The 127,323-nt window shown below is 39.3% G+C and overlaps 1 long non-coding RNA gene across 1 annotated transcript; it reads right to left on the bottom strand.

Annotated features, from left to right (window-relative positions):
- Positions 1–7,472: 7,472 nt before the first annotated feature.
- On the bottom strand, positions 7,473–118,670 carry LOC117008812. The gene is made up of 3 exons (XR_004420362.1): positions 118,533–118,670; positions 8,905–8,995; positions 7,473–8,098 (listed from the first exon to the last, which is right to left on the bottom strand). It is a non-coding gene; the product is annotated as an uncharacterized LOC117008812 (long non-coding RNA).
- Positions 118,671–127,323: the final 8,653 nt, after the last annotated feature.

The raw sequence follows: 127,323 nt of genomic DNA, 5'->3' as shown, positions 1-127,323 counted from the left end.
ATGATGTATATAAAATATATATGCACATATGCATATAAATAAATAAATATATTTTAATATATTTATTTATGAACACCAATCATTCAGTGTCATTTCACTCTAATCTGCCCCATGAGATCTATTAACAAGAACCTGTTAATAGATCAGGGACAGGTCATAACAGGAACCACGCCCCCTCTCAGCTCCCACTGCTGGTGGGTTTACCACAGCACCCCTCACAGGGATGCCAGCTCTCAGGCTGGCTGCTGTTGGTCCCTGGGTCATACCTTTCCCATGTCCCCCCACTGCAAATGTGTGGATCCAAACACTGCTGTCTGTGTGTGTAATTACAGATGATTGTCATGTAGGAGAAAATTATAAAAGGCATAAAATACTGTTTCATGTTATAAGTGAAAATGAATGATTTTGGTATCTTTCTCTTCCTACTTTCAGTGCTATCTTTTTTCCTCCCACCATCCCAACCACAAGGTTTAGAGGATTTGTATTCCTCACACTCTCCTGATATTGGCTCCACTCCCACACTATCAGACACTGGGATGCTAGGAGACTCCTTTTTGCCCTGTGGTACATCACTGGGCAAAGCTTTTCTGCATAAGCAAAAAGCATAAGTTTTTCTGCAAGCTTTCTGAGCTTCCAAGGGAAAGAGCAGAATTTATGCCCTGTGTAACGTGCACTAGTCATTTTCTATGCTGGCAACTGCAAAATAGGTAGCACTTCTCACTTGGTAACTTGTGCTGATTTTATTATGCTGAGTTTTGCTTTAGTATGTCATAAGTTCTTTAATTGTGAGCAATTGGTCTTTCAATTATTCTCTTTCTTTTAATTTTTAGTGCATTTGGCTTTCTGATATCTACCATATGCTGCTGTCTGAAATTTTGCTATTTAATATGTGATATTGAAACAAATAAAAAGAGATATTAACTTTTTTATTGTCTTAAGAGTGGATACTTGGTAATTTATTGTCTCTAAACATCTCAGTTCATGTCTCAAAAGTCTACTCTTTCATTACATGGATGCAGTAGTGTGTTGGCCACATGGAATGTGGTTTTATTGGTGTGTGTCTCACAGGAATCATCTGCAATTTACGTTTAATGTGCAGGCATAATAACTCTTACTTTTGCTAAATGTCTTCCTGACTGAACTTTATATGCTTCTAACTTGATATTCTATCTTAATTTACTTGTTCTCATGGTATTTTGGTTATATTTCAGAGTGTCAAAAACTCGGTTATGCAATTTTTCTGTCTCTTTATGTACACTTCTGAAGAGGTCTTTGTGCCTTTCACACACATTGATGCCCACTCTTCATTCACATTCTCTTTCTTACTCTGTTCTGCTGCTGTCTTTGCATCTGGTACTAGTCTGAACTTTACAGTCCATTTATTTTTTTGCTCTTTTGCACTTCACTGATGTCACATACATGCAAAGATCTCTGAGTCACTGACTTCTTTCTCATTATGGGGGCATTTCTTTCTTGTGTGCCATCCTTTGCATAATGACTCTTCAGAATTTTTGAACGTAAAGGGAATTTCATTATTATCTTTTTCCCGCTCAATAACCATAGATTTTTTTATTTTCTTAATATCTTCTGATTTGTATCTGTATGTCTTTCTTTGTTGAATTTTCAGTAAATTGTCATGCTTTCCTTTCTCTGCATTCTTAAATACATTTGTGACAGATTTGGTTGTGTTCTCTATTTGCATGTGAGTTTGTTCACTAGCTGTGCACGTCTCTGGGTTTCTGTAGCATTAATGGCATCTCTAAGCATTCACATTTGAGTGCCTGGATTTTTGTCCTGTCATTATTCTATCACCAATTAGTTCAGCCGGTATGGTTTGGTAATTGCATGAATCAGTCATCTTTGTGTAGTTTGCCAAAGCTCTGACCCATTGTTCTGCATTGATGGTTCTTGATTTATGCAAAAAGAAGTCTTTCATGTAACAAGATTTTTTAATGAATTCAAATGCTCAGGAGCATTAAGATTTATCCTTGCCTGCTGCTGATGTAGTGGGATGTCACTGAAGTATAAGATGCTCTTCACCCATAGCAGCTGTACCCATCTGCTCCTCTTGTAGCTTTTTCCCGTTCCCTACTTTCTGGAGTCATGACAAAATCTAATTTTTTCCTTCTCTGTTTGGGTAGTTCTATGCATTCTCTCTTTAAATGCCCACGTGCTGAGGCACTGGACTATATTGCCTCTCAGCTTATTATTTTTGTTGTCTGTAGGATCACTTTGAATTTCCTGTAGTTGTCCATAAGCACAAGCAAAAGTAGTCAAAACAGGTCCGCATTCACTTTTTTCCCCTTCCTTTCTTCGTGTAAGGTCTTCAAGACTCACAAAGTTGATATTTTGTCATGAGGAAGAGCTCTACATTGTTCTGACAATGTTACTCTCACCTTTCTGTCCTCTATCTCTTCACTCTGTGTCTGGCCTCTAGTCATTTGTTCCTTATCCCCTGGTTTTGTTCTGAATCTCTCACAGTTTTGTATTGTGGTATCTTTGCTCCATCAGATCCATGCCCCATTTATCCATGCTTATCAAATCTGTCTCACCTGTTCCTTAGGACATCTTTCTGCTGGTTTGCAGGTTTGCTGCTTTCACCCACCTTTTTGCTTCTCCTCCTGTCACCTCTTCTTGTAATATCTACTTACCTTATGTTTCATTCCTTAGTGTAGGACTCAGAGATTCTTGTTCCTTCCTTGGGTTCTGGCAAATGTTGGGGTGAAATTGGAGCGGTAAAGAACGTTGCTTTATCCCTGGAAAATGTGGAACAGCAGTTTTACCTGTTGAACCCTAGATAGCCTCTACTATACATATGGAAAATGGGATGATCCCCCCAGCAACAGAAGGTTTGTAAGCACAATCCACCTTAAAAGCAAATTTGCAAAGCATATTTTCCTCATACAAAGGCTATTATCTTTCTATTTCATAGTTTCTGCTGCTAAATGAAACTTTTAAAGAAAAGATCCCTTTTTTGTCTAGTAACACTACTGCCTAAACGTAAGAGAGGGTACGAACTGGAGGCAGGTTCACTGTGTATGAAATGGAATGAGAGCATGAGAAAATTTTCTGAGCATTGGTTCTGACTGAGAAATCACAGAAAAAAAGGTTCTGCTTAAACTAGGAATAATCTTGAAACTTTGTCCTCTGCACTATTCCCTCTGTTCTGTTCCCCTTGAAATCTTCAGCTGCCTAAAGCAAACATTTTGCCTCTTAGATAACACCATTATGTAGATTATCTAAGTTTTACATTAGTGTGCAGGCTTTACAAATTCATTCCAGACTTATCCCAGGGTGGTTGTCTCTCCTTGATGTAGCCCCCATTTGATACAGTCAAAGAATGGAATCACAGAATGGTTTGGATTGGAAGGGACGTTTAAGATTTTCTAGTTTCCACTTCCCTGCTGTGGACAGGGATGCCTTCCTCTAGACCAGGTTGCTCAGAGCCCCATTCAATGTGGTCTTGAATACTTCCAGAGATGGAACATCCACAACTTCAAACTCCTTTTCATCAGATGAAATTAATGAGGAATGTTTTGGGATTTGTTGCTTTCAATGTTCAAGAGCCCCAGGCTACGTGAAATTAAGTGGCCTACTGCATTCAGATAGTCAATGACAAATAACTTTATTTTGAACTTTGTAGAAGTCTGAAGGATAAATGACCCAAATAGGTTTTTTATTAATTTTTGTTTGCTCATTTCTTCCCTTTGGCACCATTTTACTTTCATTGAATGTATTTGACAGGGGAAGACAACAGAAGCTCTTTGAGGAAAGAAGTTTGTTGTATAGGGCAAATATTTTTTTTGTAGGAAAAATGCACTCACTGCAAGGTATGTGACACTTTTTGCATTTATGGTTGGTTTGTTTTTTTCTATTTTGGAAAATTGGTACATGTAGTAGGATGATGACAGCATCCTGTCACAGGAACAAACAATGCAAAGAACATCCCTAATCTTAGCTGGTTTTTTTTGTTTTTTTAAATTGTGCCAAATTGGTTTCTACCAATTCTTGTATTGCCTCCCTTGTGTCACATTTCAGCTGGGCTCCTGTTGCTCTTCTGTAAAAGGAGTACCAGGCTACATGTTTGTCCCCTAAAAACAGTGCTGAGGCCAGGCACTGGCCTTTGGTAATGCGTAACTGTCTCCATGTCCCTGTCTGACCCATGGTAGGGTTTGGGGAGGAACATATGCTGAGGTCTTTTCCTGACAAATAGTATGGATGAGGGTATTCAGCTGTGTGTTGGGAAGGCAGGCTAGCCATTTGAAGGTGAGTCACATTATGCCATTTGCCATCTCAGTGCCAGAGGTTAAGCTCTGGTCTGAGTTACACGGGAGAAGTCTAAATGGATCAGCTAACTGACCTGGGCAGGGATCTGTTCCTCTTGGCAGTCTGCTGGCTTCCAGGGAGAAATGAAGTTGGTTTCAATCCTGTTGAAGCTGGGCCATTATTTTCTTTAAGCTGTGACATGGATGTGGACATTCTACTTATATGTTAGTAAACCACATGCAGTTTGATGGACCTTCAGAAACTATGAACAGAAAAGGGCCAAGAGCTGTTCAAACAGTGTGTGTTCTCCTTACATATCTCTTCATGTTTCATTTCTTTTCCCCATAAAACTCTCTAGCTTTAACTTGTATGGTCTGGGCTTGTGTGTGTTTGTGACTTAATTCTTCAAAAATTTTAGACTCCATACCACAGTATGTGATAATTTGTACCAGGAAAGTCGCATTTGGGAAAAAACTGGAAAAAGTAAAAAGCTGATGAATATATTTAAAGGCAACAAAAATAAAATAAAAATTTCAATTGTATCAGTTTATTCCAACTTTCCTTTTCTTTTTCCCACCTAACTAATGCTTGAAAGAGGTTCTTGATAAAATACCAGTGCTGACTGACTTTGGTTATTCTGTTGATATGTTATCACAGAGTATGTTGTGATAAGCCATGACAGATATGTTAAGCTGGGTATTTGTGCTGAAAAGTCACAGATAGTTATAAAGCAGTAAGTTTGAATTCCTGATATGTTGCCAGGACTCATCCCATGCTCAGGCTGGCTGGTATGAGAGGGCATGGTTCTTTCAGAAGCTACTTTCCAGTAGTCAGCAAGAACCCACCGTGATTTTGATAGCAGCACTAGAAGGTTAGTGTCTGTATTGTCACTTCAGGTCTGCATCTGTGCTGACAACCCCTGAGCAAAAACCTGTGGAATTGGCCAAACAGCATTTTGTCTTGTCATGCAGACTCACTGCCTGCTTTCTCTGTTCCCAGACCTGTTTGCTCTATGTGCTCCACAAAGTCATTATATGACAATTGCTTGTGTAGATCAACAGTCTGCTTGGCTCTGTCAGCCTGTCTTTGTCATGTCTCTGCTCACAGGCTGTCTCTCTATCAGGCTTTTCTAATTCAGAGCAAAACTGATCTCCAGTGGTCTCATCTCCATCTCTCTTCTAAGCTCAGGGCTGCCTTCATGTCTCTTCTTGCACAGGAAACTTGCAGTTATTCAAACTGGAAAAGCTGGCATTGTACAGCATTTGTAACAAGCACAAAGCATGGATGAGAGACGTCTATCCGCTTCCACGTGGGCAGAAAGGACAATGGAAGATGAAGAGCAAATAGTTCTTTCTCACCGTATTCTACCAAGCAGAATTGTGGCCTTCATTTCTGATAGATGGAAATTAAAGACTAAAATGATAGTTGTTAAAATCTGAGAGAATACATGACTAAAGGACTTATACTTAATGAAATGTGGGCTGAAAATGAGAACTATCAGTAGTTTAGCTGAGGAATGATGTCAGTGGAAGAATAGAAGCATGAAACTGGGTGGGCAGTGGTGAGAATACAGGAAAGAGACACACCCTAAAGGGAAATAATTAATGAACAACTTTTTGGCTACAATTTTGGCTAAATCTATTTTATTTTCTCCAGCTATTTTAAGGATCCCATATAGTTGGAGTACGACTTATGCAGAAACAGTTTCAATATTTTCCTTGAGATTTTGCAAGTGATTTTGAAAACTTCCAAAAATTAGATAGACTAGAATATCAGGTTCTAGATACAGACAGGATTTCCAAGTTTCTGGTGTTTGGTTTTTTAAGCCCCCAAGATTTTTATAGGTTTTGGGTCAGGTCTTCAAGATGGTCTACTACCATGTTCAATCTTTTTTGAAAATCTGTCCATAAACCAATGTGGAAGAAGAGACTGGGAAGCGGGGAAGGTCCAGATCTACACACAACATCAAATGCATGTTGTTAATTTTCTTTGTCGATATGACACTTGAGAAGTTTCTGACTTCTGGATCACTCCAGAATAGCTTTTGGCCCACAACAGTAAAATAGTAGAGAAGTCACTCTGTAGGAAGTTATAAACCTTTCTGTAATACATTATACACAGATGTATCTCCCACTCAATTTCTTTCATTTACTGGCTGTTATGTAGGACAAATGTTTCTTGTGCAAAAGATAATTTTAAAACCAAAAGGAGAATTGTTTACTTACAATGGTCTGCAAAAGCACAGGAAGGGCTCATTGTTTTTAGGAAGAGGTAGCAGCAAATAAAGATGTCACAGATATAAAAATAAACCTATGCAAGACTGGATACCAAGTAAATAGCCAGAATAAACTCTTTCTTAGGCATTCATAGTCAAATTATGCCATGTATGTTAGTCCCCTTTTCCTCACTTGGAATCAAAGCAAAATTCAAAATGTCAAAGTAGAATTACTTTTGAGGGCCTAATTCAAGGCCACCCTATGACAACGGATCTGTTTTTGTGCTTCTAGCATAGATGCTTATGCTATCTTATTTCTACAACCCAGTACTACTTTCTTCTTGGACACCTAATATAAAGCAAAGAGAGTTGAGTAACTTCTGTAACACCAAAATCCCCAAATGTGTGATTGGTCAGAAGAGTATAAATACAACCAGCTGTGCACATCACATACATTTTCTGTGCCTGATTCAGTGAGGGAAATCCCAGCAAACTTGCTGGAGTTCTGCGTGGGTGGGTTCTGCACAATCTCATTGGGCCTTATCTGAAGTCAAGGTTTGCTAGTGGTAAAATTAGGTAAGAATAGTGACACATAGATATAGGGCAGTACAGAGAAACAAGATGTGAAAATGCAGTTAATTCCTCTTATGAGGCTGTTCTGGCAGAATGCAACCATGCAGACAAAACCTGCTTGTAAGGCATCTAAAGCCATGATTTTCAACTTTCTTTGGTGAGCAGTAAAAATCCTGATATGGAGTGGAGCCCTATATCATAAGGTGATTAACTTTTCCTAGTAATCTTTAGGCTCCTGCAGACCAGGGATAATGCTTCAGATTACAGAGGAAAGAAATTTTTTAAGCAGAGACATTTATTTTCTGTATTTTTGCAACCTACTCCACAGAGCATCAATTCACTGGCCCTTCCCATATGGTCACTCACAAGATAAAAACAAGCCTTCCTGAAATAAAGCAGGGGCAATTTGCACAATAGCAATTTTTTCTAAATTTTTATTTTCCTCAGAGAATTGTCTTGTCTTTGCAAGAGAATAACAGAGAGATGTGTAAGTCAAGTAGATCTTGTACATTCTCATGAAATTCTCTTCTCCTGCCTCACCTTACGGACAAAATTGCCCATTGGCCTCACAGTGGGTTTGTGTCATGCCATTTCTTTAGAAACTTTAAGAATGTGGATGCCACAGGAGAGAAGCAGAAGCAGATCCTGAAAAGTGGATTTCTCTGCAGATTGCTGCTGTTGGATGAAGTATTGAGGGTGCAAGAACCACAGCATTGTAGTTGTCAGCTCAGTTTTCTCAGGGGTTAAAATCTCCGTCTTGTAGCATGGCAGGGTAAATCCTCAATAACCTGGGCAGTCTTCTAAGGTAGCCCCTTGTGAGAGTAGTTGATGGCTTCAATGTACAACAGTCTTTGTAGTACATCTGGACCTGCTCTGGCCCCTCTGTGGTCATGAAATTCTCTGTTGGATCATCTAGGTATCTTCTGAAAGCCTTTTAATGGATTTCATATAGGAAAGACAATGTGGAGGTATTTATTTAATGAAGCAGCCATGTTCCATTAGGGTTTTTTTTCTGTGTGGTAGATTGTTCTCACATGAAAAAACCTGAAAATATTAAAAGATAATTGGTAATTTCACATGTTCCTCAAATAGCCTAGCCAGAAATTCACTAGAATTTTTTACAGAATTTCTGGGGCTGGGAGAATACCCAAATATTTATTCCATTTTGAAATGCATGAAAAATAATTAACTGAACTATAAAGAAAATATACATCTCATTTAAATGACGCATCTTTTATCTATACCACTGTTTTCAGTTTTATATATATGCTTGGTGAGAGATGAAACTGCAATGTACTGTCACAAAAGGCTTATAGAATACCATATTTTTGTATTTGTACAGATTTGTCATAAAGCCAGCAGGTTCAGGCACAGCTGCTGATGGGGAGAGGCAAGGCAGAGCAAGGGAGGGAAGGAATTGTGGTGGTTGAAGCTGGGGAAGGAGGAAGGATTGTGACAGTCTGGAAAGGCAAGGGCAAGTGAGAAGGCAGTGACAGAGGCTTTAGTAGGAGAAGGAAGGAGATGGAGGAGGACTGAGAAAGGGGTGTAATAATTTGTGAGGGATGTCAGGAAATGAAGCAAGAACAGATGGGAGAATGCAAATGAGAGAGAGAAGACAGCAGCACCTCTCAGGCTCAGCTGCAAAGAGGTTGAAAGTGACACCTATGTTTAATATAATCCTCTGTTTGACTCTGGCTTTGAGAGCAGGGATATCTGGAATGTGGGTTATGGAATGATTTGGAGAGTGTCTTTCTACGTGGCAATTACCATCTCTTGTGTAGCAGCTGGTTTGAGCCCTGCAGCCCAGACAGAATGAGCTATGCAAATAGATGAGAAATGAAGGAACTTACTCCTCCTCTCTATCTGTCTCACACCCTCTCTGGATCATCTTGCTGAAGTACTGGCATCCTGTTGGGGGCTTCAGCATCTTGCCAAGAATACCTAGGAAGCAGAAGGGCATTGGAATCATAAATCTGAAAGTCTTGCAAAGCAAATCCTGTGGTGATATATATAAAAATCTATATTCCACAGAGAGCTCTATAAACTAAAATCCACCATTTTGTTTCCTGCTAGAGAAAGTACAAATGGCTTAAAAAATTCTGGAGAAAGGACATAGTTATTTATAAAGTTCTGTGAGATTAAGGCCTAGTGAATCCTATTGACTTCACCACCATCTCTTTCCACTGTATCTTTTTCATAGGTAGTTTTTGTATCGATTGGAGCCACAGTAAAGTGTGTATACAGTTACCTTTTTTAGAATGTTGTTATAGTTTAATTCTTGTAGTGGAAAACTTACAGATCACTGAGGCTGATTTCAGTACAGTCAAAACTGTCTTTCTGTGCAAAGAGCTGGGCACTTTGTTATCTTTCACTAAAAGGTTGTAGTTCTTTGGCACTGGTGTCAAAATTTGCATGAAGTATAGTGTCTTAAAATACTCAATATGCCTGTTCCTCAAATTACTGTAAAAGAAATACTGTGCTTGCTCAAAGTGATTATGCAAAAGTGAATCTTGCCCTGTTTTGAACTTTGAGTCAAAAGACATAAATATTTTGAAAGGAGCTATTGGCTTACAAATGTGACTCCAGCTGAGACTTTAAACATCAAAGAGACGTGTTGATGGAAATCAGTAAGAATTTATAAAGCCATATGACTTGGAACATATCAGCCAGAGATGAAAAAGAGACTGAAGTCCTGTGATCGTTATTTTTCCATAGTAGGTTGCATTTTCCTGGGGATGTTCAATTGCTATTAATGCCAAAACAATACCATAAATGCTCAGCTTCATATCTGTATAATATCAAATTATGCTCAGGCAGACGTGACTCATCGACAATTTCTTTCCTTATTATATAAGGTTCAGAAAAGACCATTCATCCCATTTCACTCTTCACCAGAATTTCTGAGGTGCTGCAGTTACTAGGCATTGGAATAACCCTTGTTGGGACAGCAAGGTTGGGCAAAATAGATCAGGATGGGATACCTGCATGTAAATAAGCACACTATGTTAGAAGTGTTGGAGAAAGTTTAGTACATTCTTTCTCTTGCTGAGGAGAAGCAGGGGAAGAAATGCAGTGTGCAAGGAGCAGTTTCATGGGGAGACAAAATTCGGCCTTTCACTGGATTGAAGTAGCAGCAGCCACTGTGTCCCCTTTCTGGGGAAAGAACGTCTCACACTGTCATTATTTTATGTTCTGTATGTGCTTAAAAAAGATTTAAGATTTTTTTTTGTTTAGAGTGGAAAATCTCTACCCCATGTTTGTTCTACATGATTTATGAAAATTTTACCTTTTACTGACAAAAAAGCAAATGTAGAAAAACTGTACATCATATTCTGATTGCATTTATTGGTGACTGCATGAAAGGAGAGGCAGCAGAAAAAGAAACTCCTTTTTCCTACCACATAATGTTTGTTCCACCTGTAATTGAGCTTGGCAGTCAGTGGTTCTATAACATATTTTTAGGCTTTTAAGGTCAATCATTCCTCACATTAATTGACAAAAGAGCTTCCTTTTTTCCAGGATAAAAGGATTGTATCCTTTTATCTTTTGCCTTAAAAATTGCCAGGCCTGGCCCTTTTATTGGGCATGGCTGATTCTGCAATGCAGCCATTCCAGTGGTGTCAGCATCAGCCTTCTCAAATCACAGAAATGCATCACGTTAGGAAACCTATGGTGGGCCTCAATCTGATTTCTTCACTGAGGAAATCTGTAAGTAACCAAGCTGGTTAATGTGCCCACGTGCCACTGTAGTATTTTCTGTTCAATTTCTTGTTAACTCCATCTTTTCTTTCAGAAGTAGAGGCAGGCATCTATACAGTCTTCTTCACTAGCCTTGACCTGAATTTTCAAGAAAGGGCAAACAAACAGAATGTTTTTCAAATATTAAAAGTGATCATTAGCTTTTTAACCTAACAAAAAGCTCCCAAAATCTACCTCTAGTATTTCAGGGAGAAAAAAAATTTCGAAGCCTATACTTGTAAATAAAAGAATACATATGTAAATTAGTATTCAAGAAAACATAGGGGTTTTTTTTCACTTACATTTCATATGTTTTGAAATGAAAATATTTCAGCTTCTTGACAGACTTTCTTCCAGCTGTCAGAAAAAGCTCCTAATTTAGGTCAAATGTGTAGATTGCCCAAATGTTCATCTCACGTTGTCAACCTCCTTCTTCGGTTCTGAAGGTAGAGTGAAAACGCACCCTCATTTTCTAAATCTTTTTATATAATTTGGAAACCTAGTGCATCCCAGTGGATTATTGCAAGGAAACCATTTGGATCACATAGTGAAATTACAAGGGAACAGAAAGCTATACTCTACCTACTCCTATATAGGAATGATGAAACTGTAGGCATACTGAGTGAATGCCTTAGCATTCACTGCTAATCCAAAGAGTTAATTGGCAAAAAATCTACTACTCAAATTAGACTTCAAAATTATTTACATTGTCTGGCTCTGATATTAACCATGGTTACTGATAAGATAAATTGGCGTAATATTCTTCATGATTATATTTGTTGATTGTGGCTTGAATGAACCTGAGAGGGGTTATCCAGTGTGCTTCAGCTTCTGAGTTGTGCTGAAAGCTAAACCCTGAAAGTCTAAAAGGCAGACCTAGTACAAGAGATCTGCCTCCATTTTAGATCTTATTTCTATTACTTCCCCTTTAACTCTTTTCCATATTTAGATTTTGCCTCAGCATGCCAGCAGCTATATATTGGACAAGGATACAGAGTCAGAAAGATACAGTAATTTCACGAATACAAGCCGCACCAATTTGACCAAAATTTTGGTGGAAACCCGGAAGTGCGGCTAATATTCCGGGGCGGCTAATCTATTAACAAAATTCTAAAAGCTGCCAACACGGAAGTGAGAGCCCGCGGCAGCCCCAAGCCAAGCTGGAGCCCGGCCGGCCCCGGCAGAGGTGGGAAAGCCTGGCAGAGGCGGGACCAGCAGTGTCGGGGGCGGGCGGCAGAGCCTGAGCCAGCAGGGCGGGGCAGGGAGGGCGGCAGAGCCTGAGCCAGCATGGCGGGGGAGCCCGGGAGAACTGGGGCTAGCAGTGCAGGGGAGCATGGCAGAAGCAGGAAGGCCGGCGGGTGGGGCTGCCTGGCAGCGGGGGAAGCCCAGCAGAATTGGGGCCAGCAGCGTGGGGGAGCCCGGCGGTGCGGGGGCCTGCAGTGCCGGCCAGGGCGAGGAAACGCGGCGGCGGTGCAGACGGGAGGGGGCGGCCGGCGAGCCTGGTGGCGGCGGCGGCAGCCCTGCCGGCGGGGCGAGCGAAAGCGCCGCTCGCAAGCGCCGCCGCGCGCGGCTCGCCGAAGCGCCGCCGCTCGCCGAATCGCCGCCGCTCGCGGCTCGCGAAAGCGCCGCCGCTCGCGGCTCGCCGAAGCGCCGCGGGGCCGGGCGGGCGCGGCGCTCGCGAGGCGCGGCGCAGGGCGAGCGAAAGCGGCAGCGGGGCGGGCGGCGAGCCCGGCGGCGGCAGCCCTGCCAGCCGGGCGAGCGAACGCGGCAGCGGGGCGGTGCTGACGGGAGAGGGGGGCCAGCGAGCCCGGCGGCGGCGGCGGCAGCACCACCCGGCCAGCCCCGCCGAGCCGTGGCGCTGAGCTGGGCCACCCGGCCCCGTCGGCAACCATGAGCGGGCCGAGCCTTCCTGGCCCCGCCCCGAGCCAGTAAAGCCCGCTATGCCGCGATCCTGTTACTAATTGGCCAATTTGTGAAAGCTGCGCACGGATTCTCGCGACGAACGAAAGTGCGGCTAATATTCGGGGTGCGGCTTATCTATTGACAAAGACAGCAACATTGTCGAGGCACCGGGGGTGCGGCTTATAATCCGTGCGGCTTGTATTCGTGAAACTACTGTACTTTGAGCACAGCACTCCCACGCCAGCACTCCACAAGAATGTCTCTGGATGAGGTTTCTTTGCAGCAAACATAGTCTGATCTTGTAGAAATGGTTGTTTCTGTGCTTCTTGTATATTACTGAAGGCAGCACCAGAGCCACCACAGTCATGTGATACATATTCACTTTATAATTACAAATTTGTCTTTCCCTCACCTTGCAGTAAGGCTTCATTTTTCTGGTCATGGGAAAAGAAAAGTTCCTTATGAGAGATGATGCTATGATTTCTGAAGCTAGTTTTTTTCCTGGCATCCAACAAATTCTGCATGCAAAAGAATTCAGATTTGGAAAAGTTAGCCAGAAAAGTTTTAAAATAGTGTTTTGTAAGCATAGATTAAAAGGAACCCAGGAAATTAATGAATCTGCTGCACTCCCTGTCTCTCTGACACCTGAGAGACTTCACACTGTGTGCTTCCTTCTAATATTATTTATATTCCTTTAAAAATAGTTCTCCTATTTGCATTAATTCCTGCCTTTGGCAGTTATTTAATTTTCTTTAGTCTTCATTACTTTCAGTGAAAATGGAAGAAAGAGTATTTGTTAATGCTTCTTCCTCCTTCTTTGTTCTAATATTTTGGTCAGCCCTTTTCATCTGGGAACTGAAAGATAAAAAGATTACATAATTTTAATCTGGGAGTGTTCTCCATCTGACAATTTTTTACTCTGAATATTTTTCTTCCTGTGCCTTGTGTTTTAGTTATCATATTACACTTTTGCTCTTTTAGCTAATGTTTGCAGTTTGTTATTCATTTTTACCAGCACTGCTAGGACTCAGGTTTTTATTTTTACAGGTGGAAAGAATAACTTTCAGGAGAAAAAGTCTTATTCAAAGTGCTTGTTAGTTTTTCTCTCTTTTTCCCTCTTTCTCACATAATTTTGTTTGATTGGAGAATTGATTTTTAGCCCTCTGTCTGAGAATTCCTTGCTTTCTTTCCTCTACCTTGACATTTACACAGATCTGAAACTGAGTTTTGGCTATTGCTCAAGCTATTCCCTGTGATTTCCTTCCTGTCTCTGTTTCTTGCTTTTGTTTTGTAAAAGGAAACCTTAGTTGGTGTGTGTACAAACACCTCTCTTTCTGTAATCTTTGGAAATGCCCATTCCCATTTCTTTAGCTAAGATGTCCTGTAGTACGTGCCTAATGGAGAGTACCACCTCATTTTCATCCAACACCTTTAGTATTTTCTTTTATTGCTGTAAGCTTGGGTATGGAGGTTTTAAAATAAAATCCCAGTGCACTATTTCTTAGGCTGCATTGTGCTCAGTTTTTGTCTTGTTCCCTCTATGTCACAGTCTGTGAGAAGCCATCTACTAAAGACTATACCTGCTGAGTGTAGTTAAAATGCTAACTCAAGTCACCTAGCTACAGCTTCAAAACTGGGATCATACAGAGTTCCCAACCCTTTTGTTTAAGGAAACAATTCTACCTTATTTTCTCTTTGCTATATATGCTGAACCTCCTAGCCATGGGAATTTGGATTCCCCCTAAAGAATATGCTAGTTGGTTCCCTTATCCTTCATTGGTGTTTTCTCTATTTACATGCAAGGACAATGCAAACGTCCAGTGGTTTGTTTTATGCTGGGTTAAAAAGAAAAGGAAGAAGAGAACATAATCATGTTTCTCTGAATTAGAATAATATCCTCCCCAGCTATCCCCGGTAGGAAATACTTTCGTAGTTCCCTATTTCAAGTCTTCTGTTAACCCTTTAATTTGACTGTGCATTTTTTCATCTGTACAGTATTTTTTCCTTCCATTCACCAGTTCTTAACTTTAACAAATGGATTTCTTTTGTCCTGCAGTATTTTTCCCCTTTCACCTCAGTGACCTGTACCAACTCTGGTTCTCTCAATTTTACACCTCCTTTATACAAAATTAATGCATTTCAAGTAAAGTTACTTCATCTTCTGGTCTGGCTCTATCCACCTGTTTAAAGTCTTTTATGTGAGACAGCACCTGGTGGCCTCAAACCCAGCCAAGTAATCTGTGTGATGAGGGTCAGTGGGGAGAGGCTCCTACTTTTTCTTGCCTCATTAGCACAGCACAGTGAAGAGAGGTCATGTCATATCCTGGTTGAATTTTAATGCTGTTAAAAAATTAAACTCAGGATACACCTAAGAATCCAGCTAGCTAGCAGTTACTGGTGAAATGGTGATTTTCCATCCAATTTGAGTCGGCTCTCCTGCTCAGGTCTTCATACTGAAGGCAGTTTAGCTCCACAAAGAACTGAAACAAACTTTGTTTCCGTCAACAGAGAATGAGCTCTGGTGAAAGGTAAGTTCTAGCTAACATAATTTCCTTTTGCATCTAATTTAGCTGCTGAGAGGACCTGTCTCTGCACAACAGTTCTCTGCTGTTTGCTGTTTTCTAAATACAGTGCTGTTTATTTTTGTTTCAATTAATAGCGTAGCACTGCCATTACAGTGCATTTACATTCCCAAATACTGGTTTATAAACTGTGTTGAACTGTTGTCACTTAATATTTCACTGCTCATTAAATCTGAAACATGCTTACACATGTGTAAGCGTGTTTCCAATGCCTCCAAATAGATTCATGGGTTTATTTGTGTACTGAGGGTAAGACACAGTGTGGTAGGCTGAAAATGTAGGTCTTTGTAAGTACAGCAATGATTTATGAGTTCTCACACATGGGAATGTAAGAAGTGAAAGGATTTGAGTTTTACTCTTGCAACAAAATGTCCTTTTGTGTTCAGTTGTTTGTTTCCTTGTAATAACCCCATAGTAGGCATGTCAAGCATCTTGTGAAAATGCCTCAAAATACAGACACGGTTTGGTTTCTCTCTTGTGGTGTGTGTCTGCATGCTCCATTGATTCTTCAGAGTTGAAAGTGCTGTTTTAATTATGGTTTGGTTCAGGTCACAAGTGACTTGAGAGACATCCATTTAGACCTCTTGTCCTTGGTAATGAAAACATCACTATAGGCATTAGCAAATGGTAATAACTTTAAATCCTCCTCTGTTCAAGCTACATAAATTTTTGCACTTATTCCTAGTATTTTTGGTAGCTCAGTGGTAATAATGTGATTGCTGACAATTTATTGACCAGACAGAGCAAGATAACAAGTTTCTAAGATAAACACATCCAACCCCAACCTTTCTATGATTCCTGAGTATCATTGCCGCTTATTGGCATTTCAAGCACCAGTGGACCACAAATGTAATTACTGGTGGTGTGTGGACCACAGTTTTAGTAAGAAGGAAGGTGGAAGGATGAATGGAGAAAGGATCAGGAATTCAGTCCTTGATTTTTGCAGTTTTTTACAGCTGGGTATCTGTTTAGTTGTGATCTTCCTCGGCTTGGCATTTTTACTTAAGTACAAGGAAAAGAATAAAAAGGACTGCTCTATAATTACATTGGAATGAGTGAAGAGAAATGTAAATTTTTTCTGGTAAAGAGTATTTTAATAATCTTACTTTTTAATTTTAAAAAACTTCAGGAATTTCATTACAAAGTGTTTTAAATGACAATAAAAGGGAAATGGCTCTACTCAGAGTATTCTGCTGTGAAAGTAGGGACAAAATATTTTCAAGAACTTTCTTTCCAACCACAAACTCCTGTTCACTCTTTTTCTTGGATCTCTGCATGTCAAGCATGTGACTTTGTAGCTGAGCATCAATGTGCAGCTACACTGTTTTTGAACAATTTATTTGACTTCAGGCTATAGTACTCATAAGCCAAGACTTGCCAGCTCTGCCTAGTTGGGAACTCTGATTTCAAATTCAAAGGTCCTGTGTACATACAAACATCCCCCAGCTTGGAAAATACATGCACTAGTATAGCTGACTTTGTGCAAGTTTGCTCAATGGTTTTATGTGCAATTGAACCTCAGCAGTGGTCTTGAATTTTGGTGTCAAACATATTTGTACCACAGTAACTTGTCGGAATACTTGGTGGAAAAAATCAGTGCTCACTTGCTTTATTGAGAATAAATCTGTATGTTCTTTCACATTGCAGTATAATTTGTTTGGATTTAAATAGCAACATTTTTTTCTTGATGTTAAGATAAATTATGTGCTCTTTGATAAAACAGTTACACTGGAGATATGTGCTCTTTTCTCATACCAAGAATTTTCATGTGATTTTGTTTATGTTTAGTATTGCGCTGTATGGACATAAACACAGTGTTCCAATTTAGTCTAAACAATTGGGGCCTTCATTTATGAAGAACTGTGAGAAAGTCAGACAAGAGAGGTTCAAGGGAAAGTGCATAAAATCAGCCCTGGAATCTCACAGCATATCTAAACTCGTCAGTAATTAAATTCAGAAACTGCTGGAATCCTTTAGAAGTTGAGTAGCTGGGGGAATATTTAATTTTTCTCCCTTAGTGGATTGATTACTATGGTATTTCTGTTACATGTGAAGAAATCAGCCCCTATGTGATCCAGCCAAAATGCTCCAAGGCTTCTTTGGAAACAAACTTTTAGTCTTGTTAATATGTGGTTTAAAAGATAGTGAGAGAGAGAGAGACTATATGAGGGCATGATGTTCAGGTTTTGGCATTGTGAAGGGAAAATCAGGTATCTGAATTTCTCCTTGCAGGGCAATGGCAAGGAAACCTTAGTTGCTAAACACTTCAGTTACGCTCACAAGAGGTTTAGCCTATCTTTCTCATTTGGACTCGAGGTAGAATGAAGGAAAGAGCCAAATATCACTTAGCAAGAGAAGACAAAAGTCAAAAACAGAAAGTTGCTACCACAGGTGAACTCTCATCTAAATGTAACTGGAAAGCAACTTGTGTTCCTCATCTGAGCTAGCAGCAGCAGTTTTTCCTGAGCCCAGACACGTCTTACTTCTGATCTGTAGTAATGCCTGAAGGAGAGCGAGGTTTACAAATACAAACCTTTGTTTTTCCTTTTGTGTAATTTACCATAATTACATACATAACTCCATTTCAGAAAGCTTTACCTGAAATCTCTTTATGGTTTTGATAGGATTCTAGTGGAATTAATTCTGGTGATACAAGGTATTAAAATAAAGCCTATTCTGAACTTTGTCTTTTTCTCTTATTCTCTTCCTAATTGTCACTCTTCTTCTTCTCTTTCTTGAACACAAAATAAATTTTTTAGGGAAACGGAAACTATTTGTTCATGTCTATTTTTAACTTCTAATTTTTATCATATATGCAGATCTGACTTCACAGAATTAATACTTTATCTTGTCTGTAAAGGAAAATTCTTCTTGAACTCTAGACTCCCTGGCTGAATGCCGGCAACATGTTTTATGAAGGTATGAAAAATACTAATGATAACAGACAATGAAACAAATGAGCAAAAGTGATGGGGAAAGCAAGAAATGTGAAATATCAGCATTAAAATATATGTGCACAAAGCAGGTATTTTGCATAAAAGCCCTTTTTTTTAAAAAAATTTTGGCACTATTTTGTGGGATTCCTAGTTTGAAAACGAGAGGTTTTGGGAGACAGTATCGAAAGCCTTCTACTATTTCCATCATACTATGGATGATAGAACTATACAAATTTCAGACTGTAAAATTTTAAGAGCTAAAGCCAAAAGTCCTCGCAATTGTAATTGTTGCAGCTCTTAGAGCTTTCTTGCTTATCGGTCAATGTTTAATGTTCTACTTTTAAAACCTTGGTTCCTGGATTCAGCTGACTAAATGAGTTAAGATCCCATGATCTTAGCAAAAAAGAAAATTCAAATCTGCATAAGCATAGAAAAAATAAAATAAATGGACTCCACAGGTATGCAAATCAGAAGGAAGGATCCAACGTTTTGAGAATTGTAGTATTTTAAAATGTAATGTATTATTTTATTTAGTGGAATATGCACTGCCATGAACCAAACAAATAAGAAAATGTCAGCTGAGGGTTTTTTCTTCTTTCCCTCTTTTTCTTCTTGGCTTTCAATGTACTTTTACACTTGTGTTCAGAGCCAGAGCTTTGCAATTTTGCTACCCTACTAGAGCAGGCAGTTCCAGTTATTTCTCACAGTGCTGGAGGAAGTAATGCACAGGAATGAGGAACATTATTCTAAAAGCATTGCAAAGAAAAAGAGAACAGACTGTATTTAGCCTTCTTTCCACTTTTCCTCCATACTAACTTTGGACACAAGTCTTCTACCATAAAGGGCTTTATATATTTTAGCTGCCAATTCCAAAAGGAAATGCTGTATTATGCAATGAATGGAATTTCACAGTAGATACCTTTACATAAATGAAGCTCTTCTGAATTGTGACACTATGCCAGCAGTTACTTTTTCTCTCAAAGATGAAAGTTTCCTGACTGTTCAGATTCCTCACATTTTGTTGTTGAGTTCTTCTGATCCAGGGTAGATATTAACAGGTGATAGTGATCAAACTTCTGCACTGCTGCTCTGCGTTGGGGTACAGTAGGGGCCGTGGGCTATGGGCAGGGCACGGCAGGTACCCCCAGGCTGCAGGGGCTGTGCACCTGGCTGGCTGCAGATCCACCCTGCCCAGCAAACCAAGCAGAGAAGGGCTGGGACACCTGTGGGCCAGTGGTCACCAGGTGAAGCCATGGTGACAAGACAGGTCCTGGGGTGCAGTGTGCTGTCAGCCTGTGGGCCAGGAGCAGGAACTCTGACCAGTGGGATACATGGTCAGGTGCAGGCATGGCCATAACACAGCTGCAACACAGCTCAGGGAGAGGCGAAGGGCAACAGCACAGCTAAAAGCAGTTCCCGGGGGAGGAGAGTCAGAGTCTGCCGGAGCTGCTTCTAGTTTTCTTTACAGCAGCTTTCAAAGTCAGCAGCTGTGCTCTCTCTAAGCTGGTCCTGAGCCCAGCAGTCAAAGCCTCAGGAGTAGGGGATGAGCTTTAAACTCTGTCACTGCCTGCTTGCCTGGTGCCATAGAAACATTGTCCAGATCTAACAAAATACCTGTAGCAGGTCAGACCAAAGTTGTGTCTAGCTTCATTTGCTATATCCACTGATAGATATTTACTGCTAAGAATGTAAGGATAGGACAAGCATGTAGTGGTGTTTCTCCAGGGACTTGTGTGATCTTCCCTTGACCTCATAGAAAATTCTAATATTGCCAGAGTTCATTAATTTGTTCAACCTATTCTATCATAAATCCAATTTTCTAACATCCTTGCTTCAGTCCTAGAGTATTATATATCTCAAAATCCCTCTCCTCTCCTGTTGGTCTCCAAAGATATTTTTTTGGCTGGTGCTGGTCTCTGGAGAGACCTCTTAGACAAATCTGTTTATTATCAACTTCCAGGTTGTCTGACCAAGTGGCAAGGGGAAAGGCACTTTCCCCTCTTGAATATCCTGAAAAAGACATGAGCTAGATGTGGTTTCTGGACAGATAGTAATTCTTGAGAATTTCCCTTGTATGAACTTGACTAATATTCTCTGCAAGACAGGTAAACTCTGAGTCTACAAACTGTTCTGTCCAGGGATTCCAATAGTTAACAGCACCTAAGTGAAGCACTGTCTCCGTCTTGAAGTGTGCTCCTTCAGTGTTTTCAATGACATTTAGTACTTCAGTTAAAAGAAAATATGAATGGTTGATCTCTATGTTTCTTCATCCGGATGCCTATGGTTTTAGAGACCCTTATCTTAATTCCCCAGGATTCCCTCTGAGCCAGATGAGAGTCTTACTCTACTAAGTCATCACCACTATTGAAGCCCTTTCAGATTTCTAATTATCTTTTTCATGCATTTATTCTCGTTCTACTGTGTCCTTTTTAAAATGCACAGACAGAATTACAGAGCATAATATGTAGGGAACCTTGATTCCTTACAGTGGAATGATTTGTTCTCAATTTTGTTCTTAGTAATCAGCTCAGAGCCCATGATTTTGTATACAAATTTAGGATTTTTCTTGCCCTTGTACATTTATTTACATTCCTTTACATTTATCTCTACTGAACTAAAACTGTATTTTCATTATGCAGTGTGCAAAGCACCTCTGCACTCTTTCACCTCCATTCTTTCCTATTCCTACTCAAACCAGTTCATATCATCAGCAGATATTTTCAACTTGTTGCTCACATCCTTTCTGCTTGATCGTCGTTGTATGGAGCAGCGTCAACATAAGATTTTTCTGTCTTAATGATCTTGTTCTGTTCTATTTTTATTCTGTTTTGTGTTTCCTGACTTTTAATGAGGTATTCACCATGCAATGCCACAACTAATTAGTTTTCTGAAAATGTGCTGAAGGGACACTGTTAAACAGCACACCTCTAGAAAGCCAGGTATTTTACAGCAGGTGAATATACTTGCTGACCATGTGAAGAACTCCCATAAATTTTCTAAGCAGAACCATGTGAAAACTCCTGCTATTTCCCCCAAATATATAATATTTATCCACATATCTACTATTTCTGTTATTTACTATAATTTCTACTAATTTTCCCAGCATAGATATGGCTAGAGTTAGAAGTCTTCAGCTCCCTTGTGAAAATTCTTTTAAAATTGACATCCTGTTTTCTACCTCTCACTCCTCAGATGAAAAAACTATTAGAAGAGAGATTAAAAACTGTCATTTCCACCCCCCAGCAGTTTGCCTGAGTTTCTTTATCATTTTGGGGTTAATATCATCTTAATCCTGGTCATTCATAACTGTTTATTTTTTTATTTGCTCAGTTTAAGCTTCTCCTGTTGTCCCTTACTCAAGATATACCCTCTAACTTGCTTAAAAAAATGGTGATTTCTCCATTTGTTTCTCCAGTCATTTGAAATTTATTTGGGGAGAAATCTTGCCACATGGTAAAAACTGTCTACTTTCTAATTAGATCATGGAAAAAGTCTTTGAAAATTTTCTTCTAGATAATGGTCTGACACTAAATCAGAGAGTGGGTAAAATTGCAATACCAGTTTCTGCTTTATAGTCTTAAATTTTGCATTTAACTCTTCGTGGATCTTATACACAACATAAAACTTGCTGTTGCACTTTATACAATCAGGTAACATGACAGTTCAATAACCCTACTTTTGGCAACTATACTGGAAGACAATAAATTTTCATAACTAATACTCTTATCATGCCTAATACCTCATTACATCATAAGAAGAGCCTGTGATATTGTAGTTAGTCAATAACAGTTGTTGACACAAATGTACATTAGGAAGTTGTAGAATTGCTAACCAGAAAGGCAGCATTCTACCTCTAAAAATCCCTGGGAAAAGAGCATTATAAAAATGGTAATTTGCCTTAATTTTTTTCTCTAAATCAGTGAGTGGAATTCAGTCATTTTCTGTCTGGAACTTCAAAAAATTATTATTATTATTTTCCCCTTGGCTATCTCAGATCCTCCTGTGGTTGCACAAAAGATCTTTTAACAGGATCCACATCAGAATGGAAATGAAACCACCTTGTGCCTAAGTGTGCTGCTAAATAATGAAAATCGCTGCTCATTCTCTGTTGTCTAGAGATACCCAAACATACCCAGCTCGTGAAGCATCCCATAGAGGTTGATGTTTTCTGTACAGGCAGCAGGGACAGTCATTTCTGGCTCCATTTGTGCACAGCAGGAGGAATTTCTAATTTGCTGATTTTTTTGTTATGGCATAATGCACAACTAGTAACAAGCATACTGGGCTGGGGACTCCCAATCACAGCCATTAATTTCCCACCTTTTGTCCTCATTCTTTTTACTTTTTGATATCTTTTACTGAGGCCAAAATTTTTAAAATTTCCTACATTTTTGGAAACCACGCTTACAGTTGTTGTTTTCTACCATTTTTAATGACCTGGACTTAATTACAAAATCCAAAACAACCACCTCTATCAAAAGGTATGGACAGCAAAATCTTAATGGGTAAAATAGCAACAATCCAGCTGTGAGACTGGATGGATTTGGATCTGATTCTTCCAGCACCTTAAGTTCAATAATACCGAGTGTGTTCTGTTAATAGCTGCAGAAATTGCTGGGTTAGTTTGCTTTGAAGGGAGGCTGATGTCAGATTTTAAAACAGATGTAACAGCAGTCGCAGTGCTTCATTCCTCACATTCCTTGTCGTCATAGCCGTCTCCAACCTGGAGGGCTGGCAAGAATACTTAACTGCTGCTCTCATTAGAGCTGGCATGCAGCTGGCAGAGGAAGAGGAAAAAACTGAATTTCTGGTTTGCTTGCTTACTTTGTATCCTCCATCCTCCTGCAGTGTTCTCTCCTAATTTCTCCCTCAGACACATTTTTTTTGCTGTTTCTCTTCTTCATTGAGCTCTTCTATATTTATTGAGATTATCAAATGTTTGGTTATGTTCAGTGCTAACTATGCAAATATATGAAATGGAATATGACTATTTGACACTTGTAAAACTTCCCTGGAAAAGGGTGTCTGCAAGTTTGGACTACTGGTTGACAGTCTGGGTGGTGAAATGCATCGTACCCCATTAGAAGGTAATTGAATTTGCAAAATATATTTTGCAAGTCATATTTGCATTGCATTTAAAGCAATATTTGCAAAATTTATATACCGCAGAAGTAAGATAATTTAAGAAAAAAGAACAAAAAAGTATTTTGAGAACATAGTCTCTATTCAGTTTAGAATTTATCCCAGCACATATATGATATAGTAGATGTTTTAATTATTAATCAGTTGCTGTTTTGCTCCTCATGCCTCAATGCATGAGATGGTGAGGAAGTGGCCATATTTTTTTTCCTTTATCACTAGCCTTCATTGTTCAATGCCCTTTGTTTCTGTACATGCAGAGCTAAGCCTGTTCTGAGTAAACAATTATTAATTTCTGTGTGGGCTCTGCTGCTGATAATGACCTTACTGTGTACTTGACAAATATTATTTGAGTTACTGTCCCACAGCCTTTGGAAGGTCGAGGCATATGATTAATGCTTTTACAGGTAGAGTGTTAAGCCGCAGAACACCAAAAATCTTTTGTGTGCAATCTTTGCGACTGCTCTGAATGCAGCTAGAGTCGGTCAGAGAGTTTCATGGAGGTTGCAGAAACAGTTCCAGGAGAAGGAGGGGTCTGAGGGAGCTTGCTCAGTATCCTGCAGCATGGGAGGGACCTCTGCAGGTGCTGTTAAATGCCCTGCACATCCCCACCCCCAGCAGCATCAAGGCTTAGGCAGACAGAAGTAGGTAAGTATAAATACCCCACTGAGTGCAAAATCTTAAGTTGCTTTATGGCATGGAACTGGTCTCCAAACTAAAGATGTGCCCAATACCTCTCAGGACTGTGTACAGGGTAGACTGGCACAGAGCTGTTTGAGAGGCAGAATACAGAGTCAGAGAGAGAAAACTACAACAGCAACAACAGCAACAAAACCCCCAAGGGAAAACATAAAGGAAAAAAAGGCAGATGCACAGATGGCCAAGCACAGCCTTGGAGCAGTTCCCTGAGAGAGAGGTCCCCTCTGTGAAGAACTTTTTGGCTAAAAGGATTGGAGCTGTGAGCAGGGAGACGATCTCTAGCTCTTTGATTTTTCTGGTGTTGAAGGAAGCAGGATATTGCACATTCCTGTGCTGTATCTGGCCTGCATCAAAGACACCTGACCCCCAAACACACTTCCTTTTGAAGGGGCAGTTTTCAGACTCTTGGTATTGTTTTATTTGGTTGGACTGAGATGTTTAGGTTTGAAAAACTAACATGTTTTAGTCACTCAGTTATGCACAGAGAATACCTAACACTGCTCCATATTGGATTTTCTTAGACTCAACCAACACCCGAAACAGGTTTTGTGTGCAGTTGCACTGATGTTGCTTTCTAGATTTCTTTTTTTGTTTTTTTCACCCGAATTTCACTCATAGAGAAGCATGCTTGCCTGGCAAGGCTAGATCCTCCGGAGATCTATCACAGCTCCTTTCCCATTCACAGTAATAGAAAAAGACTGATTTTTTATTGGTGTGAACAGTCACCAGAGGTGGGAAATCTTCAGAATTTGCAGTTATTGGATTACTACGCAGGTCAGTCACGGCTCTGACTTTCCTCTTTTTTCTAAACTGTGAAGAAAACCTTTAGACAGCTGATTGGTCCATATGGGTCTGGAGGTGTATAGAATTTTCACTTATGGAATTAATTAAAAACTCACCCCATGTTTTTTGCCCTGTTCAAATACACTTGCATACCTCAATTTTCACTTCCTTTATGAGTTTTCATCCTTTTACCCATGAGGCTTGACTATATTGCTTCCCATTCCTCTTTCTTTCTGTCCCTGCAAAGCAGCCTTTGTTGTGCTCTCCTTGGATACCTTGTATGTGCAGTTTGTTTGATTATGGTATTCTTTTGAAGTTTGGTTTGGAACAGAGCGTGCACATGGTCCTTGAAGCTGTGTCAAGCAGGTAATCTGGTTTCTCATTGCCTGATGGTTAGGCAGTTTTACCATTCAAAATCACACCAGCTCTGAGTGTCTCAGGAATCCTTTGTATACCAGGAAAATACAAGTTCTTAAAGGCATGCCCAAGCACATTTGCTCAAATATGTGCTCTTTATCAAGTATGTGTACCCTTTATATCGTAGCCTTTTAGTGAGAGTTATTTACAAAAACAGAAAGCAGCTTCAGTTTATTTACTGGTGGAGTTCGGAATGATGTTGTTTCACTGCAGAAAATATCAGTGTAGTTGCATCTGATTGAGAAATGAAGCCTTTCACTCTGAAAAACTATTTCCCTATGTTTATTCCTAGAAATGAAGCTCTGGCTTAAGAGGAAAAACATCACTTTCAATCTTTAAAAGTTGAAATTGAGATTGATATAATCTTATCTTTGGCTGTTGGGTTATTTGGGCTTTTAGAGTTTGATCCATCTGTAAAATAAGTCCGAATGATTTTTATAGTCTCAGGTGGAAGCTTACATCTGTGTTGCTAAGGGGCCAAACTTCTTATTCCAATTTAGACTATCAATGAAAATTAAAAAGATGCAGAGATGTTAATTTTGAAATGTGACCCATTAGAAAAGATCAGATGTCCATTTGATGGAATGTTGTATTTAATGCTAACAAAAATTTCAGAAATATCTAAAACAGACTTCTTCAATCTACTCAAGTGAAACCTGAGGGTTTCAGGTGAGTTTTTTCCGAGTCTGTGAACAAAATCCAGTGGGGCATACCATTGCAATGTTTTTTTTCAAACAAGAGTGAAAATTCAACTTGAGAGACCTCAAAACAGATTTGTAAGACTGGAATTTATAATCTAGGACACTACATTACATGGATTCTGTTCCACTCCATATTGTAATGTATCATAGTCCCAACAAAATCAATAACACTACCTGACATCATTATTTCTTTCCTATATTCCATTCCCTATATTCAGGTTCTCAGCTATATTTGATTAGTTTTTTACACCAGATGGTGCTGAAGAGGACTTTCTTCTGCTTGAATCAGGAAGGTGAAAAAGGAAATTTCTATCAGAATTTAAAGGACCTCTATTTTCCATCCATAGCTATAGTTATTCACTGATTTGAAATTTGTTTAACTTTTTGGTGAAAGAGAGAACGCAAGTAAAAAGATTAATAATAATCTTAATAATCTTAATAATAATCTGATCCCAATTCAAGCAGTTTGATAAATTTATAGTATATCTGTCTATGGATGGCAATATCATGAATGAGAATAACTCACATTTTCTCCTTTAATTTGGACAATCATTTAAGTTATCAGACTGTAATTTTTTTCTACTACTACACACTCTTGAGTAAAAATGGTGTTAAATTTGCTTAATAAATAGATTTGTCATAAGCAATAAAAAGAGGAAATGTTTTAAAATGATTGTTTTTTCTTGTTTTCCTCAGCCTTGAGACTCTGATTATATGATTTCTTCCTACACTACAGCATAACCTTCCTTGTTCATTAAAATTTGAAGTTAGAGCAGTGCAAAATATTGATTTTTTTCTTTTCTTGTGAGTAGGATTCTTCATTTCAATGCAGCTTTAGGGAATTAAATATGGATTTGAAAGAGATGTCCAGCTGCTCATACCATTTGGCAGAAGCTGTCTGAACAGTGAAAGTGGGGGAGAAATGCAGTCATCTCGAGCTGTTCCAGCCTCTTGTTGACTAGACAACTCCATCCATTATGAATCCCCTGGGCCAGATCCTTGTTAAGGTAAATTGGCACTGTTTCCTTAGGCTCATTGCTTCTGTGCCGACTTACACCAGCTGGGCCCTAGATTATATTCTCATTAAGTGGACAAAAGTAGCCAAAGCATGTCTGCAGCACTCGGGATTGAAATACATGTCTGTAAGTAGTCTTGCTATAGCAGCAGCACTAATGTAATGGAGGCCCCCATAGCCTCTGTAGACACACTCTCAGGGGAAAAGCAATGAGGGTAATATATCCACAGCTGTGAACTGTTGTCCATTTGAGCGAGAGGGAAGTAGCTGTGCCAAATGAAGCAGAGGAACTCTGAGCTGTGCTGATGCATCCTGGACTGCTGCACAGCAGTCCCAGTGCCCAAACTATTGTGCTGGACACTCTTTCCTGACAATGCCCTCCCTTACCACTGGATCCAGACCTCAAACAGGGCAATTCCTCTTTTCCCACATGTCCATTGAAGAAATGGTGGAAAGGGGATAATGCTTTCCAAGGTATTACACCTCATGTGAAGTTTTGATGTGCCTCTCCCTTTTCTTCTCAAAACCAGCAAAAGCCAGAAGCACTGAACGGAAGTTGTACTATATATGTGGTCTGAGGAGTTCAGCATTGTGACTTGGATAACATTACCCCTAGAAGGGAGAAAGAGACATTTTTTATACCTGTGTCAAACAAAACACAGTGCTTTTTCATAAAAGATCTCAGATTTACTGCTCTTTTAATGGAGAGCGAAATAAATAGGTTGGCATCTAATCCATATTAAATGCTAATAAGTTCCTAGAAGTTCTAATGCCACCAAGGCTGGCTGTCAACTGAATGCAATCTATCTCCAAGAGTTATAAAGGTGCCTGCTTCTGCAAGATTTAAAGTAAACTCATTGTCTTCACAAGGCTTGCTTCTTCTGTGTCCTGTACATGGTCCATGTAGAGAGGAGTGTGCAGACATGAGTATTTTAGGGCCTTGACACCCCCTTCAACTAGAAAATAGTGATGTTTCTGGACTTGAATATCTGGAAAAAGAGTGGAATCAAGGGTATGATGTTGCTAACACATGCTGCATTTAGCTTGGGTAATGACAGTATATTCATGCACATATATGAAGGATTCTATTTAACAATAAACTGAAATGAATGAATGCTCTCTTAAAAAAATGGAAAGAAATATTTCATAAGTGGCACAAAAGCCTATTTACTGGGAGTTTAAAAGATTTTCATTGCTGGGGGAAAAAAAATTACACAGTATTTATAAATGTTGCCTGATTTTATTGGCTGACTGCTCAAAACACTACCAGCATGCTATGCTTTTTATTTGTTGAGTGACCATTTTCACTTTGTCTCTGCTGACTGTATTGGGCTTGGTTTCAAATCTCTCTTAATCCCGCAATGAACCTTTAATAAAGCTGGATTGACTTTAAATTGTTACTTTGAAACATTAATTAAAATAAAGCAGGAGGAACCAAAAGATCAAATGATCCATTGCGGTGGTGGTGGTGGTTTTTAAATCAAAGCCCTCTTCTCCACCCCTCTCCAGAAAAAAGTAAGCCTTTGAAGGCTGCAGCTGTGTGACTTCCAACATGGTTTTTAAACTGGTCTTAGGTTTTAATTACTTTTGCTGTTTTGGGTTGGCCTTTTCTATATTTTTGAAGTGTTTAGAACACTTCTTTTTACACTTCCTTTCAGAAAAGTAGAGGATAAAAAAGGCAAAATTGCTGTGAATAGTGTGACAGGGCATGGCAAGCCCACTCTGCTTGCTCTGTTCTATGTTCCAGAGAGCACAGTCTCTTGCAAAGGCTGGAAATGGCCCTGGAAAGTTCTCTGTTTTCTGAGCCAAATTGTAATAGCAAGCATATCCAGTGCTTCAGCTCTGGATTTTTAAATTTTTTTTTCCTTCCAATTTCTTAGTGACTGTCCAGCAGTCTCTTTGTTGCCTTTTCTACTACTAGGTAGCAGTGTGTTCTGCAGACAATGAAGCCTGTGTAGTAACCGCACTCCCTGTTCTGCTCCATTGTGCCTCGAGCCTGCAGAAAAGCTCATAGATAGAAGAAAGAAATGTGATTTGAACAGAAATGTTAGTCTCTCTCAGGGCTGATATTAATTACCTGGTATGGTTACACTTCAGGAACTAGTTCAGGGACACCTGATCCTTGTTGTCAAGGCTGCTATTTCATAAGTAAATGATCTCATCAGTTGTTCTCAAAGAAATTGATCTTTAGTCTTTGTGTTGTTTATCAATTCTTGCACTCCCTTAATATGTGTCGGGTTACAGCAGGAGTTTTCCTGCACCACCTAAAAACAAAAATACAATTAAGCTTGTGAGAAACCTACCAGCTGTGTTACAGGAAAACCTAATAATCAGTAGCTTAGGCCTTGCCTCAAATGTTTTCCACTTGCTTGAACTGAAGACTTGAAAATATTTGATAGCATTACTGAAAGGGAATCTGAAGAAGAGGAGTTATGTAATTTTCTCCAGCCTTAGTTAGGTGGAAAGTCATGGATCTGTGTTCTGTCTCCAGGAAGGTAATGAAAAGCTGATGCAAAATGTACATGGGTAAGGTGGTCCACTGAGGAGGAGGGTAAAGATGTTTAACTCAACAGCTGTGTGTGACTGGGTTGCTGCTGAGCTGTGCAACCTGAAGCTGTGCAATTTTCACTCATCCTCCATCTGCCTCCTCCCAAGGACCAGAATCCAAGAGACCTACAAGGACAAACTGTCAAGGCCTCTAGGGATTTCACTGCTACCACATTATCAGATACCACTGAATCAAGAAGCAGTCACATCAGAACAAGTACCATTGTAATGTAAGCTCAGATGTGGCCTAGTTTGGACCACCTGCAAAATAATTCTCCTTTTAGCCAGTCTTACAATTCAAAGTAATGGATAAGGAGAAACTGTCAAATGCATAAATCTGGGATGGTCACTTTCCACCAGGGAGAATCTGGGGGTAGGAGGTGAGAAAAGCTTTAACATAAAGCCAGATGTTGCTGTAACTGGACTGAATATAGTTCCATTGTTTTTTTTCTAGGAGAGTGAATCTTCTGGCCTTGTCCTCTATTGTATCTTGGATCTGGGGCTTCCTGGGGGAGGAAGAAGGAGAGAAGGTTAGACAGATAAGAAAATATGCGTCTACTCATTTGCTTGGTGGAAGTACAATGCTTTTTCCACTGCATTGCTTTGCACTGGGCTGAATAGGAGGGACAGAGTTGTCAAAAATAATTATGGAAAAAAGGAAGCAGAAAACTGAAAAAATATCCCTAAATGTTGAGAGAAGCTGTAAGCTTAAAAATGTGAATTAAAAGTGAATTGCTTCTTATATAGAAATGTTAGTTCTCTGGTGGGCAAACCCCTCTTCTTGACACAGTCAAACAGAGTTAGTCATATATACTCTTGCTAGGCGCCGATCTGTTACGTCTCCTGTTACAGGAGCTAATTGCTTTTTAAGCTAATGCATACAAATACAGTTACTTAGCTAATCTTTCTCTCTCAGCTCCCTCTAGCATGTTTGAAGTGTCACCAGCATTATGAAAACTTCCTGAAAATATTTCTGACTTTAAGTTTTACCAGTCAAAAAGGGATGATAAGAGGATAGGATGTAGCGGGACAGGGAAGAATGATGTGAAAGGGGATTCAGCCCTCTCCGCAACCACTTTCTCAGCAGATCAGTATGAAATAGCTAACCTGAAAGAAATTTTGCAGATCTATACCCATGGGAGATGTGATTCATTGTTTCATTTCAGTTTGCTGTATGGCATGCTTTTAACTTATTTAGAAGATGCTTTTTAAAAATGCTGTCACACTCCCAGAGTCTGTGGCAATGAAAGTTATAGTGACCCAAGGAATTAAGAAAAAAACCCCAAACTTAACCCACATTATTTTAATAAAAAAAAAAACAACAACAACAAAAAAAAAAACAAAAACCTTTTTGCTTTATTTTTATACTCTTCACTGGATAATAATGAATACAGTGATTTCAGCAAATCAGACATAAATGTCTTAATTATTATTTTAGGAAGGGAGGTGGTGAATGATGGGCAGTATAAAAAGTTACTTCAAGAATGAAAGTCTGAAAAAAATTAAAAGGAAGAGGCAATAAGAACAAAAATAGCAAGTATATAGAGAGATTTCTGTGAGACCTTGCTGTCTTAGTTTGGGAGGGGTTTGTTTGAAATGTATACTTTCACATTTCTTGAGATTTCCTGCTTTAATGGTGACACGAGCAAAAGTAACACTTGGTCAAAACCAAGTAACTGCTTTTTCACTCGGCCTGCTCAAAAACCATCTTTTTGGCAGTATTTGACATACTATTTTTATCAACACTTGCTTCCAACTTTGCGAGTAAAATCCTAGCTGGGCATTGGAGTGCTGTTGCTCTTGCTAGCAAGAGAGTTACTCAGTGTATTGTCAAATGGGTATTTTCTTTCTTGAAAAATCTTGCAACCTGGGTATGTGCCAATATTGTAGTCATTGTAGTTGACAAAGGCTTTTCCAAAGTAACTTAAAAGTTAGCTAACCCAAGTACTGCTTTCAATGTTTTCATAATGCTCAATACAGTTTATGAGAATCTTAAACATTTGAGCTACTTAGTACCATTTGAGATTTAGGATGTGACTACTTCTCTGCTTGCAGTCTCTGATCTAAATACCTTAAAACTGTCTCTGAAATGTTTTTCTGGACAGCAGGGAGTGGGGTGTAAACATTTTCTGAATGAGAACTCATAGCCTCAATTGCTCAAAATTGCCTCTAGGCCCAACAGCAGATGGTTCAGCCACCCATGCTGGTTTATTCTCAGGTTTCTTTAAAAGAGACTCAATGAAATGACTGAATCTGGAGAAGTAACTTATTCTTGGTGACTGTGCCTGTTCCCAGCTGATGTCTTCCTTAGTAACAAAATGCAGTATTGAACAAATGCCTTTGGCTGGTCCTTAGCACATGGGGCACCAATGGGGGTCATGGTGAAGATAGACTACATATACGGAAAAAATTATTTGCAAAATGGGACGGTGAAACACTAGAATGGGTTTCCCAGAGAGGTGGTAGATGATCCATCACTGGAAATATTCATGGTCAGGTTGGACAGGGCTATGAGCATCCTGATCTAGAGGAAGGTGTCCCTGCTCATTGCAGGGGGCATTGGACTAGGTGATCTTTTTAGGTTCCTTCTAATCCAAACTATTCTATGACTCTATGGGTGGATAGATTCTATTGGAGTACTTGATAATGAATTATAATTTAATCAGTCATGATAAAATCTGCTGCTTCTGCATGCTGAAGACAGGTTTTCTTAACTGCATCAAGTGACTGTTGGAAACTCACAGTGACAGCCCCCTTTCTAAGAACTCTTATCACTGAAAACACAGCCAGACAAGCAGAGAACATGGTTTAGTCTAATCTAAATCTCAGCAGATGGAATGCTGCAGATTTGGACCTCCAGTGCTACCCTTTATGTTCACTTCCTCTTTAGATATGAACAGGGAACAAGTTGTTTTCTTAGAAGTTTATAAATTCTGATTGTAAAGTGGCTTCCTAAATGGAATAAAGAAATAAAGAACGTTAGAGTACTTCAGGATATGAATTCTAACATTTATGAAGTATTTTGAAGAACAAAATGCACCTTACAAAAACTACATAATAAATTTTGTTCTAGGCTTAAATACTGTCTGGGTAAGTAAGAAGAGGGTTTTTTAAAATCCACTCACAATTGGTTTTGGTACCATCTTTACATTAATCTGGCCTCTTATTTCCAATGGGAACTGAAATTATATTTCTCATTATTGTTCTTAGTGCAGTTATTTGCCATCAAACAGATTCAATGAAGTTGATATAAGATTTTGCTATTTGATAAGATGTATTACTGAATGTTCAACTCCTAGCTCTCTGCAAATCTATGGAAAGGAAGTAGACAAAACCAAAATGTGATTTATGTCTTCAGTGTTGCTTAATAAACTTGTTGTAACATTGGCTTGGTAGAAAGTGCAATAGCAGGTTTTCTTCTGTTCCACTTCGTTTTCGTTCCAGGTACTACACGAAAAAATAACAATATTTTAGAAACTGGTTAGTTTAATGTATTCCAGGAAGCTTAGATGGAAGAAACAATATAACATGGGCCAGTTACCACTATCATGATTTTCAGAACCTGGCAAAATCTGTCATTAAGTTGAGCAGCTCAAGTCATTAGCAAGCTGAGCCAGCACTTTTTCCACACCACCACCCACCCACTCACTCACCTGGTTAGTGTTTCTGTTCAGTGAGAGGAAAGTGTAGTGGAAGAAAGAAGACAAGGAGATTATAACTGGCCTGATGATCAGAGTTACCTCACTGGATGTATCTTTTGGAGTAGTCCAGTGGTGCAAACAGCCAAATTGATCACAGTGTTTTCCTCCCATGTGTTTGAAAAACTCTGTGACTGAAATACTTACTGCTGATCAACCCTGTAAGAGCCAGACATGCTGTATGGAGAGTTCTGACAGCATTCACTGGAGTGAAATAGGCAGGAGGGAGTGCAGAACTGTGCCCAGAGAGATAAGCACAAACATCTTGGTTTTACTTCAAGACCCATCTCTGTGAAATTCTTAAGTCAGTCTGATCTGTGTATCATACAGAACCACTACAATAGGTTTGAAAGAAGAAAAAAAAATAAAAGAAAAAAAAAAGAGAGGAAAAAATCCTGCAAAAGATTTTTAATTTTCTTTGATTTGGTACCTGTGGGCTTTCACTGTTTTACCCCAGTGCTTCACCCTCTGAGCAGGGCCTGAGCACCAAGCTCTTGAATCTGATATGAGAATGCCACTAAATTTGGCTCTAAATTTGACTACAAGCCATCTTAAAGTGAAACTGCCAAATGTTGTCTGACCACCTGCGGGTGAAACCCAGAAAACACCCAATCTGTGGCAGTTACATGAACCCAAAGGGTAAAGCCTAAGCCTAATAATGTTCCTCATTTCCCCTTGAGACACTATTGCAAGCCTGGCCTGTGTTCTGCATTTCTACCTTACTCTGCTTTATGCCTGGTCTTGTGGGTGTTTTTACTGTCTGTAGCTCTCATAGCTCTGAAAAATTTGATCTATGTTTACCTCCTTTAGAAAATGCTCCTGCCACCTTTTTCTCTATCCTTCAAGAATCCTTGCAATGCAATATTAAAAAAAAAAAAAAAAAAAAGGCAGCAAATGAAAATAGTTTGTTTTTGGTTTTGTTCACTTGTTCTAGTAAGCAGTTTTCAAATACATGGCACCAAGTTAGCATAGTAGCTTTCAAACTGTAAAAATGCAGCTTCAGAAACACTTGATGGCAAAGAAAACCAGCTGTCTTAAATAATGCAGATTTTCGCACATCTTGAAGCACTCAGTGCAAGTAAAAGAGCTGTCAGAAATATGCATCAGAGGACCTAGCTTCAGTTAAAATCCTTGCCTTCGAATTCTGGTTCTATTTATTCAACAAGAATCTTTCTTCCCAGCTGTTGCTTACCAAACCACGATGCTCCAGAGCGTGTATATCTGTCAATTACGCAGCATTAGTCAGCCCCTGAGCCAGCACACTGCAGATGATGAAAGCAAACAGGGAAGGATATGAGACAGGGTTACCTCCATTCACAGGGGTTACTCTTTGAAGCATGAAGCAGGTGAGATGGGACTGTAATTCTGAGCTGTGTTAGTGTCCATGGAAGAGGAATGTCAGGCCTTCTCCTGTGTCCTTTTTCTCCTTTCATGTACAAAATCAAGAGCACTCTTCTGCTGCCTATATTTATTTACTAACAACTGATTTTCCAAGATTTTTTCAGAATCTGGAATTACCTTTATACAGTTATCCACAGTCTATTGAATTAATAAGTCTGAAGAAACCAGGATATTGATTACCCATGAAGTATGTGCATTTTATCTTCCCACCTCATCAAATCCATAAACCTGTGGGTTTTTACTGTCTGCAACTTTTTTTTTACTTTTTTTGGTGCAAAGTCGACGTCCTAATGAACATAAGAACACTTGTAGGCAAGGGACATGTGAACCAGTTAACCCAAGGCAAATAGAGCTGTCCTGATTTCTGACAAGCAGCAAAGCCATCATGTGATTTGAGTACAGCTTGGGGCTGTCCCAAAGCACCCTTGGATGAGTCAGGGCCTTGTTTATTGGATGATCAAATGTCTTTATTTCTGTATGCATCTTGCTTCTTCCACAGGCTTTCAAATGTAAAGTTTACTACTTTCTCAGGAGCTGCCATGGTACATTTTTTCTGATCCATGTCAACACCTGCAGCATTGCCTCTTCCATCATGTAGCCAAAGTCTCAGCTAAGAGTCCCTACGGCTGGAACAACAGGACTTCTGCAGCTTTCAACCAAAAAAAACTCAGTAGAGGAGCAGCCAAAAAGAGCACAGGAGATGTATTTACAGGTTTGTTTTCAGTAGCAGTCTCTTGAACAAGAGTAAATTCTTATTTTTTGTTTTCTTAAAGCATTTGAAAGAGGGATGTTGCTCTCCCTACTCATGCAGTGATCTACAAAGTCCATCACAGTGATCTGGTAAGAGGAAGAGAACTAGACCCTTTCACCAGAGAGGAAAACAGCAGCAAAGAATATAAAAATATTTGCCCAAAGTCACATAGGAGAGAACCTAAGCATTAACAATGAGATTGTTCCTAGGCAAAGAAGGAGCTTGGGAGCTTTCCAGGCAACCTATGGGTTTTTCTCCTGTTTCAGCTAAGTGCTTGGAGAAGATTTGAAAATGGTGGCAGATCATATCAGGCACCATTTTGTATCAATGGCTTGATACTCTGAATTTTGAAAATACATGATGTTTTTATGGGTTCTGTTTGCAAAAAAAAAAAAAAAAAAAAACAAAAAACCAAAAACCCGAACCAAAAAACAAAACAAAACAAAACAAAAAACCCATCAGGAACTTGAATCACAGGGGAGAGAGCAAAGAGCTTGCAGCAGTAGTTCTGAGAGGTCCAAACGGCTCATTCACTTCAGCAAGATAACTCAGCTGGCTAGTAATGGTAATTTAAATGTCAAACTTGTTAGCAGTTTCATTCCTAATGAAAGACCTGGCTTTACAGATAGCTTTACTGGATAGCTTTCCAATAAAACCCTACTAATAGAATCAGAGTTATACTAGCAAAAAAGTGCTAGGGCTAGCATAGTTTACAGTGGTTCAATGTGTGAAATGAGCTATACTGACAAAAGCACTTTTGGACAATATAACTGCTTCTATGGTATCCAGCAGATTTGTGGCAATGGATTAAAACTAGACAGTTCTAGGGGTTATAGCCCACAACTTTGATTTAGGTCCATTTCACTGCCTAGCAGCATCTGTCAGGAAGGTGCAGAAGGATACCTGTGTCATCTAGTTTTAATCTGTTGTCACAGATGTGTCAGAACACAAACCTGGGACTTTAGACAGCATCACAAGGATTTTTACAAGTCATATGCACCCCATTTAACCAGTATAACTGATACAGCTAAATTTTCTTACACGGTTTTATGTATGGAGGCATCCATAGGTTTTCATTAAACACTGGTACATGGGCAAGTAAGTCGCACGTTTGCCTGACATCAGAAGTGACATTACTTTTTCCTGGTATCAAAATAGCTAAATCAAGAAGTCCAACACAGCTGCTGAGTATGTTTGAGCTACAGTCAGGGGCTCTACTAACACGATTGTGATCTGAACATATGTGCAGTACACTGTATGTGGCATCTCAGGTAAACAAATAACACAGCCCCTGCCTGTACTGGAGGGACTTGCACCCACATTGTCATTTAAATCCCACTCAAGTATTCTGATGATTTACCTGACATTGAATAGGTATGCCTGAAACCCTGAGCTGAAATACAGATAGAATACTTAGGAGTAAAGCTGTCTGTCAAGGGTCAGTTGCTTTTTTTCTGATTTGGTGAAAGCAGTTTGAACCACAGCATTTCTGAATTTGGATTTTCAGTGTGAATGATTGACTTTGCGCATTCATGGAGTTGAAAGAGATCTACCCTGAGTACTGAGATTGGCCTCCAAGCTGCTTTCTAAAAAAAGTAAACTTTCTGTCTAGAAAACGACATTTGGTTCATGCCTATACTTGATACATACAGTTGGAATATTTTAACCGGGTTCCCAGTGTGTGCAGTGTGTCTTTTTGCCTGTGTCTAATACACCAACCTGAGTCTCTTTTTCCTGCTCTGTGTTACAACATTGGTTGAATCTAAATAGCCTCTCATTGCATCCTGTACTAATTGTGCAGGTTCAGAGGTGATGCACAAATGCATTAGCCTTGGGCCAAAACTGAAGAACCTCAGTATAGCTCTACCTCTTTTCCAAACTTCTGCTGGAATGGCTCCAGGGACACCATTTAGAATTAAGGGCCAACACACTCCAATAAGGAAGAGTTGTGTCACTGAGTAAATGACCAAGGCTTTATCACCAGGATGTCATCTTTCTCCACAGAGGTGTAAATAGTAGTCCTGGGCACACAAGTCGCATACAGAGCCTCCACTCTCAAGAGAAGCTCTCATATATTGCTCTTTGTTGTTCACCTTCAGGGAAACATCTGTAACATTTCTTCATTTATGGTGAAATAATAGTTTCTGTAAGATGGCTTCGGTCTTACCTTCCATCAAAGCAGCATGTGCACAAAAGAAAACAGTGTGCTTTATCTGCTAGTGTGCAGGGCTGGGATTTGAGAGCTATAGATTCCCAAACTGCTTTTGTCACAGGTTTGGTAGGTGACCAACGCTGCAACAGTAAATTGAGCACTTGTGGTGAGGAAGGGAATTTCTACAAATGTCCTTATGTTTTCTAAAGTGTGTCTTTGGTCATTGATTATAAGTATTGCAGTGTTAAGCTGTTAGCTTTTATCAAAAATGATAATAGAGAATTAATTCCTTGCTCTAGCAACCACTGATTTTAAAAATAGACTTTTTTTACACATAGCATGATCTTAAGGCAAACCACCATGTTTTGTACAGGTTCCACAGAACATTGGTATTTTATTTAATGGGTTTTTTTGTTGTTTTTTTTTTTTTCTTTTTCTTTTGTAAAACATCAGTCATGCATGAATACAAAATACCTTTCTGAAATGGAATATATATGGCTTTACTGTGCAAATGTTTGAAGTGCATGACTTCCATTAGGAAATTTGTTTAGTGGGGTGAAATCCTAACTGTGTTAAAATCAGCAGGGCTTTTGCTATTTGTTCCAGCATGCTATTAAATTTTCAACTGAGAATAGTTTACCGGACAGGGTGCTACATTCTCAACTTTTTTGTGATTTTAGAATTATGTCCAGGCAGAGTAGATGGAGCATAGCTTTTAACTGTGAGCTTGAAAATGCTTTTCTAATTTCCCTAGCAATTTTTGTGCATGAATTAGTGTTTATTCCCTTTTTAGGGATAAGAAAATTGAATAAAACCCCCCAGCTGTCCAAGACTGCCCAAAAGGAATCACAAAACTGAGGGACAAAACTCTGACTAATTGCAAATTCTGGCTATCACAGTTCTTCTTGACTCAAGAACTGAAAGAAAGGATTCACGCATTTTAGTGTCAAAAAGTTTGGAATCTGTCTGTAACCCTCAGAAGATATGAATAGCACACTGAAGCATGGTACACGTTTCTCTCTAGAGCTATTTTCTAGTTTGCATCTCTCCTTTTCATTCTGTCTTGACCCTGTATGATGTTTCTCTGATGCCCATGACACTGCTTTTAGAGCTCTTTTATGGACTTAGAGAGAACTGAAAAGTCTGCAGCAACTTATTTGGCAGTAGGTGTAAGTGATGGATTTGAAAAGCAGAAAGGTTAGACAACTATAATGATATATATATATAAGTAAAACTTATGAACGGTAGAGGATTGTTTGCCCCCTGCCCTTGGAAGTGGGATGGGGGTGACTGTAAAACCAAAACAACAGAAATTAAAGGTTAAACTGTACTGAAAATACAGAGTTGCAAATCTACTTTTAGCGGACAGACCAAATAGCTTTTTTCATCAATTAGACCTTTTCTTTTTTTCCTTTAAACATCTCTGAAGTATCTTTTTACACTCCAGCCTTCCAATGCATAATGCACGAGTATCAGAAGGTCACAGTTGGGCAGGGAGACTGTGTTTTCATTTGTTACTTTGAGAGAGTTTGTAACTACTGCTGTACCTGACTCTTGTAGGAAGAGCAAGTATTTAGGAAGCCTCCAGAGCCAAGGCTTTAAAGCTCAAAGCAACTACTGAGGTCTCCCAGTTTCCAGAATAGAACAATGTCTTGACCAATGTCTCTGGATTTTTTGTTGGAATATTATATGAGACTAGCTGAAACAGCTTTGTGAAAAGCAGCATCTTGAACAAAGCTTCTTCAGTTAGAATTTATTGTCTGCAAGGCTCATCAGTATTGAAACACTTTTTGTTCGTCAGTCTGCAAAAAAATCTCCTGCTCATTTTACTGACTGTGGCTTTAGGAAGTGGTGCTGGAGCTGCTGTTCCTGTAGAGAAAGATAGCTCAGCCCCGAGAGTGGCATTAGGAGGCTTATGATGGAAATGTACTCCTCACAGTAAGTTTACGGTTTTTTCCCACTTAGCAAATTGTAGGTTTCTGAGCCAAAAAGTGAGAAGAGAGAATTGCAAACCTATAACTCAGTGTGAATTAAAGCAGATCCATATGGTTAATCTGTAAGCTCTTGCTTTGCCCTCCCATCTGGTAGCAATCAATAAGAGGCATAACATAAATAAACCACAGTGTATTTTGTGTGCATGCATGTGTGTGCGCATGCGTCTGTTCTGGACTTCCGATACATTTTGAAATCACATCTGCACTTTATTAGGAAGAAGCTTGGATAAGATTGTTACCAGCACTCCACATTTGCAGCATCCCTCTGCTCCAGTATGATAAATATTTAATGTGTTTGGCTGTGTGCATGCAGAATAATAGGCTCTGCCAGAAATGCAGTCAAATTACTCAAGCCTACAGGGGCCACCACATGCAGGGGTACACACGGTATGCGCACGCACACACACGCAAACAGGATCACCCTCTGTCTGTCATTCAGTCAATGGATTTAATGTTTATTATCACAGGGAGCACTCTTATCCTATTTAATCCTGTCTAGATGGCTCTAGAATTTCACACAAACGCCCAAATGAGAAAATGTAATCCAACAGTACTTTGTTTTAGGGAGCTGTTGAATGCAGATGTAGTAGACCATTTCTGTTTTCGCTATTAACTTTTCCCTGTGCATCATGCTGACTGCTTTTTCCTTCTGCAGCTCTTGCTGCAGGAACAGAGTTCTCTGGTTTAGAAAGGCAATTAAGTAAAATACCATCTTCTGAACATAGATGTGCAGCAACAGGGATCACGGTGCATTTAACTTTAATTGATTCATCAGCTTAAGAAAAGACTGCTACAAATTGTAGAGAAGGTGTAATATTCCCTTTGAATCTCTGTCGTGGAATTGTTCCAGACATTTGAGTTAATACACGACTGCATCCATAAATAATACATTTTTGAAGACAGCGTATCAGGAGTAGCTGAGCTGTGTAGTGATGAATTTGTGGTGAGCTAAGCAAGTTGTCCAAAGGAGAGCTGAGAACTAAATTAAAATAACATTTACTTCTCTCCTCCTCTCCCACCTGCATACCATACTCCATGGAAATAATCACTATTTTGTTTTACAATAGAGCACACATTGCATCAGGTATATGCTTGACAGAGAATAAAGAAAAGTGTGTTGCTGTGAGGCAATTGAATATATATTGAAAACATGATAGATTTGAAGGTCAGTGGATCCAGCACTCAATCTACCAAGCAATCTACTCAACTTGATTTATCTGTCAATATTTAGAACTAGTCAATATTTTCTTTTATGAAGGAATATTGGTACTTAAAAATGCTTAACTCAATTAGTTTCACTCGCAGAACAAAAACATTTGACAAAAAAACTATGTTCTGATTCTGTGCTGAAATGTTAATTCCCTTCATATCCTGGTATAAATATTTTGCTATGGACTAAGATGCCTCCCTATGCCTTTCATATTTTAATATGAAAATCAGAAAAAAAGTAAATTTTATTTTCTAATCAAACTCTTTGCTCTACTGTATAACGGAGCAAAAATTTTGCAAGAAACATAAAAATACATACAAAGAAAATGCTTTTGGCATCCACATCACAGAAATTTATGAGCAATTATCTATTATCACTAATGTTTTAAAGGATTATGTATCTACTGCACTCTACGGTTTAGTAAACAGGTAAGTCTTGGATACTCTCATCTTTCTAACCCAGATGGGAAAAAGTCTGGTCATGAGGATTACATTATCAAGCAACCAGAAGATTAAGCTTATTTTCCCCAGGTTTCTGTTTTAAACGAAGAGCATACTCCTGCCCCCAGCATCCCCAAAAACCATACAGTGTCCTATTTAGCTCTTTTCAGGCACTGGCTGTGCACAAAGGAAACATAAATGTGGGAAAGGCAATGAGCAAAAAGACAAAGTACTTTGTTGGACACTAAAAGTGATTGTCAGGAATAGCTGCCCTGGGTTCATGGTGAAAGCTGCAGCTGACTCAGCACAGTGAGGCCTGAGGTGCTTGGTTGTCATTGTTTTCTTCTCTGCAGAGAGGAGGGGTAAGACACCATAAAGCTGGGACAGGAGATACACTCAATGGATACAAGAGAAAAACAGTTGCTGTTGAGCTCTGAGCATGTGAGTTAGTGTATGCAGATTAAATGCAGTGTAAGAATTATTGATTTTTAACATGAAATGGAAAAGAAATACATTTTCTAACTGCTCTTACTTTGGTATGGTCAGTGACCAGGGTAGTAATGGCTCTCTATCTTTATATAAAAACCTATTTTCTTAAAATAAACAATGAAATGGTGCCCTTCTTCCCCTCCCTCTAGCACACACAGAGAAAATAAAGCTTAAAACTTCTTTCTGAGCTAATTCTTTTTTTTTTTCTTTTTTTTTTTTTTCTGAAGGCATTTATCCTATTACTGGAAAAAAATCTCAGTCAATAATTCATGGAAAATACACCCATAGTTCACATTCTGACCTTCCATTTTGGTAACAGATCTCACTCCAACTCTCACAGGGCCAGAATGAAGTGTTTTATCTGGTGCTCAGGATGGAAGCCTTCTGCCACAGGAAAAAAGGATTTTAGTGTGTGTTTTAGTTAGTTGAGATAGAAATCAGAATTGCATATAAAGTTTATATTAATTGATTAGTGTTTTCTGTTATTCAGGAAATTTTTTTGAATGTAAAATATGAAACATATCCAGATAGTCCCTTTATGTAATTTTTTTGTCTATTAAAACATGTTTTAAGTCCTGCTACTTTGAACTTGATAGGAAGAATTCTATTAACCTGCAGTACATGTAATGCAGAGACAGCCAGCAAGAGTTAATCAGTGTTTAGATGCCTTATTAATCTGGCACAATTTGAGAAAGGAAAACGCAGTTAGCTACAGATTAACACAGTTATATCCACTCATCCCAGGAAGCAGCACATCCTGGAATTTTAGATTTACTTCTGAGCTGCAAAAAAAAAAAAAAAAAAAAAAACCTTTTTTTTTTTTTTTTTTGCTTTGTTTTGTTTGGGGTTCTTTGTTTTGTTGGGGTTTTTTTATTATGTTGCAATTTTAAGGGTTGCAAACATTAAATTTGTACTCCCTTGAACACCAATTATCAACAAACCTGAGATGCATGTGATGGCACCTAGGATCAAGTATTTTTTAAACCTGCACAACTTTTCTAAATTCTGGCTTCTCAACAAGATATGCTTTGACAAGTTTTTTTTCTTACAGGTTTCTTATGTTTTACTTCATGCATAAAATACACTGAAAACCTCAAATAACTTCATCTGCCAGCTAAGTATGCTCCTGGAAGTGTTTATAGAAACCAATAACTATTTGTTACTCAGTATCTAAAACAGCTACAAATTATTCAGTCATTCCAGGGTAGAGCAGAATCACAGTGACTCTGGAACCTAAATCCACTGGCTTTGAGTGTGTTAATTCCTCCCTGATTTAATGCGGCACTCCTCCACTAAGGTATAGGATTCAGCAATTTCTCCTAGCACTATAGTTACAAAATATTCACTTTGATGATGGAACAAGATGGAGAGATCTTAGAAGTTTATGTGTAACGTGCAATAATTTTAAAAGACCAGAGGAATATTCTGCAATATGCAAACATTGCTGTTATTCAGCAGCATGTGCCTTTATCAAGATAATCATTGCAGGTGATTTTCCTCCTCCTACAGTAATATGTTCCAGATACGGGGTTACTTTAAATAAATGTCAGGTTTAAAAAATGATAAAAAAATGATATTAATCTGCTCTGTTATATGATTCAAATTATATAAATATACCTATAATGTATATAATTATAATTTTATATATATACAATAATATAACATATCCCAACCTTTTGAAAAAGCCATGCATAAAGAACTATTCAAAGGGAAGCACAGCTTCGAGATTCTCATACTACCTGTATATTTTATAGGAATTGAATATTTACGCAAAAAGGATAATCGGTAATTGTTTAAAAGATGCATTGTTTTCATTGTCCTGGGTCAGTATAATACAAGACATGGCATACAAGAAAATTCCACCTGAACACAAGGAGGAACTTCATTACTAGGTGGGTGACTAAGCACTGGAACAGATTGTCCAGGGAGATTGTGGAGTCTCCCTGACTGAAGATATTAAAGAACTGTCTGGATGCAATTCTATGCAACGTGCTTTACAATGGCCCTGCTTGAGCAGGGAGGTTGGACCACATGATCCACTGTGGTCACTCCAAACTTGTAGCAAAATAGCCCCACTACAAAAGTAATCCATTTATTTTTCTTGTATATTTAAGAACTCTCTTTTCAATAAAAAAAAAAAAAAAGAAAAAAAAAAGAAACAAAAAAAAGAAAAGAGAGTTCTATGAAGATTTAATTACGGTAAATTCACGAATACAAACTACACTGAGTATAAGCTGCATCGCTGGGTGTTGGCAAACATTTTGTTTTTTGTCCATAAATAAGCTGCACCCGAGTATAAGCCGCTCTGTGTTCGCAGCGAGGACACGCATGCAACAAAGTTGCCAAATAGTAACAGAACCGTGGCAGGGCGGGGTTTACTGGCTCGGCTCAGGCCATGAGGGCTCGGGGCTGCCGACAGGGCTGGGTGGCCCAGCTCGGCGCTGCCGCTCGGCGGGGCCGCTCGGGGCCGACCACCACCACCGCTCGGCTTGGTCACCCTGGCCCGGCGCTGCCCCATGGCAACAGGGCGGGTACAGAGCCTGCCGGCACCTGCGGCGGTGATGGGAGGCAGGGATATAGCCTGCCTGCTCCTGTGGCGGTGGCACGCGGGGACGGGAGCCCCCCGAGCCGCGGGGCCAAGCGAAGAGAGCTGTCCCTGCTTCCCCCGAGCCGTGGGTCCAGCAGGACGGAGCTGCCCCGCCTTCCCCACCCCCTGTGCTGCCTGCACAGAGCAGCTCCACCCGCCGCGCAACAAAGTAACAATTTGTAACAACCTCGTAAATGCAGGGTTTTACTGGCAGGAGCTCGACTTTGCAGTTTGCACTGACTTGGTTTGCACTCCCAGGGTTGAAAACGTCAGAAAATTATTCACATATTGGCCGGACCTGAATATTAGCCACATTCCGGGTATGGGAGCAAAATTTTGGTCGAAACAGTGCGGCTTGTATTCGTGAAATTACTGTACCTTGTAAATTTCTGAAGTGCACTGCAGTGTCATCCTGGAAAACTTCTGTACTGTGGGGCTAAAATTATGGAATTGTGATAATACTGGTGATATCATTCATATATTTTGCTTGAAGAACTCTACCATTGTCTGTGCCAGTCATATGATAGTGCAGAATAGAAAATGGATTCCCTGAGATCTGCTTGCTTTGTCATGACAGAGACCCAGACCTTTTGAATGGTATTAAAACAAAAAATAATATTTTCTGAAGTGGAAATATTCACTGTGACTAGACAACACACTTTATGCAGCATCCTACCTCATTTTTTTTCCTCTCCTTTGCTACCTAAAAATGTTTAAGAATATGTTTGATTTTTCTTCCCCTGCAATTAAATGGCAGAATAATAACTAGAGATCTCTTAGGGTATGCAGTATTCTGGGAAGTACATGCATTTAGAGAATATTAATTTTGCCCCTAAGGCAAAGGGGTCTCCATCTGCTCAAATCTTTCATTGCTTAGCCTGTGAAAGGCTCTACATTAATTTTCAGTGAATTCTTAATTTCCATAGGAATGGTTACTATGCTGACATTGTAAGCTAGTGTCACCATTTGAAATTCCAATTATCACTGACTTCTTTATGAATCTGTTTTCTTACGCTTACTTTCTGACATATCCTTACTAATTTTGTATCTTGAGATATGCTTTAATTAGGTTCACTCAGCTTGGAAATGAACTGTGAGCTTACTGGAGCTTTGCCAACATGCAGTATGATTTTATGCTGTTTGATCTATTTAGATGTCTTATGTGTGTTGGTTCATAAAGCCTGGGTGATCTAACTGTTCTAGAGTCAACAGTAGGAGTGAGAAATTATGTTTTGTATGTCACGGCTTCTGTACTGGTTTTGGCTGGGTCAGAGTGAATTTTCTTTACAGTAGCTGACATGGAGTCATGCTTTGGTATTGTGCTGAAAACAACACTGATGACACAGGGATGTTTTGGTTATTGCTGAGAAGTGCTTACATAGAGCCAAGGCCTTTTTTGCTCCTCACCCTGCTGGTGAGGAGGCTGGGGATGCACAAGAAATTGGAAGAGAGGACAAAACGACCCAACGGATACTCCATACTATATGGCAGCATGCTCAATGTAGAGGTCTGCTGGAAAAAGGGAAGGAGTATGTTCAAAGTGAAGGCATTTGTATTCCCAAGCCACCTTCATGTGTGATGAAGATGTGCTTTCCTGGGAAAGGCTGAATACTTGATTATCCACGGACATAGTGAATGAATTCTCAGTTCTACTTTGATTCACTGCATGCTTCTGCTTCCCCCGTAAATCTTTCTCTATCTCATCCCATGAATTTTTTCACTTTTCCTATTCTCTCCCCCATCCCAACTAGAGGGAGTGGCTTTGTGGAGCTGAATTGTCAGATACAGTTAAATCATGACAACTTCATATGAAGAAATCCAGGCAACTCTAAACTCCCTCATTTGGTAAACATGAGGAATAGATCATTCTAAGGTTGTTCAACGTCTCCTACACATCCAAATGGAGCAAATACACATCTCTGGCTTACTAGAGACTTAGCATTAGCTTGAACTGATAACAGAAATTTCTGTAGGAACTCTCAAGCAGCTATTTTCTATCCTAAGGCATGATTTCTTAAACATTAGGGTATGTTTTGTTACTTCAGGTTACCTTACACCCATCCACTAGTTTAGGAATTGGCCTATCCAAAATGTTTCATGGAGGTTTGTAACAATCTCTGATCTGATTAAGGCAATTTTTTACTGTTCTTTAATTTGAGAGATATATTTATGCCCACTAAATCCAAAGAAAGTTTCTCTGTTGTAAAGTGGATAGCTGTAGAAATTTTCTTTGAAAAATTTCCATCAGACAAAGGTCAGATGATCGTATGTAAATTGTTTGACAGTTACTAGTTGTCTCTAAGTACCCAAGATCAGTTTCATGTACAGTAGTAGGATTGTGATTTCCTATATAATTCCATTTAAAATAAAGCAGTTGGGTGCTATCTATGAGAAACTTGCAGATCTCCTGCCTCATCTCAGTTAGGTACCACAGTCTTTTGAGAGAAGAATGTAAGTGTGGTGCTTCATTGGGAACCTCAGTTTCTGTTGGGAAGTTCTGATTTATCCCTACACTGCATCTGAAATGATTGCCTGTAATCATCAGATCTGCTAAACAGGAGTTGACAGATTGACAGATAAATGTTTCTAAAAAATGTTGATGCTATTTTGTTATGTGCTGTAAAGAGAGAAAAATTGAAGAATAAGGAAAAAGATCAGTCAGCAAAATTGTAAGTGAGAGAGAAGTCTGGCAAAGGTTATATCATGTTATTAAGGAGAGGAATAAGATGAGAGGAAATGATCTGTTCTACAGGGAAGAGAAAATAGGCTTCCCATCCAGAAATTTTTGTCTACTGCTGGCTCTCTGCAGGTGAGCAACTTCTCTATTTAAGTAGGCTGCTGCAAGCAATTTTTTCATCCTTACCTCTTTAATGCATCCAATACCCTGCTCTCTGTCTTCATTGCACTATGCTGGCCCCTTTGCTGCAGGATGCACCTCTCCCTAATTGTCAGGCTCATTGTTTGTTAAAACAAGAACAGCTCTCATGCAAGGACAGGGAACTATGTGAATACCAAAGGGTACAGAGTAGCAGTGGTCCAGACACCACTCACCAGTCACCCCTTGGATTCTACCAGTAAGGGGAAGGGCAATCGCTCTGTTGCCTCATATTAAGTATTTTATTCTCTACATTCCAGGGTTATGGATCCATATCTGTCTCACTGACCTCTAACATCCTATTGACACTGGCTTGTGATGATGCCTTCCCAGCTCCTGCTCAGGAAAGAAAAAAGGGAAAGATAGAAAAGATTAAACACTGTGTCGAACAAGGCAGACTAAAATTGTCTTCTGTTACAGGCATAAACTCCAGAAAACTGAAAGCTCTTCAAAGAGAACATTGAAAACCAATTCAATGCATTCCAAAGCTTTGCTTTCAGTCAATACAGCCAATCTAAGAGTTGCAGGCCACTTTGGTACAAATATATTACCAGAGCAGATGCTGCTGCAGTGAAGTGTAAGAGTACCCCAGCCAACTTCAATGTGGATGTGTCAAGGACCAGTATCTGATTATACATGATAACCCAGAGGGTAAACACAGGAAACTATTTGCTTCCTTATCCAGTACACGAACTGAGTGGCATTAGATCCAGCTATCAGGTGACCAGAGAAAATAAAAAAACAAAACAAAACAAAAAGACAATTCATTAGAAAACATACAATAAAACTGTGTAACCTGTGCTGTGGGATTATGTGCATGATAAACCTGCATGTAGGATTAAAATCTGGAAACTTGCATTTAGTGGTAGAGGAGCACACTGTGGCCTTTTACATGCAGAGAACTGTTTTGGCTCAACCTGCAAGTTAATAGTAACCTGGTAAATATTTAGAGCATTGTTACATGCCTACCCTGTTTCTTCACTCTTTTTCAGGCATCCATATTTGATTTCTCTTGGGATAAGTGGAATAAGATAGCTTGCTAGATGGCATTTTATGTATGTAGGATGATCACAAGCTGGAAAAATCTGTCCTTTATGGGAACTGTGGGCAAGGAGGCAGAGATCAGAGGCACTTAAGCTGTAGTAGGACAGCAACTAGAATTTGTAGCAATATTCTGGTAAATAGCAGATTTCTAGAGATAACAGTGTGGGATGAAAAGAGAACTAGGGGCCTTAGATTATAGCCATAGGCTATTAGTCTGGGGAAAAAAAAAAAAAAAAGAAAAACCCTGAACAAGGCCCTGAAGCTCCAAGTCTCCAGACAGATGGAAAAATGAAGCCTGAAGGCTACTGCAGTGATGTAGGAAATATCAATAAATGAAATGGCTGCCTGGAATTACACTATCATTTTATATGACACTTTCCCTAAATTGCTCAATTGGGACTTGAAAGCTGTCACCTGACTGGTGGTACTTTAACTAGTGAAATTGCAGAGAAGGACTGAGAATGATTTTTTGAAAAATACTTTATTTTTAGAAATCCCTGCAACTGAATTTTCATGAATATTATATGCAGCATTACTCTCAGAAATAAGCAGTAAGTGAAATAACCAATGTTGACATGACAGAGTCATGCTTCACTAATGTACTCTATTCCTGATGAGGTTAGTTCTCTGTTACTGAGATGGTAATTTTTAAGGCTACTCTGTGGGAAAGGCAGTGTGCAGACAGCATGTGTGTGCTGTACTAGAAAGCGAAGGGTGGGATGCTTGCCCCTAAACAAGAACACTCCTTTAGCAGGCACTGTTTGTCCTGCCCATCCCTGTCTAGCCCTGCCTGGCTCTTTCCCTGCACACACCCCATGACTCAGGGCTGTATTTGAGACCCCTGGGGCCAGCAGTTCCTGCCCCAGTGACCCCAGAGCAGGGCCAGTCTCCAGTCCCTCAGAGCCCCGCCCTGCCTGTCCATGGCTCCACCAAGATGGGCCAAGCCAAGGCCTACAGCACATCCCAATCCCCATGGAGGTTCCTGGGGCTGGAGCTACCTTGGAGCCCCCTGGAGCCAGTAGGCCAAGGGAAGTGATCTTACTCCCCTACTCAGCTCTGCTGAGGCTGAATATGGGCCCTTCTGGGTTCCTCAATACAAGGGAGACATGGAGCTCCTGGAGCAGGTCCAGTGGAGAGCTGCTAGATTGGCCAAGGGTCTGGAGAAATCTCCTTATGAGGAAAGGCTGAGGGAGCTGGGCCTGTTCAGCCTCTAGAAGAGGCTACTGGGAGATGACCTTACTAATGTGTATAAAATATCTAAAGGGACACTGTCAAGAGACAGAGTGTGTGACGCCAAGCAATAGGACCGGAGCCCGCAGGCAGAAACTGATGCACGGGAAATTTCCACCTAAACACAAGGAAGACTTTACTGGGAGGGTCACTGACCACTGAAATGGATTGCTCAGAGAGGTAGTGGAGTCTCCCTCAATGGAGATATTTCAGACCTGTCTGGATGCAATTCCATGCAATATGCTCTAGGATGAACCCTGCTTGAGCAAGGAAGTTGGATCAGAAGGCTCACTGTGGTCCATTCTAACCAGAACCATTCTGTTATTCCTTGATTCTATGATTCTGCCATTCTGTGAATTGTGGACTTTGTAAAGAATAAATCTCTGCAAATGTGGTCACTCTGCTTAGCATTTCTGTCTCTTGTTCTAAAACAAATAAACAGCTATTCAAACATCCTGGAGGGAGGACTTTGAGAAGAAAACATATTCAAAAGGTTTTGGAATCCTCAAAAACCAAATACCTCAAAACCAAAACTATTGAGATCATTCTTATTACTAGAGCACAAGCCTAATTGGAACATCGCATTTTGCTCTGGGCAGTAAATTCACTATTGCTACAAAATGATTAACAGTCTCACCATCTGTTACAGGTGTAATGATGATTGACAGCTTTATTCATATCTAACATTGGCATGATCTGCCTTTGCATTCTCATCTTTGACATTTAATTTGGTATTTTCCTGAGCAATAACAATATATTAAATTATAAATAATGCATATTTACTGATTAAACCTACTCCTGTTTTTTCTTGTTTTTCTTCTTAGTTATTACCCTCATTCATGACCTAAAGAGTTAGAAAAACCTCTAAAATATGACACTGGAAGGGAAAATGTAGCACTCATTTTTAAAATTTGTTGCTCTAAAACCATGTCATATAGACTGAGACCAAAGGTCTGTTTAGTTTGCTGTTTCCTATTCTTCCTGTTCTTATTCCTGTTCTGAGGATAGGTCATAGATGATGCTTAGAGGGAGATTGAGAATCAGGGCAGGCGCAGAACACTGCTCCTTTGAAACCTCCCAGTTGAAGGCATTTAACAGGCACGGCAGACTTTCTGAGCCAGGGGCTGTTATTTGTCCACTGTATTTAAAACCCTCTAGTGGACCTGTCTTCTGTGATTTTTGTCTAGTTCTTTTTTGAGCATGTTCAGTCTTTTGGCCTCAACAGCTTACTGTGTCAATGATTTGGACAGTTTATTATTTAATGTGGTTTTAAATTTGAGACCTGGAAATTTCATTGGATGCCCTTCAGCTCCTAAATTATGATGAAATACGCAATTCTCTTGTCCTTATTTTCTACAACTGCCATATAAGTCGCAGTCGAGCAAGGATCCTTCTAGATTTGAATGAGAACTACAATGTAACTAAATAAGAAAAGCATTCAATTTTACCTGTTAAAGTATAACATTTGCAAAAATCACTGATCCCAAGAACCATGCTGAAATTATTTTCTGTCCTGTAATACAGTTCTAAGGTCATAATTGGTTAAGGACTCTAATACCTCAAATGCTTGACTGTTGGGAAAAAAATAGTGATGATGGCTTTAGTTTATTTACTACAAATATGTATCTACAACATGACTCCTGGGAAGATCAACTACTTTAAATGCATGAAAAGATGAAAATGAAGGGACGTATCAGTAAGCATTGGAAGAAAAGTATGAGAAATTAGCTTAAATTTAAAATGGTTCTAGTCCAAAAGTGACAGAAAACTTTTAAATGCATTCAGAAAGAAAGAAAGAAAGAAAGAAAGAAAGAAAGAAAGAAAGAAAAGGAAAGAAAGAAAGAAAGAAAGAAAAGGAAAGAAAGAAAGAAAGAAAGAAAAAAAGAAAGAAAGAAAGAAAGAAAGAAGAGAAAGAAAAAGAAAGAAAGAAAGAAAGAAAGAAAAAAAGAAAGAAAGAAAGAAAGAAAAAGAAAGAAAAAGAAAGAAAGGTGATTTACTGTCACGCTGTTTCCTATTTATAAGAGTTTGGATGAGTCCCTGTTATTTATAAAATGTGGTCTCTTTCCAACTCCATAGTAGAGATGACAGCAGAGACAGGGAGTTTCCAGAGCAGGGCCAACAGAGGTTAATGAAGATGATTAAGGTACTAGAGATCTCTTGTAAGAGGAAAGACTGAGAGGGCTGGGCCTGTTCAGTCTGGAGAAGATCGAGAGGGGATCTTATCAATGTCTGTCAGTATCTGAAGGGGGTGGGTATTAAGAGGATGCAACCAGGCTCTTCTCTGTAGTGTGCAGCAACAGGACAAGAGGCAAGAGGCAGAAACCAATGCACAGGAAGTTCCACCTAAGCATGAGGAAGAACTTCTTTGTGGAACTTTCTGTGTGGGTGACCATGCACTGGAGCAGATTGCCCAGAGAGGTTGTGGAGTCTCCCTCACTAGACATATTTAAGAACTGTTTGGGCACAATCCTGTGATATGTGCTCTAGGATGATCCTGCTCAAGCATAGAGGTTGGACCAGATGACCCACTGTGATCCCTTCCAACATGACCCATTCTGCAGCTTTGTGATGTCAACTATCATTTAATCATGTCGTGATACTTCTTTTCTGTTAGACTGCCTCTTTCGTTCTGCTGGATGGATGGCTCTGTAAAAGGATAGTTGCTGCAAAGTAAATGAACTTTGCCTTTTAAAATTAGAAAACATGTAAAGGAATAATACTTTAATTGGTATTTATAATCATAATTTATCATTTATCATCTGTATTTGGACTAGGTTTCTACCTAGTTTACTGCTGCAGAAATTCAAGTGTTGCTTACATCAAACATGGAGGGAAGGGCTTGCATCCCATGAGGGAAGGGATCGCAGGAATAAAAAAGTCATTGCTAGACTGAAGCAGTTGGGTGCTGTGTAAAAGAATTCTCACTGTTGTGGCAAGTTAAACTTGTTCGTGTTAACTATTAGCCGTATTTTCAAAGAAAGTGCTAAACATCCACAGCTGCTACTGGATCCATTGGAAACTGAAACTCGGGCATCTAAATAGCTGTAAGAATGATGAGGGTTCTGAAAGAACAGATACTACTCATCTCAAGGTAGTGTTCCTGTAGATGTTTTCTTGTCAGCCTCTAAACTGGGTTAAGTTTTGCTGTCTTTAAAATTTCATCTGTTTTCCTACTACTCTTCTCAAGCATTCAGGTATTGTAGTGAACAACCCCATAATGCAAAAATCATAATGAAGTCAGTAATTTTCCATTTAAAACATGATTTTCTGCACATATTGTAACGAGTAGGACTTAGTAATACCTTTTCAACACCTTTAGTAGCCTGATAGTTTGCTGCTAGTGAGAACCATACCACAAATCAGCCGAAAAACCTCCAGTTCTTTGTTAGAGTCCTGAAGAGAGGCAACTGCTCCTGTCTTCTGACAAAAGCCACTGGCACATTTTGTTTGTCTTTAATGGACATAGCAGTGTTAGTCCTTCTTCCACTCTCCTAGTCTGATCTTTCATATAATGTATTTAACATCCAGAAACATTCTTCCCCTACCCCCAGCTAGTGAGCAGAAGCAGAGCACCAGCTGGAGGCTTTGCAAGAAGACTTTGGGTAAGGTGTGCAACCATCACTGCCTGAATTCATATGAACAGCTTATAGATGTCTTACACTTCTACGATCAATATGCTTTTAACTCCAGCTTTGACAACACAGGTTTGGTTTGATTTATTCTGGTCTCATCTGTGTAAGAGTGAAGTGTTCCTGAGAATTGAGTGTTATCAAACCTGTTCAAAATCTGTCTTAATTTTCAGATGTCATGATGACAACCAATCCTGAGAAGAAATCAGGTCCGTGTTGAGCATGGGAAATTTAATAGCGTCTTTTAAAGTCCTGCCCTGTAGCACAGAAGTAGAATTTTTCTTGTCTGTTTGACCTTCTGCACCCCTTTAAATTAGATCTAACATAAGTTCCTATGTTTTTCTTGAGCTGTGTACAGCTGTATCTGCACACGTATGATGCTCATACAAGGTTCTGGTACTATACATGATGGATTCTTTTAGGATCAGTGGGTTCTTTTAGGATCAGTTTGGTCCCTTAAAAGTTTATGCAAATAATTTATTTTCTTAATTTTTTTTTGGCTTATTAATTCTTCTTGTTTAGATGCTGAGCTACAACTTGAAAAATATTTAGTTTCTGAGGAACACAGTTATTCTACTTGGGCTTGTTCAAAAGCAGGCTTTGAAAGTGAAGTTCAAATTAAACTGTCAAAGGTGAACCAACTAAATCACATTATCTTGCATGTCTTTAATAGATGAGATTGCAAGTGTGGTAATTTAAGGGTCAAAATTTAAAACTCAGTTCTCATACAAAAATCTTGATTAAAAAATGGTGTTAATTTACTATGGAAGTTGGGAAACATATACAAAATTACAGTAATTTCACAAATATAAGGCACACCCTTTTGACTAAAATTTTGGTCCGAACTCGGAAGTACATCCTATACCCCAGAGCACCTTATATATGGATAAAGTTTGGAAATTTGCCAACCTGGAAGCGTAAAACCGCCGGGCCCCGTTGGCAGCACCTGGCCCCAAGCTGAGCCAGTAAACCACGTGATTGCATGATTCTGTTACTAATCCGCTACTTTGTTGCGTGCGGATCCTCGCTGCAAAAATAGTGTGCCTTATAGTCCGCTGCGCCTTATATATGGACAAACTTTGGTAATTTGCTGACACCTGGAAGTGTCAGCCTTATACTCCAGTGCACCTTATACTCGTGAAATTGCTGTACTTTAATGAAATAACAAGATAACATAGAGGAGAGGCTTGCCCACTTGTCTGGTAGTCATCCTTCATTTTTAATGTGATATCAAAAGAGTAAGGGAATAAAAAATCATAACCAAATATTTCAGTGCCTCTAAAGTACTACATCTGCCTATACCTGCAGAAATTATGTCTGTGGCCTCTGAAAGTAAGCTTGCTAGTTTTGAGAAACCTGTCCTGATCAGCATCTATAAATTGAGTGGTCACTCTACTATCAGGTTAGAAAAACATTGCTTTAATTTCATTCCTTTCTGGATATAACTGTCTGTGGTTCTTTATCAATATTACCGAGGGCTGACTTGTGCTTGAATGTTGTTAGTTTCCAAGTTCAACTTCTGCTTTTTTTTTTTTCTTTTGCTGTGTCTTATCCCAGCTGGTCAACTCCCTTCATACATGTTGTTGAGATAGTGTAATCCTTTTAAGATTACTGTCAACCATAATGAGAAAAAGAAGTTGATAAACCAAAATATGAATGTGGGTGGAGAAGAAATTACAGTAATTTCACAACTATGGGGCGCATCCTTTTGACTAAAATTTTCCCCCGAACCCGGAAGCGCGCCTTATAGTCTGGTGCGCCTTATATGATGTATAAAGTTGCGACATTTACCACCCCGGAAGTGTGAACCGCAATGGGGGGTGGTGCCACAGGAGCGCCGAGCCGCGAGGGGGGGCGGGAGTGGGTGGCCGCAGCTGGCAGGAGCTATGCGGAGAGGGAGGGAGCTGCTGCCAGCTCTGGCCTGGGTGCAGGGGGACTGAAGAGCCACAGGGCACCGCCGGCCGCGGGGGGAGCAAGAGTCACTGGGCGCCACTGGCTGCCGGGGGAGCAAAGCACTGCCGGGCACCACCGGCCACGGTGGGAGCAAAGAGCTGCCGGGCACCGCCCATTTCGTACCACTGCCACTCTGTGTGCCGCCCGCTCCAAGCCCCGCCTTGCCAGCCAGCGCTGGGGGTGGACGGGAGTGCCAGGGTCCGCACATGGGGAGGGCACTTGGGACTGGGTTTAAAGGCTACATCTATCTGTGAAAAATGTTTCCAATTTGAGTACATGCCAGTAAACTCCACGATCGCGGGATTCCATTACTAATTAGTTAATTTGTTGAGTGCGGCACAGATCTTCGCGGCAAAAAAAAAGTACGCCCTATAGTCCGGTGTGCCTTATATGATCTACAAAGTTGTGAATTTTGTTGACTCCCAGGGGGTGGGCCTTATAGTCCGGTGTGCCTTATGGTCGTGAAATTACTGTACAATCTTATACACAGATTAAGTAGGCAATGTAGGCCACGCTTGGACAGCATTCTAATTTATTGACAAAAATCAGTGTTTCATTTTTGATAGAGATAATAGATGTCATAAACAAAACATATCTTCAATAGGAAAAATAAAATGGTTGTTCCCTATTTTTTTTTAATTAATAACTTCACCGTCCTACAGAGTATACCCTAAATAACTCATATTATTGAATTAGAAAGATTAGAAAGAACAGTGTATTTTTTGTAACCACATAAATAAAAAATTTGAGGTGGGGATTGAGGTGTGTTCTCAACTTCATTTTCATACAGTTTTATTTCTGTCTTGCAAATAAAGCTAAGACCACTCTGTTTTTATTCATATTCTTTTTCAAGATAAGGGACAGAAAGATTCTTCCAATTATATCAGTAGGAAGTTATTGCAAGTGAGTGTTGAGGTACAGCAATGAGAACACCATCTTTCTTTAAGTGAGCTGATTTTTAAAAAAATATTTTCTTCTGTATGTCATTATTTGGTAAGAAACTCATGGGAACAGTGATCAACCTGTTTAAGGCTTAGAGAGGAATTATAGCTCCGGGACAAAAATATTCAGGCTTTTAGGGTGTATGGCTTAGTGGCCAGATTTGAAAAATACTTAGAGGTAGAAAGATGCAAGTAACCTCTTTAATCTCTAATTGAAATAAACTGAAATAGACTCCCAGGAATATTTGAAAACTCCCATAGGTGTCATTGCTTTGACTAGAATGACCTAAATGGCTGAGTTATTTTTCAGAGTTACTCAGGCAGTTCACAGTCCCACCATTTGGGCCACTTTTTCCTAGACATGTAGCAAAATAACTTGAGGTATAATTGTGCCACTTAGGAGAATAATGCGCTTTTATGTAAAACTCGTGGTCTGTGTTCAGTAGAGCCTGTGTTCAGAGAGGCTGGATTATCTTCAGAAGTGTAGAACTTAGCTCAAGAGTGGATCATGTTTATGGATTTTCTCACCAGGATGGGCTTTAATAAGTTGCTTCCCATGCCAAGAAAAGTGACCATGAAAAGGGAATACTATTTTATCAGCTTTAAATGCTCAGGTATGCCATTCTCATAGACCTAGTGAGTTTTTAGATGGAAACTTCAAGAAGCAAAGATAATAAAAGCCTGTGTAACCTGTACATTAATGAAAGTACCAGACTGCAAGCTGACAATACTCTGCATGATACCTTATCAATTATTGGTTTTAAGGCATAATTTCACTTTATACAGCAGGTTTGTGTATGGTCATTGCAGCTGTGTGAGGAAGACTGAATTAATAATGGAATGACTACAAACTGATCAAACCTGAGACAGTTGGAACTGGTTAATTTAGTCAAATAATTAAAAGCAAAGTGTTGCCACTGCCTCAGTTTCCCTGGGGAATTTTATTTCTATTTACAGAGTAAATAGTCTGAGTACAGTAGGTATTGTGTCCAAGCAGAAACCAGACTATACTTTGCAAACAGTGAGCTGCAAATAGTTGATATCAGAGAACCAACTGCACCAGCATGCAGGGCACATTTCTTAGAATGTACTTTGGAATCGGATTCCATTTCCACGTGCGCTTTGCACGTGGCTTGTTTAGACTGAAAGTGTGATTGCACAGCTACACAATGACTTGGTTGGACATTTTAAGAACAGGTGAGAGGCATTTAGACTTTTCTACATTTTCATCCAAAATAGTTGGATTAGAGAAACATCTAAACCTTTCATTTGGAAATGCTATGACTGTCCTGCCTATTCTGAAATCTTTTCCAGAGAAGAGATGTTGTACTGGTAGTCTGAAAGACATATTTGATGCTGGTATATGGGGGGAATGCAGCCCTTTAGTCTACAGAAAGGAAAGAAATGGCTAAGAAATTCACACATCTTCCCTGTTTAGTTTTTTGTTTTGTTTTGTTTTATTTGTTGTTGTTGTTGTTGTTGTTTTGTTTGTGTTTGTTTGTTTTTTAATAATACCTTGAATCACCCTAGTTCCTTTATTCATGTGAAAAGGAAAAACAGAATTTAGTAAAGCTCTTGACTTGAAGCATGGTGGAGGTCAGCAGAGGACAACCAACAGAAGTATAAGTTCAATCGTTGTGTCCTTTCAAATACCCTAGGACAGTCAAAATGCAAAAGGTGATACAGATATCCATAAACGGACCCTGTTAGAAGAAAGATGACAGGGACAGTAATACAGGATCATTACTCAGCAATGACTGGGAGAGTTCTCAATATTTTCTTTGTTGAAAAGATTTTTTCAGAATACTGAAAAGCAAATAGAAACCCTTTTTTAAAGTTAGGTTTTGGTTCAATGTTTAAACAGTGAATTTTATTTTCTCCACAGTAGATCACCAATTCATTGTTCAAACGGCACAATAACTAAATATCGAGAACGGAAGACAGTACATGGGAGGAAGACAGGCACATATACAATAAAGGCCTATGAGAAGCAGAGATGAAATTTCAAGATGCCTCAAATCATCCCTCTGCAACACATGTACAGGCAAATTATCAGATTTTAGGCTGCGTGCAATTGTCAGAAATTCAATAAAACTATGCAAGTAGGAAACGTGTATCATAAATGAACAGTCTGAAACCAGACCTGAAGGGCAGAATGAATTAAAGGCATCAGAACTTCCTTTCCTATGGCATCATTTCAGATTCAGTATTTTTCCTGTTTCTAAGGTGTGGTTCACTTTATAGCTGTTTCTGACAGTAGTGCATCAACAGAGATGGTGTCCAAGCAGAGATTTTGGCACATAAAGTAACCTGATAAAGTAAATTAGCAGGATAACTCACTTTGCAATCTGAATATGAAGTAAGTTTAATCTAGAGTTCCAGTCTTCAAACACAAATACTTTCCTTGAAAAATGATGTGTGGTAAAAATATGCTTTCTGCAACAGCAATTTCCATTAGTTTTCTTCACACATTGATTTAACCATTATGCAAAGAATAAGGACTGTAACTTAAAAGTCAAAATAAACATTTGTAGAACTTTGCATTAAGGTTTTATAAATTATGTACACCGTGTCATTAATAGACCCAGCAGAATCCCAATCAAATGCCATTAATCAGCCCTAGAAGTTCATGAGTAATTTATAATAATGCATTGCTTAGAGCCAGATATTGTACATATTATCAATGGTTGTGACATAATCAGGAGTATTATCAAAATATTCTTAGTTATTCATAAACTATTTGTAAATGGGATAATAAGTGACAAATTCCTAAAACTCTCTTTATTCCCAAAGAAATAATCTACGTCATGATTGGCCAATTATTGACTGTTGTGCATTTTTAATTATAATCAGGTGTTTCTAGTCCTCAAATGAAATGTTTCTGTAAAATCAGTATTTTATATCACCTTTTCTGCATTGTGAGGCTGCTATGAAAAAATAATTACTGTTTTATTTGCTGCAAACTGTCTGGCAGAATTATGGTTAACATTGATACAGATTTTTGCACCTCTGCAACAAGATATTCTCAAAAAATGTCATTCTCAAAAAATTATGACAGAATATCTTCAACCTAGAGCAGTCAGATCATTCAGAGTAGAAAATTTATGTACAGTAATTTCACGCATATAAGGCGCACCCATTTGACTAAAATTTTGGTCCCAACCTGGAAGTGCGCCTTATATTCCGGTGCGCCTTATATATGGGCAAAGTTCGGAAATTTGCCAACCCGGAAGTGCGAGCCGCGGGCCAAGCCGAGCTCCCGAATTGAGCACCTGTCAGTAAAACCCGTGATCGCGCAATTGTTACAAATTGGTTACTCTGTTGCGCGGCGGGGGGAGCGGGCTCCCTCCCACCTGCACTGTGGGGGAAAGCAGGCTGCTGCGGGTGCCATGGGGGGAGCAGAGCTTGCGAATTGAGCACCTGACAGTAAAACCCGCAATCACATGATTGTTACAAATCGGTTGCTTTGTTGCCCACGGATCCTCACTGCGAATGAAAGTGCGCCTTATACTCCAGTGTGCCTTATATATGGACAAAGTTCGGAAATTTGCCGACACCCAGAAAGTGCGCCTTATACCCCGGTACGCCTTATACTCATGAAATTACTGTAGTTATTCTTCTTTCTGCTTACTTCCCACAGTCTTTGTATAGTAGGATTTACTAACCATACCTTTCCTCTGCTGCTCTTGATATGAGCCCTACCACTTCTCTCAAGTTTCTCTACTGACTTCCTCTTCTATTTTCTCCCCTTGATGTGTAATTTCAAGCCCCAGAAGATGAAGAAAAGAAGCTGTGACGACCCTTGCCCTCTATCTTTTTAAAAAACCCAAACCAAAATGCCAAAAGCCAGAAGACCCTGACTTGAAGCAGTTGCAGTTGATGGTATTTCAAAGTGAACATGAGTGTGAGGGCTCGTTGGGCTGGAGAAACGACATTTTATTGAAGTGGACAGTCATCTGTCTGTTGATATATCAGTAAAGGAGTCATCACATCAATAGGAACATTCTGAGGAATGTAATTACATACTTTAGGGATCAAAGTTAAATCCTTGTCCCTGAATGGGAGTTCTTAGTTTAGTCAGAGGAAAACATTATGGAGAAATTATTTTTGAAATAGTAACTAGTCTTAGATTTTACAAAACCTAATTTAAATAACTTTTCTTCCTAAGTCGATTGCAAAAAATTGAGCCAATCCCCAGTCTTTTAGAAAAACACAGGATTCTAATGTCCATCCACTGCTAGTGTTCCTTTCAGGCATTACTGCTTAGAAGTGACCCTCTGTGCTGTTGATTACTGTTTGAGCACACACTCAGCATAAAACACTCTGTATTTACACTTTCCATGCTCCAATTTCTAGTTGTTGTTTTAGGGCTACTCACCTTCACAGGTGGTTTAAGCAAAGGTCCAGGAGTGGAAGAAACACAGACACAATCACTTCCTGATGCTGTTTTTTCCTCTTTTCTTTGATAAATCAAGAATCCATGTTCTTAATTCCAGCATCTGACCTTCAAAATGAGGCTTGTGCATCCTCTTTTGAAGAATGATTACAAGATAAAACTTGGGGAGAGTTTTTATCTACTTGATTTTCTTGGGGGAATGATTCTCAGATTTCAGAATATGAGAGTGTATTTGTTATTTCAACTGAAGACCTAAATCTCTTCAAAACGATGTAGCATTCAGCACATGAACTCTGCAAATTCAAAGTGACAGGAAGGCAAAATGTTCTTGGGGGCTATATATTTACCATATTAATATTTTTGTTTTTCCCTGCCAAAAGGCAACAAGACAAGCTTGTGTTAAATTGAAGATGAAGCAACTTCTATTTCCAGATCTTCTGTTAAATAGCATGTGTTATAACCTTTGTTAATTTTCTCCATAAAATAAGCAAATTCATGTGACAAGGGCTTGCAGTGAAGGCTCTGGAGTTCAAAAATATTAGCAACAGTCTCAAGAAATGATGTTACCATGACTTGCAGTTTCTAGGTTTGGCTTTGGGAGCCTTTCTGTGAGTGCCTTCTCCACACACACCAGCAGGGAACTGTGTATCCGTCTTATTTCCTATAGTACACTTTCTAGTATAGTGCACTTTCCTTAAAAACAGAAATTCAAAATATTTGCTGGGTCCTTGTCTTCTTTCCTACTTTCTCTCTGAGTCCTTCTCCTTTTACTTCTAAGAATGATGCAAAAATTGTCAGCATAGTAACTAAAAGAAATTTTTTTGTCAAAAATGTAGGAGTTAGCTGACAGATCCAGTATTCCTGCTTTAGGTGTCATTTGAAGTTTGTTTACTACACACCTCAGCAAAATGAGTACCAAGAAATCAGTAGGAAATGTGCTAAAATGAAAATATAGCTTTGAGTCACTAAAAAAAAAAAGTTCTGCTTATTGTTTTATCTGTCCATTTAAAATTCTAATTTTGTGTGAATTATCAACTTGATGCAAGTCATGGGAGCATAGAAGAAAACCTTTATTAAAACTGTACTTTTAAATCATATTTTATTTACAAACATTTGGATTTTTTGCTATAAATTTATTGCTCTTCCCCGTCTTTTGAAAGTAGTGTGCTGCTTAGATTGCAGGATTTCTGCTGAATTCAATGTGAGGTTTGCAACTAATGTAATGAAGTCTTTCTATCTATATTGTATGAATGAAACTTTATTAAAAAGATGAATATTTTCTTTTAATGAAAAAACTCTTCCTAAAAGAATTTTGAAATATAAAATCCACCCAGACTTGACTTCTGACATTCACTGATTCTCTATAAAAATGTGTGGATTTTTTTCAATCATTATGGCTGTTCTTAAGTTTACAACTTTGTGCTTTACTCAGATGTGCAGAGATACATCACGATGGAAGTGATTGGGAAAAAATATCTGGAAAAATGTAAAGATTTATTTCTATGGAAATGCATTAAATGGTAACATTAGAAGAATTAATAGTAGGAGTATCTCCAAAGATCCTAAAGTCTTATGTTGGAAGTGGCATTAACTGACATGTTTTACTTAATCTGTTTTACTTCTTATGGTAAATAAGGCCAACCCATAGCAGTTTAAATTCTAGCTGTCTTCTCTCTCATTACATGTTCCTTTATGCCTATGATGTGGTGTAGAGAGGGTTTTCTTCAATTTAGGGCTCCTACTAAATTCAAAGTGATGCTCACTTCCCCGACCCCCTCCAACTGGAACCACAAAAGGCAAATATCATGGTTTGAGATAAGAACAATTTACCTTCAACAGTAATGAGATAAAAAAGGGACAGTAACACCAATATTAATAACAAAAGTATACAAATAAAGAGAATGATGAACACGCAAAAATGCTCATGTTAGATCCCACAACAATAAAACAATTCCCAACATCTCTCCCCACCACATTTTCTCTAGTGGAAGGAAAGCTCTTCTCCTTGCGAGCGGGAGAGAGTCCTTTGGTCACACCAGTTCCTGGATAGTGCAAAAAAAATTAACCCTGTCCCGGTCAAAACTAGGACAACTCCATAGTTAGATATTTATTATTAAGAGACTTCTCTTGGTTTCAGGAAAATGGCCAAAAAGTAGTAACAGTGGGTCCAAGTTTTTCTGAAAACTGAATGATAATTATATTGCAGCAAATTCAGAACAAGAGTGTTTGCAAATTACAAATATAATAACTGTTAGCATAAAATCAGGGACAAGAAAAGAATGTCTACTATTCCTAATTGTTTCTAGTTTTATTGGAGAATCAATGTGAAATATTTCTCTTCTGGTTCTCTGCACAGGCAGGCTGAGCTGGCTGTACTGTTCACAAGTCACAAAATACAGTAATTTCACGATCATAAGGCGCACCGGACTATAAGGCGCACCCCCCGGGAGTCAGCAACTTTTGCAACTTTGTAGATCATATAAGGTGCACCAGACTATAAGGTGCACTATTTTTCTGCAGCGAGGAGCCGTGTTGTGTGCAACAAAGTAACGAATAACTGGCAGGTGCTCAATTTACAAACATTTTTCAAAAATCAGTGTAGCCTTTAAATGCAGCCCCAGGTGCCCTCGCCGTGCAGTTGGCCCCGGCACTCCCACCCGCCCGCAGCCCCGGTTGACATGGCTCACGGTACTTTTTTGCCGCTTTTTGGTGCTTTCTCGCGGCGCTTATTCGCTGCTTTTCTGCGGCACATTTTCACTGCTTTTCTGCTGCTTTTCCGCGGCGCTTTTTCGCCACTTTTTCACCACTTTTTGGCACTTTCCCACGGTGCTTTTTGCTGCTTCTCGGTGCTTTCACATGGCACTTTTTCACTGCTTTTCGCCACTTTTCCACGGCACTTTTTGACCGCTTTTCGCTTCTTTTCCACAGTGCCTTTTTGCCATTTTTCGTTGCTTTCCCGTGGCGCTTTTTCACCGCTTTTCGGTGCTTTCCTGCGGCGCTTTTTCGCCACTTTCCCACGGTGCTTTGTCGCTGCTTTTTGGCACTTTTCCACGGCGCTTTTTCGCTGCTTTTCCTGTGGCACTTTTTAGCCACTTTTCAGCACTTTCCTGTGGCAATTTTTACCGCTTTTCGGTGCTTTCCCGGGGCACTTTCTCACCGCTTCTCGGTGCTTCCCCACAGCCTCGCTACTTCCCCCCGCTTCTCCCCGGCTAGCGGCCGCGCCATTCCCAGTTTCCCCCACCCGGTGGCCGCGGCTCCCGCGGTTCCTGACTCCCTCCACACAGCGGCAGCTCCTGTGGGTCCCGGCTCAACTCGCAGCTGGCACTTCCAGGTTCGCAAATTTCCAAACTTTGTACATCAGATAAGGCGCACCGGACTATAAGGCCCACTTCTGGGTTCAGAGGAAAATTTTAGTCAAAAGGGTGTGCCTTATAGTCGTGAAATTACTGTACTTTGAAGTTTCTGACATCTGGCTGGGTAACTACTGTGATTCCTTTCATGGAATTAGTTGATAACCAAAATTAGCCATGAATGACAAATAAAGATCATTATTTTATTGAGACGGGGAACACACTCTACACTACTTAGCTCACGATGACACAAAGGACAGCAAAAGAATATAGACTGTGCCTTGTTCTGTAACCCAGTTGGCCTGAACTAGAGGGTTGCTCAGATTCTCAGGAGTTTATCTACCTCCATTAGCTACAGAGCTTACTAAAAGACCTATTAAACCATTGTATGCTCTGCTGTATGACTTCAGGATTAATATCTTAAGTGATACTTCTTTGGTGTTAAGTCAGATTGTCCAAAAGGAGTCCCATCTTTCAGTTTCTGCACCAGGCAAACCTCAAGGCACTACTGGTGGAAATCCTGAATTACTTTGCAAATAGGCCTGGAGATGGTTGTATTTATTTGGTGTAAACCTTACACATTTCTAGTTCAGAAAATCAGAGTAATGAATAACAAGAATGGATCACAGTTTAACCTTCCTATTGGCTTTAGCCTTAGGAGGTAATTAAACACACTTTCATGGAGGCAACAAAAAAGTAGTGTTTTTCATCCTGAAAGCTGACACAGCGTTGCTTTTATTTCTAGGCTTAACATGAACATAAGCATTTGTGGTTTACTGACATAAAATAGGTCAAGGATTGAAGCATAATTAATTATGTGCCTTTTGTATAGTGAATCCCCAAACCTTGTGGCTGAATGAATTCCATTAGATATATACACCTTTTGTTTTGTAGCTTTACCCTTATCCTTTGTCAACAGGCAGTATTCAGAATTCCTCAGATCTCTGAATTGATTATGCCCATCTACACTGTTTTCATCTGTTCTGTCTACTGAGATTTATTTACTTTATCTATCCATTTTGTGACAGGTATATAATTTGTTTTAGCTTTTTATTCCCCAGAATTGAAAACTAGTTTTGAACCACATGTTATTGCACATCCCCAGCAACAGTTATATCAGTGTAATAATGCCTTTATTATAATCTATTGTAGGTGTGTAGTAATTTTAAGGTCAGAGTGATTTCCTTGGGCATTGTCTTAAAAAAGAGAAAAGCACAGCAGGATAAATACTCTCCCTTGCAGTGTCAGACTTCAGCATTCTGCTTCTCAATGTGCTCACTGCATCACCTGAAGATTTCAGTGTGCTGGAGGTACCTAAAAATTCCCTCTCTACCCTAATCCCCACAAGCTCAGCTGTGCTGAACCTGGACCTGAGGGAGGGCAGTTCTTCCCTAAATGACAAAGCAGGCAGTCAGCTTTCACTTCCACTGCAAGAAACACAGCCACCACTGTGATGTGTTGCTGCCACATGGCAGGGAAAAGCAGAAAATGTATCCCTTGATTTCTCTCTAAATAGCGTCCCTTTTCTTCTGCTGTTGCCTCTGCCTCAAAGGCAGGAGTCAGGGGGCTGGTGGAGAGCCCTATTGCTCAGCCTGGTCCTTATGTAAGGAAGGGACAGTGGGGCACAAAGGCTTTCTATTTCCTCTGCTCCCCACATAAAACTCTGTCTGCGCCACACAACAAAAGCATCCAGCTGTTTGCAAGCTGCTCTGTGTGTAATGCCAGCATCTCTATGTCTGTATCTGTATGTGCTCGTGCTTTGCAGATCCCCTCTCCTTGGGGCACTTTGCTGTGCACCCAGCAGTGCATTCATACTTGGGTTGCCCATGTCTGGTGCTTAGTGTGGCATGTACAAAAAGTCCATTTCAGTGAATGCCTTCCAGGCCTTTGTGGTTTTTTGTAGAGTTAGATGAGTGTCATGGAATTATCCCCAATGCCCTGCCCCTTCTGCTCACGAGAAATGATCAAAAAATGTTCACAAGATGTAACTTTTTTATAATAATGTGAGTAATTTTTTGGAATGTTTCAACTGGCTCCACTACTGAGTTCTCATCTGTTGTAATTTCTCCTCCTGGGCAAGAGAAAACCAGCAGCCAGCCTTTGGACTAGCAGCCAATGGATTAATTTGCAAGTTTTCCAAGTATTGAGCATTGCAAGACAAAGAGATTTTGTAATAGTGCTGGACATCATATAGGCTTTATAAACAACCTCACTTGTTAGAATTATTGCTTCCAGAACTCATCTAGAGAATTAAAAGCTCTAGTTTTCTCTGTCTAAACAGAAACCTCACTGCTGGAGAAATGATCTTATGAAACAACTCCAAGCTCTTAGTTACTATTTTTACCACCAAATTCGCCTGCAGCTGCCAGTTTGAATTACTTCCATCTTTTCTCTGCTTAGAACAAGCAAGGGAATAGGGAAAAGAGGAAAATAGTTTCTTTAGAGATTCTGATTCTTTAAGATGCAGTAAGAATTTGTGTACCTGAAAACTCGATAGGCATAGAGCCAGAATGGATAGAACAATAGATTCTAGCATTTGTCCATGTTGGTTCCTCCCTTTTCCTCATGTAGCCAATTGACTTATTATCATTGCAGCATAAATCTGTAGACAATTTTGGATAAATATTCGAATTAGTTTCCTTCTGTAGTGCTGTTTTTTTTGTAGGGTTGAAGAGTTAGCAATTCAGAAAAACTGTCTGTATTTAAGAATTCAAACCTAGGCTTAGATTTATAAAACTAATACCTATGCTTTTAATGATTCAAGTGATAAAGAAAAAATATAGCACAAAATATAGCAATTGCTTGTATTTTTTATTTATAGAGTCTGATATGTGTTGGCCTCACTCTGTCTGCAAAGCAAAGGAGTGTGGGTTGTCTCCTCTTATCACTTTTATTACAGTGATCAGTCTACTGTAATTTTTATCTATTTCCTGAGATACTGACAGTCTAGTGTTCCTGGTTTTTGCTTTTCTATGATCTAAAAAGTAGTGTTAAAATAATCATGGCTATTGAAAAGTTGATGATTGTATTTAAAAGTAGATGCATTTTTTCCCTACAGCATGCTATCTTGCTTATTATTGCCATTGCTGAAATTAAAATTTTAAAAAAGTAAGGAATTTAAAGATTTTATAGAAAATCTTTCTCAAGACTGATCGTGTCATGATTAAATTTGGTTTCTGCATTTTCTCAGCTGTGTCAGAAAAAGAACTGTTACATGGTTCTCTCCCATGATGCATTCACAGTAGGGATGTTCAATAACAGTGCTATTTTTTTCTCCAAATTCCAGTCATGTGACTGCACTAAAAATAACTCTGCCTGTGACTTCTGGATTTGTAGATTTGCTATATTTGCTGTACATGGAAGAAGATGAGCTGAGGATTGGAGTCAAACCTGATTGCTTAGTAGTGGTCTCTTACTGAAGCTGTGAGATGGCACATAAAGAAGTAGATATTAAATGACAGCGTTAATTTGAATTAATACTCATGTTCCTTGCCTCTTAATATTGTATTCTATTTATGGACAAGTAGGGAAAAGTAGATATCTTCAGAATACTTCTAATTACTTCTATTTTAAAGATGTAAGTTCAAATGAAAGGTGGAATTAAGAGGCTGTTTGCATCATGCATTTACCTTCTTTCTCTGGAGAACAGAGTAACATTTATGGCAAAACCACCCATCTTCTCCATCACCAAGGCAACAGATTAACCTATGCCAATAATGCAAACAAGATAATGTACAAAGATTAATGTTTTGTAGAGTGCATGGTGGGGATTCCAATGGTTTAATCAAATAAGGTACTAAAGAAAAGAACCTATTAATTACCCTTTCAAATTTACCAAAAGTAGGGCTATGCAGGTGAGTGCCTGGGAAGTTTAATGCAAAGGGCAGAAGACACAGCAGGCAATATCCATGATGGCAGAACATCACCTGGTGGGAGATAGATTTACAAACTGATGCCCTACTGTTTTGAGATTGGGACCATTTCATTTTCACAACTTCCTGCTGAATTGACCATCCACCTGAGGCTTTGCATTTCCTCCCAAGTTCATTTTTGCCACTAATTTAATGAATGCCGAGACCAGAAGAAGCATGTGTTAGTGCTGATCTGGAAGATAATCTGCTGTACAAAATGTTTATGGTCTACTTCAACTGAAGTCAATGGAAGACTACTGATTTAAGTGGACCAGAATCTCTCTCCTCTTTTAGAGAGATTGCTTTTTCTAGCAATTAGTTTTTCATAGGTTCCTGGCTTCTAGTTAGTAAAATACAGTGCTCAAATTTCATTTATGCTATAGTGTATTTTCATGCAGTGTTGAGGAATCTTCTGGGTAAAATGTGTGGACTAAAGCTCTTATTATGAATTGAAATCATACCTGTGCATATTTACGTAATTTGCAACCTTTTTATTTCAATGATATGTTTTCCGAGTGAATAACATTAATTCTCAAATGAAAATCCCGTTAACATTGCAGAAAATACTTGTTTGCTCTACCCAGTGTTTTATACACAACATCAATGAATTTTGAATTTTGAACCAAGGAAATGTATGTATGTATGTATGTACATAACATGCAACACACTTGATACTGTAATTTCTCTATTATCAACACATGCAAGAGCTTATCTGTCTTTTCGCTTGCCTTACTTTACACAGCAATTCTCAGAGAAAGTAACAGAGCCCTGGCAACAAAGTGGCTTTCACTCTTGATCATTTATTTGCATGGAAGCTCATCTGAATGAATCAACTTTTACTTCTTCTACAACATTTTTTCAAGCCTGAGTTCTCCAGAGAGATGACTGAATGACAAAGCAGTACTTTGACTGCAAGAAGAGGAAGCCTGAGAAAGAAGCCTGAGGTTTTAAGAAATTATTTTAGCAAGATTCTGGAAAGCTGAAGAGAGTAGGAAGAGAAGAAAAAGTTAAATACTGGTTGGTGACATACAGGATGTTTTTTTTACTACTGGGAAGTAAAACCAGGGGAGAGGAAGGATTCTGAGTGCTGCACAGCACCCTGACCCAGCCGAGACAATACCTTAGTATGATTAAATGCTATGTGAGGAAGTACTGCGAGGGACTTATCCTGATGCAAGAAAAAATTTGCTTGTCAATTTGCTATTAAGTATCCCTGAAAAAGTGAACTGTAAATCAGGAGTGTGTGTGTTCAACTGGAGGTCTGGGGAAGACAACTGTGCTTAAAAGACATGGGCATATCCACAGTGGATTTAGAGCTTTCCTAGATGCATGGCATAAGAGGTGCTATTTTCACAAATTAGAAACTGATTGAGAGGTAGTAATAGGGAAACTAGTAAAAGAGAGTATTTAAAACCTTCTCAAGAGGAAGACAGAAAGAGAATAGATAGAAAAAAACGCAAAAATGACATCTCTCACCCTTTAATACATTAATCCAAACTGTACTCCTTATTTTTCCCCTGCTCTTATGAGAAATGTGTCAGAAGAATGGATGTCCACAGTTAAAGACAAGTAAGCAAAAGTCAGTCCTCAATAAAAAATATATATTCTTACACTACCGAGTATGTTGCTTTTACACCATTTAAGAAAGGTAACAAACAGACACAGGGAAGAGAAGTTAATGCCCACTTTGCTGAAGAACATAGCCTCTGGGTACTGCCTTGCCCACAAATGAACCACAACTGATTTTGATGGTAAAGGTTTGTGTAAAATGTCATTTACATGCGTGGTGAGTGGTCTGAACCCTAGAACACAAGATCAGTGTTTAATTTAGTTTGGTTTATAATATTTTAACAAAATGGAATGTTTAAATTTCCAGTCTAATTCATGGCAGTGTAAACACCGAAATGCTGGAACATATTTGGTAGTCATGTTTTGACTCTTCCTGCTGTGTTTTTAGGTTAAAATATGGGTTCTGTGGGCTTTGGTCCAAGTTATCTGTTTTAGAACTCCATATGACCTGGAATTTTTGGCTGAACCATATGTGCCATGAACTAAAACTTTATATATTCTAAACACTCTGAAGTGAGATAGACCACAGAGTTGTGTTCTCTGTATTTGTCTGCTACAAAGAGCTGTTTTGCTCTGCCAAAGAAAAGCACACAAAATATTCATAGAGCCTTGCAGAAGGGGACAGACATTATGATCTTCAGCCCAACAGATATTAAATGGATATGGTAGAAGGACACCAAGACTATCAACCACAAATATGACACAAAAATTTGGAGTCCAAAAGTAGTAAAATCTGGGATATTTTGGTTTCAGTGACAGACTGTCACATAGTAGCTATGTGTTTAAATATCTAGAAGGATGTAGGCCTGACTGATCACTGAAAGGGGAATTGAGGCAGATCAGAATTAGAAGGGGTTTTCCCCAAATAGATTTACATTCCACAAATATTAATATAATCACAAAGCTAGCCCCAGCCCAATATAAAAATGCCTAAGACTTGAAGATAAATGGTAGGAGCTGGAGTTACTAAGAAGCAGGACATAAGCATGCAGACAAGTGAAATCAAGGCCTAGGGTAATACCACAAATTATATATTCTTTTCTAACCAGTCTAAGTTTCAGGTAGCAAATCTACAGCCAAACCCTTCTTTTTCTGTGTGCTCTGCGCAATTTCCTAATTTCTCTGAATGCTCAGATTTGAAGCCTCAGGCTCAGGTCACTCACGTAACCCAGCACTTCCTACCAAAGAAGGAGGTTAAACCAGAATGATTTATCAATCTAGAGAAGAAAATTATATGTTTTTGCACAAGCTGCTGGGCAAAATCTTTGTTTTTTTGTTTTTGTATTTTTCCATCCAATTTTTTTGCTGTAAGGAATATTTCGTTAAAGATGCAGACAGATTCACTATGGTTAACTAAGTTCAGCATTTGTCATTTAATTTTTTGTCTCTTTGGCAGTTTGGCTATTAATGTAAAACCATGAATCCTAAAGGCAAAATCAAGTAGATTTGAAACTGTCATAACTGTTTCTTCATGTGGCCCATTCATTTAATGACTCCAATCTACTCTAAATCTGTTTTTTGGTTATAAAAATCAAGACTTCACATTTAAATAATATCACATTTTTCTCATAGTGCCTATAATGCTAATTATTGTCTGCTATCTAAACAAACACAATTCTAAGAAGAGTTACAGCAACATTAGAATAAATAGATATCTTTCAATAAGAGTCAAATTTGGTGGTTCATGTTTTCTTCAGTGCAGACACCTTTTATATAGAAGGAGAAATTGTTCCTCTGGCACTGTTTAAGACTTGTCTATGAATGTTGTGGGAGATGAGTGGACTGGTGGTTGCATTCTGTCTCTTTTTTTTTCCCCCTAACTTTCCCTTTTTTCCTCCAAGTACTTGAAGACCTCAGAGCAAGATGGGATTTGCATTACAGCTACATAGTTCAAGTGTATTGTCCTTTTTTTGCCTGTTGGTGTTATAACCAAAAGGGCCAATAGACCCTTTAGTTCCAGACAGGTAGGCATGAATATCTTAAAAGTGCTTGTAGCAGAAATATTTTTGTCTTCTGGACATCATCCTACATGTTGTGTTGCTCACAAGTGGGTAGAGGATGAATTTTGCTACAGGGATGCACAATAAGCAGAGGTGATCTTTGAATCAGAGAGGCAGGGAAGGTATTGTTACATTTCTCTCCCAAGCTTGCCCTAATAATTTTGCAGTATTTCCTCTCTTTTATAAGATCTGTGAAAATAATGGTGATTTAAATATATATATATTTATATGTTAAAAAAAACCCCAAACATATATATATATATATATAAATATATATATTTGTTCCCAGTTTAAGTAAATGGCAGAAACCTTCAGCTGCAACAGTTAAATATTTTAGGTTTTTAAAAAATATTTTTGAAGTGTCATGCCTTTGTAAGAATAGGGTGGAAAATTCAGGAATAGGGGTGATAAAGGACATCTTCCTTCATTTGCAAGTCTATAGAAGACTTCCTCTTTTTCATTTCATCAATCTAGTTGTGCAGACAGTAATAAGGCTAAAATGAGGTTAGTTCTGAGATAGATTGAATTTGTCAGTGTGCACTAAACTTTGGCAGGATTCCATAACAGCCTGAAAGTTGGTGAACTGAGATGAAGAAGCACTTTCATCGCTATAAACTAGACGTGTCAGCACGCTGACGCCGAACACCCAGGAAAAAAATCCCAAACCCTGAGCTTTCAAGAGATATCACACCTGCTTCTAATAATAAATGACATGTTACTTCCTAGCCATTCTCTCAAACTGAGCTATGTTTATCTTCTACCTGACTCCATGATAACTTTGAAGTTTAGATTAAAAGTCTTTCAAAAAGTAATTCCCATTCATGGTCCAAACCTTGGTAGACAGTAATTACAATGCTACCAACTAAAGAAACTTATTCAGCAAATTTCATCACCAATTTGCAATACTCACAGAACAGTTTTATCCAGCTGTGGGTACATCAGTGCTTTAGTTGGCTTTAAGTTCACTAATGTGAAGCAGGATAAAGGGACACAAAGCAGCTATACTGGGATGATCTCTGCTGTGAAGTGGACAGTTTGTTTTGTTAAAAAGAGAATGGAATTGGATTTGCCATTTGATAGTTTGAAACAAAAGCCACTGTGTCATTTCACCTTACAGTCCAGCTTTGAATAGAATATCTTGTCAATATGCAGCACTGTTTCTGTTTTGGCATCCAAAGGGAAATCTATTCTTCCAAATGGAATATCCATCTTTAATTTAAAGTGGTTTAAACTAATCAGATTTGACTGTAAAGAGTCAGGATCAATAACAAATAAACATGTTTTCTGCTGATCAGCAGGTATTCTAATTCATCAGCACTTTCAATCATTTTATTGAGCTTTGTTCAGGTCTGTTTTCACAGGCACAACATTTTGTAGTGTAAAAAAACTTGGCAAATAAAGCATAACTACAGGAAATTGCTATTAACAGCAGGTATAAACAGGCTCAATTTGAAAAAATTTTACAACCATTATAAAGTCAGGAAAGCAGACATAGAGCAGATCAGTAGATTAAAGAGCTAAGTAACAAAGATTGCTTTATTTTAATTTTTTTCTATTTTCCTTTCAAAGAATTTTAGGAGGATTTTATAAGGTTTATGTAATTGAAGCCCAGTCAGGTCTGGGTTTTGGGTTTTTTTTTTTTCATTTTCATTATTTATTTATTTATTTATTTATTTATTTCTGCTTTTATTGATTCTATCAGAGGTGGTCCAGAACTAGAACTTACATACACCAGAGAAATGAATGATAAAAATTATATACAACAATGTTTATTTGAATATCTTATTTATTTAAAATTACTGTTAATCATGGCTCAGTCCTCTCCCTATTTTTTTGTCATACAATGAATATTAGTGTGTTACCTGACGTTCTGCCTCTGTCAAGATTTGTAACAATACAAAGTTAAAATAAAGGTAATCCCTCTTGAATAAATTTCTTTCCTTTTTTTGAGTGCTTCACAATGAAATAGTTTAGGTAGAGTATCTGAATTAGTAGAGTGCAACAAAATTCAAACCAGGTGTAGGAGACTACATTCCCTTTCACATTTCTATTTGCTTTTCCTTTCCACATCTGATCTTAATTTGACCTTTTGGTCTGTGAAACTGTTCAGTAAGCTTCATGAGAATCTTCACATTTTCTTTCCACAACTAGAAGCACAGAAAGACAAAAAAGTGGGGAAAAAATAAGGTCATAACAAAAATTTTAAGATATCCAGCAAAATTTGATTCTACAAACAGGCTAAGGATTAGACAAAACAGAGGCTTTTCATATGATCATAAAAATTCACATACCCCTTTTCCCTACTATCTTTTTCAGTTTTAATATGAAATAGATGTAGAAGTATATAAAGATAAGGTAAAGGGAAATTTTCAATAAATTTTTCGAAATATTTTCCATCCCCTTGCTATACTCCTCACTGCTCAGGTCCATGTTGACCTTGTGAGAGCTTAATCAATTCTATTTGAGTTTGTTACTTGCAGATGCTGTTAGGAGAGGTTATTGAAGTGAAAACATCTTCCCAGCCATGTAAAGTGTTCCTTTATGGCAAATAACGATATATCTATAACAAGTATAAGCACAGGTTTTGAGTTTTCTCATGTTTGACGCCATAACTTCATTTTTCAGGAAATATAAAATAGTTCATGGCTATGTTTTCAGAAAATAGGCTTTATAATACCTCATAGATGGCTACAGATCTGAAAAAAAAACATTCTAATAACTAGCTTGCACTTTTTGTTTTTTCAAGTGATTTGTCAGCAAAGCAAAAAAGTTTTCAGTTCTCTCTCACTCAGTTTTAATTGAATGATGTGAAGCACCTGTAAATCTGAATTCAGTAATGAAACAATGGCACAGGAACCTCATTTCTTTATCTATTGCTCTTAAGAGATGTCTGTGCTCTTTCCTACTTGAAATTAAATTTCTCAACATAATCTGGAAAAAAATAGCTCTCTGACACCAATTAAAATGCTTCTGAATTTAATTTCCTTTGGATTTTTTTCAACCAAATTCTGGACGCATTACTTTCAAGTAAGCAGATCTCCAGGAATGCATAATTGTTTTGTTTTGTTTTATCTTTTTTTTTCCTGGTACTTGTGTGAATCTTTTTTCTTGGAATTTAATTTCATGGAGGTTCAGAGGAATAAACAGAATCTATGCAGTAACACTTCCTGTAACTCTGTGAGAAGCTGATGGGAGTATTTACAGCATTGCCTTCACTGTAATTGTGTGAGAGTCTTCTCTGTATTCCAGGTGGGATGTTAGACTTAATTATACCATTGACAGCACTTCAAACTATGTCTTGAGAGATACATATAGGTGAATGCATTCCTGACCCTGCATTTTCACTAAATCAATCATAAGTGACACATACAAAAGTTCTAATACGAGATAATTCTCTGAGAAGTCTGTCTTTGTGGAACAGTATGGGTGATCCTACACTTGATTCTTGCAACCCCTTGGGATAAGGCAGCAAGTTTTGCCTGAGTTCAGTCTAAGGGAGGTATTCCTCATTCCATCATGTATGTGAGGAAAGTTTAAGCTTTCCTTTCAGTTACACTGAAATTTTTCTCACAGTTTCATTTCTAAAGGTTAGCTTTGTCAGAGAAAAATGGAAGCTTTAAAATAACTCTGAAATATTATTTGGGAAGGTTGTTGGAAAGTCAGCTGAATTCTGTGTCTGCTAGTAACATTTGGAAATTTTTAAATGTTCCCTGGGATCCAATGTAGGTTGACAACATTGAGAAAATTCACAAACTCTTCTTTCAGTGCAACCGGCAGGGCTACATTCCTGCAAGAATAGAGGAAACTTGTTTCTTTTCGTGTTGTGATGCACACGCAAGTACACAGATCCAGAGCCTGATGAGTTTCCATGTCCCGTAGTGTACATGCATTTTCCCTGGGTCAGACTTTCCAGATGTTGAACCTGTGTCTCTGTTGTGTTGCATTTCCTGTTGCTGAATCTCATATATGTCAAACTCTTTTGATTTGAAGAAACGACAAAAGAGTTTTTCGATGTGTGGCTTGAGTTTTGGCAGATCCTCTAAAGGGAAAAACCATTTCCTGACTTGTTTGTTGCAGCAGCAAGAACTTATAATGTCAATATGCAAACTGAAGAACTAGTAACTAGTACCACAACCCTCCTGGATCAACTCTTTATCATGTTTACTCTCTTCTCTCTAGAAAATATTTTGGTTTTGTTTCTCCTTTTTGTTTTGTTTTTTAATCCAAACCTAAGTCTTTTGGTGACACATTGGTTTTCTATTACCTGTCTGTGCACTTCTATATAGGAAGTTCCAGGGTAGGGAAATTCCTTTCTCTTCTTCAATGTTTTGGCAGTCATTCAAAATTAATTTTTTTTCCACTATGAGAGGTACCACATCCACTTGGATGAAACTGTTTTTTAAGTTGTCTTTGGTTGCTCTGCTGGAATTTCCTAGATCGTGTCAAAGTGTCAAGCTTCAACTTCAAAATGAACTTGTGAAGTAATTTTGATGACTGAAGTAGAAATATTATATGCCATTCAAAAAACAAAGTTGTGACTCTAGAGCAAAATATAGAAGTAGAAAACTTTTGCTTCAGGTGTTGAAAGATACACTGATGGTAAACTAGAAAGCTGATTTTTTCCATCTATTTTTTCCCATTTCTTACTTGTGGAAACATACATTTCTCCATATATGAGAAAAATCTGATCACTATTATCCTGAGTACAAACTTATGAGTGGCATAGCAGAGCTGAAATTTTTTACCTATTTGGAGGGAGTTTAACACCGCTTTGTGCTTTCAAATAGTACTTCACCATAGTACTTGCACAGGCTTTGCTTTTCAAAAATCTTTTCTTAAGTAAGAAAGAAAGAAAGAAAAAACACCCTATGGGTAGAAGGAGTTGAGCTGCACACTTAAAGGAATTGGCATTTTGTTGGTATATTTAAATCAGGGAAATTCCATGAATTTGTAGCAGCTGGGCATCTGGCACAGAGATTTGGCTAATCTGGAACCCAAGCTTTGATAGATAAGGAATTCTTATCAAAGCATTTGAAGGTTGTAGTCTTTTTTTAATTAGGAGGCATCTGCAAAAATGGGCTGAAGAAGCTGAATGGTCTTGATCTCTTCATAATAATATCTATTTTCATGTATTGTAATGACTTAATATGGACCTATTAGATCTATTTCTTATTTGAGAGCTAGTACCTGCCCCCATTTGCAAAATCAAATAGTGAAATGTGCTTACTCTTCCTCTGGGGCTCTCAGGAAAGGGTACAGAAATAACTGTGTTCCAATGAGCTTAAATTGCTGTAAATTCTGCTGAATTTGGTTCATGCTCTTCTCATTCTACTAGCCACCAGTTTCAGAGACCTATTTAATTATTTACTCAACTCATTTCCTTCTTCCTGTAGTCATGGTCTCTCTGGTCCATGGAAAGAGGAGAACTACAGAATCACTTTCTTCTACATTTTTGAATTATGTGAATAGCTCTGAAATGATGATGTCATTAATTGAGGCACTTAACTGTCAAATACTGGATTTATATGACAGTAAAGTGGGAGTTTTTGTATGTTACAATATACAAGCACACAACCAACCAAATTGCTTCATGCGCGTGTCTGTGTGTGTATGAAAGTCTTTGTGCATATGCAGCAAAACACAACATCAAATATTAAATCAAAAAGCTTCAGACACTATTATATTCTACTTTTCCCAAATGGGCTGAATTTCCACAATGGGAGGAATGTAAAAATTTTTCAAATTAAAATGACCTAATTGAAAGAGAGCGGAAACTGATCCACAGTAGTTTTACACAGATCCACACAGAATTATGCAGTAGAACAGTCTTCTAACTGCTAAGAAATATGCAAACATTTTGTAATTGTTTTCAATCAATTGTTTATTTATGTTGCCTTGCTGCACACAGAAAGGTAACAATATCCTAATATTTCTATTTGCATATTTATTTTATATATATATATATATATTCACACATATATATATGTGTGAATGTTCCACACCACTATAAAAATTTCTTTTTTTCTGAACAACAAATCTCCTATGTCACACCTAAATATTGCATTCAATGAAGTAGTATAATTCTTGTTTTTTGTTTCTTTTGGCTTAAGGTTTACAACTTGCAGAAATGCACATTTTATGACGCTGTATCAAGAACTGGGGCAGCTGAAGAGTGGTCACACATCTGTCCTGCCACCACTATTAAAGCTGGAAGTCATGATATTCTGAACCTGCCTGAACTCAACCATGAAACCCTAATCCTTAAGAGTTTAAACCCATGTTTGGGTTGATTTGATGCATGGGAGCACTAGAATGGGATGGCTTACGATATGTGAAAGTAAAAATGGGTGTGTAAATCTTGCCAGCAGTAGAATTGAATCTTGGAATGGGTATCCTTGTCTCATTTAGTGGAACAGGTGATAGAATGAAGTCTCTAGTATGTTACTCGTCCACTCACTGTTCTAAATAAAAAATTTCAACTCATCCCTGGCTACTGAAAAATTCTTGGGTAATACATCTGGAAGCAGGCCATGTTGCTAATGGGGGAAGGAAGGAGTGAATAGCCATGGGCAACTGGAAAAATTAGTGAGTGAATTTTAAGTGCTTGAGAAGTTCTGGGCAGCTGATGTTTTAATAATTTTTGAGAGATTTGCTACAGAATGTGTCAGCCTCTATGACACATTTTATCTTGGAGCAATGTCAGAGAAGGATGTCTTGAAAGAAAATTCAGCTGCAGCGATTAAACAAATCATTCAGTGAACATAAAAGCAGGTACCAGGAGATTTAGAACAGTAGTGAAATATACAATGGAAAGGAACTTGTAAGAAAGCAAGGAATTTTGCTTGTAATCTGAGTAAAAAGACACATGAAAAATGCTGAATTGGACCCTTTCTGGCCTACTGAAATGATTAAAGGTATTAGAAACATAGGGATTGCTATTTTATTCATTAGGAGTTTTGATTGACTAAAGAAGAAATAGAAATTCCATTTATCTGGATGAAAATCCTGTTTTGAGAAAAATTGGCAAGCTTTCATGTGAAAAGTATTAGAGAATGAAAGCTTTTTTATTTTTTTAATGAAGGCATATTTTCTTCAACATCCATATTGCTGGTGGCACAAAGCTTTTGGTAAGAAAGTTTGGAGTGAAGTATTTGGTTGAAGCTTATCTTTGTCTTCACAGATTCTTTTCTTTTGTGCTCACTGTTACTACAGAAAACTCCCTAGCAGCTTCTTTTCTGATTTGTTGTCTCTGGTGAAATTGCAGGAAGTTGTTTGTCCTCTAGCAACCTTCTCTCACTTAATAGGGTAAGTTTCTCATTCCCCTATGTTTCCTATAACAGAATAGATAGAAAAATGGACTAATTTTTGTGCTCTTTCATCTTTTCCTGCGACAGAATTTCATTAACTCCTACATTGTTAACATTACAGGTTTGTATCTACTTCCTTGTTAAGTCTTTGCAGTAAAACATGTCTTTAATTATTGTCTTCTATTTAGAATAGTTTTCAAATTTAAGGAAATATTAAGTATTGTAATCAGTTCTTTACTAGATTTGAAATATTGCTGTCAAAAGGAAATTGTCTTAAATATAAAACCTGTTCAGTAACGTGTCAGGATTAACATTATACAAATTGTCACGAAGACATCAGTCATTGAATCAGCTTTTATTCTTTTTTTTTTTTTTTTTTTTTTTTATGGGTAGACTGTCTGTGTGTGGCCTTGGAAATCTCATTTGCTCTACTAGAATGATCACAAAAAGGATTTGAATTTAGGTATGAATGAGAATTTAAACCATGGTGCAGAAGACCTGGCTTAGTATAGGAATTATTAGGAGACAGGACATGTTTTAACTTACTCAGAAAGAAGCAGAAGCAGCTGTTTACTGAGAAGCCTCCCAGAATTTCTTGGTGATGCCTTGGTCAAGTCAGACAATTGCCTGATTTCTGCAAAAACTGAAAGGGCATCCATAGCTTTCAAACGGTTGTTTTCTGTCAGTGTCTATTTAATCTTACCTCTTATTCCATTATGTATCTTGCATGTTGCATGGCCAAATCATATATGCAGTTTTATCCCTTGTGTAAATAAACATGATGGATACTACTGACAGGACAGTCTTTACTTGTTGCTTGGGAAGTTCCATGTGTAAAGCAGAAGATGTGAAAAAAATAGGGAAAAGACAGATGAGCAGTCTAAACTGCAGTGCAAAAAAATACAATAGACTGTGCCATTTCGTTAGGTGGTTCTGGTTATTTCTCTAATCCACCCCAGTGACAACCTGTAAGAACAGAAGTTGGTATGGCAGCTTATCTAGGCAGATAGCTAAGCCATGCTCATAGGTTGAAATCCTGGTCTCACAGACCTCTTTTGCAGTGAGAATAGGACTTGACCCACATCAAATTATGTGTGTTCTACTTTTCCAGCGTGCATGGGGAGGTCCTGTGTGCTCATGAGGAGCAGAGAGCACCCTGCAAGGAATGTGTTAAGCAACATGGATTCTCAGAGCTTAATGTGGTTAGAGTTTTCACCATTGCAATGGAAATTTTGGTATGATCCGTTTGAAGACAAATGAACTTCATAGAATTAATGTATATCTGGTGAGGATATGATCCTTAAGCTTTCATCGCAATAGATAGAATATGAATTTGTTTTCTATTAAACACAAATAAATTTATCTTGTAAACATGGAAGCAATGTTGTCGAAATCCTGATTCTGCAAGGCTGATTTTCTAATTTGGTGTGGAATTATCAAGATATTTGTGTTGATATTTCTAGGTATCTAATCAAATTATTCTAATGTCCTGATTTTCTTAGATAAGTAATTTTAGGAGTAGAGGACAGGGATGATAATTTTATAGCACAATTTCCAGTTGCATCAAGAAGTAAAGTTTTTATTTGGAAAATTTACTGAACTTTGATTTATTTCCAGACCCATAATACTGGAATTATTCTGGATGTTTTCTGTAATATTTCAATAATGTCATTGCTCATATCTAGACAAGTTTCAAGTGTGTGGAAATAAAATAGCAATAAAAACTCCCTTTCTCATTCCTCCCTCAGATGAACCACTTTAATTCTTGAGTATTTACAGGAGATAGTCCCAGAACATTAAAAAAATACACACAGACTTCACCTTTTATTATTCAAAATTTTTTCCTGGTGCATATACTTTTTGTTTTCATGGGGACGATAACAAATTGTCTGCAAAAAAACAAAAACATGTATATATACACTAGTGAAGTGTCTTTAGGCTAGGGATTAAAAAGGCTTTTTTAAAAGGTTTTGGATGTTTTTAGACATTGTTTGCATTTTGCCAAAATAAGATTTTTTTAAAAATTTCATATTAAAAAAATATACAGGCAGAAGGATGTATCTCACATATTATAAGATTTTTGAAATGTCAGTTATCAAAGTGTGTGATAGTAATATGTCATAAGAAATGAAATGTCTGAACTACGAATGTTAAGTCAATATTGAAATTGAACTGATTATAAAAATTCCTTCATTGATAATGGAAAAAAAACCTCAAACTATTATTTGTCATCAAAATCTAAAGTATTGGACATAATTTTATCTTGTCTAATCTCTTATTTGCAAAATTTGACACAGACTTTTTGCAGTCATATAAATCTGCATGTTTTCTTCAATTTTACTTTATGTATATTTTGCTGTTTAGTCCTTCTGAGTTTATCAGAGTCCTACAGCTCAGTCACTTTTCCTTCCTTCCTTTCTTCAAACGAGTATTGGCTTGCATAAATCACTACATTTTCCCCCTCTGGGGCTTATTTGAATATTGCCATTGTCCTTTTTGTAGAAAAGCCACAGATAATGCTGTCTTCATGATCTGGCCTCTTGTTGAGGAACTTAGCAATGTTTAGTCTCTTAGCATTGCCCCTGGGTGATTTCTTTGCCAAAAAATGTGGAAGATACATCAAATTCCTTAAGAGATGTTCACAAGGACAGATTCTTCTTTGAAAAACTCAGAGAGGTGCCACTAGACCAAAGCTCACACGGTGCAGGAAAGGGTCACATTGCAAGTTTTTTCTCTCCCCATTAAATAAGTCTCAAAGCCATTTCATACATTAGATCTCTGCTTTTTCTGAAAAATTTCATCCTGAGTTCTTAGACATCAGCAGCTTGTGATTTATAACATCAACACCTGTTGCTGTAACAATACCTCCCACGGGTTTCACCAGAGATAACATTACACTAGAAGTAACAGGAATGTAACAGAAACACCTTTAATCTCCTATGGAAAGATATTCTGTCACCAGGTCAAGATTCTGACTGCTTCTCAATTTCAAAAGAATTTAATGTAGGTTTTATTTTATTGGAATTATTTATGTTTTAGACTTGGTCTGCCTTAAGATGTACACATAATTAAAATTGCAATTCTGAGGCTCTTAACTTAGAAGAAAAAAATATCATTTTTTAATGAGAATTTCCCTGAATAACTTCACTTCCAAATTTTTCTTCATTGGATTCATTAGGAATGTCAGCTAGATAATCAGCATAATCTTTTTTTTTTTTTTTTTTTTTTTTTGGTAGGAAATCTCTGTTATCAGAAACAGGCAATGGCCAGATTTTGATGGCAATACTGCATTCCATCTAAGCAGAATTGGCTGGTGATTCATTATGCAGAAATGAAAAACCTTATTTCTTAGAGAATCAATAGATGTTGGGCCATTTTTAATTACTGATTTTCATTGAAAAGAGTTACTGATTTTCATTAAAAGAGTAACACAGTTTACAATATATATCGTAGAACACTGGCTATCAAATCTTTATAATTTTGGCACAATATCTGTGCAAAGGAATGGTAAGTGTGGAGGTCATCATTTTGTGAGAAAATAGGAGATATTTGACCATTGAACGTATTATCCCACCTTGCAGTCATCTTTTAAAAAATGGAAATGTTAAAAAAAGATTGAGAGGCCAATACAGGACAACATTTCTTTATTGTTGGGAAGTACATTAAAAAAATCACTAAATATTACATTAACAGAGAAATTTATTTGGCAGATTTCAATGATGAAGCTTGTTGGACTAAAATAACATTTTGGGTTATATTGTAAGTATGAGGTGTTTGCAATTACCAGTTTACAAATTATTAATCAATTCCAAGAGCTATAAGAGCATTGCTACGATTTTCAACTTAATTAGTACATTTTTTTTCTATTTGATATCTTGATTAACTTGTATGCATTGGAAAAAAAATATTTTTTTTCAAGTGTGTTTATTCCATAACCAAACTACAGTCTTATTGTGAGGAATTTACTTTTTGACAACTAAGGTAAAGTGGAGCACATAAAATGATTATTTGTGACACATGCCTGTTCAGAGACTTCTCTGAAAGACAGGTTGCTCCATTTAAGAATATCTGCAGAGTTTATTCTTTGTAGTTTTGTGCCCTGAAGACATCCAAGAAAGTCTTGGAGAGAATAGCAGCAATGTGACTGCTGACTTCATTTGAACAAGTAAGTCCTCTTTCACTTCTCTGGAGTGGTGCTCTGTGGTAAATTTCAGGTGAGCAGTGACACTGCTGTGCCCAAGGCAATGTAAACACTTAGAAACCTCAAAGAGTGTTGAAAGGTTTGTCTGCATTTCCCTGCCGTGTCATTAGTCCAAGTGAGACATTCTTAACCTGCAGAGGGGCCCTCCCTCAGCTGGGAAAACCTCTAAGGAACTTACCCATTGCATGACCAGAGGAGTCCAAAGAGCATTGTCAGAGTAGTTTATGTCAGAAGCCCAGTCCTGGAAGAAAGGATAAAAAATTCCTGGGAGAAAGCTGTGGGTGAATCTGTTTAGTGAAGCTGTGGTTCTGCACTGAAAATGACACAGAGGCACTGGTATGAATGGAAATCTAGTGTGTAACTCTTTTTTTCTTACAATCAGTTATTCTAAAAAAAATTGCCTACCCCTAAATATTTCTACAGCTTACACAATCAAGAGCTGGAATGCCAAAAAGTGCTATAAATTGGTGGCCAAAAATGTGTTTCAATCCCCTCAGAATCTCAAAACCTCACAGACAGAAATGAAAATAACCGTTAATGCAAATTATTATCTTTGCCATGGATAGATGCCTTCCAAAGCATCTGCTCATCTCTGTAAGGGTTAAACAATATTGTCTCAATAAAAATCTATTACTAATTTGCTGCTTTAACAGACAGCAAGCTGAAGACTATGAGGAGTAGGAGTGCTCAAAAGTAATCAGACTAGCACATTGTATATAAACTTTACTGATATAGAGGAAGTATGACAGTGATATTTTCAATGTTTTTGTTAAAATTTCTGGCTCTATGGGAGATGGTATGAATTATAAATAATTTATTGTCCAATAGTTGCTATTGCCTTTTATTTTTCTACCATCTGTGTGGGATGGAAATGTCAAGTTTGTGTGGGAGCACTCAAGTTCTGGCTCTTAATTCCCCTTAGTGCCTGTCCTTAGATGTAATCATCTGCCTTGCCACTGAACAAAAACACCTGGTCATTCATGGCATGTCCAGAACATCCTGAAAGTTTGATCTGATTGTATTGTCCTGGTAAATATTTTACAAATTTGCAGTGAGCTTAATAGGGAAATATAAAAGTGAGATAGGTCCTGTTTTGGACATAGCATCCAAAAAAGGAGGTCTTAACAAAGATGTTAATTTCTTTGAGACAATTTGAAAAACTTCTGGAGGGGAAATAGCTGGTTTAGTGAAGATCCTACAAGTCAGTGATTTTCAGGTGGTTTTTTTTTTTTTTTTCTTGATCTTTACACAGAAAGAGTAATTAGTAGATCATACAAGAGGTATCAAGCAGACCTCTTGTAAAACAGCAAACTATGTGCCCAAACTACTTTTTCTTTTACAGGTACTTGTAATTTTTTTGTTTTTTTTGTGGCTGGATGTACCTCATGACAGTTTTAAAAACCACTATTGTTGGGAGAAAAGATAGCATCAGGGCATTAGCCTATTTTTGGCCTTATTTGCACTGCAATCTTGATGCATCTACTTTTTTCTTCATTCTGGTCAATATTATTCAATGATAGTTTACAGTTAGTTTAAATGAGTAATTTAAGTACAATTTATAAGTTAGCTGAAGTGATTCTCATTCTTGCCACATCTGCCTTTTAAAACATCTGTTCAATAGAAGGTGATTGGCAAAAACGAATGACCAAACCAGGATTTACATTGGCCTGTTTACTGATCCAATGAGCAACCACTAATCCAAGGCTGGTTTATATTTGTGGAGGGAAGGATGGCTTGCATATGTGAAGGAGTCATAGAACAAAATACAGTGACAGAACAGGGACCAGAACCATGAGATTTTTGCACCAAATCTAAACTCTTTGCCATGAGATCATGTAATTTCAGGAAGATATGTCATGATGTTGGCAGCATCTGAGAGACACCATTTATTAGACTGCTAGTGTAAAAAGGAAAAAATTTACCCTTGTGATAGAGACTATATTCTGTGATTCTCTCAGAATTCTTTAAGACTCTTGCCATAATCAGAATAACAAATGTAACAGTTCTCTTCTTAAGTATAATTTAACTTAAACTGTGACCACTCAAATGTCTTCTCTAAGATCTTTTCTGTCTCTAAATTTTTAGGTTTTGTCTAAAGATTTTATAATTAATTTCTTTCCTCAGAAATACCTTGCTTTCCAGTCTAACTGCACTGGAGTAATGTGAATCACTCTGGCTTTAACCTACCAAAGCCAAAATGAAAATACAGCTATAGCGTCAGGCAATATTATGACAGTGCGTGAAAGATTTTTTTGTTCTGAAAGATCCCTTTTTTTCTTTCAAAACCAAGGTAATTAATACAATTTATTGGTGTGAGAAACCCTTGAGTTTTAAAATGGTGTTTCACTGGACTGTGGTAACTTCACTGGAATTCATACATGACCATGAAACTGTCCTCCTTATATAGGGGTTTTCAAAGGCTAATATAGTCTTCTCTTTTAGCAGTGAGATTTAATGCTTATATTTTGTGAATAACAAAACAAAACACATTTTAAAATGTTCAAATCCAAAATTTTCTTGGAAATTGTTGTTGAGAAATTACACCCAAGCTCACACATGTTAAATCAGAGTAGTTATCTGTATAGCCTGGTTGTGCCCAATCATCCCAGAACTCACTCTCCACCAAGTGTTAAAATTAAGACTGCTCTCTTCATTCATATTGTTGGTTTAAGGGTTTTGAAAAGTTAGCAGTGGCTTCAGTAAGTCAAATCAAAATTACCTTGGATTAAAATATTATCTTAATGTCATATTAATTATGTTGTTGCAATACTGCAGGACATTTAAAAGGGGCTAAGTGTTATGGAAAACTGGTCCTTTTTTCTTTTCCTTTTTTTCTTTTTAGTTTTGGAGAAAAGGTAAAAGAAAAGAAAATATCAAAATCAAAAAGTAATCTTGGAGCTGTGCAGTGTGATTTCTTCACTGTAACTTGCTCTGAAACAACAGCGTTATCAACAAAATCAAGGAAGCATCATAGTTTAGACACTTTTAACACAGACCTATACAGTTCTCAAGGAATTAGTTTTGTGCTTCCTCCTCTGTATGGCTGCCTCATATAAATTGCAGCTGTTACTTCAGCTTCCAGGCAGTTTGCACTCATTGCACTATGAAGAAAAGACAATATTTCTTACCTGGATTAATCTAAGATACCCTTGTTTATAGTTGCAGACTTCTGTCAGGGGTTTCTTGAACTTAGGTAAGACTATATGAAGTATAATAACAAATATCTGAAGAGCTTTAGAAATAGTTTAAGATGTATTTTCTTCAAATGAGTTATTTTCATTTTGAAAGAATTTTAAGTAGCTTTAGAGGATTCCTGTGGTCTTTTGTGTTGCACTGAGTGCAAAGCTCTTTCCTACTCATGGTCTCTGTGATTTCATCTGGAAGGAATTAAATGAGTGATTGCTCAGATTCAGTTTGAAGCATGCTATTTGCATTTGTTGTGTCCAGGTGCGCACAGCCCTTTCTTCCTGAACTTTTTACCCAGCCATACACCAAAGTAAAACATTAGGTAAATTATATTTACATGGTCTTGTACTAAGTACAAGCAAGAGTGGGTTATTCAGAAGAAGCTGACAGGCTGAAAGCTGTTTTCAGTAAGAACTACTTGTTACACACCCTTTAAAAATTCTGTGTATTTCAGTCTCAGATGGTTGACTGTGATCCCTCAGCAGCTGAGATTAGATGGCACTTCTGAAAGAAGACTCAGCCTACGTATTTTCTTTTGGTGAGGGCTGTCCTCCATGTTCCAGTGATGAGGGAGATCTTGGGAGTTTGGGTAGGAGCTTCAATGAAGCCTCTATTATTTAGGCTGTTAACAGTCTATGACATGAACTCTTCCATTAAACATCTCCAGCTGGAATGGTGAACTTTATTTTAGTAGGGAATGTTGATCAGCTAGACACAGGCTGGTGCAAATATTTGCTTTGCATGAGCAATAAACATAAATATGAAATTGGGAAAAAAATCTATACTATGAAGGCAGAGGTACTGACAAGGGTAGTGTGCCTGTCTGACACTTGCATGTTTCAGAAATTGACTAGTAGAAGAATGTAAAATAATTTCAGGTACTTTCTTGTCCCAGTTTACAAAAAAAACCAAAAAAACAGAAAACCAAAAAACCCAACCAAACAAAAAAAAGAATCAAGTCCAGATTCTACTGCAGTAACTGAGCAAGTACAAGAGAGTATAGAAGGAGAGAAGTTTTACCTTGCAATAGATGAAGTCATAATAATGGAATAAAAGAATTAATCTGCATTGCTCTTCATTTAAAAAAGTGGAAATAAGAATGTGAGCAGAACTGCTTGTGGGATAGATAAGCATCTGCTGATTTTACTTCTTCATCTTTGTTACAGTTTTAAGCACTAAACTCCACTGTTTTAAGGAACTTAAAGGCTTTTGGACAGTTCTCCATATAACTGGAAACTCCTAAAATGTTAAAGGTTCATTCTATTTCTGCAACAACAGGAAATAACCCTAATTATTATGAACTTTGAAATCTATGAATTATGAGCATTACAGATATCTTTCATTTTAGAGGCTAACAGCTGAATGGGGATTACATTTTCATTTTGTCACAGTCTGTAGCAATGGGAACATTGCCTGAAATATATAAAAATAGTACCATACAAATTATTCTACAAGGAAGTACGAAAGCAACATGATGTAACTTCCAGCAAAAAGACCTCTTTTTCTCCTGCAAATCTGAGAGAAGATTTACTCTTAGGGGAAAAAAACCAAAACCAAACAAACCAAAAAACAAACAAAGGAACCAACCCCAAAAGCCCAAACAAAAAAGACTCCTATTCTCTTCCTCTCCCACTTATTAAATTATGCTCTTAGTAACACCAGTCCAAAACATAAATCCTATGAGTAATATTCCAGGGGCTGAGCAGTAGGGATGCATTGACTGGAGGAAAGCTGTAAAAATATTTGTTGCACACCGGTATTTCTAAGCTTTAATTCAAGCTAATTTAGCTCAGGTGCTTTCATCATCTCTGTGTAGGTATCTTTCCAGAGTGGAGGTCTTGTACAGACAGCCCCTCAGGTCCTGAGAAGTTCTGCTAAACCAGTGTTGCTTTAGACTTTGCAGCTACCTTGTATTTTGGCACCATGCAGTAAAGACTCGACCCCAGTGTTGTGTCTCTGCCTTCTCAGAAGGAAACAGTGATCATATTCTGGTGACTGTCAGCCAGTTTTCACCTTTTGATCTAGAAGGGGCTCATTCACAGCCTCCTATCTTAGACAGTGCACGTAGTACATGTCACTTCATTCACCCCAAATTCAACAAGGTACACTCAGTCTTACCTGTTCACAACAGGATACCTCAACTGGCAAGGAATTATTAAATAAGATTGCTTTTTTTTTTCTTTTTTTGACTATCAGATTTTTAGATTTGCCATCTTGCTACTTGAGTCACACCAAAAAAGCAGGGATTATGCTTTTTCCATGGGCAGTAGTTTTGCTCTTGTACACTTTGTTTCTCTTCTCCTGCTGCTTCTCTCTTGGAGGGACAGAAAACACTTCTAGTAGTCCCTTATAGTGGTGAATAAATAGAGCAAGTGTGAACACTTTCTGAAAACGTAAAGTTTTCTGATTTGCACTGGAAAAGTTTGTATGGGGAAGACTTTTATGTATGTCTCACAAATCTATGTGTGAGAAAAAAGTAAAACTCTTTTGGGCTCAGTCTGACCTCAAAAAGTACTGGAGTCTCACACCATTCCTTTTTTTACTTGGCTTGATATAATTTCCTCTTCTTCCATTTTTCAGATTCATGTAAACTAAGAAAATATATGTAATATCCTGGAGTTACATATTATATTTAAGGAAATGTAAATCTAGGTTTTTGCCTAAAAGCTTTTGGCAGGTACATGCGGTTCATGCAAGCTGAAGCTGTCAGTATAAAGCCTTCCTGCCAAGGCTAGAGATTGGTTGCCAAGAACTGTTCTGTGAACAATGCTGCTCTGGATAGAAAGGAAGACCTCTTTAACACTTGGTTCCTATGGCCATTGTCTGTCTCATGTCTGTAAGTTGCTTTTGAGATACTGAGGCCCCTGGCTGGGTGCTGAAATCCTGTTGGTACCCTGGGATACTTTATTCTTACCAATTTCAAAAGAAGGTAGATAGAAGAGCCTATGAAGAAAGTGCGTATGCTGGAAAGCACAGATGGAAATAAGCAAGCTCTGCATGCCCTTCTCTTGCCAAATCTAGTTTGAAAAGCATGTTAGGCCTTGCTGAGGAGTGCTTTATCACTGCACCAAGAGCTGTGCAACTGTATTAGCTCTTACCCAGGTGTCATGCAGCCTTGCAAGCATGCATGTCTCTGTACAGTCCTGCAGATGTACCTTAATATCTAGACCTTAATATAGATATAAAGATCCTTTTGTCCCTATTTGCTTTTTGCCTCCATGCAATGGTATTGTGATCCAGTGAAATTCTTAGTTTTGTCTTTCAAATCTCATGAGGTAAGAGGAACCCACCATAAGCAGAACATCTCAGTATCACAGATAAAAAGACACAAGGGATTTTAGTAATTTATTTCTCCAGCTACATAAATTCAGGATGCTCTTGGGGCTTGGAATTCGCATTCCTCGGAATTACAGGTTTCTTAAAGTTCTAGTTACCTAGAGTAATAGAATTACATTACATTTGCTTTATAAAATAAATATTTTGCTGTTGCTTCTGTTGCTGCTTTTGTTGTTTTTTCTGCAACAGATACATGAAGTATTTAGTACATGATCAAAAATAATTTATAGATTTTTCACACCTCTCACTTTTTGATACTTTCTAGCATCTTGTCCGCTTCAATTGTGATTGCTAACAGTATGTTTTTGCTAAGGTTTTATCTGCATTTCAGTGCTTTCCAGTTTATTAACAGTCATCTATCATATCTTCCCAAACACAGGATGTGGTTTCTGGCTGTGGCACTAAGAAACTTTCTGCAGCTTTAGAGAAACTGCTAAATTTAGAGGACAGGAGATATTTTTCTTTAGATAACAAATAATAAATAGGCAGACAAAGTTTGGTATCTTGATAAAATGTGTTTCCTACTATCAAACATTTATTAAAGTTATCTGCTGAAGTGTCTTATTCAATTTCCAGTGTCTAAATTCCACCAAAGATCATAAACTTAATGAGAATTTTCTCCTGGCAAGCCGTAAATATCTTCCTAACTGCCTTTAAACTCTTTGCATCATCTTTTTAGGTGTGTCTTTTTCTCTCTGACTAGAAACAGGAACATGGATAATATTCAAGCCAACTGAATGTGCTTTCCAAGACAGAAGTACGAATTTACAGTTACAAATTTAAAAAAAAAAAAATTACATGAAATGTAGATGCAACATGTTTCATGAAAGAAATGCTAAATATTGGTTAACCCTTCTAATAAGACAAGAGAAGGTAGTGAGCCTTTTTCCTAGACTAGTGAGATCTGTTTCCCTAGACTCATTTGTGCTGTAGTCTGTTCTTGTTTTGTGCACATGAGAACATAGGCAATGCCTTTCAGAGAAGAAAATGAAAAATTGCTCTAGATATGGTTGGGATTGTTAAGTTCAGATGCAAAGTAAGATCTAAATGTGAGTTATTATCAAAACAAGGTAACAGATCAAATGCTACCTTGATTTTCCTCTCTTCTGATTTGTATTTCTTTGATTAAATTCTTGTACTCCTGCTATTCCTGACATTCCTTCCTAACTTTTCAAGTTTTAAATTATATTTACAGTAGTTTCACGAATACAAGCCACACGGATTATAAGCCGCACCCCCGGTGCCTCGACAATGTTGCTGTCTTTGTCAATAGATAAGCCGCACCCCGAATATTAGCCGCACTTTCGTTCGTCGCGAGAATCCGTGCGCAGCTTTCACAAATTGGCCAATTAGTAAGAGGATCGCGGCATAGCGGGCTTTACTGGCTCGGGGCGGGGCCAGGCAGGCTCGGCCCGCTCATGGTTGCCGACGGGGCCGGGTGGCCCAGCTCAGCGCCACGGCTCGGCGGGGCTGGCCGGGTGGTGCTGCCGCCGCCGCCGCCGGGCTCGCTGGCCCCCCTCTCCCGTCAGCACCGCCCCGCTGCCGCGTTCGCTCGCCCGGCTGGCAGGGCTGCCGCCGCCGGGCTCGCCGTCTGCCCCGCTGCCGCTTTCGCTCGCCCCGCGCCGCGCCCGCCCCGCGGCGCTTTCGCGGCTCGCGGCGGTGCTTTCGCGGCTCGCGGTTCGCGGCTCGCGGCGGCGCTTTCGCGGCTCGCGGTTCGCGGCTCGCGGTTCGCGGCTCGCGGCGGCGCTTTCGCGGCTCGTGGTTCGCGGCTCGCGGCGGCGCTTTCGCGGCTCGCGGTTCGCGGCTCGCGGCGGCGCTTTCGCGGCTCGCGGTTCGCGGCTCGCGGCGGCGCTTTCGCGGCTCGCGGCGGCGCTTTCGCGGCTCGCGGCTCGCGGCTCGCGGTTCGCGGCTCGCGGCCCGCGGCTCGCGGCTCGCGGCTCGCGGCTCGCGGCTCGCGGCTCGCGGCGGCGCTTTCGCGGCTCGCGGCGGCGCTTTCGCGGCTCGCGGTTCGCGGCTCGCGGCGGCGCTTTCGCGGCTCGCGGCTCGCGGCTCGCGGTTCGCGGCTCGCGGTTCGCGGCTCGCGGCTCGCGGCTCGCGGCGGCGCTTTCGCGACTCGCGGCTCGCGGCTCGCGGCTCGCGGCTCGCGGCTCGCGGCTCGCGGTTCGCGGCTCGCGGTTCGCGGCTCGCGGTTCGCTTTCGCGGCTCGCGGCTCGCGGTTTGCGGCTCGCGGCGGCGCTTTCGCGGCTCGCGGCGGCGCTTTCGCGAGCGGCGCTTTCGCGGCTCGCGGCGGCGCTTTCGCGAGCGACGGCGCTTTCGCTCGCCCCGCCGGCAGGGCTGCCGCCGCCGCCACCACGCTCGCCGGCCGCCCCCTCCCGTCTGCACCGCCGCCGCGTTTCCTCGCCCTGGCTGGCACTGCAGGCCCCCGCACCGCCGGGCTCCCCCACGCTGCTGGCCCCGATTATACTGGGCTTCCCCCGCTGCCAGGCAGCCCCACCCGCCGGCCTTCCTGCTTCTGCCATGCTCCCCTGCACTGCTAGCCCCAGTTCTCCCGGGCTCCCCCGCCCTGCTGGCTCAGGCTCTGCCGCCCGCCCCCGACACTGCTGGCCCCGCCTCTGCCAGGCTTTCCCACCTCTGCCGGGGCCGGCCGGGCTCCAGCTTGGCTTGGGGCTGCCGCGGGCTCTCACTTCCGTGTTGGCAGCTTTTAGAATTTTGTTAATAGATTAGCCGCCCCGGAATATTAGCCGCACTTCCGGGTTTCCACCAAAATTTTGGTCAAATTGGTGCGGCTTGTATTCGTGAAATTACTGTATATATTTTTTTCTTTTCCCAGATAATTATTAGATCACTTGTTGCCTCTTGGATAAACCAATCACTATGAGTTTTTTTTAAACTTTCTGTTTACTCTGGGCTTTCCTGACTATGGTTTGAAAGATTTCGCTGTAGAAAGGGTGAAGGAAGGGAACTGACACCTGATTTGGTTGCTAGAAAATAGTAAAGGCTCTTTCAAAATTTATAATTTGCATGTATTTTTTGTGTATATTTTTCTTAATGGAAACCCAAGTTTCTCTTAAATTCACTGCTGTTGAATTTTCTTTCATCATCACCTCATGGGGTCTAATAATTTTAATTTGATTATTTTAACTAAAGCATTTTTTACCAACCAATTTACTAAATCAGGCATAAATACCTATTTCTTTCTTATGGCATTGTATGTTCACACCCACACAAAATGTTCTGTACAAAGGTGGCTTTATGCTAAGAAGAAAAAAACTAAAGCCTTAATTCCAGGGTCATGGTGGACCACTCCTTTAGGAAATATTATGACTGCCACCTATACTCACACAACCTTTACTGCAAAACCCAAACCTCACACAAAGTTTCTTCAGACCTACTTTTCTTCCAATGGTAGTTTTATCAGCAGAAACAGAACTACACTCAAAGGTGGTATAAAAGCATGTATTTCCCAAAAAACTTACTTTTCAGATGTCAATGCTTAAAAAAGTTGAGAGTCTTGTTTTTGGATCTAACTTAAAATATTAGAAAGAAAGAAAAAAGTTGCTATTCAGTAGCATGATTATATAAAATCTACCCATTCTTAGATCATTTCAAATGTGCAAAAATACAAAGGGCTGACATTCACACTACTCCGGTTATTTTTTAATGCTGAAGATATTCACAGCACAGGTAATTTACGAATTTTTTTCAGCTTTATTTCTGTTTTCTGTATCACTTTAAGTGCTTGGTTTACTTAAGCTGTGGAAAAGTCTGCAGTAATCTACTTTGAATTTCTTCTCTGCTTAGAAAACAGCCTCCTCTTCCTCTTGAAGTGAAGAAGTTTTTCCTTGCCATTAAATTTGAGGTCCTGGCACTTCCAGTCTAATTTATTTCATGTATGCAATATGCCTTTCTAGTCAGAAGGAAATGATTATTTTTCCTTTTCTAAACTGCTAGACTTCCAGGGTAATTTCTCTTCAGCTTTAGGAATGAGGAATCCAGTGGGTGAGGAGGTTCAGATTACATGTTTTTGTCTTGTGAAACTCAAGATCTTTTCAAGTTCTAGTGGATCCCCAACCCCTAGTATGCTAAATATTTTTCATTGAGAGAAAAAAAAAAAAAAAACCAAATCAGAAAATAAAATCATTTTTACCTCACACATTGCTACTCAGCTTTTCTGAAACTGGTTGTAAACTTTCTCTTGTTAATGTTCCTATTTTGGTGTTTTAATGTATAAAGGTTGGAACTTTAAGACTATCATCTTAAAAATTTTCAGTTTTACTTTTTTCTCCCATTTCCATTATCCTCCCATTAAAAAATAATTTTGATTTTAAAATACACTTCTGATAGCACTGCAGAAAACTCAGTCATCCGAGTCTGGGTTTCTGGGAATACTCAATCACCATGCAGTGCAATTTCTCCATAGTCCATCTGATGCCCTTTGTCCCTCTGTAAATGGAGGCTTTAGACTGGTGATGAGGTCCTGTGGAGAAACAATTGGAAGTCACATAAGCAAGTTATGAAATCCTAGGAAAAGAGCATGCCTGAATCCAGCTAGTTCAAAACTATCTAGTTCAAAACTAGAAAAGTCAGTTTCAGGTGGAATTGTAGCCAGATGGCTACATCTTTTAAGACATCTTGAGTGTCAAAGCATAACTGGGAGAAGGTTAGCAAGATAAAAGCTATCTTGTGTGACTAAGTCAGCTCAATTTGCTCATCACAAAGAGTGGAGAGGAAGAAGAAGAAGAAGAAGAAGAAGAAGAAGAAGAAGAAGAAGAAGAAGAAGAAAACTGGCAATCAGGATTCATGCTTGAATGCTTACTAAAGGAAAGGAAAAAGACAGAGATACATTCTCAGAAAAATGTGATGGTTAGACAACTCCTAAGTATCCAAGTCTCTGTGCTGTCTGGCTGGAAACAAGAATATAAGAATTTTCATGAATATTTTGGCTCCTTCTGCAGGAAATCTCTACACTTCAGTGACCAGCTGTCATCTGAGCAGACTATATCTAAAAAAACCATTCAGAATATTTTCTGTAATGTGGGTGTTAAGCAAGAAAAGGAAAAAGGAATCTTGATGGTCCTACTATGACAGCTCCAGAGTTTGGCTTATACCAAATCTTTGAGTACCCTGTTAGGTATGAAACTCAATCAGTGTAAACTGTTTTTATATACAGTGGTTAAGAGAAACAAAGAGTGATAAACACTAGTTACATGGTCATCACTGATGCTCAGCTTGTGAGGAGGCAGTAATACCTTATATTAGCATACTCAGGTAGTACTAAGACACAGGGAACTACCTGGATAGTGTTCCTGCAAAATATAAGTGACAGAAAATAGAAATTAAGTGCCTAGACACAGAATCAAGTTACAGAGCATCTTGGAATTTCAAAAGATTCCCTATGAAAGAAAAAGTACCTTTGGGTAATTGAACTTTTCCAGTTTGGAAGGCAATTCCCTTCATTTGCACTATCTGAAGGAACAAAAGAATGGGACTGACATTCTTTCCTCTCTTTCAAGTCCCTTTAGTCTCATTAGAAGAGTGGATTAATATCACTGCATTTTATTCTTGTTGGTTCCTTAAGTCTCTATAGAATAATGGATTACAGTAATTTCACGAATACAAGCCGCACTGAGTATAAGCTGCATCTCTGGGTGTTGGCAAATATTTCGTTTTTTGTCCATAAATAAGCCGCACCTGAGTATAAGCCGCTCTGTCATTTGCGGCGAGGACCTGCGTGTAAAGTTGCCAAATAGTAACAGAACCGAGGCAGGGCGGGGTTTACTGGCTCGGCTCGGGCTGTGCAGGCTCGGCCTGCTCGGGGCTTGGCAGGGCCAGGTGGCCCAGCCCGGCGCTGCCGCTCGACGGGGCCGCTGGGGGCCAGCCGCCGCTGCCACTGGGCTCGGTCACCATGGCCCGGCGTTGCCCCGTGGTGGCAGGCAGGGATGGAGCCCCCCTCGCTCCCGTGGCAGCGGCGGTGGGTGGGGACAGAGCACCCCGCCTCCTCCCTGAGCCGCGGCAATGGCGGCGCGGGGCCCCCCCGTCTCTCCCCCGGGCTGTGGCAGAGGAGGGAAGGAGAGAGCTCTCCCTCCTCTCTCCCCGCCCCCCATGCTGCTTGCAGGCAGCCAGGTTCCACCCGCGGCGCAACAGAGTAGCAATTTGTAACAATTGCGAAATGCCGACTTTGCAGCTGCTCGGCTCGGCACTCTGGCTGGCACTTCTGAGGTTGCAAACGTCGGAAAATTATTCACATATTAGCCGCTCCTGAGTATTAGCCGCATTTCCGGTTTGGAAGAAAAATCTTAGTCAAAATGATGCGGCTTGTATTCGTGAAATTACTGCATTTTATTCTTTTTGAGACAAATTATCCTGGTGCATATAGGCCTATGCTTCAGGTGCCCTACAAATTTGTTGTGAGAGCAGATTCACAAAGTCTCACCATCTAAATGAAAAACAGGGAGCTGAAGTGTATCCAAAAAAGTACAGTAAATTCACGAATACAAGCCGCACTGAGTATAAGCCACATCTCTGGGTGTTGGCAAGTATTTCGGTTTTTGTCCATAAATAAGCTGCACCCGAATATAAGCCGCTCTATCGTTCGTAGCGAGGACCCGTGTGCAATTAGTAACAGAACCGTGGGAGGGGGGGGTTTACTGGCTGAGCTAAGGCTCGGCCCGCTAGGGGCTGCCGACGGGGCCAGGTGGCCCAGCCTGGTGCTGCCGCTCGGGGCCGGCCGCCGCTGCCACTGGGCTCGGTCACCCCGGGTCGGCGCTGCCCCGCGGTGGCAGGCAGAGACGGAGCTTCCCCCGCTCCTACGGCAGCGTCGGCGGGCGGGGACGGAGCTTTCCCGCGGCCGTGGCGCCGGCGGCGGGCGCGGACAAAGCACCCCGCCTCCTCCCCAAGCAGTGGAAATGGCTGCGTGGGGCTCCCGTCAGCTCCCGGAGCCACGGCAATGGCGGCGCAGAGCCCCCGTCGGCTCCCCAAGCTGCGGCAATGACGATGCAGGGCCCCCGTCGGCTCCCCGGGCCACGGCAATGGCGGCGCACCCCCCCCCCCCCGCCGTCCTCCCCGAACCGCGGCAATGGTGGCGTGCCCCCTCACCCGTCCTCCCCTGGGCTGTGGCAGAGGAGGGAAGAAGAGAGCTCTCCCGCCTCTCTCCCCGCCCCCCGTGCTGCCTGCAGGGAGCCAGGGCAACACAGTAACACTGTAACAATCGCGGAATGACTGCTTTTACTGACAGGTGCTTGGCTCAGCGCCCTGGTTGGCATGTCTGGGGTTGTAAATGTCAGAAAATTATTCACATATTAGCCGCCCCCGACTATTAGCCGCACTTCCGGGTTTCCACCCAAAATTTTTGTCAAATTGCTGCGGCTTGTATTCGTGAAATTACTGTAACCTGTGTCTTCAGCTTGCCATGAGTAGATGGGTCTCACGTGGATTATGGGGTAAAGACCTCAGTCATAACACAGACAAACAGTCTGAGGAACACAAAGTTGAATTGCTTGAATATCATCCCATAAGCCTGTATGACTCACAGTATATGGAAGAAAATTGCCAAGGTTACTGTCAACCCCAAAAAGGCCAGTGACCAAAATAGAAGCTTTCATTTATTCTTTAACCTCAGAGACAGGTAAAAAGGTTGAGGCATGTTTTTGAACAATAAAGTGAGGTTTGAATTTCTGATGCTCACCTGACTATGGAGTTATTGATTTGGTTCTCTCTGCTTCATTTCATCAGCAATAAATGTGTTCAAAAAAATAAGGTGGAAAAGAAACTGCAATTTTAGTTTGTTTCTTGAATGAATGAACTTCAAAAATATTTTTTATTCCTTTTCATCTCTGTATCTTGCTTGTTAATCCTGGCAAGAGGCATATTTTCAAAAGAAAAACATTTGTTGCTGTATTAAAAAAGGGGGCTGTATTCCTATCTATTAATCAGAGAATTTTTCTCCTCTGTATTATCAGACAAAGAGGGAGTAATTATTTAAAACTCTAACCTAGCATGAAGCAGCAATATATACAGCACTTTGCTTTGGGGCTTTTATCAAACAATACATTTCTTGCATAACAGCTCTCCTTTGTATGTAAGAGTCTAATGTGACTGGTCTGTACTTTCACGACTGTAATTGTTCATCATTGAACACAGGATCAGATTTAGAAAAAACCAAACATATGAAGAGTAATAGTGAATCAGACTGGATGTTTTTAAGTATAGAACTAATCAGAGATATTTTTTGTGATTTTTTTTTTCCATTTCTTCTTTAGAAAATACATAATCAACAGAAGTGACTTCTGTGTCTTCAAAAGCCGTGTCATTTGAGATTGGAATTCAAGTAATATTTGCAATATGCAGTAATCTATCCTGAAAAGTCTTTAATAACATCTGAGAGTGCAAAGCAGTTCTTTAAGAATGAGGAATTTAAGAAAGAAAAATTGAGTTTATTCTTTTTCCTTCTTGCAGCTCAGGTATCCTTCAAATATTGCACAAATGAAAACATTGTCAAGTGCTTGTCTTGAAAAATCTCCAAAGCACTTCTTAGAAGAACCTAAATATGAAACTCTCATCAAAAATTGAAACTACATATAAAATTTCAGCATCTAACTCAAAATACTTTCCAGGATGGAAAATATTTCAGATTATGAAAGCTCAGAAAAGAAACAGATAGAAAAAAAATAATCTATAAAAAAAATATTTTAAATCATCTTATAAAAGCAGTAATATGCTTTCAAATTTGGACCATTTGCATGATTTCACAGAGTGCTCCCCAAAATGTTTCTGCATGTCTCTAAAGAGTGGTATGATAGAGGTTCATGGTGAATATATGCAGTTGTTGCATTGCACATATCAAGTGATCTATATACCAGGATGCTCTTTCCCAAAAAATATTTTGCAAAATGAGCTAGTATTAGATCACAGTTCATCTTAATACATCTTAATTTGCTGGCTTAAGGAATACTTGTTCTTATAGAGCAGATTTCCAGAAGTTATTAATCTTTACTTTTGTGCCAGGTTTTCAAGGAGGATCTTTGTAACTACCGAGGCCCTGAAGTGAGTGGTTAGAGTATTTCAGAAGGGCTACTGTACTGGTAAAGTTTTCATAATCTGTCTCAAAATCGCACAGTGGGAATACATTCAAATTCTGTCCTTGTTTATTATTTGAGCTATTTTGAAAATCTTTTTGTTGCATAATTTGGTTAGTGACATGTAGAGGTTTAACAATGGCAGAAAAATACTACCACAAGCAAACTTAAATATCTGTGCAACTTGACATACCTGAGCAATTCCTTTCAATGGATCATATCTGGAGCAACAAATTAATTAATAAATCAGAGGGATTACTCTCAGAGATGAACTGTGTAAAAGATTAAATGCTCTGCTGCATGGCAAGCGTGGAGGATGGAGGATGGTGCTGTGATGCAAGGCACTCACTATAAAAACACATACCAGTTCCTGACCTGCCTGATTCTGAACATTTGCAAGTGATGTAAGAAAGCAGTTTTTGGAAGTCCATTCTATCTAAAAGCATGGGTCATAACTTGAGCTTATAGTTCTTTGCTGACTTTACTATTTTGCATCGAGTGTTAGTTTTCATCTCCTACAGCTATATATATTTAAATATTTTCCTCAATGTATGTGTAATATTCTGTTAAGAGTTGAGCTCAAGAAACAAAATCTTGCCACAGTAGCTTTATTTGTCTACGGTAGTTTGAAATATATTCTTTTTTTCTTCTCTGACTTAGAGAATATAGTTTTTAAATGTTCTGAGAAATTTCTAGACACAGTTGTGCATATTCAATGTGTTTGGAACTAGTGAACCATCCCACTGAAAATACATTCACTTATTCCTTGGTGTACAGTCTTGCAAGAATATATGGCATGACATCAATAAATCCATTATCAGCTTGATTAGAATTTGCAAACATTGATTGAGAATGACAGATTTGCATCTTATTTGCTAAATATAGAGAGATAAAAGCCTTTACCTTATTCATTGGGAGAAATAAAATGGAAGCCCATATCCTTTCCATCATTTTTAAAGATATCCTCTTGTAATAAAAAGCTTAGCAATTACTGGTCAGCTTCCCAAAATCTTCAGAATTGCATGGCCTCTTTCGAGTTTTTTTCAAAGCATAGGTGCTGGATTGCATTCATCTGTTAGATTTCAGATCAATCCTGGTGCAGTCAGTTAAATTTCACAACACAGTAAAGTGGAAAGTGACTGTACATCTGTACATTTAGGACAAGGCTTTCAAAACTCAAAGCAACTTAAAAAAAAACAAAAACAAACAAACAAAAAAAACCCCAAAAAAAGCCAATACAGCAATCAAATAAACAAAAAAGTTAAGGTATGCAACAATATGAGTAAGCATTGTCTGCATCTTACATGTTACAAGGTTCAAACTCTATTGCTAATTGATGCATGGTTGATCTAGGTTGCATTACTGAATTTGGCTACACAATTTTTTGTCCTGACTTTCACAGAAAGTGATCACATTGCAGTTTCTTGAAGCCAAATTTCCTGACTTTGATAGACAGAAAAAGGAAATTGGTTTGAATATTCTCTTTATGTTTGGGCAAAGATCCCTCTGAAACTGGTGAGGGACTGTCAGATGTAAATATGCTCATTGCCTATCTGAGAGTTGGTGGTAATTAATGTTTACAGAACTCTTGGAAATAAGTGATCAAAGTAATTCGAAGCACTACCACTTGTGCTTGAGGTATGAACATGTTTGCATATCTCTCTAACCTACTCAAGGTTGTAGTACAGTCATGATGGGCTGGGATTGTAGGACAGAGACAATTCCCTTTGGAAGAAAATACAATATGCATTTATCTTGCTTTTGCATTACACCTTCCATTGTGTTTGAACTGTTATCAACAGTTCCTTGTCTAGTGGGCACAGTTTTGCTGAGGTTTATTCCTAATGATAAGGTGGACAGTTTAGAAAAGTAGAAGTAAAAATTCTTGCTGTTGCCTAGGCTACACACTCAAATGGCTGGGGAAAAAATAGAGAGGATACAGAAGTTCCTACTCTGAGGGAAAGTGCAATTTGCACCATGGCAGAGGAGAACACAGTAGCATGAGGCAAGTGGAATACATGAAGACACAAACACCTTATTAACTGTGTTTTTTACCAGTAGGATTATATTTAACTTGCCTGCCTTTCCAGCAAAATAGGTCAGTGATTTCTGTCTATACAGGTATTATGCTATTCAGCCTTATGCTGAATGGACAAATACAGGTAGTATAATTTCACTTAATGTAGCAACTTGTAGAATTCACTTACTTCACGATTTCAACTAAGAATCTATTATGTTTTTGTTTTGACACTGAAGAAAAAGTATTATTAATAACTAAGAATTACGGAAGAAGCTGCATAAAATAATCAAGTTTTGACATTTTAGGTAAATAGACAAAAACTTGATCAACTGAGGTGAATAATTAATGTAAATGTGCTGCAAAATTTCAAAATTATTTTATTTTGTTTTTGTATAAGGTAATGCCCATTTGGACCTCTAATTAAATAAGCAAAAACCCAGGCATGACATACACTATCACAAATAATAATTATATTAGAATTTTAAATTTCTTTCTTTCTGGAGATCGAGAGATTGTGTACATTTTTTTAGGAAACAATTTTATGTAGGACTCATCTTCTTGGAGGTACATCTTTAAAGGTGAAATGATGCATCCTTTTTCTGCATAGAAACCCATTCTAAAATACAGTAATTTCACGATTATAAGCCGCACCATTTTGACTAAAATTTTGGTCCCAACCCGAAGTGCGGCTTGTAATCAGGTGCGGCTTATATATGGACAAAGAACAAAAAGTTGCTGTTTTAGTTTGGAGGACAGGTGTCTGCTGAGAAAGGCAGGAACTTCTCTTTGAAATGGAGAATGTAAACCCCCTCTCTCCAAATTATTATATTTTGGAAATCAAGGGGCTTTCAGGTAAAAATATGGAAATTAGGAATAACAGTTCTTTTCTAGGGAAATCAAAATAGAAATACAGTACTACAAAGAAACAAACTCCAAACCCTGACAAAGTCAGAGTACAACCTGACACCCCGTCAGGCAGGATGTTGGTAGCAGTCCCATTAAATGATGGCTGCATCCTCCTGCAGTGACAGATGTGGTTCAGTTGGAGCAGTGCTCCTGTACAAGGTGCAGTTTCCCTCTGGAGTCCAGTGGTGATGTGGAGAAATCCGGTTTCCCTCTGGAGTCCAGTGGAGAAAGGGGCTCCCTTAGTGTCCCAAAACCTCTGTTTTTATCTTGGTAAGAAATGTTGGGCTCTTCCCCCTGACTGGAGCAACTTCCAATGGGATGCAATAATTTTATCAGTCACACAGTGGGACTCAATGGGCCATTAGCAGAAAATGACTCCCTGGAGGAAGGATGGGTTGTGAAAAGATAAAGAACAATGCCCTGCCTGGTTTCAATGGATGGCCCATTAGCAGATTATCTGCCATTGAGATAAGCCGCACTTGTGGGTTTCAACAACTTTTTGGTTTTTTGTCCATATATAAGCCGCACCTGATTATAAGCCGCACATTACAATACAGAGTGTGATAAAAGGTACCTATTCTATCACCATCTGTTGAGGGTGGAAGCAGTGATCCTTATTTCCACAGGAGATATTCTGCTAATGGGCCATCCATTGAAACCAGGCAGGGCATTGTTCTTTATCTTTTCACAACCCATCCTTCCTCCAGGGAGTCATTGTCTGCTCATGGCCCATTGAGTCCCACTGTGTGACTGATAAAATTACTACATCCCATTGAAAGTTGCTCCAGCCAGGGGGAAAGAGCCCAACATTTCTTACCAAGATAAAAACAGAGGCTTTGGGACACTAAGAGAGCCCCTTTCTCCACTGGACTCCAGAGGGAAACTGGATTTCTCCACATCACCACTGGACTCCAGAGGGAAACTGCACCTTGTACAGGAGCACTGCTCCAACTGAACCACATCTGTCACTGCAGGAGGATGCAGCCACCATTTAATGGGACTGCTACCAACACCCTGCCTGACGGGGTGTCAGGCTGTACTCTGACTGTGTCAGGGTTTGGGGTTTGTTTCTTTGTAGTACTGTATTTCTATTTTGATTTCCCTAGAAAAGAACTGTTATTCCTAATTTCCATATTTTTACCTGAAAGCCCCTTGATTTCCAAAATATAATAATTTGGAGAGAGGGGGTTTACATTCTCCATTTCAAAGAGAAGTTCCTGCCTTTCTCAGCAGACACCTGTCCTCCAAACTAAAACAGCAACTTTTTGTTCTTTGTCCATATATAAGCCGCACCTGATTATAAGCCGCACTTTGGGTTCGGACCAAAATTTTAGTCAAAATGGTGTGGCTTATAATCATGAAATTACTGTAAATATATTTTAAAATATCACATTGCTAAATACTGCTGTACTTTTCTACTTCCCGAATTTGTAGACTGTCCCCACTGGCTGACTGAAAGAGAGTGATCCTTATCTAACGAACAACTCATTCCAGCTGAAACTAGGAAATGAAAGATGTTATTGTCTCTAGATGGAAAAAGTGAGACAGGGGATCCAAGTGTAACAGTGATCAGTATGTCCTCTATGAACTTTTGTACAGGTCCACTCACAGTCAATATCAATTGAAAGCAATAAAAATATAGGGGACAATATTAAAAAACTCAAAAATAACCAAGACCTTATGCATCACTTTTTTGACTCTGTTTCAGTACCATGATTTTTGGACTGCATACCTGGATGGTGAGTTCAGCTTTTTCAAACTTGAAAACAATGAAGATCACTACTCAAATGACATATCTTTAAATTCTGGGAATCATCCAGTTGGTACTTTGAAATTGGGAAAAAAGAATGCCAGGAGACAGTATAATTTACTCATGTTTTACTTTTTGCTCATGAAACTGTGATTTTCCATCTTTAGCTTAGGCAAATTTCTTTTGGAGGAAAAGACAGTCAATTTTTAGTTACATCATCAGTGTTCATAACTTTCGTACTAATGCTTTTAAAGCTTGGATCAGCTAGACTATAGCCCAGAAGAGGATAAAACTCAATGTGTTGATGTCTCTCCTTTGTTTCAGTCATCAGTACCCATTATACATATGGTACAGCCCAACCACCAAAGGTGGTAAAAACTAGAGGCTTTCTATAAATATTGCATGGAGCTGAATTATATTTGCAGAAAATACTGAGTCCATATTTTATTTCAATTTGCTTTTGTTATGTGAATTTAGCTCTGGATGAAGATGCCCTATTCACAGCTCTGGAAGCATGGTTTACTGTCTCAAGGCTGATACTGCAGAGCAAAGTCAGTGATGTTGACTTCCCAAACGCTTTAGTCCTTGTGTAATCCCTTGTAAGGTGAGAACAAATCCACCAACAATGAAGTTGAGGTAATGCCAGTATGGAAGTTTATTGATTAAAAAATAAAGCCAACAGTTTTGCAGAAAAGATGCTGCACCATTTATTTGACACGTCATACAATGGCATCTTGTGGTAAACTGCACCAGAAGTCAACTGTCTTTTCTTCTAGATATCAATATCAGACTCTGAGATAGGCTGACTTCAAGTCCTTTATAAAAGCAATACCATTTTATTACCTTTTTTGAATTTTGTTTTCTTCATGGATACAAGGTCTAAAAGATATACCATTTTTTTAAAATGAAAAAGAAGGTAATTTCTTATAATATGACATAGTAAATAATTGATTTTTGGATATTGATGTTTACCAAGTCATAGATATTTTATGAAAGGCAGAAAAGTTGTAGGGCATCCTGGCTGAGAACTACAGTAATTTCACGTTTACAAGCCGCACTGACTATAAGCCGCATCCTCCAGGTGTTGGCAACCTTTTGTTCTTTGTTCGTACACAAGCCGCACCCAATGATAAGCCGCTCTGTCATTTGCAGCGACGATCCCCGTGCAACTTTCACAAAGTGGCCAATTAGTAACAGAATCACAGGAACACGACGTTTACTGGCTCAGGGACGTGTGGGCTTCGCCCGGCTCCCCCTCCCCCACTGGAGAGCTGCACTGGCCCAGCTCGGCTCCCCCTCCCCCTCTGGGGAACAGCCCGGTTCGGTTCAGCTCCCCCTCCCCCGCCAGGAAACGGCCCCAGCTCGGGGCTGCTACGTGCTTGCATTTCCGGTTGGCAAATTTCTGAATTTTTTTCATATATTAGCCGCTCCCAAATACAAGCTGCACTTCCGGGTATGGAGCAAAACTTAAGTCAAAATAGTGTGGCTTGTAATCGTGAAATTACTGTAATTACTACTCTTAATAAAATGGAAAACATTCTTTTGTACATCAATAATTTATCTTAACAGTCTTACACATCTGGAAGTGAATACATCTTTTACTGTCTTCTCTTACCCTAAACCAATGAAACAATGTGTGACTCCTGAGCAGCCCTGACTGTTCCTACCTAGCCACTCCTGGGTCTTCCTTCCAGGCTGCTCATTTCAGCCCAGCCTGGGACTGTCAGTAACCTACCCGGGACTCCTTCAGGTAAACCTGGGTCCTGGTCATGGTTGTGGTCCAGGTTCTCTCCCTTGTTGTCCTGGTTAACGGACTGGATTTGCTGGATGGACTTAGGAACACCCTGTAGGCAACTCTGTCTCCATCCCCGTTTCCAGTCCTCTTTCTCAGAAGGGTTTTGAACCTGTGTTCCAGCCCTGACTCCATCTCCATTCTCTGAAAACTAGAGACTGTTGTTGGAAACATCCCTCAGTTTTTACCACGGTGGTGCCAGCCTAGCAGATGTGAAAGAATGAAATGCAATCAAACGAGGGGTCTCATTTTCTGTCAGTGCAGCACATATTTGAATTTGTCTTATCTATGTGAAGGTGTTGTGTCTCCAGCTGAGTCATCATTGAAATAATTTATATGAACAACACTCCACGTGGTTTACCCAAGCTGTGTTACTACACTCTAAATAAAGGACATAAATAGGGAAGGAAAAATAAATTTTCTGTGATTTTCTTGTTGCTAGGGTTTTGGGGAACTACTCTTTATATTAGCAAGGCTCAAAAAATTAAGTTACTAAAATAAATGAAGAATTCCTTTCCATGTGTTGCATTGTGTCATAAGAAGCAGCCATTTTTGCTGGAACTTGGTATGTTGGAGGTGAAAAATTGATAATAAAGCTGAACAAGTGAGAAAAAATAACTGATTTGCTTTATTTGAGATTATGACCACATAATTATGACATCATCACCCAGATTTTAGTTTGAGGTAAGAAAGGATAGGATCTATATATTTTTACAAAATTTAGATGACACTATGATGCTCCGAAACACTATTAAACTATGAATAACAGGACATTTCTTTAACTGAAACATGTCCTTATACCAAACAGGATAAAAGTGAAGTGCACAAAATATAGGATGAGGTAATCAATTCAAAGTGACAACCTTAGCTTTTCATTATATTTAATAGCAGACATTTCCCATTTTAGGTTTTCCCTAATGTTAGAAGGGACAAAATCAAATAAAATCTCAAAAGAGCAGAAACAATCCACCCCTAAAGTATCTGTGAGTCAGAAACTCAGAAATTGCCTAATAAAAGACCTAATTCTTTTACATGTTTGCTGATATGTATCTTTGTAATATTTTACATTTCTAGTTTTTCTTTCAATGGAGTTGCTCAAGGATAAAGCATCAAGAAAGTGAGAACTAGACTAACTTTTTCACCTGCCGTCAGTTAAAGCAGTCTGTGAAGTTTGATTTGAGAGTACTTACATTTTGACAAAAACAACATACTTTCTTATTCCTTTCCCGACAGGATTTTACCAATTGAATTGATCTAAGATTTTGAAATGAGAAGGTGAAAAAAAAAACCCAAAACCCAAAAGCCTTTCAGTTAGCAGGATGTTGAGCTTTTGAGTTCTATTTTTATTTTTAATTGAATTTTAATTGATTGGTGATTGTGCAATAGAAGTAGAAATCTACTCAACAGAACATTTACAGGAACACATTAGCAAGGAATATACATCAAAATTTTTTGTAAGTGTGTATTCATAGTGACCTGTGGTATGCTCAACATGTAATTCATTCTCGATTTTCTTTACTGAGGCTGTCAACAATGGGAACAATTAGAATTAAATGTGATGGTAAATTTAATTGTCTGGATGACTCTATATTATATGGGGAGTGATGTGCTTAATGACCCTTGGTTGCTACTGACCCAATACATTTTATCCCTCACTGGTCTTATTTTTATCTGCCTGTCATTGACTTGGGTGAACCCAAAACATGAACGCATTGAAGCCATTTTGTCTTTTTCTGACACAATCATTGCCAATATCTGCAGCAAATAATTTCTTTCTTATGTATCATTTTTAGGATGAAAACACATAGTTAGGAAAGATATTCCACTTTGATATTCAAGCAAGAAACAATCCCTTGGGTCTATTGGGAAAGTTTTAATGTGATTTAGTGAAGCATATCTTAATATACTCTCTATATAATGATTTTTATACTAATATAATATAAGAGTATTTTGGTCTATTATATTATTATACGATAGACTTATAGAAATAATAGTCTGACGATAATAGTATTCAAATGCTATAGCTTTTTTTTTTTTTTTTTAATCCAATATTGCAAGATGATAGAGACTCTGGCTCAGGCTGCAGTTCCAGGCTAATGATCTCCAACTGCCACAAGAAAAGTCTTATCTGAAGACATTTCAAATCAAAAGATATTGAAGTGTGAGTGTTTTAGTTTAAAAGTTTTCTTCTTTGCTGTGTGACTTGAAGGTGACTTTGTGTGATGAAAGCTAGTGCAGAGTAGAGATCAGTGGCATTATATACTATTAATGGTCCTAGAAGTCTCTCTGGGCAAGAAAAAAAAGAATGGGTATTTTTCCTCCTTCAATTTCACCACACTACTCCATTATTATTATATACAATTTTTTTAACTTCCATGAACAGAAAAGTGAAATCAGAGGTCAGGATGCTCTAAACAGCTGCAACAAAGATACCTGTGCATAATAAAGTGAATGATGTGTTTGATTCTGGTGGCCAATACTGGCCACCAAACTAAAGTGATACAACAGAAAATCCTTATAAAGGAGACTCAGTGCAAAATGAAATCTATTCTAATGGATTCTATTCTAAGCAGTCACTGAGGGATGATATGAAATAAATGAACAGAAACGGTGGACAAAGAGGAAAGGAAGAGACAAATAAATAATTTTAATGTGACCAAAATCACAGCCACCTAAATCATAGAATGGCTTGGTTTGGAAGAGACCATAAAGATCATTAGAAGATCGGGTGCCACACAATAGATCAGGTTGCTCAGGCCTCCATCCAAACTGGCCTTAAACACAACCAGGGATGGGACATCTACAATTTACCTGGGCAGCCTGTTCCAATGCCTCACTGTCTTCACAATGAAGAATTTCTTCCTAATATCAAATCTAAATCTCTTTTACCTTAAAATCATTACCCCTTGTCCGGTCACTATCATGTAAAAAGTCACTCTTCCTCCTCTTTTATAAACTCTCTTCAAGCACTGAATGTCTGCAATAAGTGCCAGCCAAAGCCTTCTCCAGGTTCAACAACCCCAAGTCTCTCAGTCTCTATTTGTAGTAGAGGTGCTCCATCCCTCTTCCATCCCTCTAACCATGTGGCCCTCTTCTGCAGTAAATCCAGCCAGGTGTGTGTCTTTCCTTTGCTGAGGACCCCAGCCATGGATGCAGTACTCCAGGTAAGGTCTCACAAGAGCATTCATTCCAAATAATTCTGAGTGATTTGGATCATAACAGTTTAAATACATTTGTATGTAACAACTTTTCCCCTCTTCTGTGAACAGCCTTAGCAGATCAAGAAGTCTTCAGTTTCATCCATGTCATAATTGTAGCTTTGTATGCATTAGAAATCTTATCTTTATGTTTTATAACTGGGACTTGCATTACTTTCTTGCACTTGTCAAAGTGCACTCTGTGACTAAACATACAAATATTGTTTGCAAAAACCTTATATAAATTTCCTGTTATGAAAAATTCCAAGAACCCTAATGCCATTTTTATTAACTTTTTCTGGAAAGAAAATTTTAAAAAGACACATGAAGCAAGCACAAGACCTATGCAGTTCCAGTAACCAGATATTTAAATATTCATTATTTTTCATTCCTTTCCTGACTTTAATTGCATAGTCTTGTCTGTTGTGAATCAATGAGCTTTAAAACAAGATGAATATGTGTAAATATAAATGCACTATTGAGGGATATATTCACTTTTTGTTATAATTAATGTTTAGAATTTTCAAGGAGGTGTAGAATTGCGCGTAGACCTTTCAGTTTTGCTGTCTTGAGCTACACACAGAGATGCAGGCAAATATGCACCTACAGATTTGTGGTGCTGTGCAGATGCAGAGAGCAGTCAGACTTGTGCCACACAAAGTGACAATGAAAGTGTGGAGGGCAGTGGGAGCTGACCCTAGGGCTGCCTCCACAGGAAGTTCCACTTTTCTGCCAAGATCTTATTATCTCCATAAGGCTCATTATCTTAGGAATAACACTGGATAAAAGCCACTAAAATCCATTTGGGTCTGAGCTAATACCTCTGTGAGTTGAACTGAACTCTCTGGGAAACACAGTGCCTCAGGAAACTCCCCTTGAAGAGCCTTTGCCTCCAACAAGATGTCTGGGAGAGTGCAGACCTAGAAGACTGTTGTCACCCTGGAAAAAACCTTCTGTTGAGTTCAAAATCTTGCTTTAGACCTAATAAATATTCAAGGTCACTGGAGGCATACAAAATTGTTCAGAACTGAGACAGGATTTGGGCTCAAAGTCATAATGATGTGTCAATGTGTTTTTAATATGTGAAATAAACCTTTTAATCTTTAATTCCATCCAGCTTCTTTTTGGTGAACCTCATAATTTCTTTTATAGGAAAAATCCTCTTTGGTTTGAAGAAGAGAATTTTCTGATAAGAATGTCATAAGCAGATCCATACAACAGGCTGCTGGGTGTGTTTGAATTCTAATCAATGTGTATGCTGAGATATGTGGTTATTTGCAAGCAAGCCAGCCCTGTACGTTTAGGCTGCTATGAAACCTTACAGAAAATTAAACAGAAACTGGGCTCTGAGCCCAGGAAAACCAAACCACCACTGCCAAAAAACAATATACTGAAACATTATACATCTGACATAATACCAATTAGTCTCATTAGCTTTGTGTTTGCAAAAATCCTTTCCTAGCAATGTTTTTTTTTAAGTCCCCTCAGCCTGATTCTGCTTGTAGTAAGCATGTATTTCTCTGCTGTAAGTTGTCCTGTGCTGTTTCAGTGCTCAGGCCTGCAAACCCAACACATTATTTTTGCTCATGAAATATACCTAAAATCACGTCTCTATTTGTGAAAAAAAATGCCCATGATGCAGTCCCTAACTAAAAGAAAATTAATATATAACTCATCCTCTTTTCCCAAAGGGAGAATCCAAAGCGTGTGTTATCTTTTAGTGAAGTGCAAATTATTTCTTAGTTCAATAGTGAGTAAGGCCAGCTGCAGGCACTGCCGAGGTTGTATAGGAAAGATCATGTTATAAGTTTTGTTCAATAAATAATTATGCTCCCTTTGCATGGTTTCTTTGAGGCTTTTAATCACAAGAATGAAGCCTGTGGTTCTCTCTATTCATTTGGGCTTTTTCTCTCCTGTTTACAAATGACTGACTCACTACTGTGTGATCCTGAGGGGTGCACAGTCCAACAATGGAGTGAATCAACCAAAACAGTCATGTCCTACTTTAAATGAGCAGACTGTGGATATTCAGAAACACCTCAACTTCAAAAAGCAAAATGCTTACATTGTTGATTGTTGGAGCCACGGGGAGAGGATTTTGCCTTGTGATAAAATGCTAGTGGCACACATTTCACTATCTACACTGTTGTATCCTGTGTTTTCTGCATGCTATTGAGAAGCCTGGCAAGAAGTAGGTATTTTCAGGTGCATTTGAATATATATGGAAATGTGGCAAAGTCTGTCTGAGCATGAAATCAGATTAAATGAAAATACTGAGTCATGGTGTGGCAGTGGAGGATGCTGTGCTCAGAACAGCATTATTTAAACAGAGCTGGTAGTAGACAGGTTGTCAGGCCATGTAGGACATGGTTTGGTTTCACAGGAAAAAGAAGTAATTTCATTTAGGGCAATGCTACTCCATTCTTGTTTCATCTTATCTGTACATTAGATTTTGAAATGTCTGCACAGCCAAATCACAACAGGGAATGTGTAAACCTGAAATGTCTCAGTCTGGTCTCAGCAGAACACTTCAGTTTTAATTATATATTCTCCTACCTTTTTGTTTAACATTTGCAAAAGCTTCACGCTGAAGTTCCATAATTTTTCAGTGGCATAGAATGGATAGATCAATTATAGATCAGTTGATCACCGATTTATTGGCATCTCAAGATAATAGATGGAACAAGATATGAATAGAAACACTCAAACAGGATATTAAATCTGATTGAATAGAGACACAGGACTAAATGAATAGAGCACTGCATAGACCTAACTTACCTAGTTTCTTGCACCTTGTTGATTAACACAACGTTAAGTGAACAGAAGCTATTGTAAAACACTGGCTGTCAGAATATGAAAGAAGTGATTGCAGTTAAAAGAACTGCACAAACAGGTCCAGCTTTAAAATACTGGAAATATTTGAAATCCTTGCAGTCTCTTGAAATTGTATTATGTGTAAGAAAACAACCATGCATTTAATAGAAAATGGCCATATGTGTTGAAGAAATCAAAATTCCACCTTTTAAAGAAAGAAGAGAAAGCTCTTCTGCTGCTTATGTACAGTAATTTCACGAATACAAGCCGCACCAATTTGACTAAGATTTTGCTCCTAAACCGGAAATGTGGCTAATACGTGAATAATTTTCTGACATTTACAACCTCAGAAGTGCCAGCCAGGGCGCCGAGCCGAGCAGCTGCAAAGTTGGCATTTTGCGATTGTTACAAATTGTTACTCTGTTGCACCGCGGGTGGAGCCTGGCTGCCTGCAGGCAGCACGGGGGGCTGGGAGAGAGGCGGGAGAGCTCTTTCTTTCCCTCCTCTGCCACAGCCTGGGGAAGAGACGGGGGGGCCCCGCGCCGCCACTGCTGCGGCTCGGGGAGGCGGCGGGGGGCTCCGTCCCTGCCTGCCACCACAGGGCAGTGCCAGGCTGTGGTGACCAAGCCCAGTGGCAACGGTGGCTGGCCCCAGTGGTCCCGCCGAGCAGCAGCGCCGGGCTGGGCTACCTGGCCCCGTCAGCAGCCCCTAGCGGGCCGAGCCTGCACAGCCCGAGCCGAGCCAGTAAACCCCACCCTGCCACCGTTCTGTTACTCTTTGGCAACTTTGTTGCACGCGGGTCCTCGCTGTGAACGACAGAGCGGCTTATACTCGGGTGTGGCTTATTTATGGACAAAAAACGAAATATTTGCCAACACCCAGAGATGCGGCTTATACTCAGTGCGGCTTGTATTCGTGAATTTACTGTAATCTATTTCAAAGTCCATCATCACATTGGTAAATTGGTTCCTTTGTATACAAATTTTTAGGAAAAGACTGAGAGCATGACATCTGAAAATTAATTCCAGAACATTTCTGGTATAAATCTATAAAATTCAGTAAGCCAGACTAACAAAATAATTCTTCAGGAAAAAATCAGCTTAAAAATTTTAACTTGAAGATTTTGGATCAAATTAAATCCACTGACCAATGCAAAAATGATCATTCAGCTTTATATTGTGACATTTCAGACACTTTGTTTTGGTTTTTTTCTCTATTTCTTTTTTTTTATAAATAAAAGAATAAAGGATAGTTATTCAGGGAGACACTTAAAAGAGTAGAAAAATGCAATAAAATAGTATTTTTTTCAGTGTCATCTACATTGAATTAACTTAATGAAATCATAGGACCCTTTATAGTCACTTCTAAATTTCTACCTTCATTTTGGCTACCAACACATGGAAACTATCGTACACCTTTGTGCACCTTTTCTTCATTATAACCAAGGCAACATGTTTTTCTCTATTATTTTTTCCTTTTAAAACCAAATAATATGAAGAGTAAGTTTACTTTGTGTTTTGAGAGTAAAAATTAAATTCAAGGTTTTGGTAAGGGGTTCCTGCTGTTAATATATTTTTTCGACTTTTCATGAACATTCAGGGACCACAGTGAATCAGTACATGCACAAACAGACCCAGTCTCTGTTATGAAGAACTAACAGACACAGATGACAACAGGCAAACACTGAAGACCAACAGGGAAAGAAAGGGCTTGCGGAAGAAGTTGTGAAATGATCTTTGCTAACACAAACACAGCCCTGGTTGTTCAGAATTAGTGAAACAACAGCAACAGTTCTCATTTGTCAGACATTTCTACAGAAAGTCTTTTCTGGAGCATATCCAGTCTTGTCTGGTTAAGCTGTCTGTAGGAGTTGTGTGCTGTTTCTGACTTGCCCACTGAAAGGCTGTTCCTAGCAGCTGTCCTGTGTTGTCCATTCTCCCTTGCCAGGATCCCCTCACCTTTGGACTGAGCTGCAGTCCCCAGCCTCTTCTAGTTCAGGCCTGGATCTAGAAGATTTGCTTTGGCCTTTGCCATGCCCGTGTGTCCCCCACTGCCTCCTAGGGGACAGGATGAGACTGAAGGGCCATGTTGCCTGCATATAAGTGCTGTTTTGCAAGTAATTTTCCTCAGCAGAATAATTTTGCATTATCTAATTGCAATCAAGCAACCAGTCAGTAATCGGTGTTTTCAAATCTGTTTTATATTCTGTCAAACAGACAGTGCTTTAGGATGAGCTGCAAGGTCTTTTTGTCAAGCTAGTAAAGGTTATCTGAGGATATAAAGCACACACTTTCATAGCTTTTAACCATTACAGAATTATTTCATGAGACCTTATATTTTGCTTATTTGGATATTTCAGCAAGACTCACTTTCAGCACAAAAGCACAGTACAGGCAGATGTATTAAGATTGTAACCACAGTACTCGAGATCTAATGCCTCTAGAATCCTTGCATTCACACCCCTCAGAATTTGTGTTTTGACTGAACTTGGTTTTATTTTTTGCCAACTGCTTCCAAGTATCTCCTTTCAATTACTAATTTTTTCTGCTTGTTGCTCAGTATGGTGATGTCATTCTTTTCTAGTTGCTAGTCACAATTTGTCACTAACCTCCTAGGAAGGATTCACTAGCAAATTTGATTCAGTGTGAAGGATTACATAATGAACAGGCATCTTGAAAACCTGAAGAATCCCTTTTTCTTTTAATCTTACAAATGGATACTCTGGTATGTTTTTGTGAAACTGCCTTTTGCAGGGATCCTTTGGCAGTAGATGTAGAGTCCCTCCCATGAATTCTACCTTGAAAATCTGTGTTTCCTATACTGCATTGAACATCACAGTCTAATAGATTTGAATTACCAAACCCTTGTGGAACTGCTGAAGTTTCTCTTGCGGATCATGAACCAGATTGTCTCTGCCTTTGTGTTTAACTTGTCTTCTGTCATTTTTGCAGCATTTCCTGTGGTTTTGGAAAAGTAAACGTGGATAAGTACAATATTGTGGGGTTTCCCTCTCCCTTCCAAACAGACGGCATTTCTCCTTGTTGTTTTATCCCAGTGGTGACAAAGTCTAATAGGAAAAGTAAGTGTAAGCTACAGTTAAGTACCCTGACTCACCCTCCAGCCCAGTCTGCTGATGTACCAACACCTCCTGCATCTTCTGCTCTGTATAAACATTTCTTCATCTACATAAGCGTGCTCACACTTTGGGGCTTTTGTTTGATCAAAACAAAAACCCTTTTATCCCAGTTCAGCGATACATACTCTGTGTGAGATTAAAAGATCCACATCTTTCTTTTTTATTTTTTTAATTTTTTTTTTTTTTTTTAAACAGCACACTTTGGGGTCACCTTTCAGCCTAATCCCTCAGGCACTTCTGGCAGCAACTCGAGTTGCTTGGTCTGGCTGACTCTGGCCAGTGCATTGCATTCAGTCTGTAAATTTCCCCAGCACTCTTGATGGGGCTCTGTCTTTTGAGAGGCGTAATTCAGCCACAATTCTGTCACCCTGCTTTGTAACATTTGCCTGGATTGGATTAGTGTCTCTGCAGGTGGTCTGTCTCCAGCTACACTGCAATGAAATAGAAAGGGACTGAAGGCAACTGAGTGCACTAATAATTTTTTCCAGGGAAAACAGCCAGGCCAAAGTACTGTTTCTAACCAAGCAGAACTTACTAAAAAAAATCCTTGTCACAAAAGCATTATTTTTCTGCATCAAAATCTTTTGCCAAACTGTTTGATGAGCTAATCCGTGTGTGCCCGAACTAGTTCTTCCCCCCAGTCTCTTCTTGGAGTGCATAAGTAATGAATTACTGAATTTTCATCTATCAGGGGAAAAACCTGGACCAAGTCATAGCCTCATAGTGCAGGTTTTTAATTTTTTGTCACTTAAGCCTATATGAATCTCATTAATCTATAATACCTGAACTGGTCTAAATACCTGATTTCTCATAGCCTTTCTGTCACTTAGCAAATGTGAGAAAAAAGAAATATTTTACAAACCTTTGAAGACATTATTTGAAACACTTTGAAGTGAATTTAAATTCCATATTATTGCTTTTTAAGTTACAGAATTATGGCAGAAAAAATCCCCTTCTTAAACAAAATTTTGTGAAATGTGAAATCTTAAATATAATGGGTAAAACTTAGAATAAAAGTGCACAAGTCCCAAGGAGGAAATAGAATATGTCAATGGCACAATATTACCTGTGATCCAAAAGTTGAATGGGTAATTCTTCAATAGTTCATTTTTCTCTCTATTGGATCTGTTACTTTGTGTTAAACACTGCAGAAGAAATTACTAGATTTTTCAAAAGTGTTTCTTAAACACTGAACTATCTGCAAGTTCAGAGACATGATTTTTTATAAGAAACCTCTGCAATAATTCACTCCCCTGGTTTTACACATTCTCTTAAAGTAGAGAGGATACTATGGGCTTGATTCTGTTTGCTAAACACAGGCATTCAGAGAAATCCAAGGGTATCTAAGACATCCACATTATAGTAAAAGAACCAAGATATGCCGGTCTGGACTTGTGATCCTTTCCTTGGATATTTTGAAGTACATTAAATAAATATGACAAACAGAAACTCAGTTTTCCAAAACTTATTTTTATTTCAGGTGCCAATCTGAAAAATACTTATAACACAGTTTTAATGGAGAAATTTGAATCATATTGGACTCTAATTTGTGCTCATAGCAGTTTCTATTGGTGCTTTTTTGCAGGTACAATTACTAAGAGCCAGGTCCTCAAGTCTTTCAGGTGAGCATCCAGACGTGGCACTCACGGACTAAGTTCTGTCAGGATGTCAGGAATGCTCTTCCTGGTTTGCAAAAGCACATTTCTTAAGTCTTCTCAGAAATCCTCACAAATAAAGTTACTGTCATAGCCCTGAGGGCACCACTAACTCTGACCATTCCTGCCCACCCTCTGGGACTTGCCACACTTCCCACAGCACAGAATCCCATGCCAGCCCCTCAGAGCCATCAGCCCCTGTCCCAGCAATGCCCCAGCAGGGCTGGTCTCCATCTCCCCACAGCTCAGGCTGTGGGGTCCACCAAACCAGGCTCCAACCTTCATGGTGCTTTCTGTCTTGCCCTTGGACCTGACTCATAGCTGTGAACCTTCCCAGCTGTGTCCACCCCTGGCTCCCCAGAATCCTGTCTCTTGTTGTGCCCTGACAGATACACAGTAAAACAGGGCATCTGGCCAGCTCCCCTTTGTGCAAAGGTGTTGAAATACCCTTTGTTCGAATGGCAGGAGGTTTTTGTTTGTTTTCTGATTTTGCCCAGCTTGACCATTGTTCAGTTCAAGACAATAATTATCTATTTTCTTTCCATAAAAATGACATCTAGAAGAATAAGACTACTGCTATGCCCACAGTAAGCATGCAGAAAACTGCAACCTTCCTTATATTAAAATACAGTGTTTACTGATATGGTTGCACCCAGTCTTATCAGCTGAAACACCAGCCTTTTCATAGCATTGTTAGTTCAGGAGTAAGTAAACAATGGAGGAATGTGTGTGTGCATCAAAGTGGGATTTAAGCATCAGTTTTGTAATTCTTTACAAATTATACTTCTTTGAAGCATGATATCCTCAGCGTGCATTATTCAAGCACCAAGTTGACCTGTGAGAAGTGTGAACATGAGGGAAATAGCCATTTTCAGTCATCCAGTGAAAGGCTTGATCAATTTTACTTTCTATTTTAAAGAGAATATTTTTGGGCCTAGGGCTATGAAACCCAGAGATACTTCTCTACAGTTCAAAATAGTATCTATTTTGTAAAAAGCAGTAAAATGTAAGGCATACACATGTCCTTAATGACTCCTACTGGCTGTCTGCTCAGTGTACTGCCTTTCTGTGTCTTCCTTTTGGAGTTTTAGTTCCCTGTTTATATAGGGAGACTGGGTGCATGGGTGTAAGATGCTGTGAAGCCTTGCATTGGACGCAGGATGCTGAAATGTCAGATGATATGGAATGATACTGTGGTGCTTAAATTCCACCTGCAAATTTAGCTGATGATGGCACACGTTGTCCTTTCTGAGACCCAAGTAGGCCAGTTGTGCAAGTGAGTAAGCCTCACATGCCGTATTGCAGTCCAAACATTAGGTAGTATACATGCCCACGTAGCTTAATTTAGGTTGCCCAAGTCATGCACTCTCAGACATCCTTATTTCAGCTTGTCTAATTAAAAAAATGAATAATACTTGAAGCAGTAATTCCCTAAACAAATTTCTATGGGAGTAAAATAATTGGTGAAGGAGTACCAGACACTGAAAGACCATCTTAGTCAAGAGTGTGGAGACAATTACTTCACAGACTTTGGGATGTCCAAGACTCAGAGAGGCCACTGGAGGCAAAAGGTGTCCTGTGCTGTATCATACAGCGCACAGGCTCCTTCAGACACTGAGAGCTGGAGAAGGATGGGGCAGGAAGGATTACAATGTATACAGCTTGCACATCACGCTTTTGTGTATGCTTGATGCTTGTGCAACTCATTGCAAGATTTTAATTAGTTATCTGGGGTCATGAAAATGTTTGGTTTGTTGTTTATTTTTCTGGTTTTGGGTTTGTTTTATTTTTAAAATTCAAGATGTAGCCATTCTGCAGAGGGAGATGTCAAATTTCTCCCACAGGTTTTTCTCTTAGGGTTGTAACCTATGTTTGATAAGCAGTCATTTTGAGGCTGCCAGCTCTGTGCTGCCCAGATGTTGTTTCTGTCTTAGTTGGGTCTTTGCTTTTTTTTTTAATTTTTTTTTTTAAATTTTTTCTGTATTAATGTTCCCTATCACATTATATATATGTATAGATATATATTTATGTATATATATTTTTTTTCTTTTAATCTCCATTAGCTTTTTTCATGTTTTTTGCCTGCTTCTCTCAGGCTTCCAGAGCTCAACCAGAGAAACTAACAGCTGAACGAGAAAGGGCGTTCAGGGCAGTGTGCATCTTCAGAGAGACAGTGAGGAGGACTGATAATGCTTGATACAGAGGGATGTTTCCTTTCACAGAATGGCACTGCACAATGCACACTGAGAGATGTCTCTTCCTCTGAGAGAAATGGGCTTCAGAGTTAATGCTAGCAAGTATGCTTCTGTAACTAAACCTTAACATTTTACTTGCAGTAGTAACAATTTGCTCTAAAATGCAAAATGCTTTGGAGCATGCCAGTCTTTTTGTGCTGTAGCTCTTAAAGGGCAAAGTGCAGCAGCAATTGCTTTCATGTTAATGATTGCTACAAAGAAGGACTTAATTTTGAGATTCATAAATATCATTAAATTCTAATTTATAAACATGATCTTTCAAGATTTAAAGTAGCCAATCAGGCCAAAGCAATTAGAATTTCTACATTTTGTGTTTTTAGTATAAATTCATTATGTCTGTCTGCACACTCTCAATCTTAGGACTGCCATTAGACTGTATTAATGAGAACATGACACTGAGCCAATCTTAGCAACAGCAGCTGTACCAACAAAATGCTCTCCTGAGGAATATTGATTTCCTTTCTTGGATGTATTTAAACAAAGGCTGGTATTGCAGACATCTTAACCTCTGTGTGTGCTTTAGTCTTCTGAACATTACTGCATCATTCCCTTTATTTATGAGAGAATTATTCTGCACTTTGACAGAGATGCATAGCTTTAATTGCTTAATTGATAACATGTACAGATAAGCAAGATCAACCATTTTTTAAAAATATCATTTTCTAAACAGACTAGTTCAATTATTACATTTTTGACATTAATAAAATATAACATAATATGAAACCATGGTGGAAAAGAAAGCTGAGCACAGAACACAGAATATTACTGACCTCTTGGTAGTGAAAATTGTTCTTTTTCTCATTAAAAGTATGCGTCATTTCAGTAAATGCTTGAGAGAGGAGACCAGAATGACTGCTTGGGATTCTCGGTGCTTGCTGCAGGAGACAGTCTGTGAATTGTGCCTGTGTTTAAAGAGTGCTGGAGAGCTAGGCAGATACAGCAGGGTAACAGTTCTTAACTCACCTCAAAAATGCACTCCATGCATTTGTCTTCCTTGCATTTTTAATACTCCTTCCTCTGCTCACAATGTTTCATATATTGTTCAATTTGATAACAATTTCATAAGATTCAAAAGTGATTGACTGATTGTCAATGTGAATTAAGTGTCTGCTTTTCAAAAGCAGATATTTCTGCACAGGTGTTGACAAGTAAGATTTGCTAGTGAATTAATGAATGGAAAAGCAGTTCTGGAGATATTCTGAAGGAATATCGCATCATCAGAGTAGGGGCACTTAGATGCGCACATATTGATAGTTTTTTACTAAAACTTGAGAAAATGTTAGTGCTTGTTGAAATGAAATGAAAGAGGAGCAAAGTACAAACTCAAAATGTGAAGCAAAGATCAAACTGGAAAGTGTCTGCCAAAGCAAACAGCTAGGGTGATAATCTTGGGCTATGTTTCATAATTGTTCGGGGACATTCTTGTTTGAAATTCATGTGCTGAGTTGCTGTTGTCCAAAAAGACTCACTTGAGCTCTGTGGCAGCAGTTTAAATACATGGTCAGCAGGAACACAACTGCTAAAGGGAGGGCATGAAGAAAGCTGTGGCATCTGCCAGATGAACTGGACAAGATGGATATGTAGAGGACAAAGTGCAGAACAAATGTCTCTGGCACTAGCTAAAGTTAAATGTTCAGGACTTCAGCACAGGTAACGCAGATTAAAAGGAGTCACTCAAGTGATGGAAGATCTCAATAAGGTTAATGGTGAATGCTGCTAATTTGGTACCTTTGTTTTTTATTTTGTTAAAGAATGCTTGTTTCTACCCAAAAGCTATGGTAAATTACTGGGAAAGATATTGAGATTTTTTCCAGTTGGTGTCTTGCTGGATTGCACGGGGCCTTTTTGAGGAAAGGGGCAACAAACCCTCCAAAGCAAGCAAATGTGCATAGCTGAGGGGCACCTTTGCTGAGAGTGAAGTAGGGCAGGCAGAGCATGTGAAAGATAACAAAGAACCAGGAGCCTGCAGCAGAGCAGACAGAGGAAGACAGCTGGGAAAAATAGGGACATGAAGAAGCCAAGCCCCAGGGGTCATGAGATTTTTTTTCCCAACAGACCCAAAGAGGGAATGTGCAAACTTCAGCACTGTACAAATCTCAGTCTCACCCAAAAAGCAACTGAGTTATTGAACTAGGATCCAGTCTAGATCCAAAGGATCTCACTCCAAGGACACAGTGGATGGTGTGCAGTTGTTTATGAAACATTTTTACTTATAATCTGCCTCATTCTGAGCTTATTCTCTTTTAAAAAAAAAGTTTATTCTTGTTCTTGTTCTGATTCAGTCTGGCTCTAGAGCTTGCATAGCATGGCATGGCTCTGGGGGCACTTGCTCTGAGAAATAAGTGCTGACAGACCCACCTCCGGGTACTGGCAAACTTGGGGTCCCTTCACAGCTATGAAATCCTAAGTGACATCCTAGCAGGCTGGCTTCTGCTTCAAAAGGATCAGGATAACAGATGAGGGAACAAAATATTAATTTTGTTAAGGTTCTATGTGCATGTTACTGGGCTTGCCAATTGTTACTAATTTGGGGATATGACTACTTAGATTTGATACAAAACATTATAGCTTCTTATTCTTCATGTGTCTCCTCTCAGAGTTTCTTCTGCATAGTAGTCTCAATCTCCTATCAGTAAATTATAGATATATCTATTTAAAATAGAGGTTCTGGGTTGAATTTTAAATAGTTGTCTTCTGGGGATTATTTGACTCTGGGACCATTTTTATTTTCTTTAAATATCAGGGTATCTTTTGACAGCACTATGCATTCATTTAGGAAAAGAAATTTATTACTCTGCAAATTTAAGATGGAAATATAAGATCATTTTATATGTTATTTTATTAATGAATAAAATACCAGCTCTGACATGAGATATTGAATTGTCAAGAATAAGCTGATATTGCAAGAAACTTACAAATTTTTTTCCAGCAAAGTACTGAAAATATTCAACACATTCCACCTCTTTGGAGCAATCTGCACTAGAAAGTTGTGTGATATCTCCTGTTTTCCTGCCTGTTTGATCACAAAATAGCTTTTGGAAATTATTTTTTGACAGAAATATGCACGATTTTCAGCATTTACCACAATTTCAGTTTAGTTATTTGCTCTCTGAGCCACACAAGTGACTAAATGTAGTACACACATAATTTTCAGTTTTGAGAACAGTGTAATGAGGTAGGTCTATTAAGAAGATAAATAAGATGAACACAGGTAGGAGTAAAAACAGCTGGTGACTCTGTTACAGTTCATCAGTTTGAAATAAAGTCCTATGAATTACAGAGATGAAATTGCAGTAAATTCAAAGATGCACAAAACATGCTTACCAGCCCATTTACCCAGATATCTGTGCAATAAACTCCCCAAACTGAACAAGACCTCCAAAAAGAAAAAAACCTGTCAAAACCCTTATGAGATCACTTTTTCCCCCCAGCAATTAATCAGGTAATAAGCTGGTCAGTGGAAGGGGTTATCATGACATAATGACATGCCCTAGGCCACTAAATAAATGCAGCAATTAATGGATGTTGTACTTTCTGATTGAGAAGCTCCGGGCCCCATCTCTGCTTGTATGCTGAATCCAGAGGTAGACATGATGCATGGCAGACACCCTGAGTACATCATGTTTTGATAAAACACATATTCATTGCTGTTTTTTTCCACATTTCCATATTAAAAGCCAGACCAGATTGGGAAAGATTAAAAACTCTGTGCCATGCTCTCTGAATTAATATTTCCATAAAGAGAAAGAGCCTAAAATATTCCAATTACAGTAATTTCACAATTATAAGCCGCACCATTTTGACTAAAATTTTGGTCCCAACCCAGAAGTGCGGCTTACACTCAGGAGTGGCCAATATATGAGCAAAGTTCGGAAATTTCCCAACTCAGAAGTGCGAGCCCGCGACAGCCCCGAGCCGAGCTGGAGCGCACCCGGCCCCGGGCGGTGGGGCAACAGAAGTGCAGCAGCGGCACTCCCTGGCCCCAGCAGCAGGTAGCGACCGGGTGGCGGCACCTCCGCCCGCAGGACCCCTCCAAGCAGCTCCACTGGGCTCACAGCCCCTGACACCAGTGGGCCCGGTCTCCGCGCTCCTGCCCGCTGCCGAGCAGCGCCCGGGGCGGGGCACCAACCTGGCTGGTGAGCAACGGGGTCCACCCAGTGCTAGGGCCACCCCGGCACCAGGGCAGGCCGGTAAAGTGCTCGGGGGGGCTCTGCCGCTTGCCAGGAAACTTTCCCGCCTGCGGCCCCTGCCGCCTCCGACGGCCTGGGGCAGCAGGTCCCCAGCCTGCCTGGTCCCACTGCGCTCACTCCTCTGGGCCACACACTCCCCTCACCTGGGCAAGAGCAGAGCTGGCAGGTTTAATAAAACTGAGTGATTTTTCTCTGTATTTTTTTAGTTTTTAGAGGCTACCCTGCATTTAAAGGCTATCCCGATCCATGAAAAATGCTTGCAAGTTGAGCACCTGCTAGTAAACCCTGTGATCGCGCGATTGTTACTAATTCGTTACTTTGTTGCAAGCAGGTCCTCGTTGCAAACGAAAGTTCAGCTTATAATCAGGTACGGCTTATAATCCTGAAATTACTGTACTAGTTTTCCCTGTGCTAGAAACCTTTAGGACTTTTTATTCTCCCTTCGTACAAGTGAGATGAGTCAATACAAGATCAATCCTCTAAACCCAAGAGGCAGACTTGAGAAACTGAATTATAGTAATTTCACAATTACAAGCCACACTGACTATAAGCCGCATCTCCGGGTGTTGGCAACATTTCGTTCTTTGTTCATACACAAGCCGCACTGAATTATAACCCGCTCTGTCATTCGCAGCGAGGATCTGCGTGCAACAAAGTTGCCAAATAGTAACAGAATCACGGGATCGGGGTGTTTACTGGCTTGGCTCGGGCTTGTGGGTTCGGCCTGATCAGGGATGCCGATGGGGCCAGGTGGCCCAACTCGGTGCTGTCGCTCGGCAGGGCCCCACAGGACCGGCCGCCGCTTCCGCTGGGCTCACTCACCTGGGCCCAGCACTGTCCCACGGTGGTAGGCGGAGACGGACCCCGCCGGCACCCGCAACAGCAGGAGGGGTAGGAGCCACCCCGCTCCCGCGGCAGGCGGGGACAGGAGCCTGCCTGCTCCTGCGGCGGCGCTGGCAGGCAAGGACGGGAGCCCCCCGCTTTCCCCCTGGGCTGCGGGGTTGGCAACACGGAGCCCCCTGCCTCCCCCTTGGGCTGCGGGGCCAGCAGGAGGGAGCCCTCCGCATCCCCCCAGGCCATGGGGCCAGCAGGAGGGAGCCCCCACCTCCACCCGGGCTGTGGGGCCAGCAGAAGGGAGCTCCCCGCCTCTCCCCCGGGCTGCACTGCCTGAAGGAGGGAGTCCCTCGCCTTTTCCCCCGCACTACTGGGATGGAACCCGGCTCCCCCCTCGGGGCAACAGAGTAACCAATCTGTAACAATCGCGTAAAGCCGGGTTTTACTGGCAGGTGCTCGGCTCAGCACCCTGGCTGGCACTTCCAGGTTTGGAAATGTCAGAAAATTATTCACATATTAGCTGCCCCTGAGAGTAAACTGCATTTCCGGTGTGGGAGCAAAATTTTAGTCAAAACAGTGCGGCTTGTAATTGTGAAATTACTGAAGTTATTACGCATTTTCAAGGACATCCCATGTCACAACAAAATGAGACCATTGCTTGAAATATGTTCCACTTTTTGGTCCTGATAAAGTTCCTGATTAAACCATTTCTGTACCTGTAATCTGTACTCTTCAAGAAATCAATACTTTTCATTAAAGGAAAGTCATTACAGTAATTTCACGACTATAAGGCGCACCCTTTTGACTAAAATTTTCCCTCGAACCCGGAAGTGCGCCTTGTAGTCCGGTGCGCCTTATCTGACGTACAAAGCGGCGAAATTTGCCAAACCAGAAGTGTGAGCTGAGAGCCGTGGGGGGAGCCGGAAGTGCCACAGCAGCTGGTTGGGGGCGGGCCCGGAGGCCCGCGGCACTGCCCCTGCTGGGTGGAGGCGGGCCAGGGGGCCCGAGGCACCGCCCCTCTCCGGTCTAGGCAGTCCTGGGGCCCCATGGCTGCTGGGTGAATGTGGGCTAGGGAGGCCGCGGCACCCGCCTTCCTGGGTCCAGGCAGTCCCGGGAGCCCATGGCTGCCAGGTGAATGTGGGCTAGGGGGGCCGCGGCACCCCCCTTCCTAGGTGGAAGCAGTCCCGGGAGCCCATGGCTGCCATGTGAATGTGGGCTAGGGAGCCCGCAGCACCCCCACTCCTGGGTCCAGGCAGTCCCGGGGGCCCATGGCTGCCGGGTCCAGGGTGGTCCGGTGGCTCGCGGCACCGCCCCTACCGGGTGGAGGCGGGCCCGGGGGCCAATGGCTGCCGGGTTGAGGCGGGCCTCGGCCAGCAACCACACGGGGTGAGCTGGAGGCGGGGCCTCACTGCAAAAAAAAAGTGCGCCTTATAGACCGGTGCGCCTTATCTGATCTACAAAGTTGCAAATTTTGCCGAATCCGGGGGGGTGCGCCTTATAGTCCGGTGCACCTTATAGTCGTGAAATTACTGTAATTCCTTTTATATAGAGGAATTCTGAAATGTGTCATAGGGTTTTACCTGAAAGAAAATTAAAATGTGTGATTTGCATCCCTTTAAGATCTCTGTGAATCCAGCTTTCTACTCCTGTGATGGATTTTTTGGACAACTCTGAGAACTGACACTGTAAGTTATTTCAGTGAAATAATTGTGTCTGTTACAGCTTTTACCTTCTCCAGCATTTAAAGCATACACTAAAATATTTAAGAATATTATACTGAAGAGAGCACTGTGATGTTGTTGTTTTCATTAGAGTACTGTGTGCTCTGAAGCATATTTTGGATACTTCTAGAGATCAAAAGCATGAACTCTGCAGTAACTCTCATTTTACTTTGAAAAACGTGAATTCATCTCATGAAAATTTGAAAGGGTTGTCTGTTCTGGAGACTATGTAATCAACTCTCTGTATCACTCTGGAGTCAGTTCATATTCCTTTTCCTAATCTTTCTTGTTCTCCATTTAAATACAACCCATTTGCCTGTGAATAATCTCCCTTCTGTAGGCTGCTAAACTGCTTGCTTCTTCTCCCCTTAAAATTGCACACATCTATAAATATTTATTTCTATTTCTGTGCTTTGGAGTTTCCATACTGGACCAGATATGCGTGAATGGCCCATTTTAGAGAGCTACCAGCATTAAATGTTTCAGAAGACAGGAATCCCTCAGCACACAGGCAGGATATAAGTCATCTGCTTTTCTCCTCTCTATTAAAAATTTGCAGGCCTTTTCTAGCTGTTAGGAATGGGTATCAATTCAGAAGGAAAATCTGAAAAACCTTTTTAACTTTCACATATACCCACTCAAGTAAGGTGTATGTGTGTGTATATATATATATATATGTATGTATATGCACACACACACACATATATATATATATATATATATATAAAAGCAACTCAAGTACGTTACTCCTTTTCCATCTCTTATGAAAATGCACACTGTATTTCTGGTATATAATGTCAAAGCTATAGAGCAGCATGTGGAATTATGATATATTTTTAGACCTGTAATGACAACAATTATTTCATTTTTTCACAAGAAAATGCCATTGATCATCTTCAAATAAATTTCAAAGCTTCCTTTCCAGGGCTTATAAATCAGTATATTGGGTTGTTCTTGCTCTTTGTCCAACAGGTTCTTATCTCCAATCATAGGTCTTCTGTCATAAACATCATCCCATGGTGAATGAAACTAAAGACGACTATGGGTGCCTCTCGACAGAAGATATATTTGTGTCTGGGGTGTTAGTGAAACACCAATTCCTACATTTTCTGCTAGCATATAATCTCTTTTTGTATGCTGGTCTTTGCATTTTCCATGTTAATAGTATTTCTTTTATAAATGTTTTGCTGAAGAGAGGGGAGAAAACCTGTTTAGAAGGAACTGTGATTACTCTGCCTACTCTGCCTATGGTAGAGACTGCAAGTACTTTTGGGAATAGCTTTTCAGGTGGAAGGCAAGGTGGGAAGAATGAGAATTGAGCCAGGAAAAAAATATACAGACAGATACATGGGAAAAATTTGCAAGTCACAAAAATATGTTTCTGTTTCTGATAACAATAGTACAAATATCTCTGAGAAGTCAGTCATTTTCTACCTCTTGTGAGTTGCAGACCACTGGCTATTTTTCAAGTTTGCTTTTTTTTTATTGCATGCTTGTTTATTTGGGATTTTTATGGTAGATGTTTTTTTTTTTCTTTTCTAAGGCAACCCTTTAAAACACCAGGAATAGATTGCTATCTAGAATCCTCAACTTTCATGTTCTATGGTTTTCTTCGGTCATTCTTCGACCCCAAATGCATGGATTGGAAAAATATAATCTAAAAAAGTGCTAGACCTGATTTTATCCTTTGTTTTATACAACTATACTTCCTTATTTGAGAGATTTCTTGTAGAATGATTGAGGCTTTGGAAGAAACATATATGTGCAAGAGGAAGCTGAGGTTTTGGACCTGAGTGTGTAGCTTCTAAGAAGTGAACTGGTAGCTACATGTCTTGTTTTTAAAAATATGAAGAATAACCTTGTTTAGTTGATAGTTCTAACATTTAACTCACATGAGCTTTTTTTAAAAAAAATCATTTTTTAAAAAAATCGTTTGGACTTGCACATTGAAAACAATATGAAAGAAATGCTGTATTGATACAAGTATACTTACAGCATATATGTTTGGAATTACACTTTCCTGTGTAACTTTCACAGAATAACATGTATTTCAAATATTGAACCAATAGATTTTCTTAAAGAATGAATAAAGGAATTCCTGTACATAATTGCCTACTATCCTTGTGTATGGCATTAAAGTTTATGTATTTATCTATATAAAGAAAAAGATTTAAATATTAATATTTATTAATTAATTACAATCTGTTGTTCATGATCAAAAAGGGCAGAGCTCAGCATATCCACAACATTTAGCTGTAGTGAACTGTTCCAAGGCTGATCTGCAGCTAAATAGAGGTGTTTTTTCTCTTAAAAAGACATACATGGTTAAATCAAAAATGTATTTCTCATTGGCCTTTTTTTATTAATAAATGAGAGAAAAAAATACAAATATATGAAACTAACTTCTGATTTAAATTAGTCTTGTCTCAGATACAGAAGATTCTGAGCTGCCTGTACTTTCTTTTTGTTGATATATTTATCTACTTTAGTTCAACTAACTATCAAATTTTATGAAGAAATAGTTACGCCATCTTCAAGAAGAATAATTATGCCTTCTTAAAGGCTTAATTTCTAAGGCTGTTTTCATATTCCAACCCCTAATTGCAAAACAGAAAAGTAATTTAGTTTGGTTTCATTCGGTCATACTCAGTGGGGACACATATATTCAAATCGGTGGTCATCATCATAAATGTGGAACTCTTCCTTATTTTTTATTTTTCCTTGTTTCATCTTCCTCACCCTTTAGGTTTATTTCTTGAATATTTTTATATCTTTCACAGTCTTAAGTATTTTGCTCAGTTCCTTTCCATCCATGT

Source organism: Catharus ustulatus, chromosome 1 (genome assembly GCF_009819885.2).
Source record: "Catharus ustulatus isolate bCatUst1 chromosome 1, bCatUst1.pri.v2, whole genome shotgun sequence".
Lineage (NCBI taxonomy): Eukaryota > Metazoa > Chordata > Aves > Passeriformes > Turdidae > Catharus > Catharus ustulatus.
This window is presented reverse-complemented; position numbering and strand designations above follow the sequence as displayed.